This window comes from Vanellus vanellus, assembly GCF_965231255.1.
Source record: "Vanellus vanellus genome assembly, chromosome: 4".
Classification (NCBI taxonomy): Eukaryota; Metazoa; Chordata; class Aves; order Charadriiformes; family Charadriidae; genus Vanellus; species Vanellus vanellus.
Window position 1 is genome coordinate 56,959,648 of NC_138909.1, and position 144,179 is coordinate 57,103,826.

Consider the following 144,179-nt stretch of genomic DNA (forward strand, 5'->3'; position numbering starts at 1 on the left):
AACACCCGCTCAAGAGTTCCTATTGCTTCCTCCTTCACAGAAAATAGAAAGAATAGCGAGACTTTGCATTGACAATCCAATTAAAACAACAAGGTGGCAGGAACGATATCAATTCCTATGAAAGCACTGTTGCGTGATGCACTGCCAACCAGCCATTTGTAGGCCCTTCATCTGGGAATTGTGGCGTAGCAATCTGCAGTCGGGCAATACAGAACAACACAGAAACAAACTTCAATTGTTGACCTATTTTTGGTAGCCCGCCATTGCTGGCAGAAGCTTAAATGAATCCCGAGGAGTGATTTGTTATGGGGATTCCAAACCAGAAAGCTGTAATATAGAGGAGGCAGGAAAGTGAGTGACTAATTTTGTTTGTCATTGTTTCTAGTATCCAAATAAAAATTCTGTGTTTCATCCACCAAAGGCATATTTTGCTATAAAAACAACAGATTAAAACAGATCAGGAAAGTTCCCTGGTTGTCATCAAAGTATTTTTAGGCAAGAACTTGCTGCTTATCATGTCTTTGATTTCTGCCATATCAACTTCAAGGCTGATACTGAAAAAAAAGAAGTAAAAGTAGGAGAAAGTTCCCAAAGTCATTCTGTCCTCTCCTCTTTAGGTTTGTTCACTATATAAAGGATGGAGATGGGGGTCGCTCATTTTTCTAAGTGTATGTTGCTGAGGATATGTAGAATGCTCTATGAATGTCACATCACAGTATTTTCTTGCTGGTAAGCCTTTGTGTTGAAAGGGGATGCCACTGTGGCATGATCTCTGCTTTTTCCACCATCGGCCATGCTGCATTCACAATATTTTACATTGAAGCTTCACCTGTCTTTGCTTTCTGGGATTCTTTTAAATACCACGCTTTTCTATCTGCTTTCGGTGCAGCTACAGCAGAAGGCATCACGTTTTCTGGTAGTAGTATGGTGTATTAGGTGAAAACTGAATGGGTAAAGGAGAGAACAAGTGATATATGTGGAATACAAGTGTTTGTTGCTGGCATGTTCTGGTTGTTGACATGTGAAGTCTCATTCATGAAGGGCTGCATCTGTGCTGCTTTTATTTATGTGTAAATAAATTGTTTGCTCTGCTGGAAATCCCAGGAAATCTGGAACCAAAGCAAATATCACATTCTTAGAAATCAAAGACTAGAGGCAAGAATGGGAAGATGAAGTCGTCTTGCATGTAATTGGTATGCCTGACAAATATATGCCTTACTGTCAAGTTATAAATCAAATTAATATTATGGATATAAAGCTTTAGACTGGAAAACAGGGTACTGTAGTAAAATGTCTTTTTTTTTTTTTAAGTAGTATGTTTTTTCAAATATTGAACATTTGGTGATAAGAAGGAAATCCTTCCCTCCCTCTTCTGACTGTTGATTAGAATAACTACTGACAACAAACCAGGGGTAACGTACATTCCCATTACAAAGCATTTGCCAAGCAAGATTTCTAGCTACTACTGCAGAGAACTCACAGATGTGCTCAATACTGTATTCCTAAAGGAATTGCCTTTTATTTGGGTCATTCTTGTTGCTAACTACCATGGTTTATGCTTAGTCATTTTAAAACCAAAAACCTTTGTTTCCAAAGTCTTCAAAATGTGGATCAGCTGTACAAGGATGTAAGAAGGGCTTCTTCAATATTCAGGGAAACTACTCTGCTGTTACCACATGCGAAGGATGTGATCATTGTTTATCTTATTTTTCTGCTCTCAAGATTAGAGTTGCACCCTGCCTGTTGCTGTTTGAGGTGTGGAGGACAGAAGGAAGGGTTAGTACCTCTCTTCTACGGAAAAAGGAATTCTTTTGAGATGCGCTCTCCTTGTCCCTGTAGTCCACGCACCCAGAATGTATGGACTGTATGTGACATTACTCCAATTTTTGGAGGAATTGTCCTCAGCTGTTCTACTTTCCAAGAAGAAATCTGAAATACCTGTCCACCTTAGTAAATTTTTTTTAAACCTTCTGCAAGTAATGCCCTCTGTTTAAGAGTTAAAGTGGACTAAGATGTCCCATGTGAACAGATCTGGCTAAAATCTCTGAGTATCCGAGTGCTTTGCCTGTTACTGGAAATCTAAAGGAAAGGGTGGAGGTTGGTTGGCATCAGCGTTTAACTCTCTTACCTTTAAATTGATGTAGCTTTCAAGATGTGATGCTAACTGCCATGATGGAATAAAGTGTGAGAAACAGAATTTTATCCAAATATTCTATGTATTTAAGTTTGTAATTAAAAAACCCAAACAAACTTGAACACTTTCTGGCCTTTCCTAACTATTTGGGAAATGTCCAGCTCTGGAGTCCTCAACATAAGGACATGGACCTGCTGGAGTGTCCAGAGGAGGGCCACGAGGATGATCCGAGGGCTGGAGCACCTCTCCTATGAGGAGAGGCTGAAAGAGTTGGGGCTGTTCAGCCTGGAGAAGAGAAGGCTCTGGGGAGATCTTATTGCGGCCTTCTAGTACCTAAAGGGGGCTTACAGGAGAACTGGGGAAGGACTTTTTACTAGGGCATGTAGTGATAGGACGAGGGGGAATGGCTTTAAACTGGAAGAGGGCAGGTTCAGATTGAACATTAGGAAGAAGTTTTTCACTTGGAGGGTGGTGAGGCACTGGAACAGGTTGCCCAGAGAGGTTGTTGAGGCCCCATTCCTGGAGGTGTTCAAGGCCAGGCTGGATGTGGCCTTGGGCAACCTGGGCTGGTGGGAGTTGTCCCTGCCTCTGGCAGGGGGGTTGGAACTCTATGATCCTCAAGGTCCTTTCCAACCTAAACCATTCTATGATTGCAAGTCATTGCCGTGTAAACAGGAATAAACCCCTCATTTTCATAACACTGAACTTCTACCTAGAGTGCCATTATGTAATAAAGCACATAAATGAATCAACTTTATTTAGCATGTACTGCTATAACTACAGGATGCAAATATGTTGGTGACTTTATTACATTGAGTGAAATTAGTAATTTATCAAACATCATCACATCTGTCAAATTATTTCTATAACAGTTTTGGCTCTTTGAGGTGCTTTTGTCATGCATGATATATTTGGGTTTCTGAATGAATTTGAACAAGTGTGGTTTATGTTCTGTTAGTTTGTAGGTTAACAGGTGCATTTCCACAGCAACAGTTTCCCCTCTTTATCCTTCCCCCACTGCCATTAGAAGTAGATTGAGCTTAGCAGTTACTGAAAATGAGAAAATAAGTATCCAATTATTTTAAGTTATTTTTGTATTACCGTATCTTTTAAGAAGCTATAGGAAGATTACTGAAGGATTATTGGGTCGTAGGTTTCCAGTGGTTGCTGGTAATTCGTTGTGAATAGCACTCTAATAACTTTTGGTGACTGGCATAATTAAATGTTTCAAACTTGCCATAGTTTCTGCAAGACATTGCTAATTAGTCATCTTTTTTAAATCTCACTGGTAGGCTATGCCACTGAAACATCTACTTCAAAAAGTATATACTGTTACATTACTATACTATTATTATTATTTTTATACACACTATTATTGAGGCAACTTGAAATTGCAGGTTTTAGATCTATGTTCATCCTTCTTTTAAAACTTTTGTAAACACAGGTTTTTTTTTTTCAAAAACTTGAATTTGAAATTGTGTATTTGGTGTGGCTTGGTGGTGGGTTTTTTTGTTGGCTTTTTTTTTTTTTTGAGACTTGAGATTTATACTGTGGGCATTCAGTAAGAACTTTGTTCTAACTCTGTTTTTTTTGTTTTCTTGCTGGCCTGATTGCTGTCTTTACTTGTCTTTGACAGGTAAATCGTTGATTTCTCTTAGATGTTTCTGCATTTACATGTTAAGATGGCAAACCCTTCTATTTCCCTTTTACGCAAATGGATTCAAATTGCTTCCTGAAGGCCAGAAGAAAGCAACAAAATATTGGTTTATGTGGAATAATGATACTGGAATATTTATGAACAGGACAACTTAAAAAGTATGATGAAGATAGGGTAAAGTCAGATTTATCTGACGTCATAAAAAAGAGGCTTTTGGCTTCCCTGTCTCCCTGAGGAGACTTGATACTATATAAATAAACTGAATTCCTCTTTTCCAACCTTCTGTTCTACTTAAAGATGCTGACTAAGCTGTTTCAGCACTTTGATCTCCTGCCATGATCTGGCCCTAGCTGCACTTTCATTCTCTTCAAAAGTGTTCTCTCACAGCAGAGAATTTGGCCCTAAGGAAAAGAGCATGCAGATTTTTTTTTTTTTTTTCTCCGTTGCATACTGCCTAGGTGGCTGTCTTTATTGAACAAATAAGCTGGTAAATTATTCCCCAAGGATTTAGTTTTTCAGCCACTAACAACTGAATCAACTCTGTAACGTTTAACCAACAACTAGCATGCAATACTTCCCAGCAAAGGAAGTCATTTAGGAGTTATGTTTTTGGGACTGGTACCATCGGATGCAAGCCTGATGTATTCTATATGAAGTATAGCTTTTTGTGAAGGCTTGAACTGCGTACACAGTAATAGATATATCCATCATGTTTCAGTGCTGTTCAGACAAGGTATCTTGCCTGGCTTCCAGCTCTTGTGCTCAGAAGGCCAAGTTCTGTGTCGTGTGTGCCATAGCTCTGCTTTGGAGACCCCGGTATGGCCATGCCTGCACTAGACACTGCTGAAATTTGTTTGCCTCTTCCAAATAGCTTTTACTCAGTCACTGACTTAAACTTTAACCCAAAGGGCATAGTGAGAGATTTATTACTTAGGAGACCTTACTCTCTTTTCTGTACTCCACAGCTTAAATAAAGGTGCTGTCATAGGTGTTTGGAGACTGTAGGGAAACTGGGGTAGATGATACTCATTAAGGAACTTGATGGTCCTAGTCATTAAGCTTTCAGAGTGGTATTTTCCATAAAGATATTTTTATTTCTGGAAATAGATTTTTCTATGCATGGGAAATATCAATCCAAACTAACATGTAATGCACATCAACAAAAAGTCGAATGCTTCTATTGTTTCCCCTTGTGAACAAAACATGTTGAAATATTATTAAGAAATGTGAAGTGAAACAATACCAAGGCTTTGTGCATCTCTTTCAACTGTTATTTTTTCAGAGATTAAATTATCATCATTACCTTCTCTGTACAGGAGAGTTGACAGAAGAATACAATTCAGGTTTCCTGAAATTGTCTTGTCCTCTGTTCAAAAGGACACACAACTTATGTTGGTATATTTTTCGTATTTATAAAGTTCCATGACAATGGCCGGTCTGTATGTGCCAATTTATTGGTGGCCACCATGGCAATGTAAGTCTGTAGCTCCCAAACAAGTGACTCATGTTGAAAAGGAATGTAAACTTGGTGTTAGCTATGCTGAGTTAAGTCCAGATTGTCCTGGGCTGATTGTCAAGTAGCTTAGCAGCTTTCTTCCTGCTTTCAAGAGGACCAACTACTGAAGATGACCATGAATTAGACTTTGCATATGTGTTCTTAATAGAAAGAAGATGCCACACATGTATTTTTGCATGCCATCTAATTCTGCTGCGTTTTGTTATCCCGTGTAAATAATGTTTTTCGTGGCATTGCTATCATCAAAGCCCATTAATCAAATCTGATTTGAATTAACTCTCTTTTCTTTTGTTTAACAGATGATGTCACTAATACTGCTCAGAAATCCCTCCTTGCTGATGAAAAACAGAACGTGCCAACAGGAGTAGGACTTGTGGTGTGGAAAGTCTCAGCTCAAACATACTGAGTGACTTAGCTACTGGTGCTGCTCAGTCTTCACCTCTTTAAATTAAAAACAAACACAACTGCCTCAATCCTGTGGACGAGAGAAAGGTACTGTGCTTTGCCAACATATTGGTTCGTTAGGAAGAAAATAAATCTAATATATAGATATGATGTTGTCAATATACTAGGCACAGTATCTTTTGAAGCTTTGAGTTTAGTTTTAGTACTGTTTAGTTTTAGTACTGAGATAGACTTTATACCCAACCAGATTTTGGTCAGTAAAATAACCCAAATCTGTACTGAGTTTTTATCTTTGCTTTAATATGGTTCTGTTTACGTAGAGCCCTTCTCTGTTCAGGGAATACATTTCTTGATGATATTAACATTTTCTTTCTCATTATTTTTTTTTAGAATTAATTTTGTAAGGAATTTCACCCCCCCCCTCCCCTGGAACCCCCAGAATCTAAAATGTGCAGTAAATAATGTTGCCTAGTGTCTTATGTTTATCATATGCTTGCTAACTTGACCACTGTCTTACTTCAGCTACACCTGTCACCATTAATAAAGAAGAAAGGCTTTAATTGCTTTGGTCTCAATTGGATGCTAAGCTGCTTTGAGAGACTTTCCCAACCTTCTGTTGACTTTTATGTTTATGGTGTGCACAAGTCTGGGTATTCAGAAAGCAACTATATATGCTATGCATAAAAAAATACCACAACATTTTGGTTGCTTCAAGGAACCATCTACCTATATTGGGGGAAAAACAACAGTTTCCTCCTATTGGAGACCTATGGCAATGATGACAGTTTAACACGATGCCTAAGCCCTGGCTTTTGCATCTTGTAGTAGTCCTGCAGTGAAACTGCAGTGATGGGGCTGTTACTAGGACTGGAAATATTAGGAGAACTGAGCATCCCCCACTCTGTGTAACTCTACTGCATCAAAATGCCATTGGCCCCTAGAAATTATATTTTTATCTAGAAAGATGTTGCAAATATCATTGAGGTTTGTCAGGAAACTGTAATGCAGAAAGAAAAGGAAAGCAGCAGCAACCCAGGAAATAAACTTTCCCAGCAGATATTTTGCAGTTGACATTGAAATTGTTGCCTCTTTGCTCACGAATGCTGCTGTTATATTGAATGTAGTGCGTACTGAACTCTTACTTTCCATTTCTGAATGGAAGGGTAGAGTATGACCCTAAGTAAGGCAAGTGTTATCGGAAATGACAGCTGGAGACTGCATGATCATTACTGAAAACTTCAAGAAAAAGGAAACAGTATAGTAAAAAAATGTAGGGTACAGAACATGCCTTAGGGCCCCTCAGGGTAGTATTTGCTTGTCTTCTATGACACTCAAGTATGGCTAATAGTTCATTAGTATCTTTGATTTTAATGCTTCAGAGAGTTTCATTGTAGTGCAGTCATTATAAAGCAACATAGAAAGAGTGAAAAAATATTTAAAAAATATTTTTGTGTTCATTAATGAAACTAATTTTTACTATAGAGAATAATGATGGTAAGTAAATTTGTTTGGGGGGCAAGAGATAAACTAATGTGACCCTAAATTCTCTCCTCTTTAATTGGGAGGGCAGTTCAACGTTTACTTCTGACTGGGTTTAACTCTTCACGGTAAATGCAAGAGGAGCTTCAGTCATAGATGTACCAAAAAAAAAAATCATCTGCATATCTACTTAATAATAACAGAAAGTACACAATGATGATTTTGAAAAGAATTAAAAAGCTGAACTCTAAAACCAGCTGTTGAATATTATAACTTCACTTTCTGCTAAGGTGAATGCATTTGGATTATTAAGTCTCAAAGGAATTCTATTTAAAGGTTCCCCCCCATGTCTTTTAGTCTGTCCTGTTCTACAGCTAAACAGTTGAACATAGATTAACAAATTGATTTAGACTGAATATTTTATTTAGCTGATTCTGCATAATGAAAATGAAATGCTCAAAACATGAGAGATACTTCAACAACTAATGTGTTTTGGAAAGTGATTTTTGTCATGTTCAAATTCTCCATAAGGAGACTTCCTATTACGTGCGAGTAGGAAAATCTGGAATAGTAAAAGCTCCTGAAAATCTGAGCAGAAGGATCTCATCCTCTGGATTGCTTATGCACATTTGCTCAATGCTACAGAAAAAAAAAAAAAAAACGCCTCCCTGTTTGGTCCCTATTTGTCTTATCTGATTAGGCATATTTCTTGCGTATCAGTGTCTTATTTATTTGGCCAGACTGTTTCTGATATCTCCAAACTATCTCCTCAGAACAGCAGTGTAAACACACACACTGGTGCAGGAACGGTGCTGTTACATTGTGCAGCTATGTGTGGGCGCTTTGCTTTGGAGAAAGACGGGCTGCTTCGGTGGAAAAACTGCAATTGATTGCTGCAGTGCGTTGGGTATAGGGCCAGGCACACTTATTAAAATGTCTCTTTCTTTGTTTTGCTGAGTGATCATGAAATCTACCAAAATTGATATTATCCCCTCTCTTTAAATTGATGTAAATTAAATTTAGATAAACTTTGGTATTACTCACATATTTCCATTTTTTTTTTTTTTTTTTCCTTAACATCCTTTGAACAATCCATCTGTGCTGACTAATCCTCTGTACAAATATTACTCATGTTCCCTGCCATGTGATTACAGATTCATTAGTCTCCGAACACGGAGGAGAAATACTATAACGTGCTGGTGTCTGAATAGTTCCTCTTACTTGCAAATACAACCTGGTAGTACATTTGGGTAACTGATAGCTGTACAGCTGCTGGCAGAGTTCCCACGCGCGTTTCACCGTTAGATAAGTCGGTGGCTGGTAATGGTGGTGTTGCGATAAGATAGGCAATGTTTCACTTAGTCCACTAAAAGTACTTCTCTATGTGTTGAATGTTTGCAAGAGGTGTTAAAAAGAAGACTAAGCAAACTTTTCTGACACTTGGGAAAGGTCTCTCATACACGTAAGACTTGCTGCCTGATATTAAGTGTAACAGATCTTCAGTCTATTATGAAGCTCCCTGTGTTTTCATAAATGAGTATGAAAGGAAAAAAAAGGTATGAACCATGAGAAACCTATAGCCTACATGGTATGCATTCAATAAATAGTAGTGGAGCATATGCAGTTGGCAGTTTTGATAATTCTTTAGGTTATACTGTCCTTGTAATACCTGGTGCTTTTTCTTGATAAATAGGCTCTCTCATGGTTATGGGTGTCTTTCGAGCTTTTTGTATTTTTTTTTTTTCCTCACTTCTTCCATTCAATTAATTTGTAACTTCAATAGCTCTGAATGATGTGTTATGAATATTAAATAGTTTTGATAATATGATTTGATTATGGCAATACATGTGGGCAGAACAAAAAGGCATGTTTTATGCATAGCATTGTATAAATGTTGATTTCTGGGATAATAGTTTTGAAGGACACTAATTATCTCAACACCTGGAGCTTATCCTTTCGGAAGGAAACCCATCACGTGCACATACACACATACTGTATTTATACATATTTCTGTTAAGTATATTATGAGGATCTTTGCATTACAAGTAGTCTAAAGCAAAAACTTATTTTAAAACGTGCCTTTGTGTGTTCCTGTGTTATAATCAGCTTGGACAATAACAATGGATTTCATGGTGTTGCTCAGTACTGCAGTCAAGTACTCTAGGGTGGCACAATGTATTATTTTGAGGAAACTGCTTTCTATCAGACTTTTGTTTGATTCATGGAGACCTTTCTGCTCCATTTCTGCCTTGTGTGATCTTTTTGCACATCCTATATTTTACGTAAAATTTGGCGTCAATGTGCCTGAGAAATGTTACTTACCAAAACACTTCCATCTCCTAGCTGAGTTTGCTTTTTTTTTAGTGTGGACTGTGTTTTTGTCAAAAACTAAACTTCAACACAAACTAGAAGATCTGCCTCAAGTTGGTTTGAAAAGTTACTTCAGATGTGAACGTATTTTGTAGAATCACATTTATTAACATTTCCTATTCAAAAATGTGTTAGTAGCTCTTTTGTGTATTTGCTACAGTAGGAAAGAGAAGTGAGGAAAGCAAAATATGGGGAAGAATGAATGTCTCATAGGACCATATGTGTGATTATAGAAACTGAATTGAATAAAACAGCATCAGCCCAGCAACGCTAGTTAGCAAATACGACCCACCACAGTGAAGAAAAAAACCCTTTGCAGTAAATACACTCTTTTGGGTCTGGATGGAGCTGAGCGGCATAAATATACTTCATGACTGCAGAATCCACCAACAGAGTTCTGGTTTGTGTTGGAAAATTGCTTGCATCAGAGATGTTAATTTGAAGATACAGTATTAGCGTAGGGTACTAGGTGGTGTCATTTTCAGGTATTCTTCTAAGTTCTGTTTTATTCACCTTCTGTTAGTATTTTGATCTTGAAAAAATAGATCTTGTCAGCTACGAAGTCTGAAACTTATTTCACTGATTTGAATCTCTGTGATCCTCTTTACCTGAATCGTTTTCAGATGTTGAGCCACTGTTTAGAGATTGTATCCAAACTAACAAACATGTATTAAGCATTTATTGTCTGGAACAAACCCGCCGTATTATCAAACCCAGAAGTTTTACTGGCTACTGAAATTTTATCACATGTTTATCATTACAGTGCCCTGCCCTGGGGACAGTACTGGCTCATGATTCAGGAAGAATTATCTCTATTTACACTTTGGGAAAGGGGACTAAGAGAAGCTGACAATTTAAGTTAGTTGAAGAGTGTGACAGACTAGTATGTCCGAGGGGAATCCCTATGTAGACAGAAGGATGGGTTTTATAGGTGCGCTTGAAGTCAGAACCATCAGGGATGCAAATCTGTATTCAGTCCTGAAGATGACTGAGATGGAAAACGTCGAGGGGTGGAGGGATCAGAATTAAATCCTTTGAATAGGAGAGAAGTTTAAATTTGATTAGTTGGCAACCCCTGCACACAGTGCTGTGCAGGCTTGATAAGCATCTTTGCCACAACCCTGTTAGCCTGTGCACTACTTCTTGCTGTTAAAACCAAAGTAGAAGTTTGGGGGAGGGAAATAAATTCTGGTTGACTTATGTGAAATCTAGCTCAAAATGAAGAAATGCAAAGGGGAACCAGCCGAGGGAATATACTGAGATGTAAATGACGAGTTAAATTTGTAGCAGAGACGTTTCTATTGCTTCATTGAGGAGCTTGTGTTTCTGTATTGAGGAAATACTTCATTGCCTTCTGGTTGTTTCAGACAAGAGGCGGAAAGGGATGCAAAAGAATTCTAGTACTTTATCGTGCTTCTGAAACTTAACCTGTTTTGCCTTTGGGATCAGTTGCGCTTTATTCCGTCCATTCAACAGTGGCAGCTTAATATTTCTGTACTTTTCAGGAAATTGTGGAAAGCTGACTTCCCATCTTTCTCAAGTGGAAGAACTTGTGTTAAACTGCTTGCAAGAGTGCAGTTGTAACCATTTCCTGCATAAGCATAATTTTATATTTCTCCTGCCTTACATTGGTGATCTAAATATGAATAATTTTTTTTAAAAAAAGTTAATAAAAGCCAATGAAAGAAGATGAGCAGGGAAAAAGGGTTATATTGCTGGTGGAGAGCAGTTTCCAAGTGTGCTGGATGTTATTACAACCAAAGAAAAAAGAGAAATTTGGTAGTAGGAGGGAGGTGAAGAGTATCTGGGCATTTCAGCTAACTTCCAACCGTTAGACCATTACAAAACCATTTAGACCTTGCAAAGAACAGCCACCTTTGCAGATACTATGGGAAGAAGGAGGTTGTGTTCATAAGGAATGAAGCATAAACATCTTTCATTCAACCACAAGGACTCCTGTAAGCTTTGGGTGACACACCTTGGCCTCAACTTTACCTAAAACACTGTACTGTCTTTATGGTCTGCTCTCTGAAACAGTATACTGAAATGAAAACTTGATTTCCCAATGAGGGGAAAAATATATAGGTAAAAGGGATAAGGATAATTTCCTCAGAGTGAACAATAAATCACTTTTTAGTTCCCTTAAATGACCAAAACAGCCTGACTGTGACAGCACTCAGCAGTTTGAGATACACCACTAGCAATGCGTAAGTTGGATACCCCCATAAACTGGATGCACAACTTGCTTACTAGAAAGCTCAAAATTGTATATACAAGTAATCTGTTCTGTATCTAACCATTCTTTCAAATTTAGGAAGCCTTATTTCTACATATATATATTTGTGTTCACTGATTAATTTCTGAGCCTCAAAGTACTTCAGGACAATCTAATGTGGGCAGCAGTCAGTCTTGTCGTCTATAGTGGCTTGTCGCAGAGTTTTGTATTTATATCTAATTGCTTATTTCTCTTTTTTAAGCTGAAGTATGACTGAATGTGGTTTTTTTTTTTTAACATTCTGAGGTACGCTATCCTTAAAGTTATGATTTTGATACGTGTATCTGGATAAAAGTATTTTCTGCAAGTCTTCATTGCCGCCACGTTCTACTCTAAGCATCTTCAGAAAGCACATTTGTCCTTCTGGTGGCCAACTTGCTAACAACCCTTCCAACAAGCCTGGCACGGTTTGAATCAAATCTGCTGGCAGTTACCAGGAGGGTATTTTATTAATAGTCTTCTCACGGTGGCGAAGCATTTTCAGTTTGTGGATATTGGAGGATGGTTACACAAAGAAAGTCTTTAGTTCACAAAGTTTCTCCTCTGTGCTTTTCTTGTGCTTTGTCGTGTCCTTGTCTCTGTTCTGTTTAAGCGGAGAAAGAAATGAAAGCTTGTCTCCAGGCTCTCGCTGTGTGAGTATCTAGCTGCGCATTTTACTGGCCGCAGTTTTAAGCTCCTGCACTGTTCCCTTTTGGAATTTAGAGAGTTGAGAGAGGAAAGAGGCTATTGTCTGCCTGAAATATCCAGTTTTAATATTTTATGCTGGATGATGCAGTTGCATCAGCCAGTCACCAGAGTGACTTAAACTCTGTTCGCTCCAATTAACATTCACTCAAACATATCAATACTTGAAATGCTAACATTAGCTGGCTGATTATCAGAGCACTGTTATGAGGAAATTAACAGATCTTGTGAGGGAGTTGCAGTTTTGTGGGACGCTAAATTTGATGATTCCTGCCAAATAACAATTGTAAACTCTTGATAGGTTGTCATAAGCCTCATTTCTCATAACCCCTATTCAGTATCTCATATTTTAATATTGTCCTCAGAATATCTTGCTGAGGTAGGCAAGTGTAATACCTCTTTTACTGAGGGATTAGTGGTTTGTTCAAGGTCGTACAAGGAATCTGCAACAGAACCGCAGATGGAACCAAAATCCATCGAGCCTTAGCCTGTGTGCTGCTTATAATAATAATAGCAACAATAATAATTATAATTATTATCCAGTTAGATTTGGAATTAGATTTGAATGTGAGGTGTCTTACTTCAAGGATGTTGAAGTTGAGCAGGAGTCCTTGATAAAGCAATCAAATATAAGTTTGAGGTCCTAAATTCCTAGCACAGGTAGATACTTCTGGGCGAATCTGTGGCTCTTCAAAATTTAAGCAACAGCACTGCCAGCTCTGTATTGTATATCTTTATTTTGATCTTGGGAATCAAGGAATTTGGCTTTGAAAGTGGAGCATGATGGCGGCTTTGGAAAAAATAAAGCACGTTCATTTATCAGTCTTCTGGTATTAACGGAATAGGCCGACATCTTCATTTTGGCTAAAAGTCCTGATTTTAATGAGAAGATTTGTCGAAGTTGAGCTGCCCCTTGGTAGGTGAGGAGCTTCTGTCATTTATCTGCTCAGTGTTACAACTTTCTTTATTGTGCTGACTGATAACGCTTGTACTGCTCTGCCCGTAGCTGTGTAACTCTTCTGCAATGGAACAGTAATGTGGGAATGTGGGCTGGCTGGCACAGTACGGGGTAGCTTGCAGGTTTAGTAAAGGTGATTAATTGCATGCAATAATTATTGAGATTGGAGACAGTGGAATCAAATCATGCCACCTCTGTTTGCTAGATCACATCCAGATATGCCTTTTTTCCTCCTTACGCATACTTTACCTCTCAAATCTATCCTATTGATTTACAAAATAATAAAGCAAATATTCAACATTCTGTAAAGTGTTAGACTACCCCAGTTTTTCTCCCACTGAGGTTCCACTTCTCTCTTGAGTCATCGAATCGGGAATCGGAACCTCTGTCCCCAAGCCTGTCAGTTGTCTGGCACAATTTCTACGCAGCTGTCATCCCTGAATTTTTCATTTTTCCAGTTTCAGGTTTTAACTATTCTAGCCCTTTACAATAAAAATAATAATAATGATGGTTTTAAAAAAAAAATAAATCCAAAGGAGCCTTCCTGCAAAAATCAGGTAAATAACTAAACAAAAATGGTCCAGTATAATCCAAAAGCCTAAATTTGGCAGAATGATTAGTCAGTGGGGTGTCAGTGACAGTGAATAAAGTTATTAGAATTTGTCTCTGTATTTGCCCTTTATCTAACCCTAATTGGGAAATGCTACGACTTCTTCCTGCTCTGGTTTTTGCTCTTAAATACTGTGCTTTAAAGGGAGTGCTGCTCCTCAGTGCAAGCCCAGGGATCTCCCTGCATCCCACCCAGGGGGCAATCAGAAGAGGAGGAGGCTGCGCATACGTTGCGCTAGACAGCAGGCATCTTGTCAGGTCTCCTGTGTGTGCTCAGAAGAAAGGGACTGCCACAGAGATCAGAGGAACAGCTCTGCCTAGAGCTGCCTCTCTGAGGCTGCGGGTAACGCAGCGCCCTAAAGGGCTCTAACTCTGTAACACAGCCAAATCTGAAAGGTTGTGGAAGGAGGGGTTTGTCTTATCACTTTTATTTGCATTTGAACTTTGCCTTTTTGTGATACTGTCTTTTTTTTTTTTTTTAGTATTTTTTTATATACATCACAGGACTGCTGTTCTTAGCATTTTGTCTTTTAATACGGTTAGTAGGGTAATTTTAATGATTAATCCACAAAACAGTGTTGTGAGCGTCATTGGGTAAATATTAGTAAAGAATAATCATTCATTGAAGCCAATGAATGTTTTGGTTTTTTTTAATTTACTTTAAAGGTCTGGGATCAAGGTCATAACTTTTTGAGAAGTGATTCAGATCCAGCTTTTAGTAACCCCTATCATGTTGAAGTGTTGTGCGGTGAAGAAAGGGAGTTGCAGAGGGCATCTGCGTTGGGTCTGGAAGAGGGCAGCAGCGCTGGGGGGAGGTATGAGGCAGCAGCGGTTTGGAGGGGATCTGGTTCACCTCCTCTCCTAACGGGGCTGTATTCCAGCCAGGGGTTGTCACTATTTTTCTGCGTGAAGACGATGCAATACTGTACCGTAAGGCAGCTGTACTGCTCACTGGGCACTACACGGATGGCTCCAAACAACCTGTGGTGTTGTGCAAACGCATTCATCTGCCTCTTTTTCTTCCCATCCATCGTGTAAATTTTTTATTTTTGATTGTTCTCTGCTGTTGCCCGTAGCTTTGACCTGAGCAGCTGTAGCGATTTGAGGAGATTATCAATTTCGGGATATCAGACAGGCGTCTTGTATCTGAGGTTAGCACTTTTGCACCTGAAAGGTTGCATTTCTGTTGTTGCTTGGCAGTGGAATGGCAGTGACAATTGTCTGTAGTCACAGTAAGTAGTCTGTTTGGAGTTTTTGAACCATTCCTTCAGTTGCCCTTCAAAATAATCTATACAATCACAGACCTTTTGTTCCTTTAAATCCTTTTCCATCATGTAACTATTCTGTGGTTCCTGTTCTAAATGGCTTGCAAGAATTACTGAAGATATCGTCCCTTCTTTAAATAACTTTAACAAAGATTTTGTTTTTAAAAAAACCCTATACATAATAAATTCCAATTAATCTTGGTGACTAAATGCATTTGTGATTCCTTCCCTTCCCTCTGCCTTGTCTTCTTCAGCTCAAACATTCCCTTTTACTGCATATTAACTTGTGATAATGTCTTGTAAATTAAGAGTTGGTTTTTTTTCTTGGATGGGCTGCTTGTGTCCTTTGACTGGAATGAGGACATTAATGTACTGGATGCTATCCAATGGCCTGCAGTAGTACTGACTGAACAAAAATAATTATTCAATGTTATGTGGTTGTCTGTAGTAGGTACACACGTGTTTGAGGGTATGTACAGGGTTTAAATGAGTTTGATATACTTTGATTATTTTTAAAATTTTTTTGGTGTTATGCAGTGACTTGGAAACATATTTTAGTTGCATGTGTTTTAACAGATGCATACATGACACAGGCAACCAATTAACTGAAGTGAAAATGAATACATTGGTGAAACTCATTCTGAAACTTGCTAAACTCTAGTTCTGTTAACTGCTCTGTGAGGGCCTGGAAGGCAGTGATTTGTGATTTGATATTAAAACATGGGTACCGATTCTTGGGAGCAATGGGAATTTTCTGAAAGACTGAGGAGATGCAGAATCTCAGCAGGTCACCTTTCCTGAGGTGCCATTGAAAAACTTAACGGAAGCAATTACTGTCCTTGGCAGAAGACCTAACTGACGTACAACTACTCTGCTCATCCGTAGGGTTTCACCTGCAATGGAACCTTCTGACGGAGTTGCCATAAAAGTGTAACCCGTACTACACTGGAATCTCTACAAAGCAAAGAAGTTACCTCTGTTCAATTGTGCTCAACAGGATTACACTACTATGAGTTCTTCCTGCAAAACAACAGTTAAAAATACTTAGAGCTTCCTAGTGATTGCTTTCCATATAGTTTGGACGTATAGGTATATTGTTATTAAAGCAAGAATGGCTCAGGACTGCAGGCTGTGAATCTGCGAAAAGGAATGTGGAGCTGTTAGTTAACAATAAATACACTTTTGTTTTTATCCACCAAAAAATCCCCATCACAAATGGCACATACAAGTGTGTTCCACTGTAAGGAAACCCTGCATTTCCCTAAGTGGGATATGATTTAAAATAACCCTCAAAAGCTCTACTGTTATAGAAATAGACCTGTTTCTGTAGGTAGCTAAGAAAAGAGTATTCAAAGTGTGACTAGTCTGCAATATACTTAGAAAATTATTCTGATAATGTGTATTTATATTTTTGGCTGGGGAAAGTATTATTTTACATCCTGTGGAGAGGCTTTTGCTTTTATCCATTCAGTCATGTTTCATTATGTAGAACTGAGAATTGAAGCAGGAAATGTAGGTCGTCTGAACCACGTAAGAATTGTGCCTTGGGCATTGAGAACTAGGAATGTTGTCTTCCCCGTGCAGTCACTGGTTGATTATCACTGTTTTATTTAAACTGTAGCATAGGTGAACTTGCAGTTACTTCTGACATTAACATTGTACCTGTGTCCACTGCATTTACTATTATTGGGTGCTAGGATAATAAAACTTTAAACTTCTTGAATATTCAGAATTGTGCTGTACTAAGAATGTACTTACATCTGATGTTCACAAGCATAAGAAGGATTAAGAGTAGCCCATAGTATGGTCTGCAGAATTATAAGAGAAACGTTGAAGTAAAATGAAAAAACGCTATTTATATTTATGTGGAGGTAAAGTGCCTAGCTGAAGAAGCTCCTCCACCCCCCCGGTACCTGTGTCTTTGCTTGGCGTTTCAGCTGAGATGAGTCATTATCAACTTCACCTTCCAAAAATCAGGCTGAAGCTGAATAACATTGTTCAAGTCTGAATCAAGACTGGAATGCTGAATTTTGCCTGATACCATTTAGTAAATTTTTCTTGTTACTGTGCTAGTTTATCCGTATTTATTACTTGAGTTTATGGGTGCACTTACTGTTCCTCCTGATTATTATTGTAAGATGCGCTCTCTAAAGATATAACCCTCCACTTACTTCATGCTTTCAGTACAGAATCATGTTTAAATACTTGTATTTCTTAAAATGGAATTATTTTTCACCAGAAACTAATAAGTTCCTTCTTTTCTTACTGTTAATTATTACTGTTAATTCATCGATGCTACATTTTCATGGTTTTTTTCAGTAATTCTTTTACTGTTATGTTTTATTGATATTTAATATCTAGAAGTATCATATAGCAATTTATGACTTAGTTCTTGGCCTTTCTTGCTAAAACCAGGGAAAAGATTGAGGTAACAATGAAGTACATCCTTTAAATCTGTAAAGCAAATACAAGAGAAATTGGAAGTTATGATTGGAACGCTGTTCAGCTGATTGGTTTTCCAGGTACTTTAGGAATTTAATAGATTTCCCAAAATGTCTGACACAAATGGAGTAATGATTTGTTAATAATGTTAAATATTTTGATTTCTCACATGCCACTCCCCTGAACTGTTGAACAGTTGATTCAAAACCAATCAAGTTTATTTCTTTTGTTGTCCTTTTTCTTGAACTACAAGTGCCCCTATATACCTATCAAGTGAGACATTTGGGATGTTCCAAAAATGAAAAGGTGACTTGTGATTTAGAATCCATTACTCTTTGCTCTCCTTTGTTTTGTGAAATGTAAGATATATTCAAATGGTTTGCATTAAGTGTGTAGAATTCACAGTGTAGGAAGTGACTGTTTGCATTCATGGAGTGATTGTGGGACTGTATTGTGGTGGCTTCATGAACTTGCCTCTCAACTGACATATGGTGAGTTAATAAATAGGTTGTTGTTTGAAGCTTCTGAGTCAGTAAAGTCAAATTTTGTCAGAGTAGAATATTTTTTCCTTCTTTTTTTTCTCAGAGTGTTTACAAGGTTAATTTATTTTTTGTTTTTATCCTGACCTTTATCCAAACAGTAAATGTGGGTAGTCAACTAGAAGGGAGTCTAGGCGCTCACTGGGTCTAACCCTTTCATTAGGGAATCAAGAAGCACACTCATCTGCTGTAGCCCTGGTGTTTCTGGGCTTTGTGGCTCTCTGAGTGCACAGACAGGCTTTGTGTTGCCATAGTTGCCACTTTTGCAATAGATAGGCTGGAAGATATTTCCATTTTTACTCTTCCCTAGATATGTTTCTATGCCCACCAACACAGGTTGATGGTTTGGTTTGTGGGCTTGGTGTATTTTGTTTTTTTGGGTTTTTTTTTTTTTTTTTGGTTTGTTTTTTTTTCTTAATGCCCGTAAGAGAAGGTGATTTTCTTCAGGTTCTGGGTCTAAGCTTTTATTTTGCCTGAAAGGTACAATTTTAAACTGCTGTGAGTTACGAGAAAAAGATTGAGAACAATGTTTTGAGATTTCCATTTTTCTTAAATTCTGAAGTGTACTTCAGAGAGTAGCGCTGAACTCGTTTTTAAGGCTAATTAAGTGCTAAATGTAATTTGAACAGCTTAAATAATGCATTTTATATTTAGACCCCCACATTTTCAAAGGTAGACAACAGCAGTATTCTGGTACCTTACCGTAGGACCTGATTTGTTATAGGCTTTGAGTGATGGTGACTCTGGGATAAAATATGAACTCTGCAGTCATTGAGAGTTTTACATGACCAGGACTTCAGAGACAGGCCCTCTCCCGAAGTGCATAAATATAAGTTTAGATGTTCATACTGAAAGGTCTAGTATCTTCAGAATATGCTTGGGAACATGGTATGGTCAGGAGAGATTATTGTTACTACACAAAAGGTATGTGATCATTTCTAAACATTCCACATTTCAGAACTCTCGGTTCTCTGGATGTCATGTATACCCACATCAGGCACCGTTACTGCTCTTTCTTGTTTTACTGATGGAGAAGCAAACGTGTCTATCACTTTAAATGGTCTTTATTCCAAACTGAATTTGAGATGGGGGTGGCCCAATCTAATGATGTTAAAATTCACGTAGCCAGGCCACTGAGGGATATTTTTTATTTTAACTTAGTTAATCATCTACTGAATTAAATTGTATATAATCTGGTTGCATCAGGAACTTTGTTTTAGTAAGGACTTTGGGAATAATTCCTCAATAGTATCTGAATACCCCGGATAGCCTTTGAGAATAGGAACAATTCATTTTGCCTTCCGCCATTGGAAATGTTGTGGAATTATTGTAGACTGGATTTGCACATCTATGTTATTTTAGATTTTCTTTACAAATTGATCAGGGAAATAACACTAGCAACTGATTCTGAATTCAAATTTTCCACACAGTTAAGGATTTTGGATGAAAGATATTGATTAAATAGTCTTTAGTTTTAGTCTTTTAGCATCACAGGAACTACATAGATAAATAGCATGAAATTCCTTTATTAAGAACAATTATTCCTCAAGTTTCTTCTAGTCACTGAAGAGTTGTTTCAAGTTACTGTAAGAATATTGCTAATCTATTTTTCTTGAATCAACAACTATTTGTAAAATCACAGTAGCACCAGTGTTTTTGTTTTGCAAGGTAGGTTTGATACATAAATAAAAATTTAACTCCCATTTCCTGTTTTTTCATAAATTATATATTAAAAATGCTCACTAGAATGACTTTAAACAAATTAGATTTTATTACATATGATAAATCAATAGATTATTAAGATTGGAAGGAAAGACATCTGATGTTACAAAACAAAACAATGACTTCCCATAAATTACTTCAGCAAATAATTGGTGTAATTGGTATTTTTTCTATTGCTTTTTATAAATGAAAGAACTCAATGGGCATATTGTCAAACAGACTGAGACTTGGTGTTGTGAATTCTGTTTACTTTTTGTCTAATTTGACATGTCATTTTAAGCAAGATGTTTAACTCCTTTGTTTCTGTTTACTGGTACTTAAAGAGGAGAATAAAAGTTATGTATTTAGTTGAACTCACCAAATGGTGTTTGTCTGTACACACCTGAGGTATTTGTTTACTTTGTAGAAAGTATCAGCTAAAGAACGCATGTGACTTTCATTCATACAATACTCCAGGAATGCAGTTCAGTATTAAAGTAGGAACATCTCTGCTTTGTTGGCAGTTTAAAGATAAAAATTATGTGGATATTTAAAATGAGCAGAGGACCTGGGTTTGAAAACTAATTCAACATTGATAGCACTTGTTGCTCAGTTTGTTCTTGGGGAGCTCCAAGTTATTCTTAAGGAGAGCAGAGAGGGGAAAGAAGCTGCAGATTAAGCTTCTATAACTACTCATAAAGCAAACTAATCATGGGATTTCCTAATTATTGAAATTAGGGTTCTTTGTCTGCTACTGATATTCTCCCTGAATGTTGCATAAAGCTGATTTAAATAATTGAGTACTCTTTAAGCTTAGAGGCATAATGGAGAATGAAAACAAAGTTAAATACCTTCATGTTTTGATTAGAGCATTTTGAACAGTATCAGCCCTGAACATAAGCAGTTTATATCTATGATATATTAAAGAAGTAATTTTAAAATGTTGTTCTAGTTTTGTGATACATTTTCTGTATATCCTGATGCTGTGAGACTCTGGTAACTGTGAATAATACAATTATGAGTTATAACTGATACATTATGGTGAGAAGTGTTTTCTTCTTACTACAGGAAATAAACTATTCCCACTGATAGACCCCCAGCCTCGGTTCATTTAAGGTTGTCCCTGTGCCTCTTGGGAACCCGAGCGTGGTCCAAGTCAGGTCTTGAATAACACGATTTCTGTTTATATGCTATATTCATCAGAACTGTAAAGAGTTTCTCTTGATATCGGATTACAGTGCGTAGGGTTTAGATAAGATGATGAAATACTGTGTAACTTCTTCTTTTCTGATCTATTTCTTTCAAAGCCTAGTACGCTATGCAATGTAGTATATACTACAGAGAAGATCAGTGTGCTTTATAACTAGATGTTAAGTCTGATGTTTGATTCTGCTCAGTGCTGTAGCCTAATCCTGTTCCTACTACTCTGTTTCTTCCAGGACGCGAGAGACTGCTCCCACAATGGCAGAGATATGCGTGAAAGATTTCGTTGAACACTGCATGACTCTTAAATGCTAACAGCAGAAGGCACTAGCTGGTAGCTCAGTGTGGAGCAAAAATTTTATATTAAACTTAAAAGCTAATTATGTCCAAGAAAAGTCGTGCCAAGGGAGAGAGGTCCGACATGGAGATTGAAGCCCTCCAAGCTGCTAATGAGGAGCTACGAACTAAACTAACCAACATCCAGATAGAATTTCAGCAAGAAAAAAGCAAGGTATTTGTCTATATTTTGTGATCGTTTTTTTCATAACAGTAGCACTGTTAGAAACCAGCAGAGCTCGAATCTCAAGCTAATTCACTACTAAAATACATCATCCTTAAAAGAAAAATGTGGGACAAAGACGTGAAATCAGAAGAACCACTGATAAACTGAAATTGGTGCCAACTACTTTAAATAATATGCAAAAGGAAGGAAGGAAGTAAATATCCCCAAACATCCAGTCACTGAAATTTGCTGTCACAGCAATACAAATGGCCCTAGCGTAGTATGACTTAAAGGCAACAAGGGAGTTTTGTATTTGATCTTAGCAGTAAAAGCTCTATGTTGGGGAAAAAAAAAGTGTCTTCAAAGTCAAACATCAGCATCATATTCAAAGCGTGTCACTCAAAATGCCTATGGAGAATGTAAATTAACTGGAAAACATCTGTGTAGGAGTCCTGATTTGATTTTGCTGAGGTTGTGTGCCGTTGCTCTGAACTGTTCAATGATGCATCCAATCGCTAATGAAACAGATCCGTCAATGTTTGTTTATCTAGCACACGTTCAACAGGTATTTGAGTAATCAGGAGAACGCCTAGGAGAAATTCTTCATGGATGAACTACATTTATAGTTGTAAAGACTAGCATTTACTTTTATATATCTCTCTATCAGTTTAAAATATGGGCAAGCCAATAAGGTTATTTCTATTCTATTAGTTTATTAATCTCAGTTAGCGCATTTGACTTTGAACAAGACAGTCCTGGAGATGAATCCACGTGGAGATGGAGTTATCTGTGTGTGTTTAGTAATGCTGCAGTTGCAAGAATCTCAAGGGCTTACCAGTGGAACAAGTATGCACTGAAAAACTTGTTCACTTTATGTAACATACCTTTGTTCTAACCTTGTTTCTTTATATCAGTGTAAAATTTGGAACACCTGAATAATATTTCTGTATGTTCTTTAACAGCCCTGTGTGATACTCAGCTTTGAATAGTCTTATTTTTCATATTTTAATTAAAAAAGCAAACAAAAAAGCCCTACAAATATAATCTTCAAAATTTTTTTCTTACAGAGGAAAAAAACAATGAAGCTTTAATTCTTGTTTGACTGATACAATAGGTTCAGCCAACTAAACTTGTGTTGCCTTGGAATTTTTTCTTCTTTGCAGACTAAAGCAAAAAGCCATACCTCTTATGGGTCAAAAGTATTGATAAGTGAACAGAAAAGTCAGATTTTTTTTTTTTTTTTTTGCTATTATCTTCCTCATCCAACTTCTCTTACTCTTGTTTGTTGTAATGAGAATAAACTATAAAACAAGAGTGGCACAAACAGCTTGTGCTTCTTAAAACCGTGCACCATGAAATTATTTAGTGGCTGATACCCTCTAAAATTGAATTTACCAGCTGATAAATTGAATTATTTCACTGTCATTTTTAGTGTCTCAGTGCTTCTGTTTGGAAAGAGGCTTGTGAGCTGATGGTACATTACACTTACATTAGTAAATTTTTCTTTTTTATTTCTTTTTTTTGTCTTATTTCCTATTTTGTTCTATATCACTTTTTCTATATAAATACAGTTGTTAATTTTATTTTCATCTTTTAATTGCATTAAAAAGAGTGTGTACATAATTATAAAGTTATCTTACACCTTTGAAAGAAGAATGAATTAATTTTGAGTCTTTAAATAACTCGGATTCTAAAAAAAAAAAAAAAAATTCTACAAAAAGATTACGTGAACCCTAAGAAGAGTTTAGACCTGATATGCTTCCAAGTTTGATGCTTTACCTATAACAGTGTCAAGATTAACTCTGATTCAACAAAGAATAAAGTGTAGCTACAAGACCATGAGAGCCGTAGGAACATTTAATGTAACTAGTCTGCTTATTTACATACAACCAGACTGGTAATAGTTGCTTCAGTTTGGTTACCTGTTCATCTTTCTACATTTTGAGCATTTCATTTTTTCTGAAGTATTGAAGTTGTTATAGGAGACACATCTGTGTGTTGTGCGCGTATGTGTGCAGAGAAATGAGTGAGCTTGCATATGTAATGTGTCGGTGAATATGAAAGAAGAAATTACAGCCAGAGCGCTCTAAAATCCTACCAAATACACAGTGCAGTTGGTAGTAAATGCTGCGGTGTGTTGCAGTGCATTTCTGGGAGGATGGGGAGAAAGAGGTCTTCAGCCTCTGTCCCACATCTTTGCTGCAGTGTTCACTCTAAATCGTTTAACTAGAATCGAACAGTGTGGTTTATTTCCCACCGTCGGGGCAACAGCCTGCGCTCGCTCTGCGCAGCAGTTCCACGGGATGCCTTGACTGAGATGATGAGTAGAGTAAAGCTGTAGAGGTTTTTCCTCTTTAGACTGTAACTTAAAAATGAGTAACAAAACCAACAGAAATTACTGTTTGGGATCAGAAAAGTAAAAACACTGTGCCTAGAGAATGCTAAATAAATTAGATGGCTTTATTGGCTCAGAGGTAAGAGAGAAAATATTGAAGCTGCTAAACAGACAGCTCTGTGGCCCGTGGGAGACAAACTGTATTAGGAAAGGTAGTAAACTCTTGTGGGGCCAATTCGTTTAATTTAATTCTCCTAAACTATTTTGTCCCTCATGCATATGCCTATATCAATGATTTATCTAAGGAAAAACCTTCTAATTGATGAGAGACATCACAAATGGAAATTAGTCTTAAGATAATTCTGCCTGCAAAATACTGGTTTCTCTGCAATAAAATTTTACCCAAGAGACATCCAATACTTTGTGCGTGTTTTTCCCAGTTCATTTTGTTTCATTTGTTGTTGAGCCATTTAATGAAATTTCTCCTGTAAAATTGTTCCCCTCCATGCTTATGCGATAGCTGATCCAAAACAGTTCTTTGGCTATGCATCGTTGTGGATCTCGCTGGTGGTGTTTTGGACCTCTGACGTATGAGCAGATGGATTCATTTATGTTGCCTAAGGGGTGCAGTGAAGGTTGTGGCACTGCCTTAGTTCCCTTGCACTGTCTTGTTTTGGGAACACTTGTTTGCTGGGTTTGGGCAGCCTGTTGATATGTAGCAAGTTCTCCTGGGGTTGTAGGCTTGCTGCCATCTGTGGAGAGCCTGGAGAAGGAAATGCGTGAACTGAACACGGGGCTCACGTACTGCCCTCTCTCTGCTAGTGGAAATGCTTGGTTGGAAGACATCCAAAATTTGGGTATCAAGTAACAAAAACAGTTGTCCGAAGCACAAAAATCATACTTATTTTAACATGAATGGAGGCAAGACTTGCTCTAAGGGAACCTTAAAGACCAGTGCACAAAGAGCTGCAGTGAACGAGCATGGTCTTGGCAGTCAAAATCAAGAAAATGTGAATCAGCTCAGTGGTTTTATAAATGCCTGTGCTGACATCCATGGATACTTAGGAACAAGTATCACAAAGTACCTATTCCTACTGAGATGGTTAGCGAACATTAGAAGATAGTCTTCCAATATGTTGGGTAATATGTTGTTCTTGATAGCAAGGTGTTATAGTGTTTGCTGTCACTATTGCTCCCTCTTCACTGAGTTCTGCTATTGCTTTTAAATATACATATTCGGCTTGTGACTCTGCATTTGTAGAGTTGAGATCGCAACACATCTAGGAGTTAGGATAAATGAGAATTTTCAACTCAGTTGCCACTGTATCACCTCAAATTTCATAGAATGTTTTTATGAGTCCTCATGCTTTTCCCAGGTATCTTTGGGATTTTGGAGCTTTGATGTCAGATGTTGAATCTGTGTGTAACAGTGATTCATGGTAAATTGAAAAAAAATAGTTTATGTTCAGTATGTGAAATTAAAAAAAAATGAGATAGCATGGTGTACTGTCAAAACAGCTTTATTTACTGGGGATTAAAAAAGTCATATGGAAGAGTTATGGCCAGTATGTAGAGAAGAACTCTAAATACAGCTGTTGATTTACAATCCAGACATACTGAATATATATATATATAAACAAAAATAGAATGTTATTCCCATCTGCTATGTATGGAATAAGAAAGGAGCCAGTTAACTTACTGAACTAGGAGGAGTGTGCTGAATAGCAAGGAGGCACTAGGGTATTGTAATTGGGAATGAAATATGGCAACCCTCTTGGAGCAGGCAAATGGATGAACTATAGGCAAAATCATATATAGGTACACCTGCCACTACTGACTGGGATTAAAAGGAAGCACATCCCTTTGGGTTGTTTTTTTCCTGGCAGCAGTTGAAGGGCATTTGAATTCAACTGTTCTCTACGCTTGATACATATATGTAATTTTTCAATACTTAACAAAATCAACAAAATGAGAGAATTTTGGACATCTGTCAAACATTGGACAGTAAGTAACAAAGTTATTAAGAATAAATGTGGCAGTGTTACTTCAATCAGAATTCAAAATTATTAAATGAGTGAATACACGAGACGTGATAATGCAATTTCTAACCCAGGTAAAACAGATACTGGAGAGAAGTGGGACATCAATAAACAGCTATTAAGCAATGATTATCATTAATTTGAAAAAATCAACAAGAAACTATGATAATTAAATCTTTTAGATCATATCATGTTGGAAGAGGTTGACAGAAAACAGTGGAAGAGATTCTAAAAAAGCCTGATATCGCAATGTGATCTACAGGAAAATTCTACTCAGAACAGTAGTAGGGCCTTTAAAAGTAATGTGTATTTTATCAAATTATATATCCAAACTATTTAAATCTGGAATAAAAGGGCAGTCACTGGAGTCTTCAGAAGTTTCTAGGGGATCCAAATATAGCACAGGGAAAAGAGAAGTTTCATACATTCAGATATGAACAGAAGCACGTTTTCTGTGATACTTTGATATTGTCACATGAGAGTTTAGGTTAAAAGGTTATCAGAAGTGGAAATGCTTCAGGCAGGGAAGATTGCAGTAGATGTGGTGCCTTAATTTTTTTATTTATTTATTTATTCTTTTTAAAGAGGTGTGTGTTAAAATTTATTTGTTACTGGAAATAGGCATGCAAGAAGAGGATATTTATGAAAATGGACAGCAAAAAGCATCCTGTATTTACTCTTTATTCTGTGGAGAAGGAACAATGAGTAAGATCACAGGTAAACGAAGCAAGCAGTAGAGGCAGAGGGACCGGGAAAATGGTGACCGAGTGCACTGTTTCGAGTGATCGAGTTAAATTTCTTCATAGTAACCTTTATAGGGATATTTTTTGGATTTGTGCTAAGAACAGTGTTGATAACACAGGGATGTTTTAATTACTGCTGAGCAGTTCTTACACAGAGTCAAGGCCTCTTCTGCTCCTCACGCCACCTGGCCAGCAAGTAGGGTAGAGGTGCGAAAAAGCTGGGAGGGGACAGAATTGGGACAAGCTGACCCCAGCTGACCAAAGGGATATGCCATACCATGTGATGTCATGCTCAGCAGTAAAACCGGAGGGAGGCTGGCCGGGGGGCCACTTCTCAGGGACTGGCTGGGCACTGGTTGGTTGCTGCTGAGCAATTTTTTCATTTCCATCAGTTGTCTTCCTTGGGTTTTATTTTCTTCTCAACTTTTTTCCTCTCTTCCTTACAGTTTTTAAAAATTCTTGTTTCTTTTCAATTATTAAACTGTTTTTATCTCATACCGTGAGTTTCTTTCTCACTTTCGCCCTTCCAATTCTTCCCCACCCCGCTGTGGGGGGCAGAGTAAGTGAGCGGCTGCGTGGTGCTTAGTTGCTGGCTGGGGTTAAGCCACATAACTGAGCGGTGAGTACAAGTTCCATCAAAGCAACATCTGATATGGTAGAGTCACATCTGACTGCTGCTTCTGACACTTCTAAGCTCCTATTAGAGGAGAAGGAGATTCGGAGAAGTGGTTGCCTGAAAGTAGAAACAAGGCATTCTTGGACAACTTAAGGCTGATGGTATCCTGGACTGCATTAGGAAGAGTGTCGGTGGAGGGAGGTGATCCTTCTCATCTGCTCAGCACTGGTGACACCATATCTGGAGTGCTGTGTCCAGTGCTGGGATCCCCAGTCCAAGAGAGATATGGACGTACTGGATGAAATCCAGTAAAGGACTATGAAAATGGTGAATGGCTTGGAGCACCTGGTGTTCAAGGGAAGGCTGAGAGAGCTGGGACTGTTTAGGCTGGAGAAGGACAGATGCTCAGAGTGGAGCCCAGTGAAAGGGTAGGAGGCAGTGGGCATTAACTGAAATACAAGAAATACCATTTAAATGTAAAGGTTTGTGTTTTTTTTTTTTTTTTTTTTTTTTACTGTGAGGTGGTTGAACACTGTAACAGGTTGCTCAAGCAGATTGTGAAGGCCATGTCGTTGAGATATTAAAAATCTAATTGGACATTGTGTAGAGCATCTAGCTCTGGTTGACCCTGCTTTGGGCAGGGCTGGACTAGATGACCTTTGGAGATTCTTTCCAGCCTCAGCTATTATATGACTCTGTATTCTCTAACTCTAAACACAAGTTATCTAAGTACAGTTCAATTAATTTTTGAAAAGCTAGTACAGAAGCAGTAATATTTTTAAATTGAAGACCAGTAAACATGTACCTCTTTTTTCCTTCCCTTGAAGCTTGCAAATATTTAAAAGGTAAATTTAGTTAGTGTAATTTTTAATAGTAGACTTTCCAAAGTCATTATGGAAAGATATGATTTTCTTCCCAGCATGTGGTTTTTGTTGTGCTGCATAATCAGTGGTGTAACTGAGCTTTTGAATTTGGAATTGCATTGCACGAAGCATTGTGGAAGTGTTAAATGTTGTTCAGTTAATTCCTTCTTGGAGTCTGTGAGGAACGGGACAGGGGGATTGGAGAGGTCGGCAGAGAACTTTGTCAGGAAAAGACACTTCTTGCTTAACGCAAACAAACCCCCCCAAAAATAAACAAAAAATGTCAAGATTTTATTCTTAGTTGTTGAAGCTAAAATCTAGGCTGAACTCTGCAAATCATGACAAGTGCCTTGTATCTTGGGTTGCTATGACAAGTATGTCATGTCCCCTCCTGTCCCGTGTCGTGTCTGTCCGTCCCGTTCCCCCCTCCCCCCCCCCCCCCCGCCCAATTTGGCTGTTACGTTGCTAAAAACAGGGCTAGTGTTAGGGCTGCCTTTTTCGTGGTGACATCCTCTGTTGCTTATGTCCACAGCACTTGTGCCTAAATCAATAATTTTTAATGACATGATCCAGTGCACACTGAAATTTTAATAGAAAGGATAGTGTTGGCTGGACGCTAGATTACACTGTGTGTTTAAACAGGAGTAGAGTTTACATATTGTTTTTTAGAAAAAGCAACAGTCTTCTTTTGTTCTTTATGAAGGAAAGTTGCTATTGTATTTGGTTTTTAAAATAAAGAGTAGTGTCTTTGCTTATTGGCCTCAGCCCTAGTAACCCGCCTTTTTCCCGAATGGCAATAGATTGCCTACCATAACCTGAGCTCCTGGCAAAAAGCTGTGAGGACAGGATCCCTCCCCCCGCCCAAGTGATTGACTCTTGTGCCACAAATAAAAACCATACACATTTAAATCCAAGAGGAAAAAAACTAGGTACTTCTTAGTAAGTTCTTATCATAACGTTTTTATTGGGGCAGTTGTTCATTAGCACTTGGAAACATATATGGCTTAATAGGTTATTGCCTTCTAGGAATGCATAACTTTAAAATTATGTCATTGACTCCAGTTCATAAAACTGAACTATTATATTTCTGTTTCAAGTGTGCCAAGTACCTTGTCAAAGAAAACACCAGATGCAAATATTCCGTGCTAATATAATCATATTGTTTTAAAGAAAATCCTTCCTTCAGGCCCTGTTCAGATGTAAGGAAGGGAAGAAGCGATGATGTTTGGCATTATTTTTCCAAGAAGTTAGCTTCTGCTTTGGCAACAATGTTGTATCAATATGCACTGATTATTAAAGATTTAATTTAGAAAGGCAGAAAATACCTGTTTTATTGGTGCCCTGATAGCCTGCCTGACTTTGTTTCCCTATTGGCTTCATTTCTTGGTTATGCTTCATGTTCTGCCTATGAACAGAACAGCTTTCTTAAAAAAAAAAAAAAAAAAAAAAAAAAAAAAGTGCTGGAAATCTGAAAAAGACAAATTGCGTTAAAGTTTAAATTCATTTTGAAACTGAGATTTAGGCATATGGGAAAATGCCACACTACTATTTTCATTCAGTCAGTTGCTCTGGAAGCCAGACATGTACAGATTTGTGTAGTACACAGGAGGGAGTGTGGGAAGGACAGTTTATGGCTTTCAGGGAAGACCTAACAGACAGATCTAACTTTCCATCTTCTCTGACAAGAAGTAATAACAGGAAAAAGCTTTTGAAAGACCTTGAGAATTAGGATGCATCTTTTTGACTGGGTGATGAGGATTGATAGGCATTTAAGGTGAAGTGTAAAAATCCAGGGGTTTTAGAAGGCTTTTTATTCTTCTTGTTTACATTGCTCTTGCTGAAGCTTTGTAAGTAAAATGACTAGTGATATATGATAATATTCAGTTACTCTGAGTGGTTTAATATGGGTTCTTACAGACAGCAACAATGCATATAGATGTTGCCTTTCCCTCAATTCAGTGAAAGACGAAAAAAAATTGAGCAAGTATGCCATTTTGTGTAGCTCCATACTCCTCCAAAATTTCAGAATCCATTTCTCATCTATTAAAAATGCTTTTAGGAGGTTGCATTCATTAATGTGTTATATTGAAGACTGCGTTTCAGTTGCATGCTTCATGTACAATATGATTAATTTTAAATTACTGTAGTTCTGAAGGTATATTAACCTTGTTTATATATGCTGTTATATGGTTTGTTTTCCTTTGTCATCATTACTAGGTTTCATTGCTCAGTTTCACTTCAGTTTTCCTTACTCATCAATAAGGAAATAACTCATAGATTTAAGTAAATCAAGAGTGTTGGTTCGTTTGCAAATTTATCTGTAAACTCATCCACTTGTGATAGTAAATAAGTGAGTAAGTGGCTTAGCTTTGTTATAGCATCATTGAATGGTTTGGGTTGGAGGGGACCTTTAAAGGTCATCTAGTCCAACCCCCATGCTATGGGTATGATGGGAGAGTCTTAGACCCTCCTATGGAATTTGGTACCCTAATGCAAGCACTGAAAGTCAGTGCTATCCACTATAGGCTTGCACTTAAATGTCATCCCACCAGAAGTATTAACACATGGGTATTTCCTGAAGGTAATTTCCAATAGCCAGACTTACTGTTTTGGGAGATAAATAAATAAATCCACCTTTCTTCATAAAGATACGGTCTCTGAATCATCCTAGAGTAGAATAACAGTATCTGTGCAATCTGCTTCTGATGTTGTCTGATTCAGAGCTGTTAATTTTTCCACAGCTGTAATTGTAGTGCTCTCCCAGACGGTGTTTAGTCCACAGTGTATCTAGAAGATTAATTTCATAAAAAAATGTAGATACCTTTCCTCCTTCTCCTGCTCCAACCTTGTTTCCTTTCCTTTCTTTTTTATTTTATTTTATTTTATTTTATTTTATTTTATTTTATTTTATTTTATTTTATTTTATTTTATTTTATTTTATTTTTAAATCTAGGGTAAGTTTGAGTCGATTAAGTCTCAAAGTTCATATTGAAAAAACCAGGATCACAATACCTTCTGCACAGGGAAAGTCTGCTGTCCCTGCTGTCTGAAGACTTCAGGTGAAGTTCAGCCTCTGGAAATCCTACTGTCAGTGCTGTGGATTTGATCAGTAATGTCAGTCTCATTTTATGGTCACGCTTAAATTAAGTAGTAATCTTGGATTCCTTGGATGAGCTATATCTGAAGCTTTTGAATTAAGATGTCCCATTTTGCCTGTTTAGAGCCAACTTCCTTTCAACAAGCAAAATAATGAAGGTTTCTGGGCTTAACTAGTATTACTGCATTTATATTGCAGTATTAGTGCATTAATTAACCCTTTACTTTTTGTTTTGACTGTAGAATCCAGAACCATGCAAAAAATAATTTGTTTTAATTATACCTTCATAGTAAATTATAGTCTGAATATTAGCCACTAATCTGTGGCAAGTTGCAATTCTGTCTTAGTTTAGCATAAATTAAATGCATTGTATGACTGCAGATCCCAGCTTTGTACAGCACAGACGCAGGTAGTCCAGGAATATTGTGACAGTGACTAACATCCTGCCGCTCAGTAGCGTCCTTTTTGCCACAAAGCACTGTTTGATGTGTATGATTGTATTGCCACTCAAGGTTAAAACACAAGTCTTTGAAATGTCTGCCTATGACTTTGCTTCAGATGAGAAGTACATGCGTAGAGCCTGTATTTTGGCAGTCACTGCGGTAGGGATAGTAGAAAGACGATACTGATATTACACTTGATGAAATACATTATAGCTTTTCTGGTATGCTATAATAGAGAAGCAAGCCTTTCTACTTTTTTCTTTCTTTTTTTTTTTTTCCTCATTCTTATAAATTAATGTCTAATTCCACTTGGAAAAAGCATTGCTTTCCATGCAGCCTGCTGAGCATCATTCTATAATGAAGTTTCATCACAGTGGGTATTACTATAATAGGGTATAAGACCTTTCCCCTGCTCCCTCACAACCCTTAGAGTCACTGGCCTATATTTTCTGAAGTGTTTGGGGACTGTGAATAACCTCAGTTTTTGGGATGTCCTGTCTGAAGCCCCTTGAGTAGACTTGATTTTTCAGAAGACCGATTCTTTTGGCTTATCTAATAAGGACTTTTCCATTAAAGTAGCTAAGAAATTAAGAAATCCAAAATCAATGTATCTTTTTTTTTTTTCTCCCCTCTGCCTTTTAATTTACTTTTTATTCCCCACGTTCCTGATGATAAGAACGCCTCTTTGTTGATAGGATCTCATCTCTCTGTTTCTTGAAAGCAAGATGCTTTCTCATCTGATTATCAGGAAGTACCTTAGGTCAAGTAGTGGATTTGGGTGTAGTAGTTTGGGACTCAAATCCCAAAGACAGTATGTGCGTAAATTAGGGAAATCAGTCTATGCCTGTCTGAGCAACCCATCTGCAAAACAGTGATAGTGCTGCTTAGCTACAGAAGGGTGTTGTGGGAATAATTTAATTGAAGGTGTGTGAAGTCACTGTAAGCATCCATGAAGTGCGGTCCTTCAAATACTAGAAAGTTTTCTAACATTTCCTTCCCAACATAAACACAAACTCTTTTCTCTCTGTTTGATTTGTTTTCCATCTGTTTGTAGAGCACAGTTATGGATGAGAGTAGTCTGGGGTGGTTGGTGGAGGAGATAAGGAGAGAACTAGATTGGATACTGGTTGGTTTTCTTTTATTCCCTAAAGCTGTGAGAACTTGTTGCCAATAGCACATCCCCATACCAAATTCCTGCACAGCAATGGCCTTTTTCTACCCCTGGTTCTCTAGTTGTTTACTGGTTTTTACTGCTTTTGAATATCCAGGATGAGGTTTTAATAATGTTTAAGAAAAAGCTCCCTTCGTGACTTTTACAAGTGTGATTAACACTGGTTAATCAATATTTATATCGATGTTCCAGGTGGGTAAATTGAGAGAGAAAATCCAAGAGGTGAAGCAAGAAAGGGAGCAGGAGCAGCACAAGCACACTGCCTATGTTTCTGAACTGAAAGCCAAACTCCACGAGGAGAAAATGAAGGAACTTCAGAGTGTCAGGGAGCTACTGATCCGGCAGCACGAGCAGGAGGTAGCGAGAATGGTGAAAATTAAAGATGGAGAAATTCAGCGTTTGCAGTCAACAGTCAATGTCCTGCGGGACGGGGCGGCTGACAAAGTGAAGACGGCGCTGCTGAGCGAAGCGAAGGAGGAGGCTCGCAAGGCATTCGACGGTGAACGGATGAAGTTGCAACAGGAGATCTTGGAGCTGAAATCTGGCAAAAAGCAGCTTGAAGAAGCTTTGAACAACATTATGCAGGCGGATAAAATGAAGGCGGCTGACCTGCGCACGTCTTATCAGTCCCATCAGGATGAGATTAACAGAATAAAGCGGGAATGTGAGAGAGAGATCCGCAGGCTGGTAAGTTCATTAAGGAACACGTGATTATTTCAATTTATATCAAGTATTAGTATATTGCTGTATGCGCCCACAAATACCAAACTACTGTTTTTCAGTGATATCTTTCATTAGTGCTGGTGGCTACAGCAGGCCACTGTTTCTGCTACTTTGTCCTCCTTACAGCACAGGTGAACCTTGTCTCCGTGTTTAGCCCAACCCAATCCAAAGCTTATGTCCCTCCAAATAGAATCTGAGTGAACCAAGACTTTCCAGGATGAATTTTCTCAACAGATCAAAGAAATAGACTTTCCCTTTCCCACTTGCTCAACTATATTTCCTTACGAATTCCTGTTGATCAAAAGTCAGGCGTTGCTCATTTGGCAATGCAAGAACACCTTTGTGAGATGGCAAAATTAACTTTTCAGAGAGCTTTTATATTTATACCAGAGGAACCAATTGTGCTCAACCCAGATATTGTATTTGCTTCTTCTGCGTCATTATCCAGGTCATTCGATTTTAAGCTCTGTTGCACTTTTTATTTTTTTATAATTTCTGTGTTTTTTCTATTGCAGCTGAAAAGTTAGGGCCTAGGACAGCAGGCTTTTTTCACGCTTCATAAACCCTGGGACTTCAGCCCAGATGGCAGACTACGCTGTTTGTATAAAATTGAAAAACAGGCAATATTTCCCAACAGCGGGTGCCCCAAATATTTCAAATTATGCAAGTTTGTGAAATGTAAAGAATCTAAGATGCGCTGTTCACAGTAGTACATTTACAGAGTTCATCATCAAATGACACTTCTCTTTGGTACCATGATATTTTCCATGTGTACGTATGTGTCTGTTAATCTGTCTAAACTAGCAGTACAACAGCTATGCAAATCTAAAATTATAATAAGAATAGTATTTATCATATATCAAAGCACAGACTTTAAGTGGAATGAAACCTCAGGGCTTTTTTTTAAGAAAAATGTTTTACCAGCTTGTGGTTACACAGGTATGCCCTCTTATTTCTTGTATTTCTCAGGAAAAATGCTGGTGAGGGCAAGCTAAAAATGTGTTATATCTGTTTAATGGTGGTTATTTTCTGTCTGAGACAATGAATGCTTTTAATGCAGTTAATCCTTATGCTTTAAATAAGTTGGAGGGTGATCAAGTCTCAGGGGTATCATTTCCTTGATTTAATTAAAAGACCACTGCAAAGACTGACAATGTGAGGTTTCTGTAAGCATAGTTTCTTTCATATTTTGTTCCATATTATAAATGTAGAATTTTAAAATCCCGAGTATAAATTATACAGGTAATTTTAAAAAGTGTTAAAAAGGAGAGAAGGTTGCTGTGTTGTGGCCGGTGTTTTTTCTAGAGAACATTTTTCCAATTGAATTTAACCTTCTCAAACCCAAGAAATGGTGAAGCACCCCAAATTCTGTCATCCCAAATTGCCCCAGTAAACACACCTACGCTGTGTGTTTGGGTGTTATTGTAAAGGAACCACTTCTCTCTTTCAAGAGTGGAAGCTTTCAGCCTGCTGTGAGATGGAGAATTCATTCAGAGTTATAATTGGAGCGTTACTGGGCCTCCGTTGCTCTGTACGTCCAAAAAGGTATTTGGAGAGCGTGCAGATGACTCCTGTTACCCACTCCCAGCCCCAGAGGAAGCCTGCTGTTGGTCCCGTGGGCTTTCACTGGAAACGTTCATATCTCTCCCCAGCTCTGCCTCAGAAGTACAGGGGAAAAAAATATCAGGAGCCTGGTGTTGCCTTGTAGTGCCTCAGCTCTTTTCAGAGAATGAATTTTGATTATTTATTTTTTTTTCATTGAATTGTATGGGATTTTTTAATGGAAGAGAAGTGTTTTGTCCAGGAATTCATAGCAATTTAGGCAGTTGTTATTGTATAGGGCACTCTTTAAATATGGACCAGGGTACAAAGTATGGCAGAATTCTTAGATGCTGCTCTCTTCCTCTGGGAGTGGGATTGCAGAATCAGATCATCAGTGTATATTTCCCTTCCCCCTCTCCCTCTCATTTTAATTAGTGCAGGGGATGCTTGCCTTCAATTTCAGATTAACCGTATCAGCTGCGGATTTGGGGTACTTGGTTGGTTTAGTTCCTACCCTTGTGGGATGAAATGACAAGGATGTGGCAGGCAGCGTTATTAATATTAGCACAGTTCTGTAACTGAGCCTCAGTTAATGTGCTTTTTTGTATGCGCTGTGTTTTATGGCAGTATTAAGAAATCAGCATCTTTCGTATTAACAGCCTAAATGGGCTGACCGTAATATAGTTCAAATTCAGATAGAGTAATTCAGGATTCCGTGTCTGATTGTCTTGTCAGACTTGGATGATTTATTTTGCATTTTAGATCACAGATTAGTTTTTCAGATGTATTTTGTATAGATGTTGCAGCTAAAAAAAGGGCAATATTTTTACCATTGATTTTAATACCCATGACTAATTTGAGTAAAATTTTGCATTTTTTTGTCTTCCTGTCAAAAAAGAAAGTAGTGAGAAAGGAAAAAAGAAAATCTATTGTCTATGAACATATGGATACAATTACGTTATGTTCATAAACAGCCATGCTAGTACAAATGTCAGTATTTGAGAAATATCATTAATCAATTTTGAGATTGTCTTCAGTTTTGAATTGAGACATGAAAAATACTCAATAAGCCTCAAAACAAACAAGACTGAATGGGGAAGATCCTAGTGCCTAATAAGGGGAAGTAGAATAGCTATTTGGCAAAAAATATAACCCTTTTTCCCTGTGCAGTATGAAATTATATTGGAATTTGACAGTTCCTGTAATTGACTTAATATAACGGTGATATAAATGTTTTCATTAATTTAAGGAATGCTTGTTAACATGGGCTTGTCTCCTCATCCCCCACCCCCATCCCACCCCAAAAGAAAATATATTCTTGCTGTGCATATGCATCGACACAATCTACGGTCAGCTAAGAAACTGGAAGTAAAAATAGCTAGTAACAAACTGGAGAGACCAATGAAACAGGTGTCTAAAAAGTAAAGAGACAACTTGGAATATAAAATAAGAAAGCAAGAACAGCTATTACTTAGTTTTTTCAGCCAATATTTTCTGAGTGGTTGAGTCTGAACAGTTGTATCATTCTGTCAATATAGCATGAAAATTGCTGACACAGATTCAGATACTTAAAAACAGAAATAACATTAAAAACCAGAAAAAAAAAAAAGAAAAAAAGAAAATCAAAATCGGAAATAGCAAACTGAAAAATAATCTGCATGAAGGAAAAGATGTTAAAGCCTGGTTTTATGGATCATTTTTTTCCAGAAAAAGAATATACAAAATCGTAATTGTACTTCGTTCATGGAGCTTCAGATTAAACAGCTCTGAAGTATACATACATCCAGCTGAGGGCTGCATAGGCAAGCATGTACACACCTAAATAACTCTGCAGCAACCAACCTCTGTTTTAATGGCATCCTTGCAAGCTGTATGTCTGGTTTTCTACTGATGTCTGGGCTGGTACAAGATAGATTTAATACAGATTTGATGAATGGTGAGGAGAAGTTGAGTTTATGAAGTTATGTTTATGAGGTAGCTTAAAGAGCAAGACTATACTACGAGGGCATTCAATGTTTTACTCTAAATATTAAAAAGTACACACAATAACAGTATATTTCAGCCAATTTTCCTGGGCCCCAATTAAGCTTGTCATTTAACTGGCTTATTTGGTTTTAAAATCAAGTTTCAAGGTAGTTTTCAGTGGTAAGTAAAGTTTCTCTCTTTTGCCCAAAATTGCTGAAATAGGATGTTCAAATTCTTGGTGAGTTTTGGGAACAGACCAACCTTATTCTGTTATCAGCACAGCTGTGAAGGAGGGCATGAATATTAAGTATACTGTAGTAGTTAGAGTTTACATTCATTCCTGGGAATACCTGGACGCTCTTTTTAAGCAAGGGACGGTTCTCTAGATGCTCTTTTTGCAGAGATGAGAACAATGGACATTTTACAGAGCTTGCCTTGGAACATATATGCAAAAAACCAGCCATTAAAAGCATATTGAATTATGTCATCGCTGGTTTATTTATAGTATTTCTTGAATAAGAAGGGAAATTTATTTTTATTTTGTCAGATGCTATTAATATAAACATAATATTTAAAGTTTAGAATAAACAGATGACACTTTTGACCTGTATTTTGTGGTGCAGGGTTTTAGTAAATATTGTTTCTTCTATTGGAAATATCTTTAGCATCAAAACTTTCACCTGTTTTGCAGACAAACACCATTCAACCTTGTCTTTGCACCTACGGTCTTCCTAAATGGCTTGGATTGAAATGAATTGAAAGACTTTTAATTTTAATGTTAAATGGTCCCAACCTTCTTAACCACAAAATGTAAAAGATTCTTATTAGGTGCACAGTCAGATCCATGATTAACAGGGCAAGCAGTATACCAGACGTATTAAATTTGCTTATTTCAACTGTATTCTCAAATAAGAGTAATGTGACGTTACTGCAGATTGATAATTGCAAGGAAATATTCCTTTTGGTGTCAATAGAATCAAAAAGAAAAGAAATTGTTTTGAGGAGCGATTTTTTTCAGAGATTCCTCTCAGCCATGATTTATGAAGATAGATGCACTGTTTGTGTCCGTAGTCCAAATTATCTAGTTGCATGAATTCAAGATTCCTTCCAATGTGGAATCCTTTTCTGTTTAGTGTTTCCCAAACGTATGTAACGCAGTACCCAGAAGAATGTAATTCAAACTAATAGATTAAGCAGTTTTTAAAGGTAAAAATCAAGGCAATTTCACTTAAACTTCTGTTCAAGGAACAGAAAAACCCTCTGCTGGAATAAGTTTATGTACCATTTTAAATAGTGATTTTATTATTATTTCAGTTTTGTGCCTGTGTATAACACCGTATCTCATGATTTAAGTGAAGACTTCTGAAGGACTGAAGTGACATCTTTTCAAAATTAAGAATGAGATTGTTTCAGTTCAGGTCAAAACCAAATTTCACCTCAAGTCCTTCCGCAAGTTAGTATTTTCTAACCTTGCACAGCTTGTAATGTGCTTGTCTGCCTAGAAGTCCTTAGCCCATTACTTAGCATTGGCATTCCGTATGAGAAGTGCAGTATCATACAATCACAGATGAATTTAGACGGTGAGGGTCTTCTTGAGGTCACCTGGTCCAACGTCTGGCTTGAAGCAGGGCTGCCTTGCAAGTTGGATCAGGTTGCTGTGGGCCTCCTCCAGTCCGACTGGAAAATCTCTGAAGACAGAGATCCACAGTGTCTGGGCAACCTGCCCCAGTGTCTACTCACTGTGAAATTTCTTTCTTCATGGAATCACGGAGTTTTCAGAGTTGGAAGGGACTTCTAGAGATCATCCAGTCCAACTCCCCTGCCAAAGCACGATTGCCTAGAGCACATTACTCAGGACTGCATCCAGGCGGGTCTTGAAAATCTCCAGGGAAGGGGACTCCACAACCTCCCTGGGCAGCCTGTGCCAGTGCTCTGTCACCATCACCGTAAAGAAGTTTTTCCGTGTATTTGAACGGAACTTGTACTTGTACGCCATAATAAGGTCTCCCCTCAACCTTCTCTTTTCCAAGCTAAAGCATCCCAGCTCTCTCAGCCTTTCCTCATAAGGGAGATGCTCCAAGCCCTTAATCATCTTAGTTGCCCTTCGCTGGACTCGTTCCAGCAGTTTCCTGTCCCTCTTGAACTGGGGAGCCCAAAACTGGACACAGTATTCCAGTTGTGGCCTCACCAGTGCAGAGTAGAGGGTGAGAATGACCTCCCTCGACCTACTGGCCAGACTCTTCCCTATGCAGCCCAGGATTCCATTGGCCTTTTTGGCAACAAGACCACATTGCTGGGTCATGGATAATTTACTGTCTACTAGGACCCCCAGATCCTTCTCCTCAGAGCTACTTCCCAGCAGGTCCGCCCCTAACCTATACTGGTGCTTTGCATTCTTCCTCCCCAGGTGCAGGACTTTGCACTTGCTTTTGTTGAACCTCATTAGGTTCTTCTCTGCCCAGCTCTCCAGCCTGTCCAGGTCATGCTGGTCTTCTTTTTCTTTCTGTAACCTTTGATTATTACCCTTGTCCTTTTGCTGAGCGTCTCTGAGAATTATCTGCCTTGTTCATCCCCTTTTAGATAGTTTAAGGGTTATCCGCAGTTGTAATGCGTCCTGCGATCCTCTCTTTGGCTGGCTGAGCAAGCTGGGCTCCCTCACCCATTCCTTGAATGCTGTATCCTGCAGCCCTGTAGTGGTCTTACTGGCCTCCCTCCGGTTTATGGCACCTGTGCCAGTTTGTCAATATCTTTTTTTTTTTTTTTTTTTTTTTTTTTTTGTGCTGGGGGCCCAAAGGTGGCTGCGCTGCTCCTGGTGTGGTTTCACAAGTGCTTAATAAAAGGCTAAATCACTTCTCTATCCTTCTGGCTACACTCCTCCTGATTTGGCCCAATATCAAGTTAACTTCAATCGTTGCAAGCTGTCACCACTGACCCATATCCAACTTGCCCTTCAGGACACCCAAGTTTTTTCTTTTTCCTTTCTTTTGTCTTTTTTTTCTTCTTCCTCTCAGAACTGCCAACTTCAACTGGCATCCAGCCTTTTCTGTTGTAGGAATTGAAATCCTCCCAGGGGCAGGACATTATATCTGTCTTAGGCGAACTTTAAGGGTTTTTTTTGGCCTATTTCTCAAACATGTCAAAGTCCCTCTGAATGGTGTTCCTTTCCTCTAGTGTAGTAACAGCTTCCCTAAATTTGGTATTATCCACAAATTTGAGGATGGCGCGTTCCATTTCTTTATCTGGGCAGATGATAAAGTTGTTGAAATTTGTTATTGTCTTCAAATTTTAAGGGGTAAAATGTAGATGACCAAATAAAAAGCTTTTGCCGTCTGAGAGAATCAGCAATTATTTTTCAGTAAAACATGAAAAATAGTAGGACCAAAAGTTTAACACTCCACCAAAACCCCAAATTACATCCTTTGGAGTGGTGGCAACTATTTTCTAATAACATCCACTTTCTCCTGCATTCCCATAACTAGGATTTTGCCGTTTTAAGGCAGTGAAATTTGTTCGTATCTTTAGGTTACATTCAGCAGTGGGGATAATGCAGACCTTTTTTCTCTGGAAATTCTGGTGCAGAGGGACAGTTGGCTGTTGGCAGGGGCACGCTGCTGCCTTGAGAAGAAGGATGGAGCCTGGCTTGTCTCACTTCCCTTGTGCAGTGGCACAGGTATATGAGCTTTGTTTCCTGATTGAAATCTTGACTTTTGAGCCTGGAAAGCTGAGTTTTTGAATCATCCAAGTGTGTGCAGTCATGCATGGTTGGGTAGAGCCTGCTGTAGCATGCTTCTTATCAGCCACTTAAACCCGCGTGTATTGCACACACAGCTGCTGATACCAAATTGTAGACTGCTTCCCTGGATTTTGCCATCTGTTGGAGACGCGTGTTTCAGCTGCATTCCGAGGCTCAGCTAATCTCCTGCGAAGACCCTTCCACCACCTCCAGCATTTTAGGACTGCAAATAATACTTTGCCTTCCATCCTGTGAAGATTTATGCTTGTCCTCTCGGGAGCTAACGGGGCAGCGTTCCACTGGGGCCTGTGTTTTCCTGAATCAAGCAGATCTAACGAAAGCTTTTTGTAGTGCAGGATGAGCGTTTTGGTTTTATTCTTAGTATTTTCTAAGGACTCCATTATGGTACGTAGGTCACAAATCTGACTTTTATATCTATATGCCTCACCAGTAACTTAAAAAATACTTAGGAAGAGCTATTGGAAGAAAATATTGACTGTTTGTTTAGAAAAATTACACATGAAATTAACAATAAGTTCCATCTACCTGTGTTTGTTGCTTACTTTTCCACTGGATGGCTGGCATCTTTTGTCCCTCTTCCCCTAAGGGTCCTAAATAAATAGCAAACACTTATTTAAATAGGTGACCATGTCTAGTGTAGAGAATGCTATGCATAATGCAGGAATACTTCAATTCCTCCCTCCAGGTGGGCTTTCAGTTTGGGATATTGTGTTAGGTCTTAATGTCCCTTTATAAATCTAAAAGGTGGTAATTCCATTTAGTTCTATCTTTAACTGTTTATCTGAGTAGCATCTCCTTTTTGTCTTTCCTAATAACTTAAAGTCCTTCTGTCAAAATATCCCTATTTTCAGTGTCAAGCATTTAGTATAAAGATTAATTAAAAGCCTTCTGGAGAAGGGCACTGGAGAATTTTATTCTGCAGTTGGCCGGGAGATAACTTTGGTAAGGATGGGTAAAGATGAAGGTCTTACACTTGGCAATGCAGCAGCTGGCTTTTTCCACTTTGAAAACTGAGTATGTCACTGCCTTGATAGATCTAGCTTTTAATTCCCTGGGAATTTCTCTTTCAACTTTGTGAGAGGCTAAAGTTCCCCCAAAGGTCTCTGACTTTCTTTCACTGTTGCTATTGAAGTGTGGGATAATTGGCAGGGGGATACTTTTTCCAGGGGCTGGCTTGGTTCTCCTTCGTGTTTGATAAATATTATTAAAATGCTCATTTCTCTTAGCTGTTAGGAGGTGGTTAGATACCTGTTCTTAGGAAAGTGTGCAATCTTGACACAGGCTATAAATGCTAGCTCTTCACTGATGTAACGCAGGTAATTGCTATATTCGGCACCTAACATTGGACAGCATTTCATTAAGAAATGATATTTTAGAAAGCTGTCATTTTAACCAAGAGCTCTGGAGTTACTTGTGCTATCCAAGGTGATTTCTCAGTAATTTCCCTCTGCAGCTGCTTGTGGATGATCTTATTTTCTTTAAAATCCTCTTTCAGATGGTATTTTTGCTACTTTTCTTCTCAAAGGATGTAACTGAAAATGTGTCCTAACCTCATGTTGCTCCACTACCTTCCTATCACAGACTTTTTGACTGAATTGCATCATGCTTAATTGCATAAAGAAATATGTGGCTATTCTAAAATGCTTTAAAATCCATGCAAAACAGAATGTAAAAGAGTTCGTGTGACCATGTTACATTGCGTAGCCACAAAAGTGGGAAAATTTGTTTTTAAACTGAGAACAAGTTTGAAACCAAAGCAGCCACTTGGAAGCAATTTCTGGGATAATATATTTAATTTAACATAATACCTTTGAGCCCAATGCATGGATTGGGATCTCATTAGGCTAAATATGTTGGAAGAAAAGATGGACTCTACCCTTTGTATCTTAGTGAGACGTCTCAAATGAGTAGTAGTACAGGGAGGAATACACGAAAGCGGTGGTAGGAGATTAGTGCAGTCGGATTTCACTTGCCACATGTTGCTTGTCCCAGCTGCATTGTGCCACAGATGCAGGAACCTCTTACAGGCACCTGTTGTGGCAGGTCCTGCACCATGCTCCTTGGACCACAAGGGGTTGGGGAGCACAGTGGAAAGACATCTACTTGCTCAGAATCCGGTCATGAATCATCAGGTGAGAATTGATCCATCCAGGTTTATTGGCTTCAGCTCAATGCTGGCTTTGACGTACCTGCATCTCTTCCAATGAATTCCTGCATTTCTATAATGTGCTTCCTATGTCTTGGGCTCTCAGGGATTTGTTAGTTTAGGTGTCCTGTCTGATGACCAGACAATAGACTGCAATCTCAGCAGTGTAATTTCTGTTAGGTATTTAGAATTTTTTCATCGTTTCCTTTTGTATTTTAGAGATGTCATGGAAAAAGAGAGATATAAGAAGAATTTGAGGAAGGTCAGTCAGGTAACTAAATGGATATTTATGGTGTTGCTTCAAGTAGGAACAGTGGCATGGGAGAAGGAGAAGACATAAAAGTGCATGACTGCATATATGACAAACTGATATTGGGGAGGGGACATAGCACCCTGATATTAGATAAGGGATGAAGGGACTCCAGTTAGGCTGTGAATATCTTTGACAGTGAGAGTGATTGTTGTTGTTTAATGCGGTAAAAAGAAAAACAGTTTAGAGAATCCAGAGATGAGAGCATCATTAACACCAGCATTGACATTGGATGGTGAGTGGACAGGACTGTATTTAAGGTCAGAAAGGAGAATGTTGCAATGACTAAGGCATGATGCAAGATCTTGGGGAAAAGTCTACCAGTGTGTATGGATTTTAGAGCTGATAGGCAAAAAGAGGCTTTAGATGTAATCAAATTGCACCTGGGAGGGAACAGAATTAAAGATGACAACTATTTTATGTATGTAAGCGATGAATAGTTTGGGGATAGGTCCCTAGTGATGTAAAATAGACATTAAAAAGCATGAAAAGAAAGGAATGCTATGCATGGTAAAGTATCAAATCCTGGATTCTGTTTGGTGAATGAACATTGTAGTAATGGAATACAGGGTTAAGTCTTTAAACTTGAGAGGTCATGAGAGGACCACTAATTGTTATTTCACTTAATATCATAAAAGCCAATGATGTTCAGTTTGTCTACAGTAGTCATAAATGACAATTGGAAAATATCTCAAAATATGAGTGTGTATATGCATGTGTACATATATATATGTATATGTACACTGTGAAAGTTTGGGTATGTATCTATATACACATATACGTATACATATCATATATATAAAGAGAGAGGCCAAAACATTTATGGGAAAAGCAAACTTGCATAGGTGGAAAAGTTGACAAGTTTTTAAGCATACAGCTTCTTAATCTGCTGAAAGGCTTCTGTACCTGAAGGCATGTTTCTTTCCACACGTGTCACTTGGTCTAATAAAAAAATACTCCTTCTCTTTTAGACCATGTGGATTCCTAGACGGTGTTGCTTCCACAACATATACTTGATCAAAATAGCAAGCAGCAGGGAACCCAGATTAATCCATTTTGATTTTCGTTTACCTAATGGAAGATACTCCTCTCCACACTAAAATAAAGACCATAATACATGGTCTAATTACATAAGGCTGTTTTCCTTTATGCTGCCAACTTTTTTTCTTTGTGTAACCAAATGTAGCAAGAATTCAAGAGAGTTGTTCGCCAGTGGTACAGAACTAGCATGGAGACTTTGTGTGAGCTTTTACAACTATTAGAACATACAAAACTAAGCTAAGCTGAGATCTTTTGGGAAGTGTTGACTTTTCTTCTCTGGCTGTCAGCTTATGTTCGGTTTAAACCTAAACCGTATTTCTCCTTTTCCTAGTCTTGTACCTCCTCTTTTTTTGCTTGCCTGCCCCTTGACCTACCATCTCTCCTACGTGCAACTGAAGGATGTTGCATCCCTGTAAAATATTTCTCTTCCTTTTTCTCCCCGTCTCTGGCATAATTTGTACTCTCTGTGAAGAAAGCAGACAGGGCAGAAGAACAAGTTTGCTCTGTAGTGTGCAAGTCTGAAGAAAGATGGTAAATCTTTGGGTCAGGCGTCAGGGTAAACTTAAGAAAATTGAAACCTTGACTGGGTTGATGCAGTTACATTGGGGAAATCAAAGGCATAACTGTCCCCTTGAAGAAAGGAGAACTGTATTGTGCCCCAGGCTTCTGAAACAGAATTTAAGGTAGAGGTGTTACTGCTTCAGTTCTGTTCGTCTTTACCAGTTTGTAATAAGTTAGTTGCTTAGAAATTCTTCTTTCTGCTAGTTTGTGCTTATAAAAAAGTAATCGCTACTGCAATGCTCTGTGTGTTAGTGTGTGTGCATGTTTACATGAGTAAAAGATTCTCTAGTGCGTACCTGTAACTTAAAATATAAGCTCAAAATAAAAAAGGTTGTGCAGCCATTGCTATTATGTTGCTATTTTCGATTATTATCAGTGTCTCGAAGATTTTTCTATTTGACTGAAACATGGGGTGTTGATTTTTTTTTTTTCTGAAAGCTTCACCACATGTAGATTTTATGGTAGAAAAAAACAGTAGGAGGAGGAGCAGAGGGGAATTCTGCCTTCTTTCCCGCTTTCCCCTAACCCCCACCCCAAAGCTGTGCTCTTCCATGGCTTTTCTTTCTAACGTGTGTGAGCTTGCGTGCTTTCATCTACGGAAGCGTGTGTGAAGGATGGCATGGGCATGATTTCACTGGTCACATCTGTTTCAAACAATCTGTTCCGCTGCAGTTCAGCAAGTGGCAGTCCGTACTGAGATTGTTGCTTTCTTTTTTCTTCCAGCTTAAACACCTATGTCATTCCATTTACCATTTAAGTTGTGAGAATACGGAAAGTATGAAATGTTTTACTAATTGGGTAACTAGAATCAATGCTGCCTACATAACCTTGGTTCTTCCTTGTTAAATGTATGCCTTGCACAGCCAAATTTCTATCTCGATTACATAGATGTTTAGTGTGAACACCTGTGTAATTGAAAGTGAAACTTTCTCCACAGTATTTAGTTACATGACATTTTTTCCTCCCAAGGGGTCCCTGATAGATCAGTGTTCATGACAGATAACATTCAGTGAATGAGGCAGCTGCTTAATTTTTGTCATTGCTGTTCACTGCACAGTCCCTCTGAAACCCTGCATGTTGCAAATTCTTCCAGTAATAAAAAACGCATTCTTTTCCTGCAAGTCCTTTGTGGCATACTTGAAAGTCTCACAAATCTGAATTAATGTACTGGGAAGTATTATACCTATTTACTGGATGAGGAATTGAGACCCAGTGACCTTCTCAGATCGGGAAAGAAATCTCCATCAGAACCAATCTCCGTCGGTTCCAGATGCGACTTAAAAGTAGCATAGACCAGCTTATTCACTTCAAATCTGACCTTGTCATCTTCGACCATGACTGGACTTGCTTCAGCCAGGCCATCTCCTGCCATTCAGGTTCTGTAGCCAAACTAATTTCACATGCTTTGTAGACCGTGAAAGGAGTAAGGCAAGAACCCCGAAGAAGCAAATTGTATCTGATCATGTAATCTGATTGTGTTAATCCTGTACATCACTCAGACTTAACTATAAGTTGCTTCTAATGTTTCCTTTTTTCTTTTTTTTGTGTAACTTGAAATAAAGGACTTCTATGGATGTAGGGCTATAACAAACAACAAATGTATGATTTGACAAGTTCATGATTTTATTTTATTTTTTCGAATAAGACTAGTCTCATTTCTAAAATTATTTTGGTTTGTGTTGACCAAGAAAACAATTTAGTAAGCTGAAGGCAATACAGTACAGTTCCAATAAATATATTGTTAATGGTTAACATTCTTGTTAAGAAATCTGTTTCTATAGTAACTGCTGCAGATTGGTACTATTCCAAACGCTAGAGGAAGTGACAAAGTGAATTTAACACTGATGCTGTGAGGGACAAATCCTGTGAGAGCTGCAATAGATCACTGCTAGCAGTATGCTTTATTTGGTATCGAGATGTATGAACAACACAGTTCGGTAACCATAGATGGTGTTTAAGAACTGTTTCTTCCTGCCCTTTATTTTAATGCTCTGTGTGCATTTGCTTTTTTTCCTTCTATGCAAAGACTAGTCCTCGTTTGAATCTTATAGCAAGGGCACAGAAAATACAGGGGTATGATTAAGATTTTAAGTTTAAATGTGCGTACGTGTATATGCTACTAATTTTTAAACGTCTGTGAAGAGATTCACCACGTGTGATTTTCACTGATAAAGAGGGAGTCAACATGGGGCAAATGTCTATGGCTCAAGCGTTAAAACAAAGCCCAGGTGAGTTTTAAAGGGTGTGTTTGTTTTATCTTGTACGAGCCCTGCGTTTCTTCTCTGAAGCGTAGCAAAGGGAGTTTTTTCTTCTGCTTATAGAAGTGAGTATCCTCAGATGAAGTGCATGATTTCAGTGGCTATGTATTCTGTTTCAGCGTATGTTTGTATCTACTTCTGTTTGCCTTTTGAGTTGAGACTGCACTGAGAAAACTCGTGATCAAGTGAAGGCTGAAACTTTTTTAAGGGGAGGGGAAAAGGCTTCAGAAGAGATGTATCTTCTTTTTAGCAACCACCAGGTTGGCTGCTGGTGCAATTCTGAGAGAAACAGAACTTTGTTTTTGCAAGTTTGTGGATATGCATGCAGTGAAGACTTGGAGATGTTACAGAAACTTCCTTCTTGCTTGATTTCTTTCCAGATGGATGAGATAAAAGGCAAAGACAGAGTGATTCTGGCTCTGGAGAAAGACCTCGGTGTCCAGGCAGGCCATGCACAGAAACTGCTCCTTCAGAAAGAAGCTTTGGATGAACAGCTTTTCCAAGTGAAGGAGGCAGAACGATACCACAGTAGTCCGAAGAGAGAGCTTCCTGCGGGAGTGGGGGACATCACCGAACTGATGGGAAGCCTGGTAAGAAAATTGTGTTTTCTTCAAATATTCAACACAGGATGACTGCTGCCTGGGTGTTCACGTTGGTTTTGTGCTTACTTTTAAAACACTAGAAGGACTCATTCATGGTAAATGGTCCTACACTGCACTGCGCTGTTTCACTGGTGATTTAGAAACTGCTTGGATCTCTTGAATTTCAAAGAATTGAAAACATGTGGACACAGAACTTTTAGAATTTACATTGTGAACCCCATTATCTTCTTAGCTATTTATTTCATAACTTCAGGAATTATAGTATCTAGTTGCCATTGGTTAAAATACTTTTCAAAAACAGTGCCCTGTGATTTTAATGTGTCCTGTGCACTACATTTTTTTACTTCTAGCTGATAGTATAGAAATCTAGTCAGAAGTAACCAGCGATAGGAGAAATATTATTTATGTAGCTTTTTTAAAAAAAGTTAAACCTTTACATACAGTTCACAAGTAGACACTTTTTCATGTAATATATCACATAACATTTCCACAGGATGTCATTGTTCAGTTTTTCAGTTAATTAAAATAAGTTTTCCAGAAATTAGTGTAAAGAGTCTATTTTAAATTTACACAACCCACTTGCTAAACCATGATATTAAATGTATGGATAGTAAAATATTTTTTAAAATGTAATTTTATATATCTGTATGTCTTTGATGTGAAGGAGCAGCATTTGGATGAACGAGATGTGCGGAGATTTCAGTTAAAAATCGCTGAACTGAATGCTGTAATAAGGAAGCTGGAAGACAGAAATACTCTCTTAGCAGATGAAAGAAATGAACTGGTAAATTAATTAGTAATAACACAGATGGTGACTGGGAGGGCATCTTTATGGTAAAAGATTTAATGGTGGAAAGTCAGTGTTATAAATAATTTACAAATTAGTCCTGGTTGGCCTCAATCTATTGTATCTAAATATAACAGAGATTTCTACAGTTTACTTTGTGACCATAAAAGACGTGGATGGAATCTCTCTTGTTCCAGAAAAAAAAAAAAAAACTTTATAAATTTATTTAGGGGTTATCTTAATCAAATTGACTGGTAGCTTGCCTGTGGCAGTGTGTAATGTTGTTGTGTAAAACATGCATAATCTATGCACTTAAATTGCTGTACTCATCTTTTTGAAATCTGACATTGGTTTTGTGATGTGCTTATGCTAGCTAGGAGTTAAAAAAGCTTTCTTGTGGTAGAGATGAAAAATCTGCCATTTCTCAAGGGAAATCTCTTAAGTAGGTGAAATTAGACTAGGAGAGTGGTAGTAACTTAGAAAAGAAAGGATATGACAAGAATTTTAAGAATGAATTCTATTAGCCTGCATTGCTACTTGATTGCTTGAATTGAGGTTAACAGTAAAACTCCCATTGACTGCAATGGGAGGTGAGTTTAACAATAAGAATTTTACACGTCCTCTGATAATGCCCTATTTCTAGTGGCAGTAGGAAATATTTTTTTCATTCTAACCGGGTGGAAATTTTCCCTCATGCAACCTAAGTATCCGATTCTAAAATAATGCTATGATGTATGGGAAGGGCGCTCTTGCCACATGTCAGTCCTATGGATAAGTGAAGCATTGACATCTTCCTCCTTGTGTTGTCAGGCTTAGCTCTTCATGTTGAGATATGAAGGCTTTGCTTTACGATAAAAGGATTTAAATTAGTTACATCTCAGTGATTATTGGAAGGGCTAATTTTGGAAGTTTTGTTGTCCAACATCTTGCCTGAATCTAGATTTGTGAAGCTAATTGAACGCTAGACTAAAATTGGATGATTTGAGAACACAATCATGTCTTTTTCTTTAAACTTTTCCTCTTTAAATAGCTCTATAGTCTAGACTGCCCTTTCATATGACAAAATTGATTCCTCATTAACAATTTATGTTTCCTGGGGTAAGAAGAACACACGTTTTAGCCTGGGTACAGTTTTCCATTTTTCCTGCTCTGTCTAGGTGCTGAGTGTTTGTTGTTTTGGCTTTTTTTTTTTTCCCCATTTTTACTGCTACAGTTGCTTTTCTTTGCTCTATCTCAAGAACATCTTGCCTTTTTTCAAGATTGCGTTATATGAAGACAAGATAATGCAGCCTCCTAATCCTTTCTGTGGACATAAGTAATTCAAAACATCCTTGAAGAATGCTGAAGTACTGCAACATCTATCGTTCAGTGTCCCTCTAGATGGAGGGCGTCTATGACTCAGTCAAACACTCTTCTTGATGCTTGACCTAGAGGCATAAGAAATATATTTGGGAAAAGATATGGAGAAGGTTTTCTCGTATTTTGAGACAATATTACATAAACCCAATAATATCAGTAAACTGGTATGATTAAGCATGCTGAAAAAGAATTTTATCCTGAGAACAAAACAGAAAACCAGATACTCAGTGAAATTGTCTCAGGAGAAAGATTACCTTTTCCCCATTTCCAGTTAAAATTCAGTAGATTGAAAAATCTTTTGATTGGAAAAAAATAGATATTTTTCTTTTTACAAATAAAACAGCTCAAAGATTAATGAAACAAAAAGAGTGAAATATTGAATACACAGAAATGCAAGAAAAGGCAGTAATTTGCTTCACATAATTGTCTAACATCATAAAACCACAGGAACAAAATTGAGCAGCTTGAAAATGTCAGCAGAATGCTGAGATTGAATCTGTGCCCTCTGGCTGACTTTCTCATTGCTCTAATTACACATTAGGTATAGGGTTTTTAAAGTAGAGTAGGAAGAATTTACTCCTACTAAGGGATGGTGAAAATGACTACCCTAGAGACCTAGTTGCTCAGAAGCAGCTTATAAACAATGAGTTTTTCAACAAATACCTTCTATGGATCATCATAAGTGTTTTCCAAGAGCAAAATCCAGTGATAAGATCTAATGTTTTTGTAGACTACAAAAGTGCTGTTTCTTGTTTGCTTGGACTCCTGTAGTTCTTAGTTCAGCAGTAGTCTCTATCAGATGCCACTTAAAAAAAGAACTGAATTTTCTGAATGAAGGAAGTAGGCAAGTCAAAACACACATATTTCTTCTTTCATACAAGTATAAACTAAAGCACAGCTAACTTTTTTCCTTTGCTATTTACAGCTGAAACGTTCTAGGGAGACAGAAAGTCAGCTGAAGCCTTTGGTAGAAAAAAATAAGAGGATGAGCAAAAAAAATGATGATATGTTGCAATGTATCCAGAGAATGGAAGAGAAAATAAAAAATCTATCAAGAGAAAATGTGGAATTGGTAAGTAATCGTCTCTGTCATCATGTTATAAGAATACATTGCGCATAGTTACTTTTGAGGTGAAAATGCTTGTGAGGGTTTTACTCTAATACAGACATTTCAGAGTCTTAAATTCAGGCGATGCAACTGAATATTCATACTCTAAATTGAGAGTGGCATGTGCTTTGTGTTGTATCAATTCACGCTGATTAAGGGAAGGGATCACAGATAGACAAAATGTGTTTGGAGGCTATAAAAGTGTATGACTAAAAATCAGCTTTAATAAATGCTGCTTTTATGATTAGAAGTCAGAACTAAATTTGAGCTCTGCTATGATAGCAGACAAGTGAACTCAGTGATCTAATTTTGTCCCAGATTATGTTCTTTCATTCTGTTTTAAAGTATCTTATGTGAGATATTAAGACTGAGGCACACAGAATGTGTAATTGTTTTTTTGTTGTTGTTGCTGAAAGAGGCCTTATGGTGTAGATACATAGATGAGTCCAAAGAATTCTTGATTACTACATCACATGTGAGAATTTTCCTGTCATTCCAGCCAGACACTTCAAAATGTTCTTTACTTGGGTTTTTTTGCAATTTTATTTTAATTTTTTTGTAGAAAGAGAAGTTATCTGCACAACCAGCACTGAAGAGGCACACATCTTTGAATGATCTCAGCAGCACACGGGAGGAACAAGAAATCGAGTTCCTTAGACTGCAAGTCAAAGAACAGCAGCATGTTATTGATGATCTCACAGTGGTAATGCTTATGACTGGTATACACACGTGCATGCACACGCATCTGTAGGCAAGCTAAGGATTTGAGAGCAATATTTTAACTCTACTTGTTGTAGCGATACAGAAGTAGTTCTTTGGCATGGAAGGGTTCTTGTTATTTCCCAGGTAGTGAACTAATTTCTTTGAAACGTGTGTGAATCTCTGTATTATAAAATATTTACTTATTATGAGCTGCTTGTGAAAAGAAGTGCATCAGTCCATCCACCTAACTTACAAAATTGGCTATCCACAACTGAGGAACTTGGAGGAAAGGACACGTTTCAAAACTTAATGACTGAAACGTGCTGGATGTAAACCCAACCACTCCCCTGAACTAGAAGTTCTCCTAAAAGAAAGTAACACGCAGGATGGCATCCATTTCACCTAACTAAGCATCTCTAAATGAGCTGGCCACACTAGCTGTCTTTATAACAAATGGAGAGAAATATGCATGATTCATCCAAATAAAGGTAGCGGCACAGTTTAAGATTAGAATTGCACAGCTGCTGCCCTCTGGCTGTGAAGACCACTTAAGATGATGCTTACACATGTTTGCACTGTTTGATCAGGACTCTTTTGAGTTGTGTTAAGTTGTCTGGTGCTATTTAATGCAATGTATTATAAACTCTTCTGGTGCTGGCAGAAATGAGGTGTCATCTCTGAGAGACCCCTGCCTTTCTGGAGCAGCACCTGGAACTCAGGCAGACTATTCTAGAGCATCTGAAAGGGCACTACTGACTGCTACAAAACGATAAAGCGAATTTAAGATCATTCTGTCTAAATAAAAAATTAAACAATTGGATACAATGTTGAAAATAAAAATAGAAGATCCCAAAAGACAAAACAACAAGATGTGTTATTGCTCTGTCTGGAACATTGTCTGTATTCTTGGCAGTTCCTTTGAGATTTTGACCCTGGATCTCTCTCTGTAATCAGTGCCCAAGATTGAGTTCTGCGTGCATTCTCCAGTGTCACAGTGTTACAAGCAGTAGGATGTTGCTCAGCCACCACGATGTAGGGTCTACTTGCAGAGCAATGCTGCTTTACCTTCCAAATACAGCTGCAGAGGCAGGGACTATGACATGATATTGAGTTCTCAGTATATGGCAGATATAACCTCACTTATATTTCAGTGTACAGTGGGTATGAAAGGACTCTCTTTTTACTGTCTCAGCCAGTAATCTGGGGAAATATATTGTATCCTGACTTTGAACTAGTATTTACTTGTGTTTAGTGTGAAAGTCAAATAAATAAATATTTAAAAATATGGTTTCATTTTTGCTGTGTTTCCTATTTACAGACACTTTTTCACTGTCAGAACTAAGTTAAATTGTTAACTAGGATGCTGCTTTGTTTGGCAGTACAAACTAATTGATGCTTCACCTTCAATATGAATGCAGTGGAACTCTGTACTTCCATTGTGCTTTTCGGCTGTCTTTTCTGGCTCAAACCACACCTCTACAGCATACAAATGTATCATAATTATCAAGAATGACCCACATGTCACGAACCTTATTAATACAAAAGTCATCAGCTTACCTCCAGCTGAGACCAATATGGTACACAGAAATAAGAATGATAGTCTTAAGCAATAGGGTTGTCTCAACTGATTAATATTGTTGTTTGTAGGGTATCTCTGATGCTGTTGAGGCCATATAAACAGTGTTTTTCTGGTCAGTGCTTAAAAGGAAAGCTGTCACGATAAACTCGGATGACTGCAAAAGATGCTAATGATTCAGCAAATAGTGGTGTTTTATTTTTAATTGGCATTATTATTTTTCTGTTAGCTTGATGTATTATTAAGACAGTAAATTAAGTAGTTGTATTACAAACATGTTTAGAAACTGGAGGAGTGGGGGATTTTCAAAATGTTTGTTTATTCTGCGCTGAAGTGACAGCCCAGGAAAGGAAAGGAAAGACAGAGTGAGAGGACTAGCCAGTTTCTCCAGCTGTTTGGACACCTGCTTGGGATGTAGGAGACCCAGGTTAAAGCAGAGAGTTGTGCTTTAACAGGTATCTGAGGAGGGAGCTTTATTCTTCAACACTATCTAAAATTCAACTTTGTTTTCAGCTTGAGCTTAATATATTACTTATTCTGCAGCTTGAAATACCTGTTCTGTTCTCCCTTGGCGGTCATTACTTTTCCTTATTCTGAAAAACACGTGTTAAAGGTGCTATATAATTTATTGTGCTTTTCCGAATTATTTTTTATTTTCCAAAACTTTATTCCTGGAACAAAGTACTGATAAAGATAAATATTTTTATTGTGATTTCCACTGGGAGCTTCCTATTTGTCCAGTTACTGACCTGAATATAAAGCAAATAATTCTGAATAGAATAATACAATGCAGTGAGCAATAACTGCTAGAGAAGCACTTGGAACTGCTGTCATTCTTTCAAAACCAGAGATGTTTCAAAGAAAGATGCAGAGCTAAGGAAAGAATCGGGAAAAAGGCAAGGAGACAGATCACCTGCTTCCTGTGTCAGTTTTTTGCTTGTCCTCTCCTTTGCATTTTTTACCTTCTTTCTCCTCTTCTCCTTTGGAATTCAAAGCAGTATTTTTGAGCTTGAATGTTCCTAAACCCTGCATTTTTCCAGTTACAAACTTCTCATATTATGATGTAGTTAATTATGATCTTGTTCCAAGGTCACGGTAGAAAAAAAGACACTAAGTTGACAGAGACTAAGTGAGAGTGCCTTTGGATTTGAGACTTCTGCCCTACAAGGATAAGTCATGTGTAACACTATTTGCGTATGCGTGGTTGTATATCAGAGTATGCCTAATATAATGACTTGTAATAGCTAAGGCCAGACTCATTTTTGGCTCCTGACCTGCTTCAGAATGGTTCAACATTGGAGTGAGAACATAAATTCTATTTCCATAGTGAGCTTCTTGGTAAAAGAGTCAAAAAAAAAAAACCAAACCAACCAAACAAACAAAAAAAAAACCAAAAAACAACCAAAACAGCCACCACCAACAAAAAAAACAAACAAAAAAACAAACAAAAAAAACTGTCAGAAATTTGTTCCCAGTATTTAACAAAGCCTTTTTTTGCCAACTTCCCATCAAGTGTGTAAAGTTATATGGCTGAAAGTTTGTTTGCTGAAAGGGTAAAGCTGCAATAGCGTGATGTTATACCAACGCGGCGTTATTCAAAAGGATAAAGACATTGTCTTTGAGTTAGGTTTACCGTAGGCTTTAAGAAAACCTGAATGATATTTCTTTGTGCTAGACATATCTAAATACATATTTTAAAAGAAACCCATACCAAATTTTTCTCTTTCCTTCTAGGAAAGGGAACGGTTATTACGGTCTAAAAAACAGAAGAGGAAAAGTCTGAAGCCTCCAAAGGTGAGCAAACTTTCAGTTTTCGATGCATTTTGGATGCTGCAAACAGTCCTTATTTCAAATATTGCTTGAAATTAGAGCCCTACTTAAGCTAATAGTAAAATTTCATATAATTCTCCCATTTTTCCTAGTGAGTGCTTATTAACTTTTTCTTGGGATAATTCAGGAGCTGTAAGTTTTGTACTGCACACAAGTGTTGTTCTTTTGGTTTTTGTTTTAAATAAACAATATAATTACACTTTTAGCCATTGTGGCCTAAATATTGAAGTGGCTTGAAGTCTAAATGATATAATGACTTGAAATAACTACCATTTCAAAGGACAAATGCTCGATCCTTTTGAAAAAAAAATAAACTCTTTAAACTTCTCATACCAAGTTACTGCTTAATCACAAATGAAAACATTAACCTATGCTAGGGATGTTATCGAAATGACATTTATGTATGTGATATATAAAGAGTAAGGAGATTCTAACTGTTTTTCTCTAGTATTCTGTATTTTGCTCTAGAATGCAAAGTACAAAAGAAAAAATTAGATTGTAGAAACAGTGAAGTTTTGCTTCAGAGCATAACTTAAGTGTTTATTATAAGACATGCTTAAAATAATTCTGCTGAATAATGTTGTTTGTGAAATTGAACATGAGCAGCATGGAGCACGTGAGAGGAGGAGAATTGGGTAAGAGGGGGAAAAAATGGAAGTGAAGAGTGGAGAGATGATTATCATCTATACGGTAGCTGAAGGCACATTCTGTCGTAAATCGGTGCTTGTTCAGTGTGTTCTGCATAGTATATTCCTGGTGACCTCCAGGTGGTGCTTTTTTATTGCTCTGCGTTCTCTAATACCTCTATTCTGAAAGATTAACCCTTTGGGATTCTCTGTTTCAGTGGTAATTTCTTCAAATTATGCTTCGAATAATGATGTGCCTTTTACATATGAAGAAAGAAAAATTCAGAAGTAATAACAGATGTTACACACACTTTCTGTTACGTAGTGGAAAGCTGATAGATGCCAAATATATCTACAGTAACCTTGATCTGATCTTTAGTTTAGTATACCTGGATGGTTGTGTGTTGACAGTGAGTTTAAAAACAGGACATAAAATTAAATATATATATGTCACTAATACTGTAATTTTTATAGCCCTCTCTCTAGTTATCAGTTTTTAAATTAATTGTGTAAGATCTTTCACTGAATTGTAAAGTTCCTAATGAAACAAAACTACTTAATTTCCTTTATTAGGAGTTGATAACTAGTGATGCTAATTTCTATAGGCTGAAAACTTCCATAATTATTCATTTATGTCTTAAAAATGTTCTATATTAATAGAATTTCAGCTGACCTAGACTCCGTACCCTTTCCTTTTACCTATTTTCTCTTGAGCAAGCTGCTGCTTTTATGGTATGTTCTTCTTTTCCTTATTGACCAAAGCAAGAGCTAAACAACATGAGGGTTGGAGAAAATGTGCACGATAACATTAAAAAAATTGTGGCGGTGCTATTCTTCATGTGGTAAGAGTACTATAATTGTGGCACTTCTGCAGAGGTTATTGTAAGAATTGTGTGCATACGAGCAGCAGAGTTAGTAGGGTTTTGCTTCTTATTTATGATATAATAGATACACCAGGAAGAACAAATTAATCAGTAGCAGACATAACTCCCACTAATTATTCCATCCCCTGTGCGTTAGCGCCTCGGTGCTCATATGAAATTAGCCATTTGAAATTTTATTTGATGCTGTCTTCTCAAAGGAAAAGCAGGACTACAGACTGAAAACAAGTGAAAAAGTAAGTTTTAAGAGAAGAGCGAATGGGTTTATATATACTATACTAGTTATACTGTATGACTGGTACTAGTTTTTATATAACTATACATATAGTTTCTACATGAGCTAATTCCTTAAGGAAGGAAAGAAGTTGTCAATAATATGCTTATTAGTGTCCTATTACCGGCCATTGTATAAACCTGTAGGCTATTCACATGTACGTGCAATGTTGACTTGGAGTTTAAATGCTGATGATGTAAGCTTCTAAAAGTCCAATTCTGGTATACGGGCTGGTTTCCTTCCAGGTCACCTGTGTGGTCCTGTGAGGATCAAAATACTCAAAGCAAGCTGTGTTTCCCCCAGTTTTCCAGCAGTTTTTTATTGAAACAATCTATGCAGAATGGGCTGCTTACCCATATAAACTGGTGGGATTGTACCATCTTCATCCTCTCTGTTTTTACATCCTGTCTCAGGAATCCAGATGAAAATGGTAGAATTCCTCGAACCAAGATGGCAAAGGGTTGGTTAGATGTCATTAATGGAGGTGAGATATAAACATCTCGCTCTGGGCAAAGTGGTAACGTTAAGTGGTGATTGTTCTCCTCTGGAAGTAGATATCTAAATAGGCCATATGAGTTTTGTCCTAAAATTGCCTATTTCTCCCTGTGGACCATAAAAGCAGTCTAAGATGAGTTGCTTTATATATAGACAAGTACAGTGCAAGTGTATTTCTGTCTATGATCTGTGCAAGATTTTTATATCATGCAGATGATAACCTATATATAATAGTAGAAGAAATTACCGGTGTATCTCTCCTAACCAACCACTCGGAAGGAGAAACTACTGACGTAAATATTTGGCTTTGCTTCTCTAAGATCTGTTAAATGTAAAATTAACGTTAACACAGTGAATTATGAAGTTTGGCAGTTGGAGTTGGATCTATTTCCAGCTGTGCCCCACTTCCCTTGACAAAGTGAAAGAGGAAATAAATGGTGAGAATTGGGTTCCCTGAATGTGGTCAGATGAGCTCAGACTAGGAGGTGTGGAAAAGTTCCTCTTTTGTTCTAATAAATGGAACTTGTTGCACGGGGTGAAGACTTAAACTCATCTACTGTTACAGCTTCTCTTAAATGGGTACTTTTACACTCCAGACTACTTAATTTTTGAGGTACTCTGACTGGACAGTGTTTGTCTTTGTTTTCTAATATGAGTATTTTCCTGACATTGGTTCCTGTTAACTGGAACAGAATCCATGGCGTGCCTTTCTCCATCTTTAAGACAGCTTGTGTGAATGATCTGTCAGGCTAGTCCAGTAGCCTTTATAGCCCAATTGGGTCTAAACAACATCAGTTCAGTTGAGAAGCTTTTCAAAATGCCAAGGTTTTTTTCTTGATTTTTCTTTTTTTTTTTTTTTTTTTTTTTTCCCAGTTAGGTGCCTCTGTTATTTCTGGAGCTCTGTAGGTGCACTAGGTTACTGTTGCTAGTCTAGCTTTGACTGAGCACTCTTTTAATTACCAAGGGGCATAGGAGTCCATAGAACAGCGCTGGCAACCGCCTCGGGTTCCCCGAGGAAAGGAGCAGCACAGCGGGATGGGGCTTTATAACCTCTGTGGCTGCAAGCTGTTTAGAGGACTCTCTATACTCAGGTACTGTAGGGTAGTTTTCTCTGAAGTGAAGCAGCCTAAACTGACAGAGGTTTATCTTTGGTTATCTTTTTTTCTTTTCACATTAGACTTGTTAGGAAAAAGATGTACCAGAGGTGAATCTTCTTTTGCTGTTTAATGCATGCTTTTTTCCAGGTGTGTTTTTTTTTTTTTCTTTTTTCTTTTTTCTTTTTTTCTTTTTTTTTTTTTTGTGGTGTTTTTGGGGGATTTTGCTCTTTTTCTTTTTTTTTTTTTTCCTAATTTTGGTAGTGAAATAATCAAGAAACTCTGGAAACAGTATTTTTGGGGTTTTGTTTATTTTTGACACATAGAATGGAGTTACAGTGATTCCACCATTGATGGAGTCATGCATTTTGAAAATAAGGCATAATTGCCCGGTTCATTTGGAAACTGCAGGACTCTACGGATTTGTTTCTTTATTTAAACTTTAATAAATAAACCGTATTCGTGGAAAGCCTGCACACTGGTGTGATGGAGTTCATATTTCTTGTTTTATATTTTTCTTTTTTTATCTGCCTCTGTGCTTTGGTGTGCCTGTATTTTTCTGGCTGCCAAGAAATGACATATAAGCATGAAGGTAAGAAGTTACTGATTAGCTCATCTGATTGCAGTACAAGGAAATTAATCTTGGATCATTTCCATCATGTTAGATTAAGTACTTGAAAATGAGTTATTTAAATGTAAAAGGAAACTCCTTTAGCAACGGAGGAATCAGATTATTTAGATGTAAGTATATCTAATCCAAACCATTAAAAATATGAGAGTATATTGAAATTTGCATATAATATGGTCTGTGTGTCACTGTTGATTTATAACATTCTAAACTTCGATATTTACTGAGTACCATACTTCACTAGAAGCCTTAACACTTGAGTTGTAAAGACCTAATGCATAATCTGACTTTAAAATTATGTGAAAACAGTGATATAAATCCAGATGAAATATACTTGCTATTAAATGCATGGCAGTAGTCAGTGGAACTTAGAATTTAAATCAGATTTTTTCAGCAATTTACATGACTGTTTTCTCAGTTATAAATTTATGATTTGGAAGTAACAAATGTACAAATCAATTTAAAAGAATCTTTAAGTTGTTAATTGAGAATGTTCCCATTTTTAAGAAAAGTTTGAATGAAAATTGTGTATAGTTACAAAAAATCCAGTCCATGTTATGCATGTTTGTATATACTTTTCAAAAACCATTGTGATTCAGCTTTTGAGCTATACATGGATTCTCCTTTGGAGTTGGTGTATATATTTATGCCTTATTATTTATTACAGTGTTTATCACCAAACTTTGTATGAATCGGATGCCTTTTTCTTTTGCCTTTTTTTTTCCTCTCTACAGCTGTTCCCTTAAGAGTTAATTTCTTCTGGTTTTGCTGGGAATCACTTCTTGTAGCCAGTGGCTTTGGATACTAGATGATCAACAATAAAACCAGCTAATTATGTCATGAAGCAATTCATATATGTGCAATTAATATACGATGGTTCATTAACTTATCTCTGTTTCTATGGAAAGCGTCTGCTCCACCAAATGATAAACGTACAGCTTCTCTAAAGAGGAAGGAGTCATTAAAAATAAATACATGGTTCACTCATAACTCCAAATATTATAGGCAGTCTGTGTAGCATTTAACAGTTTTTTTACTTTTAACACTCCTTGAAGTGTTGGGGCTTTTCAGTGTGATGGGAAATACTAATTTTCTTGCATAATTCCCTCCCATCTAATAATCAAGTGATTTATTTAATAACATATGCAAGTTATTTTTCCCTGGTTTTGCTACTGGTGAAAGGTTTAAATGCAGCTAGTATCTTTTATCAAAATAATGACATTGCTTTAAGTATCTTCTCAAACCTACATATATTTATGTAAAATCAAACCCGCTGTTGTTTTAGGATCGTGTTTTTTCACTTCTTGAAACAGCGTGCGTGGGTGTGTGCATGCAGGGTTAGAGATAGATACATACTTAACCTGAGTTATCGGCAAAAGTGACTGTATAGCAGAGATGATAGAGCAAAAAAACCCATAGGTATGATAAGCCTTGTTTTAACTAAGCTGCTGCTGACCCTTGTGTTCTCTGCGCTGTGTCTATGGTAATAAACTGGAGTTTTGCTCTCCACCTTTTAGAAGTCCCTTCTGCCAGCCTTTTCAAAGTCAAGACTTGACTCTTATTTACTTTGTCAGCCCTCAAGCCTTTATTATTGCGGGTTTGGGTTGAGCTTTGCTCAAGTGCGTTTGTCCAAGGCCAAGCACCCTTGAGGCAGGAGGCATGATGAGCAGGGTCAGATGTTCTTCGGTCCTCTGAGTTGCTTGTCCTTGGCTAGGCTCCTTCAAAGCACAGCCTAGTTGTTCTGAGCCCCATCCACAGGCAAGCTGGTACAGGCAGAAGAGGGAGATAAAAAAGTATTGGCATAAGAGTCTGCGTGCAGCTTTGTTTTATGTTTACTCTCAGCATCTTTGAGTAAAAAAACGTTCCCACACTGCAAAATGGTGGTGCGGTTTTCATGCAAGTTTCTTGGTCTTTGTTTACCCGCCATCATCATCTTTACCTTTGTTTGATATACCTTCATCTTTATGAAACTGTATCTGTTCATCTGTTTGGAGTCAGAAAGGAGTTCTTCCTGATGAGTTGACCGGGCAACCCACATTGTAAATTTGTTTGTCTTCCTTACAGCTTGAAGGTAGCACCATTTCTTTAGCCCTATTTTCAGCTCCCAATAGTTACTTGTAGTAATAGTCTTAGATGATTGTAGGCTGCAACCAGTATTCAGCATGGGAGAAATGCTGGATGGACTATCTCCCAAGGACTAATTACACCCCAGTTTTTGTAGTAAATCTTTGTGCTTATGAGGGAGGAGTCTGAAATGTTTGCAATTCAAGCGTGAGAGAACACATTACCTTTCTGGATAAGTCTTTATATTTCTAGAATAGAGCTTAAACCTGTTCCTGGTGTCCTTTGTTTTGTTAAGTAGGACAGAACAGTGAACAAACTGGTGCAGCACGTGAATGCTGGAGGAAAGGATGAAATTATCCCAGGGAAGTGTTTGTCTGAAGCACCTTAGCCGTAACTCTACCTGGTGAAAGGATCACGGTGCTTCCTAAAGAACTGAGAGAAGAGTAACATGTCTTTACAGGGTTTTAGTACTGCAACTGCGATCCTTTCCTTGTGAATACACTAAATAGTAGTTTAGTAGCTTGCAAAAGGAAGGCTGTTTCTAAAGACTGTTCAGAAGCTCTTTGCCTTCTGTGCTGCATCATACTTGCCTGTATGCCTATGGACAAGCACAGCCTGTTTTGAAAAGATGTGGCTTTCTTGGGTGTTGTGTGGGTGTTTTTTTTTTTTTTTTTTTTTTTTTTTTATTTTTGAGTGCATAACATCCTTAACATCCTTTCAGAAGGAGATTTTAGTAGAACCAGTTAATTTAAAAATGTAGTCTGGAGGAAATTTTTAAATTATTATTTGAAGGGCTCGTCTTAAGTGAAGCAATTAAGTGGTTCAGAACGTGAAGCTGTCTTAGTTTGAGTGGGATTAGCTGTACTGTGAAACAATTATGGAGTTGTTTAGCTTACGAGTGATGAGACTGTGACCTGGTGGACTATGGTAACCAGGGCTGCAGGCTGTAAATGGTGTCATGTGTGCAGGCAGCAGGTCACACCTACGAGCTTGACTTTGTGGTACCACTTAATTCAGTGTTTTGGCTGTTGATGAGAGCTCTGCTGAGACGAAAGAATATATTAAGCATTATGGGGCTTTGTGAGAAAGTAAAGACAATACTTTGTAGACATAATGGAAAAAACGTATAAAGTTAGATAAGTCTAGAAGTCTGCAGTGAAAGGTAAATATTTGGAATCCATCATGAGATAGGGTATTATAGATAAAATAAAACCTTTTGGTATCTTGAATGAAATTGATGGCTCACTCAGCCAGTTTGGCTTTGATGAGATGTAAGACGTTGTCTGTTCTGAGTTAATAACAATTGATTTTTTTTTTTTTCATCATTTAGGCCTTTTTAATAAACAGGGCTATTATCTTCTCACATACAACCTGCGGTTTATAGTTAGTTTTTGGGTTTTTTTTAAAAACCCAACAAACTGTGACATCAGGATCTGTGATTCAGCATCAAGCAGTGCCAAAAACTATAGACAGATAGACAAATTCTCCTTTGTCATCTTAAAGCAATCTCTCCCCACTAGCCTCCCTGTCTAGGATGCTTCATAACCTGACTCCATTTTTCTAGCAACACCCTTTATTTTTATTTTTTTTCCCCTTAATTTTATTGCTCCTCTGAGTTTGTGTTGGGTTATTGGAACACATTTATGGTGTAAAATGTTAGGCTTTCTAAAAATTGCTGCTTTCTGAGCATATAGTAGGAAACTGGTGGAAAGGGCTTTTAAAATGGTGAAAGAATTATTGCAGTTGTGATGTTTTATATAAAACATCAAATTTTTCACAATAAATATTGTGCTATTTATTTCCATTGACTATTCTTTTTCTCTAGTTTTCTGTAAGCATGCATTTAATTGATTACATTCTGTAAAATTTTTTAAATCTGGATTGAAATGCTGGTTTGCCCTAAACATAGTTTTTTTGGTTAGTCATAATACCGGAGCAAACTGTTGAAAAAACTGAGAATGACAGTGTCGGAAAAACAAATGGACAAGTGGCAATTTATACATTTAAGTAGGATTTTGCGAAGTAGGTATTATAAATTAATCTCTTTTTTTCTTTTTTGCTTTTTTTAAAATTGGTATGGATGACAAAATTTATTCTGCATTGTTCTTTGGAATATTTTTTTCCCTTTTGTTTCCACATCCTATATGTTACCTCGTATTGGCTTGCTTTCTTCTTAATAGATATTGCATTCCTCTACTGTGAATCTTGTAAGATCTGTATGATTTTAGTAATTAGCTTTTATACTTTTGCTAAAGCACTATTCTATTGGCAATTACCCAATTATGCTGCTATGTGCACTTCAGTTCTTGGAGGCTCTCATGCAAATGCTGTTGAAAAGGTAGCTAATTTAATCAGGGAACAAGGGTTTATGAAGGAACCTTTTTTTTTTAAATAGTAAAATAATGGTCAGAGAAGACCTTGGCTACTACTTACTGGGTCATTGGGGTTTTCCAACTGTTTTTCTAGTAACTAAGAAAAACTAACTTTTCAGAGGCATGTTGTGGAGACATTTTTTGGATTTGATGAAGAATCTGTTGATTCAGAAACATCATCTGTAACTTCATATAACACAGATAAAACAGACAGGACACCAGCAACACCGGAGGAAGATTTGGAAGATGTAAGTAGTAGATGATTTGTTCTTAAGTTCTATAAAAATTGACATGGAGTATAAATGCAAATTATTTTTTAAGCTATTCTGCCACATGAACTATGAAAGATTTGGCAGACAATTGCTTTGTTTTGTTTCAAGTCCAGTAATACATCCACAGTCATGGCAATAGAATTAATAAGATAATATTCTGCCTGACAGTTTTGGCAGATACTGGGCTGAGAAATAAAATAAGAAAATGAATAGGCATGTTGCTTTGCCAAAAGTCAATAGTTACTAGACAATAGTTTGCCTTTCAACCTTATAATTTATTTGACTGTTTTGATACAACCAGGATTTTCTTCCTGTACTTACAATACTGAGAGAGGCTTTTGCAATTCATTATGGCGTAAATGATCATAAGTAGTAAATACCCACTGACACGTTTTGTCTCAGCTCTGTGATATACAGTGCAGCTGGCCTACTTTAAAGGACTGCAGGGCTGAGGACAAAGCATGAATTAAATGCTCTTTTTCATCTTTCTTTCCTGTTCACTAACTTGTGCCTAATACTCTTCAGTCACAAGAAGCTTCCTATTTTTCTGTGTTTAATATCTAATAATATTGTAATCTCTTTTCCTTGGAGCTTGAGTTCCTGGAGCAAAAATTAATTAAAGGGAAGGACATTTCTTGCCCTCAGCATTATAGGAAAGACCTTGAAAGTGTTGATGTTAGTTGCTCAAAATTCAAAGAAAATTAGGGCATTAAAAATACTTCATGTTTAAAAAAATAAATTAAAACCCAACCTATGGCTTTTGAAATGTAATTTCTGTGTTAGTGTGCTTGTGACGGTAAAATGCTTTACCCTGGCATAGCAGAGACAAAGAGTAAGGGAGTGATGGACTGCATGACAAATAGAACGAACCTCTTCTGAAGCCCCTGTGGCAGTGGAGTTGCTGAAGACAGTGGTGCATAAAACTGTTCCGTCTTGTCTTTCCCCAGTCAGCTTCTTCCCGTTTCTGTACATTAATGCCTCGTGTAGTAACTTATACTGTCCTGAAATCATGCTGTCAAAACAGTTACTGATTTCTGCATCATCATCAAATCATCCTTCCTTCCATTTCCACTTGTTTTAGTTTTTAAACCTTTATTAAACTTTGAGATTCAGTATGTGTTGTACTGCTTGTTGTGTTTGTGAGTCTGTCTGTATAAAGAAACCCATTATCTTATATATTTATACAAACCCACTTTTTTTTCCCCCCCTCTCCATTAAGAGCACACCTAAAGAAGAAGCTGAACTAAGGTTCTGTCAGCTAACAAGAGAGTACCAAGCTTTGCAAAGAGCATATGCATTGCTTCAGGAACAAGTTGGTGGAACCCTGGATGCAGAGAGAGAAGCAAGGGTAATTTTTTAACTGAAATTTCTTTTAACTCTGAGATCATTGAAAAGCTCAAAAAACTTGGAATAGCAGGAGATGTCGTTCCAGGTCAGTTAAATACAAAGCACGATGTTTTTGAAGATTAGAGGATATTATCGGTAAGGTGACAATTTAGATTCATCTGGTGCGATCAGAACAGAGATATCGTTGTACTTTATTCTAGCATGCATAATATATTAAACATTTCAGTAGCAAGACAGTGTTATTGAGAATGATATCCCAATTGAACCTGCAATTTGGATAGCAACATGATGGATTTAAAATGAATCGGAGAAGAGGTTGTTATAAGTACTTAGGTACTGCTATTATATGATTATATTACAAATCTGACCCAAATCTGAAAAAGGAAGTTTTGCTGCAGGTGTTTTGTTGAATATATGAAATCCTAATTTGTTTTTAAAAATCTAAGTTTGAGAGCTTTCTTCCACTAAAAAGTACGTAGCTAACTGTTGTTCCTATTCGTTTGGTATGTGCGATTGTTTACTCACTCTGACATAAATGTTTTTTTTTATCCTCACAGCAATCACTGTACTATAGGTATTTGAGGTGTGAGAAAGTATGTATTCGGTTTTCCTCTACCCTTCTGTCACCACTGTGTTTAACCATTTAGTGTGGATATGAGGTCAGCAGAAATCATGCTAACATCTTCCATTCTGTTTTTTCCAAACTGGGGAGGAGAGAAATCATTTCCTAATGAATTTTTGAGCTCTGACTCAGTCTTCAGATCTATTCACTGAACAGCATTAGTGTCGAAAAAGACCTGAGTTAACTAGAGGCAAAATTTCTTGTACTTTGTTCCAACTCCTTGCAGATAGGGGTGTGTCTAGAAATGTAGCATATTTACAAGTCATCCTCTACTTGAATGAGTATTGTGATTGATGACCAAAGAACAAGTAACATCTAAATAGGCAAGCAATAGCCATAGGGCTGGAAACTTCATCTTCACCTCACGTCCTTCATTCTGCATTGAGTACAGCTTGAACCCATAGAGTACTGACTACTGAGAGCTGACTGATGTCATTGCAAGACCACTCTCAATGATCTTTGAAAGGTCATGGCAATTATGGGAGGTTCCGGAGGACTGTAAGAAAGCAAATGTCACTCTTCTTCAAGAAGGGCAAGAAGGAGGATCTGGGGAACTGAAGGCTGGTCATTCTTACCTCGGTCCCTAGGAAAGGGGAGGAGCAAATAATCATGGAAACTATTTCCAAATGTCTGAAAGACAAGAAGGTGATGGGGAGTGATCATCATGGATTTACGAAAGGGAGATCACGCTTAACCAACTTGATAGCATTCTATGATGAGATGACTAGCTTGGCAAATGAGTTGAGAGCAGTGGATGTTGTCTACCTTGACTTTAGTAAGTTTTTTGACACTCTCCCCCATAAGATTCTCATAGACAAACTGATGAAGTATGGACTAGACAAGCGGACAGTGAGGTGGACTGAAAATTGGTTGAAATAGCTTAAAGAGTTGTGCTCAGTGGCAGAAAGTTCAGCTGGAGGAGTGTCACCAGTGATGTACTGTAGGGGTTGATACAGGGTCTAGTACTACTTAACCTCTTCCTTAATCATAGAATGGTTTATTTTGGAAGGGGCCTTGAAGATCATCTAGTTCCAACCCCCCCACCATAGGCAGGGTCATTTCCCACTAGACCAAGTTGCTCAGAGCCCCATCCAGCCTGGCCTTGAACACTTCCAGGAATGGGGCCTCCACAACTTCTCGGGGCAACCTGTTCCAGTGCCTCACCACCCTCAGAGTGAAAAAATTCTTCCTGATATCTCATCTGAATCTGCCCTCTTCCAGTTTAAAGCCGTTACCCCTTGTCCTATCACTACATGCCCTTGTAAAAAGTCCCTTAATGACCTGGATGATTGAACAGAGTGCACCTGTGGCAAGTTTTGCAGATGATACAAAATTGAGAGGGGTGGTTGATATATGAGGTGGTTGTGCTGCCATTCAGAGGGACCATTTAACTGCCTTAAGAAATGTGTCAATAGGAACGTCATTAAATTCAACAAAGGGAAGGAAAAGTCTTGCATGTGGGGAAGAATAGCTCCATGAACCAGTACAGACTTGCTGGCAAGCAGTTTTGCACAAAAGGATATGGGGTGTCCTGGTGGAAATCAAGTTGAACTTGAGCTGATATTATGTTCTTGCAGCAAAGAAGGCCAATCGCCTCCTGGGCTGCATTAGGAAGAAAGTCCCCAGCAGACCAATGGAGGTGATCCTTCCTCCCTGTTCAGCATTGATGAGGCAGCATCTGGAATGCTGGGTCCATCTCTGGGCTCCCCCAGTACACGAAAAACATGGACGTATGGGATAGAGTCTAGTCACGAAGATGATTAAGGGCTTGGAGAACCTGATACACAAGGAGAGGCTGAGTGAGGGAGCTGGGACTGTTCAGCCTGGGTAAGAGAAGGCTCAGGTGTATCTTATCAATTTGTATAAACACCTGATGAAGGGAGTAAAGAAGATGGAACCAGACTCTTCTCAGTGGAATCCAGTGAAAGGACAAGATGTAACAGGCACAAACTCAAATACAAGAAATAACATTTAAACATAAGAAAAACCCTTCTACCTCCGAGACGAGTCAAACATTGGAACAGGTTTCCCAGAGAGGTTATGGAGTGTTCATCCCTGGAGATGTTCAGAATCCCACTGGACAAGGTCTTGAGCTGCTTTAGGTGCCCCTCCTGCTTTGAGCACAGGAGTTGGACAGGTGATCCCTTCCAACCTCAATGAGACTGATTCTAAAAGGGTTTCAGCATTAAAAGACCCCTCCCTAACCTACTTCCTCCCTCTTCCCCCAGAACCCCAAAAATGGAGAAATGTGTTAAATATTGTGAATATATATTACTGCCTTGCTACATGTGACCTTCACTGTATTGTGCAACTGCATTGTGTTGCCAATAATGCAGAAAGACAAAGATTTTAATGTGGTTTAAAAATTACTGGTGGGGATAGACTCTACTTATCCGAAAGGTGGGAGCTGCCACAAGCTTAATTGTTCCATTGCTCAGAAAAATTCAATAAAATATTCACAAAATTCTATATTGATTGATTGCTGATGGTTTTTAGGCATACATGTGCCCTGTTTCATCCACGTCACTTTCTCTGGCAAGCATTTAAAAATCCACTTACTGAATATTCTCAGGTATAGAAATAGAATACTTGTAGGAGCAGAATTTCTGTGTCTTAATAAGCAAAGCTTTCTAGGTACAAGTTACAGAAGAATGTAGACTGCTTGACATTATCTGGAGTTATTTACAGCTATAAATGTCAGTCTATTATCCCCAGAGCCAATATTTAGAAGATTCAGGGTTTACTTTAAGATGTGTCATGTATTGTTTTGGGTTTTTTTCCAAGGTTCTTTGACATGGCTCTCAACCAACCTTAACTTTTTTTTTTTTTCCTGTGAAATACAGTTTTTGGAATAGTAGAATTATTGCTTTATAGCTTTATTTATTAGAGTTCTCGGCATCTTAGAAGAGCCTAGTCACATTCCACACTCTCTTTAAGTAGGACACTTAGCCAAGGACAGCAATAAGGACTTTGGTAATCACTTTTCAGGCTAAAATTGGGGCAGGGGGCATAATTACATATACTATTAAAGTAAGATTTCAGAGGCACTTGTGTATTTAGGAGTCATGAGACACTGTTATATTTTTCCTTTGCCTTCATAGGAAGGGAAACCCTGGTATGAATATTTTTGTAATAGCTTTTTAAAATTTTATTTTGCAGGAATTTGCAAACTGTTCCTTTAGTACACTTTGGAATTGTTGCTTTCTTTTTAATCACATTCTGTTTTCTTTTGTCACATCCATGCAAATCCATCTTTTCTGTGAGTCAGAAGGTAGCTTTTTTGCATGGTTAGTTTTGTAGGGCCCAGTGATCTGGTGGGAAGAACTTTTAGATGAGGCTTATGGTAAACAACAAGAACCTAAAGACCCAAAGATGCAGAAGGAAATCCCTGTGAGAGTTTTTTAACTGCTTGGGTGTAAGAGTACCTGAAGTAGGGTGAGAAAAGTACTTGCAGTAGCTCAAGGAGCCTCTGGCTGAAGGTCTTCAGAGAGATCCTTTGGTTTATGTCCTTTTTGTTTAGTACCTTGTATGATCCAGTCCCTTTTAGGGCATCACTGGACTCGGGGGTAATACCTACCGTGGTATAATAGAGTGATAATCATGTAGAATGAGGAAGACAGACTAGTGCATGCTGTTTATGGGCTAAACAAATTATTTTGGGTCAAGATAATTTATTTACCTATAGGCCTTTCTCAGTGCTTATTGCAATTCTCTTTCTCTCTTGCCCTTTTATTCCCAATTGCCTTGAATTACTAAAGCTTATGAATAGCTTCTCCGAGGGCTTTCATTTTCTAACTTTTTTTTTTTCCCCTGGGAAGAGCTTTGTCACTGAATATGTGATGATAACATCTTTTTAGGCTCAGAGGGGAAAAATACTGTTAAACCAATGGCTTTTAATATTTTATAACGTAAAGACAAGACCAATGATTTTAATCAAAAGCATTAAAAGCTGACTGGCCAGCCCATAAGCGCGTAGAAGCATCTTTACTTTGATTCTGTGTGTAATTAAATCTACTTGTCTATCTGGATGTGCATGCGTATACACACACTCTTTAATATTTTTTTTTTCCCCAGACTCGTGAACAACTGCAAGCTGATCTTCTCAGGTGTCAGGCAAAAATTGAGGATCTGGAGAAAGCTCTAATCGAGAAAGGACAGGTAAAAGGCTCTCTTAATGTCCTCTACCACATCATTTTCTCCGTTGCATGCAGTGGTGCCCTTGCCATCTTCATTGCTTGCTGGTGCGTTAGTGTGGCGGATGCAGCTTAATTGCTACTCCACCAATAGATTACTTAAATAAGGGAAAGTCCACTATGGGGTAAGAAAATGTCATTAAAGATTCGTTTTATAACACATAAAAGCGTAATATCGAAGTAGCCGCGTGTACATGCATTGTAAATTCTGTTCCCGTTGTCATTTGGTGCAGGCTTTTCTCCTATTTTCCATTTTGTTTATATTTGCTCTAAATTCCAATAAAACAAATATAAAATATTTAAACTGGAGAATATTTTTGGTGTGCATCGTAGAAAAATTCAAAAAAACAAATAACTTCCACACACTCTTCAACTAGGGAAACGAACCACTGACTGTGTCTGGTTACTGGAAGCCACGTGTGGTGTTACTCTCCTGGGCTTAAATTCTCGGAGGACCCAACTGCTTTCAAATTCCCATACCATCAGACAGAGTAAAAATTAGGCCTTATTGTTCCATGTATCTTGTAAATACCTGACGAAGATGTGGCTACTGAAGCATATTTAATAATGTCTAGGATCTTCAGGAAGGCTGATTAAGAGTTATGAGTGCATTTAAAAGATGTTCAGTTGCGTAACTGCTGGAACACACTGAGAAAACTGGGGAGATGTTATTTTATGCTTTATTGTTTGAAATAACAATTCTAAGATTGCAGGTAGCATATGGAAATAAAAAAAAGATATAGCTATCTACAGATACGCATTTCAAAAACTAATGATCCTGTAGCATTATAATGGCAAGTTAATGATATCACTATTTTCCCGGTTTATTCTTTGTAAGAAAAAAAAAAACCCAACTTTCTGTAAGATTCTGTATAAATACAAAGGTTTTGGGACCATATTCAAATTAAGGATAAAAATTGTTTATGCTAACTTCCACACAAGCTGCAATTTGCTTATTAAATTCTGTGTAAATAAAATATTACTAAAATTAGAGAATATGTGTCAATCTAAAAATGATGGCTCACTGAGCTTTTGGAAGAATAAATGGAACTGAAGACCTCTCAAGGATCTACCGCTGACATTTTAGTGTGTTAATGATAAAGGTGTTGTGGGCAAATTGCTGTGTAATTGAAAACGTTAACAAAATGGTTGACTATTACAGTGTCAAACCTAAGTACTGTGTATGTAAATAAGATAAGTGAGCATGGATATACACCTAAGAAATTACTTCTGTGATTTTGCTTCCAGAGCGTCAAAAAGGTATGCCTGGAAATTAGACTTTAATTAGTTACTACTTTATGAAATTCATAACCACATTTTCAACCTTGTGTCTCTTAGTAATCCTGAGAAAGTCAACAGGGACGTGACAAGGAGCAATATGATGTTGTCTCTAGTGGGCCAGTTTGTACGCTGAGCATTAGCTTTCCACAGAAGTGGTCAAAGTGACTTGCTGGGGGCTCTAGCACCTGCTCAGTTCTCCTCACCTGTTAGTGTTTCGATTCAACAAAATAAATGGTTGTGATGAAAAACCGACTTCTTTGTGCACAATGTGATTATTTTTTTATTATTTACTATTACTTTGTTGTTTAGGTGGTCGTTGTAGTGATGATGATTTAATAACACTTGTGAAATGTTCATTCAGAGAACCAGTCCCTAAAGTGCTTTTGAAAAGGAAACAATCAAAAGATCCTAGCGTATTATCCCAGGAATTTTCAGTCTTACTTTGCAGCTTTAGGAAACGGGAACAGCAAAAACCTTCACCATTTTCTGAAGTCAAATACAGAGCAGGAGATTAGAGTCTTATTGTTAAAAAATGATTTGAAGCTTGACTTACAACAGTTTATGTGTCATTTCAAAGCAAGCATCAATGGCTCTTGTTAATCTCTCGTGAGCTCGATCTGTCAGAATTCCCCTAGATGTAAAATAAGACGACTAATCCATTTCTGCAAGGTACTTTGAGATGCGTGCAAACATTATATTAAAGGAAGAAATTCTTATCAAACATTAGTAGGGGTATATAACAAATCTCAAAATACTGGAGTATGTAGTGTGCCAGATGGATTTTTTTTTTTTTTTTTTTGAATTCTCACCTCTCAGTGACCTGGTATGTATATAAATACAGTCCCACTGAAGTTAAGATTTTCCTCAGAAAGTAGAGTAGAATTAACTTCATCAATAAAGACGCAAAAGCTAATTAACAATAGGGCAAATTAATCCATCTTTTTCTACTTGTGTGAACCGAAGTAGTTGAACCTGCAGGTCGGATGTTGAACCTGCCTTTTTACCATATGCATGCGTTGGGATATCCACCCTACGTCTCTGAGTGCAACTCTTTGTTCGTTCCTTGATCTTTGTAAAACACTAGTTAAATGTTAAACTAGACTTTGGATTTTATTTTCAACATTTCTTTCATTTGTTTCAAAAATTCTTGACAAATGTCATGCCTTTTTGGTACTTATTTTAGTATATTATTCCTAGTATGGTACTTTTAACATCATAACCCTGAAGAGCTTGTGTACTGCAGGAGAGTTAAAATGCACTTGTGCATTCTTGTATGTGAGCGGGGAAAGGAGAAAGAAAGGTGGAATATGTAAATGTAGTGGGCAGTGGGTAGAAAAGCTAACTTCAAACTTTTAAAAAAAATGTAAATATTTTATCGTAATGTTTTGTGTCTTTCTGGTTGACATTTAGGGATACAAAAATGATTAGGGTTTTAGAACATCTCTCCTATGAGGAAAGACTAAGGGACTTGGGTCTTTTTAGTCCAGAGAAAAGAAGATTGAGGGGGGATCTTATTAATGCTTATAAATACTTAAAGGGAGGGTGCCAGGGGGGTGGGAACAGTCTTTTTTCAGTGGTGCCCAGTGATAGGACAAGAGGTAACGGGCACAAACTTGAATTTAGGAAGTTCCATCTTAACATGAGGAGGAACTTCTTTACTTTGAGGGTGGCAGAGCACTGGCACAGGCTGCCCAGAGAGGTTGTGGAGTCTCCCGCTCTGGAGACATTCAAAACCCGCCTGGACGCCATCCTGTGCAACTTGCTGTAGGTGACACTGCTCTGGTGGGGGGGTTGGACTAGATGATCTCCAGAGTTCCCTTCCAACCCTGACCGTTCTGTGATTTCAAGGTTGGGCTGGGATATCCAAATTTCATTAATTTCTCCTGCAGCATCAATCTACAAATACCTTGCTGACAAAGAAAGTATCAGCCTTAATGCTTTAGCAAAGACATTTAGATCTTAAATAAGTTGTCCTTTTTAGCTAGAAAATAATTCAATCTGCAGTTAGTATGGGATATTCTGTTGCATACTGTTTTATTAAACTTATTAGAGCAGCATGAGCTAGGTTATATAAATACTTTTCTCTACAGGGAGAACAGAATGAATTTGGCTGCTATAATCCAAAAAATATGAATGTCCAGATGTGGCTGGCAGTGAGTTTTTGTAACTTGGGTGTTTAAAGGAATATTTGATGAGGCCTTTTGAAGCCATGGAGAAACCTATAAGCAAAGATCAGCTTTGGAACAAGTGATCAAATGGAAAGATGGTTTTCAAATGGAGTGTAAAATCTTATGTCACTTCCCTTTCTCCATAGTCTTAAATACCTTATCACAAACACTGTGTATTAGCCTTATTCTCACACTTTTAGCAGAGGGCAATTAACTGCATACCACTGAAGCTTGTTTTCAGTCATTCGGGGTAATTAAATGTGGGGTTTTTTTCCCTTTCTCCATTGGGATTTGCGTTATGTCACTCAGAATGGCATGATTTTGCAAAAGTTCCCAACTCTTTGCAATGGAAAGAAATAGTTTTGAGTTAAGCTGAGTAAATAAATGTTTTTAAAATGACATAAAATATCATATAACTGCATTCACCCACAATTGCTATATGTAAAGATTTTAAAGTATATGCTTAGCTGGAACGTATTAAGAAACAAGACACTCAGCTTCAGGAAAAGAACTTTTATTTTCTCTGTAGCTTAAAATGCTGTTGATACTTGAAATATTTATGAAATCCTTATTTTTTGATGTGTGACCATTTTTTATACTTGAATGTACGACGATGTCTGAAATCTTCTAATTATTGTGGTTATTCATTTTTCTTGTTTAACATTATATATAGCATTTCAGTATTTTAATCCTCTTCTTCCTCATAGGATTCAAAATGGGTAGAAGAAAAGCAGCTCTTAATCAGAACAAATCAGGAGTTGCTAGAGAAGGTAAGTGTTCGGAATCTGGGAATATTTTCACAATTGCTGCTCTTTATCGTAAAAGGAAATGAATGTACAACGTTCAGATAAAGTCTCTGATTAAAGTACCAATATGCTTTTGTACTCTTTGGGAATGGAAGATGCTCTTTATTGTGGAATTCTATGTCGTATAGCAACAGTAGGACCCAAGATGGCTCATGTTTCTAGTGCCCAACAAAATACAATCTGAAATATTAAGCATAACGTGGACTTTATGTAACTGTTTGACAAAATACAAAAGATTATTATTGTCCTGATCACTACTAAAATTGCCTGCTCCCCTCAGCCTTCCATTTTTTACAGTTTTTCCACATAGTAAGTAATACTGATTGATTCAAGACTATTGTATTGTTTACTGTCTGAAATACTCAGAGCTGAGCATCCTCATTGTTCTTCACTGATATTGGTAAGAAAGTTAGCTAGTACTCAAGAAGTCAAAGAATTATTTTTGTTAATTAGTAGCTCAATATTAATATAATAGGAATAAGATAACCAAAGAAAACATCATGACTAAAAGTAGCTACAGCCGGACTTAATTTATTCAGATACTTACATGGGTATTATAAGCATTATAGTACATTATGCCAGATGTTAAACTTCTATTTAGTTTCATACAAATAAAAAGATCACCCAGTTAAGCTGGACAGTAGACCAAAGCTATTAGTTGGCATAATGAATAGTCAATTTTTACTTTCTTTTTTGTCATAGTTAGCACCCCAAATCACAAATCTGGAAAATTAAAAAGTAGGCATTAAAACCTCTCCATTAATGTCTTTCATAATACTGTAAAGAGTAGATGTCTAGTTATGCAAAGACAATGAGAACAGTCTACCCAAATGTTAGTGTAATCCAGTTTCATTCACTCGATTTTAAAAGAAAGCTTGTATTGCTCTGCTTATTTAGATACAATATTCATATCACTTGTCATACTACTTTCAGATTATTATTCTAAGAGATCATTGACCATTTTCAGCTGGCAGTTGTCACAAATACTTTCTGATGTGATGTTCCTTCTTTATCTCCAAAATACGTCCCGACATCTAATGAGAAACTGAAATAATTAACAGTTTTGTCTAAACCCCTGGCCCATAACTCTGTACCGTATCTTTTCCATTGCTTACGGGATATTGTGATGTTGTGTTCATCTCGTAGATTTACAGAATGGAACAAGAAGAGCATCAGCTGAAGAACGAGATGCAAGACGCAAAAGACCAGAATGAGCTGTTAGAATTCAGAGTGCTAGAGCTTGAAGTAAGAGATTCTCTCTGTTGCAAACTCTCAAATGGAGCAGAAATTATGTTTGAACCCAAGCTGAAATTCCTGTAAAGATTACTGATGTCTGGTGCATGTTTAAGGGAAATGACTTAGGTATCTATTTTTTAAATGTTGTATCTTGGGATAATGAAATTGATGCCACTGCCTTAATGTGTTTTGGAGAGAGTGCTCACTAATGTTTATAAAGATGTAATATAGCTAATATATATTGCATATAGTTTGTTTTTCATCTAATAAAATATTTCGTTTTGCAATATTTTGCCTTTTTTATTTGTTTCATTTCCATAACTGCTCCTTTCCTGCATGTAAAATCACTTGGTATGTATACTACAGCCTTGGTTGGTATTGTTTAAATTAACACACCTTCTCACATCTTGCATGCAGTGATCTGACTAAAGATCTGACACATCCATCACATCAATGTATAACGGCTTTTAATTACATTAATTTAAGATTGACAACATTCATATGAAGTAAAATGATCTTAAAAGAACACATTTTGATAGCAGCTTTGAAAGAATTTCTCTTACCTGAAATCCATTTTCTGATGGTATAAAATGATCGTGGACTGGAAATAATTGGCATCAGTCAATGGAAAAAAGGGGGGGGAAAAAAACACCTTCTGAGAATGTCAAGGTTAAACTGGTGAAGCACAAGTACAACTTTTGAAAGTGAAAATAGTATGTTTCTGATAGCAAACAAATTCTCTACTTTGCATAAATGAAATAACAGAGATGTTATCTGTGAATAACAATTTGAACATGTAGCCTGTGATTACAGTAGAAAGCAGTGGTTCTCGTCACCTCGTAAATGGGGCCCATGTCGAGTTTAGTAACACAACTACTCGTGTGTGATGCACAGTTGTCACACAGTTGTATTGCCTTATACACATTGTTCAGTTTCAAAGATCATCAACATTCTTAACACCACTTAGAATAAACTCTCCAAGAGACCTGTCATTGTCACTCCTCCATAATTTTCATCACTCAGCATGTTTCACCAAAATTTTTGGCATGTGTAACTTCTCTGATAAAGATGAAAATGTCATGTCTTCCTGTTATGTGGACATCCTACTTTTTGTCTTTGACACTTCTTAATCTTTTTTTAATCCTTTACTTTATCAACCATATATTTTGATGTCATAACCCATTCTATTAAAAATTATGAATTTAGGTTATTAGAATGTCAGTAGATATTCAGGAAAATAAAAATGGTTTCTAATATATATCTTTACATTTTATGCAAGTCTTCTTAGCTGTTAAACAATCAAAAAAAATTTCTTAGGAAAAGAGAAAAAAGTGCTTCAATACGTCCTTCATGAATGTCTTTTTCACATGGAAGAATCACATGAAAAATAGTTAAGTGATGTGTCGATTTTTGTCATGTGCCAAATCTTTAAGGACTTGTTTCACAGAATAACAATGGAAATTTTCTTGTGTGATTGCAAGAAAAGATTTTTTTCTGTAGTAGGCAAGCATGTAGACACGAATGTGACTGACAATGTGAATGCTTTAGTAAAATCATGGATGATTCTGGTAATTAGGACAGTATTTTTTGAGAGCCATTAAATTATTTCAGATGAAAATTAGGCTAGAGTAGAAAACACAACCATTTGTCTGTCACTTAATGCAAGCAAATTCAGGTGAGTTTAATGCAGTAAAATAATTTTTTAAAAAAATCTAAAATGGTAACTGAACTTGGACAAGAATTAAGCTTCTGGTTTTGGATTACAACAGCTAGATCATTTCAGCCCATTTCAAAATTAGGCTGTTAATGTAAAAATATATTTAAAATAGAGCCTATGAGGGGTAAAAATATATGGAGTACAGTATTTTTTCCCTCTACTTTGCGGTTTCAAATTAGGTTTGAGCTAGTTAATGAACAAGAGTTCTATGCCTTGTAACTTGCTTAAGTGAATGGATGCAGCCTGCCATGTCAGTTAAAGCACCTCATTTTGTGATTTAGGAAATTGGGCAGTGCATGGGTCGTCATGGGAACTAAAATATTTGCAGTAGCTCCCTTTCATTATACTGTCAGAAACTGAAGCTCTTGTTGCCAGTGCCTCCTCTTGTAATATGGAGAGGATATCTGAACTTCCTCACTCGTGTTGTCATGGCCATAGAAAATTCAGAGTAAGACCCAGTGCCTTGGTTGCCCAGAGCCTTCAATCCAGCCATTTTCACAAGCACGTTAAAATTTATTTTAAGCAAAATTCCCTATTTATTGTTTTACTTCTGAAGAAATAAAAGGTTAGTATTTTGAAGAAACACATGAAAGTCAAGTGGAAAAGCTGGATAAGTTTTAGAAAGACTGTAGTTTTAGATAAATGGGAATTTATAATTTCTATTCTTGGCACAAAGAACATCATAAGTGTAGAGTAGTGCTGCCTTTCAACATATTCCGACATCCTGGGTTGTGCAGTGAAAAGGACTGGGGATTTTACATGTTCTAATAGAAAGGATAACTGCAGAATAAACAGGGAGCAGACATAGCTTTAATTTTATTGAGAAAATCTTCAATGATAGTATTATTTCATGATGGAGTTAAATTTTTTGTCTGCAGTTTCTTCTTCCTAAATTGTTCTTTGTTCCATGAAAGAAAGCAATAGTTAAATAAGGTTATAACCAACATAAACTGTAGAGTTTTTTAGGGCTCCAGTTGGTTATTTGGCCAGCATGCGAGGATTCCTGCATCTGAGGAGTGTCGGTTAACTTTGCAGAAACTGCATGGAATCAGTTGGAAGTTAATGCCGTTTTTGTGCTTAGCTAAAGCCAAAATCCTTCAAATACGGTGAAAGTAGAAGGAAATACCATCTATTTGGAATGTGAATAGGAATCTGCCTTTTTAAAGCACAAGTATGTTTTGTAAAGATAGGAAATAAATATTTACATATAATCACACCTGTTGTTTTTAAACAAAATCTTTCCTCAGGAGAGAGAACGAAGGTCGCCGGCATTTAATCTTCATATAACCACCTTCCCTGAAAACAATGGAAGTGCACTTCAACTGTTCTGTCAACAAGAAGGAATAAAGGTATATGTAGAACATTAGTAACAGTTGGATGGCCAGGAACTTTTTTGGAATGTCCGACCCAATATGCAGACAAATGGTTTGCCATCTTGCTGTAGGGAAGAAAATCTGAAAAAATAAATATAGTAAGAAAAGATACTTTTAACTGGGGAAAGGGTTTCATAAGAATAGTAGTAGTCTGTCAGGAGTTCATCAATGAAAATGAAGGCTGGTCAATCAAAATAGTTTACATTTTGTCTAGGCTACTCCTGTAAAAACTTGTCCCAGAAGAATGTGGATATTGATGTGATTGTCAGGCTTGCTACAGTACTTTGTTACTGATATTAAATGATTTCATCTAAGGTCAGACATACGATATTCACCTATTATTTTACACCCAATTTAGTGAAACACCTGCGTGATTTTTTTTGTTAAGTCAATACGCTTAAGTTATTTGCCTAGGCCAGGGCCTTGAAACATGAGGTGCCTGATACAAAACTCATTCAAATAGGTGAGACTATCCACCATTTTAGATCCTGCACAAGATAAGCATCAGGATCTAACTTAGCTTCTCCTATGAGGAAGCAAGAATGACTCTCTTCGCTTCTGTTCTCCCTTGGATCGGCCAGCTGTACAAATTTATTTGCATGCTGGTTCACTTTAGACCGAATTCAGACTTGCCTCGTTAGCAATGTTGCCCAACAGGCCGGAGTAGCTTTTCTACCAGTAACTAAAACGGAATATCTCTGTGTGTCATACTCCATGGCACTCGGTAGTAATTTATACCTGTATTTTTAATTGTGTTTACAGGTCCTCTTAGAGAAAGTTTGTTTCTATTCAGTGCCTCAATAAGCACAATACCATCCATAGTGGAAATAAAGTGGAATTGTAGGCTGCGTCTTGTTAGGGAGCTGAGTAGTCTCTAAAAGACAGAAAGCTAAAACCTGATTCTTACCTACAGGTTTGGTTGCGTAGTCGTTTTCCAAACTACACCAAGAGTCATCAGTAAGCGTATTATCTTTCACATAGAGCCTCCGTGGGATGCCAGACCTGCTTTTCAGCTTACCCGTTATTCTAATTTGCAAGTTGCCTGTAGCAGGCACAGCTTACCGGGATCTAGATTTCATATTTTTTCCATCGTGTTCTGTTGCATTCCTGAACGGAGGTGATTTTTTTCTCTCTGTCTTTCAGTTTGCTTACCTGGAAGCAGAGGCAGTCACCTAATATGGGCATACTGTGAAATTGTTGAATTTTTATGTTTTCAGTATCTTCACAGTTAGCCACCAGTAGCAAATTAGACTCTAGAATGATGCAAAATCTGATTTGGTTTCTAAATCTTCCTACATGCTTCATTATGGAAATAAATGAATTAGAATGAGTATTTCTGGCTCAATAGGTGCAACAACTTGCATGTCTTAATTCCATTCTTTGCTAGGGTAACTGATCAGCTAAAGAAGTTTCCATTCAACATTGTCAATGCTGATCGTGATCGATAGTTTTGTGTTTAACACCAATCCAAACACAAGTGTGTATTAAGCTCCACACCATTTTAATGTTTGGTGTGCGCTGTTTAGCTGCCAATGTAACATTTGGAGACTGCTGAAGCGTTTGGGAAGAGGGAGGGGGCCTTCTCAGGATAGACCAACTTGAACACAACACATTGTCCCTTTTTTGGAGCCAGGATGATCTAATTTGTAGATTCTCTCCATATCTGTGTCTGGTCTTCAGGAAATCTTTCATTACTTATTAAGCCTTCCTCACTGGAGTCTGTTCGCTACAAAACCATAAGAAAATATATTCCGGTGCAGTTATATAATTTGCAAGCATAGCTAATTTAGCTTTAAAAGTTTTTAAAGATTCATCATTCTGACTACCCAGATAATGCAGTTGCACAACACGTAGATGCGAACCAGCACGTTATGTACTGTAAGTAATGAAACTAGTGAGCCAAGACACAGCCCTGTGAAATGCTCGCCTCTTCTTAGAAGCTCTGAATACGAGTAGAAGTGGGGGTGCCAGCATTTAACAAGGCTGTCTTGCTTTATGCACGTGTATTAAGAGTTTTGGACTACCATGAGCAGGTCTTCGCCCATGCTGTCAAGCCTTCCTACCTTGGAATAGCATGGCTGCATAGAAGCTGTCAATGGGAGTGATCCCTGGTCCACGTTAGCTTGTGGACCATACTCGGATAGTTCAGGACAATGTGATTAGTGCGGGTTAAACAGTTCCATGAACATTTCCAACAACTTTTTAAAGTAGAAAATGGAGTTCTGGGGCCTAGGAATGGTCCCTGGCACTGTGTAAAATACAGACGTCGTATGAACTTATTTCTCTCTTTTTATTATTTTTTTTTTCTATCAGAGGAATGTTTTCTTGGTTTCAGTGACTGGGCCTTATAATAAGGATGGGTTGTTTGCTGCTTTTTGTGAATCTGGGGGCTGACTGGCAGAGAAACATGGTTTTCTACTCATAAAGGTTGTGAGCTGACAGTGTTTGGAGGAGCATGTTCAGCCCACCGTGCATATTCCCTTCTTCTACTGTAAGGCTGACTTGAAAATCCACTCTTTTGTTTAACAAAGAAAATACAAACCCAAACCATGCAACAAACCTTCTTTGCAAATATTTTGTTCACGTTCTCTGTCATTTTAACTTCTGTAGCTTGATGTGTTTGATGCCCCACTCCAAAAAAAAACCAAAAACAAAAACAAACAGAAAAAACCCCAGTCCTTTAAGCCTGGTTATCAGTTTTGATCTTTCGTCTGTATACATCAGCAGGATGGTAAATGCGCATCATACAGGAACATTCTGCCCTCGTACACAGACATCGAGGTTGCGTGATATAATCAAGAGTGACATTTGCTTTTGTCTCTGAAAGTATCAATAACACTTGTCATTAGCATGCAAAACTAATCTTTCACTTATTTACATTGCAAGTCTTTTTGCATGCAGAAGTAAATAAAGAGTACGTAAAAGGTAGCACAAAAAACCTGTTTCTCACCAACTGTGTAAAAAAATTTGTTGAACATCTTTTTCAGGACGTGAATATATCTGAACTTATGAAGAAGCTAGATATTCTTGGAGATAATGGGGTAACAAATTTTTAATTTCAAATATACTTCCAGTTTTAATGGTTATTTTGAAGCATTTTTTCCCCACAGCAGAAAATAACATTCAAGAAAAAGCACAGAGTGATTTTTATATGCCTATATTTGTATGAACAATATGAATGGTTAGGTACTACTTCTACAAACTTAAAAGAAAATCAGTTAAGATGATGCTTGTGAAAAGTGTATTTTCTCAAGGTATAGGATTTGATCTTGATTGAATTACATGGAAAAAAAGGCACTGTAGTAAGCAGAGGGACAAGATATAAAACAAGATAGGGGAGGAAAATAAGGAAGTCAATGCCAGACCAAGTTTTTCCTGAATTTTTTCTCGTGAGCAGTAATAGTAGCAATTCAAAATCCCTGACAGAAACCACTTAATTTTCATTGAATAATGAACTGTTGCAAAAGCGTTTGGGAGTGGTGCATGGAAATAGAGAGGAGACTAAGTGTCCTTGGTCTAGCTTTTAATACTTTCAATCATGGGAACCCTCCTGAGCATGTTTATAAAATGCTAAATATTATAGCTGATTTATACTTTAAAGTACAGTTAAAATTTAACACTTGTGTTGAAGGATGGATTTCCAATCCAATTTAAAATGTATCTTTTTGTATTTCAGAATTTGAGAAATGAAGAGCAGGTTGCAATAATCCAAGCTGGGACTGTGCTTTCCCTCTGTGAAAAGGTAGAATTCAGTAAAGGTTTTTCTCTGCCTAAAGGCTGACCGTGTCTTCTAAGGTATCACATAACTTTGGCAGGGAAGCGTGGCTTTTCCTTTTTTTCTGGATTTGGAGCATGTATTCATCCTTACATGACTGTTGGAATTGTGATGTCTTGAGGTAAAATCAAACTTAGAAAATAAACCCAGTTTAAAAATAAAAATTTGTTTTGGAGATATTCCCTTAGAATAGAGTACTTGAAAGCCACTTAACAAAAGAGACTTCTTTCTCAGAAACACCAATGTCCTCTGCTTTCTGGGAACAGTGTTGTGAAGTCCTCTGTAAGTTGTACCACCATGGTCCATTTTGGGTCTGTTTCTGTGTATGACTGAAAAAGCTCCAAGTGGTCTGTGGTCCTCTCCTCCATAAATTATGGGGCATAGATAGCAAAAAAGTAGTTTGTACAAGACAAGTAATCAGTCAGGTCACTCATTTCTGCATGACTAGTTCTTTACTTCTCCAATTACAGAAGAAATATAATCCTTATAGGGAATAAAGATGACATTTAGAACCAAGACTTGTCTTTTTCTCTGAAGAAGCTTTGTCCATACTTTTCAATAGGTTTCTATTAAGTCTTTCCTAGATACATTTCTGAAATTCAGAATCAGAACTTCAAAATTAAAATGTGAGCATTTTGTAATAATTGCTTTAATTGGTATAATTTTGATAATCTACTTATCTAAATAACTTAATGTAGATAACCTAAATTAGGTAATTTAGTAATCATTGATTTAAATGAGTAATTGCTATAAGCAAAATAAAAATGAGGAAAAGCACTAAAATCCCTATGTTTTTCATTGCATTATAGCATTAAAAAGCGGAGGTTATGATCATAGCCCCTTACATCCAATAAGGAAAGTGGAAGAACCCCAGTACACAAGATTACGATAGAGAGCAAAACTGGCCAGACTTTAGGGACTGAACTCAATTATTATTCTTCCAGTCAATTAGTTCTTGTGCAAAAAGTGCCACTGGAATTAGTAAGCTTGTTTCATTTGTGTCAGTGGTGCAGAAGAGAACATACACTTTGTTATCTATAAGTTATTGTTGTGATCAGTTAGTTGCTAATGGAAATAAAAGTTGGAAGCTTTATCAACTGACATAATTCCTTAAATGAATAGAAACATACAGTTACAATGGAGACTTTATTTATGCTAAAGTTGGTCTATTATTTCACTTTGCATATGATTTTTCTTTTTTTGACAAAATTTCTACCAGTTTCTAGTTTGCCTTTTTTTTTTTTTTTTTTGTAGTCTTATCATAATCTGGCTATTACAGAAATTGAACACTCCATCAGAAAGGTGGAGATTTTAGTTTTATCTTCTATAGGTAAATAGACCGCATTTAAAGAATGAGATGAAAATAGTTCGTGTTATCTATGGACTTTATCCATTTTATGTAATTTTAGTGAAGTGCCCCGCAGTAACCTAGTAAGTACAAGCTGACAGCAAATTGAATCAAGAGGGTACTCTCAGAAGCATGAAACCTTTTCCTCTTTTTCATGGTGCACGTTTGAGGTACAGGCTAACCAAGTTGCTCTGATTTTCTCTCTAACAGAAGGCACTATCCATGTCCAAAGTTTACTAAGACAAAGAATAGCAGAACATAATCCTATGCTGTCCTTAACAAAACAAAAATGATACCGCATTTCATAATATTGTGTTTTACAGCACAGAAAAAAATAAGTTAGATAGTAAGATAAGTTAGACCAGGTGATTGTTTTAACATGTTCTATTGGGTGCATATACTGAACGTAGGTTAAAGGAAATTTAAAGCAACTCCACTGCCTTGTCCGGTGTAACGTAACCATCTCAGATGTCCCTCTAAATAAGGGTGAGACAGCTTCTCATGTGCATTCCTATAGTTCCTTAATTACAAGAAACTATCATGTATCATCATCTTGTAATGGGACCATTTGGTAGAGAAATGGTACTACAGAGATATTTGTGCTGGTTATATTCACATGTGCTAATTAATCACACTCAATGTTTATTTAGATCAAATCTGTTATATTCAGACACTAGAAGCGATCTTTTGGAAATCAAGCTGCCAGGCAAGGAAAGTTTCTGGGTTCTGCTGGCACAGTTTCAGAAGCTTATTTTGAATGCTACGACTGATTACAAGTCCTAAATACATGGTTGTCTCTTCTGTGCCCCTTGGTTCCAGAAAGGCTTACAGACATAAGAAGATCAGAATCAATATTAAGTTTGCTATATCATTTGTACCTTCAAAAAAATTAGACCTCTAATTTTTGCAAATAACCCTTCATTTGCAAATATTGAGGGTAGTTGTGAGAGATGCTGAGGACTTCCCATTTCTATTGATTTCAAGGGTTCAGAATGCTCACTGTCTTGCAGAATCCTTTCTCAGCGGTGAGGCTTTCCTTAGGAATATCTTCAGTCTGTCACCTTCAAAATGAAGCAAACAAAGATGATGAGAATAGAATGACTGGGGGAATATGGGGTTCCCCCTCACTTTTTTCATCTCTGTACAAAGCTAAACCTACTAAGTAGCTAAAACAAGTTTCTGGTTTTATCCATCAGTTTTTTAAATAGTGGAAGGTCCAAAAGGATGAATGAATGAATTCATGTTTTGCTTATTTGTAAACTTATGTTTACAGATTTCCTGTCTAAATCTTTGGGAAAAAAAATGGGTACGTCAGTAATTCCTTTGAGTGTGAGCCCCAATGAGCTCACCAAACCCCTAAATTTAGCCAGTTGATGTGTAATGCTTACCAAAAGAATTAAATTAAATAGGAGTAATCTAGTGTTAGTAGTAAGCAAAGCGTTTGAGGAAAGTGATAATTCTCAGTGGCAAAGCTACAGTTGGTCTTAATGGGAGCTGGCACTACAAAAAGAAGCATTAGCCTAAACTATAGTCTCTGCAAGCCAGTCATTGATCCATGTTGTAGACCAATAAGGAAATGAAACAAAACAATTCAGCGTTCCCATCCATTCCAATAAACTTAAAAGCTGAATATACATATAATGCTGGTGACAGTAATTAAGAACCTTCTGTCTATGCATTTAGCTATTACAATATGTAATTTTACCTTTGGAATGCAATGGCCATTCTTCTTAATTCTGATTGGTTTGTTTATCACAAGAATGGTAAGGGATTCGTGGTAGCAACTGCATGAACTTCCATCTGTCAGTTTCATTGTTCCTTCTATGTTACCGCTGTTTTAGAAGTGAGCCTCTTCCCACAAAGGGTGCAGCAAACTGTGCAAAGTAAAGGATTGAGTTTGCCACCTTGTCTTGTCTTGTTTTGTTTTGGGTTTTTTGTTTTTTTTTTTTTTTATAATTGCCATCTAGAAAAATGCAGGACTGGTGCCCTGAAATCATATGATAGTTTTGCAAATCAGGCCAACAAACATTGGGTATGTCGGAAACAATCCGGCTAATTTTGCGTTCTTCACCCAAGTCTATTTTGTATCTTGAACTTTACAGGGGGAAACCCCTTTCATTTATTGTAGGAAAACAGCCTCCACTTGTTAGTCTTTAGTATGTTTCTACAGTCCTCCATGCTGCCTATGTTTTCACTACCTGTTTATTCATGTGTGACTTCAAAGTGAATATATAGTAAGGGGGAAGCACATGCCTGGGAGTGTTGGCAACAAACTTGCAAAATATTCGGTGCAAATTTTTCAAAAGCTCTGTGTTTTTCATCTTTTTTTTTTTTTTTTTTTTTTTTTCTCCCCTCTTCACACTGATATGGTCATGTAGTGGCTAAAACAGATAGAGGGGACAGAAGCTGCACTGACACAGAAGATGTTAGACCTGGAGAATGAAAAGGTAAGGAACAATAACTAACAATATAATTCATTTAGCAAAAACTCATCTCAAGGGAATGTATATAAATTTCATCACAGGTTGATTTGCTGCCTTTCTCTGCTTAACAAAGATTGCTTCGTGGTAAAATGGGTGGGAGGTTTCTAGAACAATTTATTGCTTGTATTCTTTGGGGTGGGAGGCAACTGTCAAAGCTATATAAGAAAAATAGCAAAATATATACAAATTTGGATATGAAGGCATAAATTTATAGAGCATATTTACAAACCAGTGTGAAATTGTTTTTGTGCTTTCTCTGTGTATTAATTTTTCTGGCAGCAGCATCTCCTTTTTAAACTTGAGGTCATGTTAGTAGAATTGTCGAGGATATTCCTTTGCTTTCTGGTATTCAGCTTCTGGGCAAGTTGTAAAGACCTCTTACTCCATATGACCTTTCTTGCCCCAAGGTCTGACAGAATGTTTTCTCAAAAGCAGTTCTGTCTTGCATAGCAAACTCAGTGCTATACTGACCTTATTTTTCCATATGTTGAACAAAGAGTTTTGGAATGAGTGTTTGGTTTTATTGGTTTACCATGCATGCTGTGCTCCTCATCTTCAAATGGCTTTCAAAACACTGATTAATCCTCGCCACACCTTTTACAGGTAGATAAGTAATCAGCATTACCTTCATCTTAAAGAATGGGAAACTGAGACAGGGAGGTTAAGTGATTTGCCCAGGGCCACTAAAGAAGTGTGTATTTGGGCCACAATAGAAAAAGAAGTGCTCAGACTGTGTTCTCTGTTGAGTGTAGCCTGTCAGACTGGTTATACTTTAACATAGGTATGATCTTTTCCACGTTTAGTATTTCTTTATTTTAAACTTTTTTTTAAGGAAAAATGCAAAGGTTTCAGAGAGGGAAAGCACCCACAAATACTAGATCCTTTTATAAAAGGATTTGGAAAGCAGTAGTTTCTTTCTAACTTGGTTTATTATCTTCCCGCTTATTATCTGTGATGTTTTCAAGCCCTGTATCTATTTGTTCAGCATAGCAATCTGAGAGTTTGCATTGCCAACGATTGACTCAATTGTGAAATGACTTTAGAAATAATATTCATGTGACACTTTCAGAAGGGCTGAGCACGGGTTTAGTTGTCCTTGGAACCCACATTAAGAGTTCGAGATGCTATTTTTGTTTCCTTCCCTCTTGTTTTTTGTGGCCAGCCTTTACAGTAGCTGCTGGAGAAGCAGCATGATCAGGGCAGCTGTGTTGCTATTCTGGGGCCTGTTGGCAGCTCTGACCTTCTCTCTAGTCTTGGGCAAGTCAGTCTACTTCTTTCACGTCAGACACTTGTAACCACGTTAGGACCAGGTCTGTCCTTTACTACCTGTTACGCAGCGCACGGTGGTATTGCATCTTGTAACACAGCTGTGTAGCTGTTGCTGTAATCCATGTAAGAAAATAATGCCACCTGGGTAGTCCAGGTGGGATTCAGTTGCATAAACCTGGTGTTTAATGCCATATTACATTCTTCAGAGTTCTGGAGATGTCCGCAAGCGGCTGAGAAATATGTCCCACAGGACCTGTTGGAGACCCCTGCTCTTCTGGACCAGCAGCTGAAGTAGCACACCCTAAAATGGCTGTAATAGCAATAGATGCCCATCTGTGGGTAACTGAATTCCAACCCCAAAATCAAAGTCTGACTTAAACTTTGGTTCTACTTCCAATATTAATTCATAGGTAGTTAATAGAACTCCAAGTATACAAAAACAAAAACAACAAGAATAATAGGTATTATAGTTCTTATACAGAGAACACACAGCAACTTATTCCTCTGGGTCCTCTAATACTGGTCTTGTATCTTGATGCTATCACCAATTATGAGCATCTTAACAAGTGGGAGGTCATCTGTAGTCGTTTTATGCTCTGAGCCCCTCCCAAGCATCAATTTGCTGATCAGTATGGGTTTGTTTTAAACCAGACGTTTGGAGTGAGAATTCATCATCGTGGTTCACGCTTAGGCAAATTCTATGCCGGTGCTACACAGCCGACAGAAAAACTGCCAGAAGTCCACATATATGTCTGTAAGTAAAATTTGGCCAAATAAGTGACTTTGGATCAATCCCATATCCAACGCAACTAACCAGACCGGCAACATTTGATTTTCTTTTTTATACTGTTAATAAAAGCTACAATCAATCATCTGAAGAACCCTATGTATTTTATTTGGCATTCATTCTATACGTAGGGAAATGCAAGGGTTTTTTTCCAACATTCTTTTTTCTGTTCAACATATTGAATTCAATCAAAGGGCTTCTCAGCTTTCTGAACTACTACTGATTTTTTGGAGCATGAAAACCTGCCTTGAAAGATAAGCTGATAGAATCAAGTGACTATTTTATGTTCCTCTTACTGTCATCCCAAGCTAAAGGCAGATTTTGCAAGAGCACGATCACCACTCAGATCTCGCTTGCCTATTCAGACAACCCTTCAAATGTCCACAACTTTATTGCAACTTTATGCTCTTGGATACTGGGTTCCACTGAAATCCCAGCCTGTTATATATGTATTTGTGAGTTTGATTTTAAAAACAAAAGCAAAAAATCCCTGTAAATCCTAGGTATGTTAAAAACTTCTTCAACAAAGGTCACTTAACCTCTCTCTGCTTCACTTTACCCATTTCAAATTAGCTTCCTACCTTTACGCGTTGAGAACTGAGCTTTTACTTCTGCTTCACTAATGCACCAGGGAATGTTGCTGCAGAAGCCAGCTAGGGCCGTGGATGTTCTGGCTTCCTGCCTAGAAGAACAGGCTAGACAATATAGATGACAGTTTCCCCAGGATTTCTTTAATCTTTATTAAATGATTTATTTTATTTTATTATTTTATTATTTTATTTTATCATTTTTATTATTTGTATCTTTCTTTTTTATTATTTTTTTATTATTATTGTTTATTAATCTTTATCTTTGGATATTTTCAGAGAAGCAATGAAGTGCCCTCAGTTGCCCTTCTCTCTTTCCTCCCTTGGGCTGCCCTGTGTATGTAGCGACTGTTGGTCCACATGCGTGCACATTCCCTTTCACCCTTCAGCCTTTGTGTGCACTTTTGTCATGTCAAGGCAGGTTTGTACACTGGTGTAGAGGTCTATACTTTATAGGTACAACTTGTTAATATGATACATGTATTTGAAGTGCTAATATTGTAAATTTGATTTTCCAAATACCCTTTGGATGAATGTGGTCATTGGCTATAGATTTTCTTTGCTTTCAAGTGGAAAGCTCACATAAAAATGATGGCATTTATGATTCTTCATGAATTAGGATAAAGAACAAACACTCCCTTGTTTTTATTATTGCTCAGGACCTGTTCAGTAAACAGAAGGGTTATTTAGAGGAAGAACTCGACTACAGGAAGCAAGCTCTGGACCAGGCATACATGGTAGGAAAAGATTAGTCATTAAATTTTCATGTTTGAATAAATTTTATAAAATACAGGGTGGGTTTTTTTTTCTTTTAATTATATATAGCATTCTTTTTTAAATTGATTTATTTTTTCTGCCGGACTAGGAACTCAAATACTACTTAAATGGAGACTTAGGAAATGGATTATAGTCTTTAGAAGTGTAATGATTTTGCATTGCGTTTTTTATTCTAAAATACGTGGACGTCTTGTTAGTACATCTGGAATGGGAAGAGCTGGTCTATGTGTGCACAAAATTACCACTGGTCAAATACACCAGACGTTATTTTAGAATTTTTCCAATTTTGCTTCTTCCTGAGCATTTATAAATATTACTGCTGCTAACCTATCCCAAGTTGGGAACGCCCGTTCTTCCTAAGCTATTCCTTCCTGTGCTGTCCTATCCAACCTTACCTTTCCTATTTTTCCAAAGAGAAGCTGCAACCTTGCAGGCTAAGCAACAATTAGGAATTGTCGAAGGATTGGAAAAACTGCACACCCAACTTTGTTAATAGTGAGACTTCAGGGAATCAAAATTTAACGGTCTGAAGACTTTCTTATACGTTGTAAATATTTCTTGTGTGGAACATGTTTTCAGAAAAGAAGCAAGGTCTAGTGCTCAGAGCAGCTAGCAGAGATAAAAGCAAGCAGGCTGTATTTCTCGCGCTGTGACCTTGGGCAAGCCATTTAACCTCTCTGTGCAGCTGTTTATGCATCACTAATATGGATAGAATTACCTACCTCACAAAGGTGTTATGAGGGCTAAAGGGATGTTGTCAGCGGCTCTTGATCCAAACATTGTCAGTCTGGATGCTGGTTTTTAATAGGATCATACTAACCCCAGTAATCAGGGAAACACTGCCATGATTCCTTTCTTTCTTTACTCTTGGGAAGACAGTTCTCTGGATGAATGTAAAGCTCTCCTGTGCTCTCTGCTTTGCAAAAGTACCGCAGTTCTGGTCGGTGCATGAGAATCTGGTTAGGAAGCTGACAAATGGCGAGAGGCTGATGAGGGATTAGTGTCTGCAAGCATACAAGCGTTCCTCTCTTCATTGCTTATGGCAACTTGGAGCTAAGCCAGTGACGTAGACTTTGAGCGACGGATGGTGGGGCAGTAGGGCCGGAGAAGAGGGAGACAGTAACTGTTGTTCGCAGTTCTCCCTGCGGGTGTTTTGTTTTATAGGATGGCTTAACAATTCAGCTGCAGTTGAAGGGAATCTGTTAGTTTGCATTAATTTCGTAACGTTCGGCATCAGAGATTGGGGTTTTGTTACATATTGAGCCCACACCTATCATCTGAATGTTTCTTAAACAGAAGAAATGAATCATTTGCTAGAATGGGAAGCATTGCCTGGGTGTAAATCAGTACCGGGAGGCTACGTGCACTCTGTGTGGAATGCTCCTCACTGCTCACGACTGCCGCTTTCTGTCTACCTGTCTGTGTCCGTCCTTCCCTCCTGCCTAAGGCTTCGCTTGCTAGCCTTCTCTAGCTGTTGGTGGGTCGTTTGCTTGCCGGATTCAAATGGCAGCCTGTCTGTATGTGATTTGGGTTGCATTAGAAAATCCAGGAGCTGGAAGCCACGCTGTATAATGCCCTGCAGCAGGATTCCGGAAGGCGGGCGAGCGAGTCGCTGACCGAAGCCCAGAGGGAGGATCTGCGAGCTGCAGTGGAGAAGGTGCGGCGGCAGATCCTGAGGCAGAGCCGTGAGTTTGACAGCCAGATCTTACACGAGCGAATGGAGCTGCTGCAGCAGGCACAGCAGGTAATCCCAGTTCTCTCTCCGCCCCCTCCCCCCCTTGTTGGTGTTACCTCTGTGGTTGCCGCCACTGCCCGTACAACAGCATCGCTTCACCCTCACCTCGTTGAGTTACGCTCAGTCTACTCTTTGTATTGCTCCCGTGTCAAGGAGATGGGCAGTGTCAGGACCCGGTCGCACTGGGCATGGTACACACACAGAACGACTCACTGTCTCACTACCAGGTCCTGTTGCACAATCTGTTTCGTGTGCGAACAACCACACAGTCTTCCACAGGACTCCAAGGGGAGCTTGTTGCAAGTTCAAGGCCTAAATTAGAAAAAGCCGGAAGGGAAGGTTGCAAGTGTAACACTATGAAAAGAAGAAAGGCAGAAGCAGTAGTTACAGGAGTCAAACTTTTTCATTTTTCCCCCCTTCTATTTCTTTGAGCTATTTGTGAAATCTTCTAAAATTAAAAAAAAAAAAAAGAAAAAAGTGGAATTCATAGCAAGTCCTTTAAGAGGCCATTTACAAGCCTTCATGGCTTTAAATTAGTTCAGAAAAGCCTTGTCTGTCTAAGTCGCTTGCTTAAGGACAAATACTGACAGCTTGAATTCAGGCAAGTTCCCGGCAAGTGTGGTAATTATTTTCTGAAGAATCATTTGGTAGGATTGCTAGTTTTTCTGTGCAAATATTCAGGGAAAGAAGAGAGCTACATGTCTCCAGGTGTCAATTAATCCAGTAGGAATAATCGTTCCTAAGGATTTTGGTTCCTCTTTATAGTAACCTCTGGAAGATGCATCCAGATGCTTTAGATGTTGAGGACTGTCCTCCAGTTGCTCTAGCTACTTTCTGTGCAAATCTGGAATCACATATTGTAAATGCCAAACTCTGCTATGCTGATATGTTCAGCATGTTGTTGCTATCTCAGATGATGGTCGCTGGGGCAAGGACTGCATTTAGTTTAGTTCAAGCCTCTCACTGGTCAGGTTGGCTTTGTAGATAAATATAGACCATAACTGATGTAATGCATTGACTTGGCACTGTTGTGTCACATCTCCTGTTGTCCTGCAGAAGTGCTTATGGTGCCAGTGTTAGAGCTTAGCTCTGACATCCTAGAAGTCTCGTTTCTTGCACTCCTTCACTGTGTTCCCTGAGTTTGGAACGTGCAACACTAAGATCAGGAGATGATATTTTTAATGGGTGTCAGATCAGTGATGATGTACAGACAGCTGGAGGAGGTAGGCACCAGCTGCTGCTAAAAGTGTCAGAAAGAGAGAGGAAACTAAAGATATGAAATTTGGTAAATAAGGATGGAGCCAGAACTGATTAGCTTAATGCTATTAGTGTAGCTGAAAATTAGTGAGAATGGGAATTTTACCAGTCTGTAAGGCAGTCCATTTTCCTAGCCAGATATCAGGGATTTAGTTTGGACTATGTTCCCTTTGGTCCCATGGACTGCTCGCTGTTGGTCAGAGCACTTTAGGTGTACATCTGGAACACATCTTCAGTTGAGTCCAGTTCGTGTATTCACAGATTGCTCCACAACATAAAGTTAAATATGATGAGTGGGGAAGAAAACTTCGCTTCTGCTCTGAATAAAAATGCTAGCATAAACATATCCTCATTAGCTGTGGATGTTTATGTACCTGTTTCCAGATCCATTTTATACTGTGTCATTAGAGTTTCGTGTTGCGCCCATCTCATTAGACATGCTAATGTTACAGCTCTGCAGGACACGTTAAACTGAATTCTACTGCTTAATAAGGAGCTGAGTATTTTAGCCATCTGTTTTTAACCCCCCATAGTAGACAGAAAAGACAAAGGCAAAGGTGGTAGTTAATTTGCCTGGGATATGGGAGATTAACGGATTGCACTTGAAATCTTTTGCTCAGTTTCTTCTTCTCAGTTGTTTTCTTCTTGAAGGCTGTATTTGTGGGTCCTTATGGGACCAGTGATGAACACTGATAACCTCGTAGTTATATGCAAATGTCCATGGCTTAAACACAAACAAGCAAAACCCTCTAGCATGGATCAGTAGTGTCACAGGGCTAATTCTCGTATGATTATATTCGTCTACACTAGCGGATGACAGCAGCTGAAATGCTACAAAAATGAGAACATATCTGTGTTGGCAGAGTCCTCAGGTACGGATGAAGCTGCTCTAAGCATAGTGCATCCCTAGATGCTACGTTAAATGAATCCCCTCTTTTCTTTTGCTGACACTGCAGCATTAGCAAGCACCCGTTACGTTTTATTCTGGCAAAACTGTAGTCTAGACCTGGTCATATTTGTACAGTCTGTAGTACCTTTGCAGTATGCACCACCCTTCTTACTCTGAAGTGGAGGTTACGGAGAACGATACGACAGCATGATGGACCTGCCAGACTTAATACAGAACGTCCTTGTTGCAAACACTCTCAAACTTTCCCTGAAACAAACCATGTATTAAAGAGTCCAAATTATCTGAAAGGCTGGAAGTTTGATCAGTTCCAGAAAGCCTGTTTCTTTGCTTCCATGACCTTCTGGTCTGCCTAATACAAAGGGCTTCAAAAGAACAACTCTGCTTATCCTGGCTGGCTGCAACCTGCTCTGAGTCAGAGTTTCTGTGTCAGACATACAGAGTGGTGGTCTGAGATATGACGATGGAGAAGGAGGAGTTCTCTCATGTCAATGATCCTTGACCATACTGTCAAGGACGCAGAAGTGGCAAGGCATGTGATGAACGCTGCAGGTAGGTCTGCAGGGTTTCATTATAGGGGGACTGCTTCATGCAGGGACTTTAAGGATTTAGCTTGTGAGATGCTGGTTTTACACAGCTGCTAAATGTTCTTCCAGAGGAATGTACTGTCTGAACGGGACAGGGGTGTGCATAAGGAAGTGGGTAAATTGTTTTCCAAATGTGAGCCTGTGCTGCTTTATGTGTGCTTCTTTGTTCAGATATAAAGCCTTAGTTCTTAGCCACTGGGTATTGACTTCGTTCCAGTGAAATAAATATATTTTAGGATGTTAGGCTCTGCTTTACATTGGTAGGTCTGTTCATCTTGGGCGCGTATAGCCCCACATTATTATTGTTCATTAGTATATAAATGGAACCATTCATGTGTACCCATTGTGTATTAAGGAAACCGGGCCTCTGTGGAGCCAAATTAGACAGACTGTGTGATTAGATCTGCTTGCTAAGGCATACAACGCTTTTATTAAACCCAGAGTGCAACATGCAGGTCTGGGGGGCTGATCCTCAGCTAAAGCATATTGGCAGTACTCCCTTTAAGTCAGAGAAGGTGCTTTGATTTACACCATTCTCTCTATTTGGAGGAGGCAAAATATGTTAATTAAAAATCTGTCATGAGCAGCTTGTGATATTTGCTTCTAGCCATAGGGTATGTACAGTTCAACTGCTGTTCCTGAATATATTGCCATCAAAAATGTCTCATTGTACTACACTTATTATAAGCTCTTGTAAACCAGTGTCTGGTTTATTTTTAGCAAGAGTTCATTTAAGAGTAACATTTGTGCTCTAGTCAGTGCAGTGGTACAACTTTTGTGCATTTTGGAAAATATGAAGATCGTTACTAGCAAGCTCTGTTAAGAAGGGTGATATGTATTTATTATTATTATTTATTTATATGTATATAACATGTTAAGCCATTTTGAGAGAGGGAGGAAAAATGTGTTGGTGTAGTTATAAAAAAAATCTCTGAGAAAACGTATTTCAAATGGAGCATTACATGTTTCTGAAGCAGTGATATCAACTTCTTAATTAAGCAAAATCAACCCCCCCCCCCCCCCCCCCAAAAAAAAACCAACCCCAAAAAACAACTGCCAAAAAAAACCAAACCCACAAAAAGTCCACACAGCATCATGGTTAGATTGCCTTAAAAATATATTGTGATTGTGTTATTGGCTGAAATTAAGAAATATTTAAAGGTCAGATTATGCTTTACATAAACCAAATGGAATCTAACTTGAAATATATTCCTGTTGGTTTGACTGTAGCTGCTTCTGGAGTGAGAAACTGCGAAAAGTCATCAGAATGAGGCTTTAAATTAGGATGGATTAATTCAAATTGCACTGTTGGCAGTATTCAAACACGAAGAAAATTTATAATAGAAATAGAATTTATTCTGATTTCCTTTTAAGTTATTTTAAATACAAAGAAAAGCTAGAAAATCCTTGAAGGACAGCAGATTGACACACACATTCAGTTCCAAAAATGATTGCTGCCAATCAGAAAGGATATGAGAGACAGATTTTATTAATGTAATCCAATAATTTCCCAGAGCAGTCTTATCTTGGTATAAAATTGTAAGAAAAAAAGAAGTAGAAAAGATATGTTAGTTCATTGTGTCATCAAAAAAGTGTGAAACTTTTTTTTTTTCTCTGAGTTGCACTGTAGTACTGTACTAAGCTGGGGGTGGTTTATTCTAGCTTGGGTTTAGAATATTCTTGGGTGGAGCTCAGTTTTACAGAGTAAAACAAACCATTGCTTCAGTTCTGGACCTGAATATAAGTCTATGGAATGCTGAAGGCATCCAAATTCCAACTCTAAATAGTTGGAATATAGCTGTAAATATTTTAACTATGTTTTCTTCAAACTATAGCAGTTACTTCTACAACCAGGTTGGGTTATTCATTGCTAATAAAAGCAGAAATTGGCACTTTATTTGCACATTTTACTAGAAGAAGGCATAGGAAAATCCTTTAGGACAAAACAAGTATAACTCAAAACTGACCTCTATATGTCACTGCCATAGAGAAGGATTCACTGAAAATGCAATTCCTCAGGCACTTTTTTTCATGGTCACCAAGGAAAACTCAGAAACAGCGATATCTTTTTTTGATCCTGAAATAAAAAAATATAAATATAGCTTGAAATCGATAAACACCAAGCTAACTTCCTTCACTAAGTTTCTTAGTTTCTTTTTTCCCTGACCTGAAGAACCAAGTTCTTACTGCTTAAAGGTCAAAAAACACTATAGTGGATGCCATTCCTCCATGAGTTCTCCTGCTCTCTTGTAGGTAGGACACCTTTTTCACACTGGGAGAGTAGTTTTTTTACAAATCCATAGGGTTGGATGTCACCATATCAATAAGATCATACTGGCTTGGCCATTTGGAATACATATTTGTTTTTTTGGTGTTTTTTTTTCCTTGAAAACCTTCACTTAGTAATTAGCAATGTGAAGTAGAACCTGAGATTTGCCACCTGATATACTGTGGGTGTTCAGGTAAATCTTGGATAAATCCAGCAGCTGTTCTGCTCCCCTTTGCTGTGTTATCTGTTATGGTTGATAGACCACCTATTTTTCACCCAAGGAGAATTACTAAGGTTCAACATGACTGGGGAGAGGGAGAGGGAGAGGGAGAGGGAGAGGGAGAGGGAGAGGGAGAGGGAGAGGGAGAATGCTCTGCTCAGTGTACCTCATTGATAGGCATGAGGAGGTACTGTCTAAAATTTGTCCTCTTTGGCACATTGCCTTGTGTCAGAGAGGATAAATTAAAGACATCAACTCCTCTGGCATGTTGCCTTGTGCCAGAGAGGCTGCCTTGGTCAAAAACTCACAGCTTTGTCACATGATTTAGGAAGCAGGTGGAAGCATTACTACTAAGGTTACTTACGCAATAATTAGTGGGGAGAATCTCAGATCATTTTACATCCAAATTGATATAGATATGACCTGTTTTAATATTTTTCTTCTAAATCTGAAACGTTAAGGTGCTAGCAAAGTTCATTCCCAGCTATTTGCATACAACTATACATGAAGAGGAATACATAGGGCAACCAGTGATTTTTTTCTTGCAATTACCAATGCTTGCAGTTGAGAAATGTTCTGTGCTTTGCTGTTAAGCATATAATAGATTACTGTTGATAATGTGTTCTTTATATTCATGAATTGCTCTTAAAGGCATCTGATGTGATCGCTGCCTGTCATCTATATTCATCAAACACATCATGACTAGGTTAATCATAGTTGACCTGTGGTATTGATTTGTCACGCAGGAGTGAACGTTGAGTCTTTCAAGGCATCATTGCTGCTATAATGACAATATCACAGTACAGTTCTGTAATTTCCCCCAGATGACAGGCACAGCAGATGAGAGTTCATTTTAGTCATTTCTATGTATTTATTTTACAATGCTTCCTTAGGTATGTTTTCTGTATATTTAGGCTTCAGATGAAACCATGCCCGCTTTGCTAACTGCCTCGGTGATGCTACTTGTCTGAATACGTGATGATAGCAGGACTGGTGTAATATCTACAGAATATACCTGAAAAGTCTGCTCCCTTTGCACTAAAGGAGATATAATTGAGGTTGTCCTCAAGTTAAGAGCAACTTAATTCAAGTCAAGAAAACTCTTATCTGAAGTTCGAATGCTGAAATCCTCTATTCTGAAATCCCGAATACCCTATGTTTCTTAGGAAAGGCTGGTGGGAGCTGAGGAAAGGCAAGTCTAAAAAAGAGTGTGTTGTGAAGGTTGTTATAGAAGTGAAGATTAAATGTGTTTTCTTATGCACAATTCATACATATATCATGATAATTACTTACATGGATATCTGCTATTTAAATACCAGAATGTAAAATAATTTAAATTTAATGCTAAATAAATATTATATTAATTTTTTTATTCCCCTCCCTCCCCACCTCAATAATGAGTGTAGGCTCTCAATAAGTCAGTTTTAAGATGTTGAATGTGTTTCTTCTTCTGAGCTTACATAGACTTGAAATAGCCATTCTATGTAGATTTAAGGCTAATGTGGCTTTAATTATTGTTTTTCTGTAATGAGAAGCAGTAAGACTGTTGATATTCTTCTGTTAGATATCAATATATGATGTAGTTTTAATATAGCACAAATTAAAAGACTCTCAGTGTTAAAAAACAATAAATCAAGTTTACTAGTAAATTAAGCCATATTTTCATGTACATATGGGCATTCAGTATCAGCTTATAAAAAATGATTATTTTAAACTAAATGCATTCATAAAATTCACTGATTTACTAAGACCAATGTGATCGAATATATTAACTTGCATGCTGAGGAATGCATCAGTGCAGCTCTAAAAGATTCATTCTCCTCAAGAAGGCAAATAAAGAAACGACAAGGGCATGATAAAAATTAACAAGAACAATTCTCCTATTTCAGTAACAATTAATTGGATTATCATGGTTGAGACTGCAGAACACAGAAAGGAATGAAATTTTTACCTGCTATGTAAAGAAAGACCTTGTTGAGAATCAGAGAGGTATAGCATAAAAAAATGATGAGGAGTTATAAATTTCATCCAGTTTAATATGATATTAAGTTTTCATTCATAAAGTAAAACAAGATAGCAAAAAAAAAAAAAAGCTTAAGCTAATGCTGCTACAGTGTGCTTGCTCGTTTCCTTATGACCATTATGCAAAATCACATTCCAGGAATATGGCAGTAAAGGGAACATTTGGATTCCTGAGTCCAGACCCCTTACAGTAGCAGATCCAATGGCTTGACTAAATGCATGTGGCAATTACCTATGCAAATTGTATTGTAAACACAGTAGAGGCTTTTAAACAGCTGTTAAAATGCATTCATTTAAAACAAACAAAAAAAAACCCCAAGAAAATAATATATTTATTTTCATTAAAGAATTTTATCCATCAGCTTACTGATTTGAATAATAGCTAAAGGTGTCAGTTTATATTCATCTTGGTTTAAATTTATACATGTAACATAGTTATGCTGCTCACATTATTAAAGATCTTACATACCTGTGTCTTAACAGTGTTGAGAAGCTGCTTAAAATAATGATATAAAGAAACAATATTGATTCTTCCCTTTCTCAGACTGATAAAATATTTCCCTTGCTAAATTCTGCTGCAGAATGAGACACGTTCTTGATGATAAGCTGCCTTCAAAGATTCAAAACCTGGTTCATGTCCATCCATGGTGCCTATTCTGTAAATGTACATCAACCCGAACCTTTCCAACATTTCAGAGCTGAGGCTATAAGCAGCTTAGCAAATCCTTCTTCGTCTGCTTTGTGCTAAAATTATCAAATTGTTTTCTTGGATTTGCTGATGAACGTAAATCCAATAAGAGTGTGTCACAGGAACTATTAAGGTGATTTCTAAACCCCCTGGTTAGTACATTCTTGTATTTTCACAACTATGGTAGCATGGCAAGGAGCATATTTTGCAGCCAGATAAATTGATCTTCTTGATGTTGCTGTCAGTAAAAACAATATGTTTGTTTGGATGGGCTCTTTACATACACGCTTATCTAGGAAACCAAAACATCAGTTCTGCAGCTTCACGCCTACGTGAAGGGTGATGTGGTCATCCTTGTCTGGCAGAGGAAATTTGTCTCAGTGCTTCCTTTCCTGGTAGCATTTTCCCCATTTAGCAAAGCTCCATGAGGATTTAAAGCCACCAAAGATGTAAGTTCAGGACTGTGAATGACTGCCTAATGCTATGAGTGAATTGGAGAGGACAAAAGGCCCGAATCAAGAAGTCTGCTTCATCTAGCCTGCATCACTATCCAATAAACAGAAAACACCAAAACTCCCAGAATCTGTGTTTGCTACTAAAAAGGTAGCTGGGAGATCAGGTCAAAAAAGCAGAATGTTTGTAAGGGACCGTGTTATTGTACAGAAACAGTCAATTTCTCATCAGAATTTGAGGTACCAGGAAAGAAAAACTAAAACAAATGAGGAAATACACACATTTTGGTTACTTGGTGAAGGAAATTTGGACCTAGCATCTTATAGTAGTAGGGCACTTCATTACACCTCAGATCAATTCTGTTTCTTTGTAATGCTGAAGTTCCTCCCACGACAAACTCTCAAAATGACGATAAATCATTACTGGGCTGATTTATTGCCTCCAGCAGAAAAATGATGGCTCTGAGACTGCAATCCAGGGCTCGCTGAGCTCAGTGGAAGGATTTCCATTTATTTCACCGCTCCTTTACAATGGGTGCTGTATTATTGGAAACAGCACTTAATGTAGATGGATTGCTATTATAACACAAGTTGGGCACATGTACTTCATGTGTACTGTGTGGGAATAGAATTAACTTTTTTTTAATAGAGCAATTTTTTCCTTTTGGCTAAACCATTCAATGGTGTTAAGTAACAGAAGTGCAATACTATCGTTTCCACTAGCAGTTTTATTATTTGTACTTCTTTGCTCCATAATGCAAGCGGAGTTTTCTAAGCCTGTGTTCTTGGGATTTCTCTGTTAGTGAAAGTAGAGTAGTATTTCCAGGCACACGTCCACTGTTATGCTGCTTGCATTTCACCTAAGCCTTGATCCCTCAGATGTCCTAGCGATGTTGCTTGCAACCTTGAGATTGCAGTGTAGCCACAGGAGCCAGACCATGCTAAAAACTACAGAAATTGCCCTCTTGAAATCAGTACCTATCCAGTTCTCTGCTGGCAATGCATTAATATCATTCCGTTGGACCTGACCTCTGATTTGAATGCTCTGCAAGGGATCCACTGCCTTTAATTCCGTTTTTAAAACTGTATTATCCCTTTTTTTTTTGCACCTTTGTACATGGGATTCATGACAATAATGAATTTACGTGTCAGGTTATCACAGAATCACAGAATCACAGAATCACAGAATTATCAGAGTTGGAAGGGACCTCAAGAGATCATCTAGTCCAACTCCCCTGCTAAATCAGGATTGCCTAGAGCACATTACTCAGGACTGCATCCAGGCGGGTCTTGAAAATCTCCAGGGAAGGGGACTCCACAACCTCCCTGGGCAGCCTGTTCCAGTGCTCTGTCACCCGAACCGTAAAGAACTGTTTCCGTGTATTTGAACGGAACTTCCTGTGTTCTAACTTGTGCCCATTGCCCCTCGTCCTGTCACTTGGAACCAATGAAAAGAGCCTGGCTCCATCCTTCTTCAACCCACCCTTTAGATACTTGTACGCCATAATAAGGTCTCCCCTCAGCCTTCTCTTCTCCAGGCTAAAGAGTCCCAGCTCTCTCAGCCTTTCCTCATAAGGCAGATGCTCCAAGCCCTTAATCATCTTAGTTGCCCTTCGCTGGACTCGCTCCAGCAGTTCCCTGTCCCTCTTGAACTGGGGAGCCCAAAACTGGACACAGTATTCCAGTTGTGGCCTCACCAGTGCCGAGTAGAGGGGGAGAATGACCTCCCTCGACCTACTGGCCACACTCTTCCCTATGCAGCCCAGGATTCCATTGGCCTTTTTGGCGACAAGGGCACATTGCTGGGCCATGGATAATTTATTGTCTACCACAACCCCCAGATCCTTCTCCTCCAAGCTATCTCCCAGCAGGTAAGCCCCTAACCTGTACTGGTGCCTAGCATTCTTCCTCCCCAGGTGCAGGACCTTGCACTTGGTTTTGTTGAACCTCATTAGGTTCTTCTCTGCCCAGCTCTCCAGCCTGTCCAGGTCACGCTGGATGGCAGCACAGCCCTCTGGGGTGTCAGCCACCCCACCCAGTTTGGTATCATCAGCAAACTTGCTGAGGATACACTCTGTCCCCTCATCCAGGTCATTAATGAATATATTAAACAAAATAGGACCGAGTATTGACCCCTGGGGGACACCACTGGTTACAGGCCTCCAACTAGACTCTGCGCCGCCGATCACAACCCTCTGAGTCCTGTCCCGCAGCCAACTCTCAATCCACCTCACTGTCACCTCATCTAGCCCATACTTCCTCAGCTTCCTAATGAGGATGTCATGGGAGACAGTGTCAAAAGCCTTGCTAAAGTCAAGGTAGATGACATCCACGACTTTCCCCTCATCCAGCCAACCAGTTATAACATCATAGAAAGCTATCAGATTGGTCAAGCACGATTTACCCTTGGTAAATCCATGTTGACCACTTCCAATAACTTCCTGTTCCTCAACGTGATTGGAGATGACATCCAGAATGAGTCGCTCCAATACCTTCCCAGGGACAGAGGTGAGACTAACCGGTCTGTAGTTCCCTGGGTCCTCCTTCTTGCCTTTTTTGAAGATTGGAGTGATGTCGGCCTTCCTCCAGTCCTCAGGCACCTCTCCTGTTCTCCATGATCGTTCAAAGACGATGGAGAGTGGTCCAGCAATAACATCCGCCAGCTCTCTCAGCACTCGCGGATGCATGCCATCAGGGCCCATGGACTTATGAATGTCCAGCTTGGCCAAGTGGTCTCTGACCCGGTCTTCCTCAACTGAGGGAAAATCTTCCACTCTCCAGACCTCCCCTTTTGCCTTCAGAGGGTGGGATTCATGAGGGACAGCTTTAGCAGTGAAGACCGAAGAAAAGAAGGCATTCAGTAACTCTGCCTTCTCTGCGTCCTCCACCACTAGGGCACCTGTCTCATTCACCAGCGGGCCCACATTTTCCCTAGTCTTCCTTTTTCTATTGATATATTCAAAGAACCTTTTCTTATTGTCTTTGACTGCAGTGGCCAAGCTGAGTTCTGATTGAGCTTTGGCCCTTCTCATTTTCCCCCTACATTGCTTTGTTATATCTTGATAATCCTCATAAGTTGCCAACCCCCTTTTCCAGAGAATGTAAACTTTTCTTTTTTTCCTGAGGTCCAGCCAAAGTTCTCTATTTAGCCAGGCTGGTCGTCTTCCCCGTCTGCTCGTTTTTCGAGACAAGGGGATGGCCTTCTCCTGAGCTTTTAAGAGCACCTGCTTGAAGTATGCCCAGCCTTCCTGGGCACCTTTGCTCTTCAAAACTGCCTCCCAAGGGACACACTCGACCATGCTCCTAAACAGGCTAAAGTCTGCCCTTCGGAAATCCAAGGTGGCAGTTCTGCTGGCTCCCCGCCTTACGTGATCAAGAATTGAAAATTCTATCATTTCGTGATCACTGTGCCCAAGGCGACCTCCAACCTTTACATCCTCCACAAGACCTTCTCTGTTAACAAACAGTAGGTCCAGTAGGGCACTTCCCCTAGTTGGTTCCTTCACCAGCTGTGTTAGGAAGTTGTCTTCCACACACTCCAGGAACCTCCATGACTGTTCCCTCTCTGCTGCATTGTATTTCCAGCAGACGTCTGGGAAGTTGAAGTCCCCCACAAGAACAAGGGCAGATGATTGTGAGACCTCTGCCAGCTGTTTGTATAATACTTCATCGGCTTCTACATCCTGATTAGGAGGTCTATAACAAACTCCCATCACGATGTCTGCCTTATTAGCCTTCCCCTTAATTTTTATCCATACACACTCAGTGTTGTCATCCACACTGTTAAGTTCCTGGCATTCAAAACTGCCCCTAACATAGAGGGCCACCCCACCACCTCTTCTTCCTTGCCTATCCTTTTTGAAGAGTTGGTAGCCATCCATTACAGCACTCCACTTGTGCGTGTCCTCCCACCACGTTTCTGTGATGGCGACTATATCATAGTTTCCTTGCTGTACAATGGCCTCCAGCTCCTCCTGTTTATTTCCCATGCTGCGTGCATTAGTATAGATGCACTTCAGCTGGGCTGATTGCCCTGCCACTTTCTTGGGGGGACAAGCCCTAATTCGCACCTATCCAGCTTCTTGCTGAATTTGGATGTATTTGGAAAACAACAGTCTCTAGGGAAATTATCCACCTGTCAGGAAAACTGAGTTGTCGGTGCAGAGACACCTGAATCGGTCCCGCGTAGGCCAGCTCAGGCAGCATGCTACCTATACAGCAGCGCTCCATGCAAACTTGGAGCCTCACCTTCTGGGGAAGGTCAGAATTGCTGTGAGTAACACAGTAACTACTATTAAGAAAAATTTTATAATGGAACGTAAAAGTCTGTTCATGTAGCTGTCTGGAAATGCAAATGAATTTCACGGCTGAGCCTCGTTCCTGACAGAGCTGAAGATGCTGTTCCAGCCGTAGCTTGGCCGGCAGAGCCATCTGCTGTTAACTCAGTACAGCAGTAGGGCCTTTTCAGCCCCTGCTGCTTTCTGGCTGCTTGCAAGCACTTGCTCGCAAGCGGCAGCAAACTTCATTGCTAGTGGAAGGATGATTTATCAAGTAGGCGCCGGCCATACAGAAATGGATGCTCATCCAACCCTCTTTCCAAAACTCAAGAGAGCTCCATGGGGGTGAAGGCAGTAGCAGGGAGTATTCACAAATCTACCCATCCGTCGTCCAGAAGTTTTGTGAGGTTTTATTTGCTATCGTAGTAAAATCAATGACAAATCAGTATTCATCGTTTTGGCACGTTGGTTTTGAATGCGGGCAAGGTGGACAGCATTAAGAATCCATGTCCCTAACATTTGCGCTCTTCTCTTTCACGGTTGCATTCTCATTGCACTATTTTTGTCTGACTGTGGGTCTTTGTTTGCCTACAGTAGCTCCTTTGCATGGCGCTGTGGTTTGACAACACAATGTTGTTCTCATTAATCCTGTCAGTCCCAAAAAGGTGCACTCACGTGACTGAGGGGCAGCTATTATCCGTAGGAGCATGGGAATTGCTAGAACCCAGCAGAACACTGCTACACTTTGTCACTAATCTTCACTCTGACTGGCGGGGGTGCTAGGGGGTTTCAAGGAAACCAACACTCTCCTGATTTTAGGTTGTCTAGCCATATCTCCCATCCCTCCCTTTTTGAAAAAAGAAAATAAACAAAAGAACGGCCCGTGACTTTCTTCTCAGCCAAGATGGGTTTGACAGCAAGACATAGTAGATTTTGTTGCTTCCTTGCACATTTTTTTGTGCAGTTGGAAATGCACTGGATTTACCCTGCAAGGTTCCTGAGAGCCTTGTCAAGGATGGAGCTGAATGCATCTTTAATAGCACAACTCTATATGACATAGTAGAAAAAGCTTGACTAACTGATCATCAGTTTACGTCCTGAAGCATGAAGGCAGGTAGAATTTCATGATAACAATAAAATAGTTCTACATAATTTGTTGTCACAATTATGCTTTGCAAATATAAGCAAATCAGAATTCACCGAAAAGCATCTAATCAAGTTTTGAAAACCTGAGAGTGAGTCCACAGCTTCTTGATTGCTAATTCTTGCAAATAAAAGGAATAGTAGATAAAGATGTAAATGCTTATACTGAATCTCAAGCAGTCCTGCCTTTGGTCTTAATTAGTATGTGCAATTTTTGTGTAATTTTCTTCTCGGGAGTTTAATATAACCTTTGACTGAGGAACACCTCATGCTACTTCTAGAAGATTTTTTTTTTTTTTTTGTTAAAGCTAGGATTATTGAATGTAGCTTACATGTACTTTTTAAAGTCATATTTTTGGAAATTGTTATCTTTGTATGATCAAGATAATGCTGTAAATGCAGATAGGTACAATGGGGGAAAATAATTATTTTTATGTGTTAAACACTGTATGCAGATGCAAATCTGTTTTTTCCTGCCAATATATTAAGTATATATGTATATATTTTAAGGCTATCTCTGCAGTTAAATGGAAATGAATGAGTTAAATTGGATTTTTCAGGAGATATACAAATAGCTGAGCTAGGCTGGTTATCTTCCAGTGCTGACCCTGTGCAATCAGAGGATATTGATGGGAATAGCTACGCCCACTTAATCCTCATGGATAATCCCCCCTACAATATTCCAGGGGAAAGCAAGTAAACAACTGGAAATAAAAAACGCAGGCTTTCATACCTGATGAAAAACTCCATCCCACGGTTGTGTTTTAGAACAAATTCTGACCTGTCTAGGTTTGAACTCTTAATTTCTGTAGTAAAGAAGTTCCTTCCAAAATCTTACTAATTTGCAGTGTAAGTCTTCTGTCATTGTGATTTCCACTCATATAGGGGGAACACTAGCTATTTAAACACTAGTCACCTGTCTTCAACATATTATCCTCAGATGGCAAGTCTGGAACAGGTCTACATGTAAATATCGTCCCTACGGAGCGTATCCACCCTGTATATATCTGCCTTACTGACATAAATCTAGTTGTTTGGAGGATTTTTTGAGATTTTCACTGCTAAGAAATTCAACCCTATGCGTATTCCCTTTTCGATTGCTAGATTGTCTTTGTATTCAAAGTGATTTTTAGGAAAACATGTATTTCTTCCCCTTAAAAACTGTTCTCTAACCTTTTTTTTGTCTCAAAATTCAACAATTATGATGGGTTATGGGTGGGAATTTAGAGCTATTATGAATAGCTGAATAGCTGTAATCTTTTGAAAAGATTAAAAATTCATAAGGGGATAATAACATCTACATTTTTAGTTAATTAACAGAATTCCCAAGTCTGAAAAATGCTGTCTTATCCTAATTAACATGTTCTTTCATAAAATAACACTTGCTGTAAACCCTGAGGTGAGAAAGCAACCAGATGTTTCAGGGTTTTTTTATTTTCCTTTTTTTCTGGGGGCGAGTTCTCAGCAGATAATGAAAAAATATCTCACATGATAAATCTTGAAGGTGAAAATGGTATTTGAAAGTATTGCTTCTCTCCGTTTATCTCACCATGGTCAAATTTTATCACAGAGCATAGCAGGACCCCCAGGGAATTGAAGTGTGTCACTCAGATGTGGGATGTGGTTGGAAGTAGGCATCAGCATAACTGAGATGAGTGGGAGAGAAACAGGAGTGTAATCTGATGGACCAGAGTCCTCAGAGGTGATTACATCTGCCTGCTTCCCATCCCATGGCTTTTTACAGTGCTTATAATATTCCTGGTACATCTAGTGTATGAAGATGATCGCTTAAGAGATAGACTTGCCTTGAGCAGGGAGCGGATGAAGTATAAATCAATTCAAATGTGACAGAGGAAAAGCGAAATTAATACGGCTGTGCTCGGGGCTTTTGTTACTGTCAGCAAAGCTGCATGCACTCATGTCACACGAGGGTAATCTGGTTTGTGCTTCTATATTATCTGGGGAAATCTCTGAGCAATGCAGCATGATACAGTGGAGGGTTTGATTGGCTTATTCTGACTGCACTATATTCAAAACAGTCATTTAAGCAGATCCTTTTATTTTAAAACAGCGGCAACAATAACAAAGCTATTGCTTGTGACCTGTCTGCAATATTTGTGTGGAGACTAGTATGCCCTAGGCAAGGTGAACTGCAGGGTTGGATGGGCTTCATCTTTGGGGTAGCTCCAGGTTAGACTTGAAACGCTGATGCCGAACTCTGTGGTTCTCAAAACCAACGCAAAATGGTCATTGGATCAGCTGCTGCCGTGCTGCGACTGTCACGGGGTATCATGAGCGTGGGGCATTTCCCACTATTTGAAGTCTTTGAATTGAATGGAGGTAATCAACTATTGACGTCGGCCGATCACACAGGTTTATAAATAATGATTGGATGTTGTTTTGAAAGAGACACTATTGTTCAAGTCAATTTGGGAGTAATAAAAATATTTGGGAGTGGTGCAGCAGCTGCTACATTAATTTTATTGGCCTATTCATAGAAATCAGACTAGATGAAAATTCCTCTTCCAAAGTTCAGGAACTATTAATAACTTTAACTATTGTAGGCAAAGGTCAAGTAGTTAATCCTGAAAAAAGCTGATAGTATAAAGTTGCTCCTTGATTCCCAGTGACTGTTAGTAGGAGATTCCAGGTTTCTGGCAATAAGAAAAATATTTATGAACCTACTTTATCTGTAACAAGTACAATATACAAAAAGTATATATATATATGAAATGCATCTTCTTAATGAAGAAGTCTAGAAAAATAAAACAAAATAAAAGGAAAAGAAAAAGAAAAGAAGCATAAGTTGCAGAAAGGAAACAGGGTGACAGAAATTAGAGAAGATACGTGGACCCAACAACAGTCATGTTTTTGGAGAACCTTTGCAGAACTGAACAAGGAAAATCCTTAAAAATACGGAGAGCTGTGCTGAAGGAGATGATCCCTCTGACTCTGGTGGGTGGTGGCTCTTGTAATAGAATGGAGCTGAATTTCTGGATGGTGTCTTGGTGATGATCTGAAAATCTGTGTGCTCTGTTTTTCTGGTATAGTGTGATGATGCCAGAAGCAGAGTTTATGTTTTATAGGAAACGGAAGTAGAGAGTTAAAATAAAATGTAATAGTATAATCTACTGGCTGGCTATGTACTGGAAGTTACAGAGAAAAGTGTTGTGCTTCTGAGAATTTTGGTGCTAGTTGGAATTGTCTGTGTGCATATGTTAAAATTATGATTAATCAGCGGTGATGATTAGGCTTCCTGGTAGTAAACATAATGTTCTAAATGTGCAGCTTTTTTAAAATGCCATGCTTTCATGAAAACGTGGAGCAATTCTGCCATGAACGTGTCTAATATAACTAAAAGGAAGTATTACATTAATAATGGGCATTTACTCTCTTAATTTTAAATCTATTTCTTATCTTTTTGATTCATATACTTCTCAAATTAGATACAATAATTTTTGCTTTGCTTTTTTCTGTTCCAGCGAATTCGAGAACTAGAAGATAAAATAGAACTTCAAAAGAGGCAACTGAAAGAAATTGAGGAAAAGGTAAATAAATGCCTGGGCAATGCCAATGGATTTTTTTTTTTTCCATGCTAAGTTATTTTTCTCTGTTGCATTTACGTTAATAGTACTTAACCTAATATCATGAAATCTATTTTAAAACAAGAAAGATAAAGTTTGAGTTCAAGTCATTGCTGCATGAAATGAAGCTCCGTCTCTAATCTGCTCAAAATTATTTGCTGTCTGGGTTTTCTGTCAAGTACAGAAAGGAATCAAGGGGACTGGAAAGACACTAGACTGGAAGGGGGAGGATTTGCTGTGGTTTAGATGAAGAAACAACACGAAGATTTGTCTCTGAAGAAGCTGTTAGCTCAGCCCTGTTCTTCAGATAACACTGCTTTGCAAAACTTGCCAATACTGAAAATTAAAAAAAAAAAAAGTTAATGAGGCGTGTGTGGCAAACACTGCAAACAAAATATTTCTTGCTTTAAGATAGAAACAAGTTTGAAATTAAATTCCTGGTTCCAGATTTTCTCCTCTATTGAAGAAGCTCTGATTGAGGCTTAAGACAGCAAATGCATTTGGGTCACTGTGGTCCCAAGCAAGAGATGGCACGAGGCTCCTGGACCGTGAGCTCAAGTGTTTCCCACATCTGTGGAGTTTAAGCTCTTCTGCAGGGCATAGGCTGACACTGGGGCTTTCTCTAAGCTCTCGCAAAAGTTTTTAGTTACGTTGCTTTTGATAAACCTGTGGCTAGATCCCAAGATGAGTCACATCATCTCAGGTTCATTTTCTCTGGTACATATTGGGTACAAACCTGCTGCTGGGCTGCCTGGAGAAGTTAGAGGAGTTTTCATTCATTGTTTTTCTCTTTTGGGATCAGAACATGATTAAAGAGCAAAAGGAAGGCTTTTGGAGGACTCTGAGTGGGAGCTGAAAGAGCTCCATGGGGTTTGCAAAACTCCCTCTGGGGTATTGCACTTCTAGCAGCTGCTCCAATTCCCTCAGCAGCTTCCTTGGCCCCTTCTGCTCCCACAGTAGTCATCTCCCTTCTGCACTACCTCATCCTGCACTTTTTGAACTATGATATCCAGCTGGGTTTGTGGAAGAGCCGGGAGAAGAACAGTAAGGAGCTGGGCTGTCTGCTGCTGTTGCTGTCACTTTACATCACTCCCACTACTCCCTGGCTGGGGCTAGTCTGTCTGTATCCATCGGGGAGGCAGCGGTCCCCGTTTCCACCAGCAGAGAAACATAGGCAGCATCTACCCCTTAAAGAGCTCTTTTGCTGCCTTTGCCCTCTTCTGCCTCAGACCACTTCTATACCTGAAGATGTTCCTGCCTAGCAGCCAGTGATGTCTAAGATGCTACAGTTGACTCCTCAAGGTAAAGAAACCTTGAGGGATAGGTGATATCTCTACATGTCAATTATTGCAAGTATTAGTGTTTATCCACCTATTCTAAAACATTGAAATCTCTAGACGTTGCTATTGCCAAAATGTAAACCTTTAATCACTGCCGTTACAGTTTACAGCATAGGTATCAGATTAGACAGACTGCTAATTTTGAAAATGGAAGTTAGCATTATCTGTGCTGGTTCATCATTGCAATGGATGGGGAAAAGTACTAGAAAAGAAACAGCTTAATCACAAGCTTAGCAGAAAGCTGGTAATGAGGTAAAATGATTAATGTTCACTTTGCCTTAACGTCACGTTAGCAGGAGACCTGAAAAAAGCTTCATCATTTTCTGTTATCCTTCAGCTCCTGGATGAGTGGAGGGCTTCCTTCTCTCTGTATTACATTTGAATTCATTTTCCTTGGGATTAAATCCCATTCTGAATTTGGCTGCCCGAAGGAAGATTGTGTTGTCAGAGAATCAATGAATGATACACTTCTACTTCATTGTTCTGATGGTTTAATATGTCAGTGGGTGCAGACTGACACCTACATGCCACTGACACTGAGCACAACAATTTCTTGTGGAGACAAGTCTCACGCTTCTGAAGGAAGGGCAGTATTTATAGCCGAGCCTCGTTGCTGGTTGTAGCTAAGGGCAATCCACCACTTATAGTCACTGTGTCATGAGTACAGCTTTTTACTTTCCTTTAGGAATGGATTAAATTTTTCAGTTTTATGTAAAATTCTGTCAAAGCAGAACATAAAGATGACAGTATTTTCGCTCTATAGATTCTTGAGCAAACTGTCCTGCTTCTAAAGGCTATACAAAAGAATAATGTAAAACCTCAAGTTTTTTTCTACAAGTTGATACATGAGGAACAAGTGCTGCTTAAACACATCATGCTTTTCTCATAACTGGTTTTCGACCACTTAAATTGTACTTAGTTTTTGCCCTTGGCTTGGTAAGTCTTGGTTCAGGAAAGCTTTCAGGTGTGTAATTATAAGTACTTGCTTAATGGTGTCGCAGAGCTGAGCCTAATATTTCTGAAGTTACATAATCCACAAATGTTACCGTTTGTAAAGCTGCCCTCATATACTGAATTTTGTACCCTGTTACCCTTTTTCAGAGTAAGATTGGTATATTGTATCTCTCTTTCAGATCAACTCAATTAATATTGATGTAAGACTAACTGCTGTAAAGTAATGTCATTGGATTTCATATTACATATCTTACATCTTTTTTCTTTTCTTTTTTCCTCATTTTCTTTTGATCTTATGTTATAGTTTTTGTTCCTTTTTTTGTTTTTTTCACTAGCATTCATTCTGTGGCCTTGATGACACAACTGAGCCAAGACGTGTGGTTGGTATTCTTTATATTTCTTGGTACTCAATTTTTACCTCTTAGATTTTGCCATGTTTTGAGAATCATCTTCGTAAGACAATGAAACTCTGGGGGAGGGTATACAGGTTTTGCTTGCACAGAGAGGAATAGTCACCTATAAAATCCAGCTTGGATGCCTTCAGTTACCTCCCTAGACTTCTGCAGAAGGTCACTGAGTTTTCAACGGGAAATAATTTTGCATTCTAAGGCACCGACTGCCCTAATTCCAGTGCTTTTCAATTCTGTGGAGCAGGTACATATTGTCTAAAAGTTCAGGTATTGCTGTAGGATCCTACCTTCTATCATGCAGGATGAAGGGGTGGCAAACACCGTTTGGTTTTCAGTTTTGTTTTCTAAAAAAGCCCTGTAAGCATCACCACCCATGCAAAAAAAGGGGTCTATTTTACTTCCTCAAGATCCTTGAAGCTGCAAAATAGCTTAGGAAATAATAATCTGATTTCCCTTTTATAAGACAATGTGAAGGTTGCAATGTGACTGACCCTCCATGTGCCCATGCAACATGCACAGGGCAAGGATAGGAAACCTCCACGTCTCTCCCTTGAGACACTACCATCATTCCCACTACCCTTTCCACAGTGTCCTGGTCCTTTCAGCTCAATGCAAAAAACACGGTGAATTTCTTCAGCTGTGGCGAGAGCTATAGTGGCAGTGCTCACCTTTCACACAGAACGAGAGGGAAATACAATTTAGAAAATCAGTCCAAGCCCTCTTCCCTGGTGCAATGCAAGTTGCACACCGCCATTCAATAAGGATGCTAACTCAACAACCCCTTAGCGGATTAGGCTATGGTTTAAAACTACTGAATATTCACAGTCTTTTTATTGTTAATTTATTTTGTTTTTAAACTGAAAATACACAGTGTTTTTACCTTTACAATTTTTCCAAGTTGTTTCTTCTTTGGAATCTGTTGTGAATTGTGTTCATGGGATCTCCTTTATAGCAGGAAATGCGGTTAATCAACCCCTTTGAAACTGGTGTCAAGTACTGTGTGACGAAGAAGCATGATGACAATATTAATCCAAAGAAGCTACAGTATTTTCATCTGCCCAGATCACAAGTACTTTTCAAAAATCAGACCCACATTATCGTGGGATCTTTTGGGTCTTTTTTCAGTTCCCAGTATGTTCAGTTATTGTCTTCTGTTGATGCTCTTGGGAACTGGCTCTGGTCTTTCATTACTAGCATTGCTGCCTATGTTTTACATTTTGCAATAAAATGATGCTAGATGCAGATGGGTGGAATGTAATCCAAGGGTATTAGAGATTTGTTCCAAGTGCAGTAGCTTTCTTTTGGTTGCTACATGGGTGTTGAAAATTGTTGAAATTGAGTACTATTTTTACAGCATTTTGAGCACTCCTTTTGAAATTTCCATTATTGTGTCAAAAATTGAGCATATGCTTATAGAGATGTGTTTGAAGAAAGAAGCCACCTTGTGGTACACTATTCACCTCACCACAGTTTGAGTTGAATTTTCTGTTCTGTGGAGATTGGAAAGGACAGAGGCTACTTTGTTTAATGTAAGTTTGAAAGAGTAAAGTTAAAGGAAGTCATCAAACTATTGTCTTTGAATTTCATCCGGCTTTTTTTACTCCAGTCCCGGTGAGAGGAGCTAACATGTGGATGAACATATTTGTTTTTAAATATCGTGAGAAGTATACTGGCCAAGTTTAGAAACACTTTATAAACATTCTATAAACCTAGTGACATCATCAGCATTTTTAAAATTCCATTTAAAATATTTCAAAATACTGTTAGTTCAAAATTTTTTCTGAGTTCAAAGCTTAGGCCTGATTTATAGGCTTCTGTGATGTAGCTGATAGTATCATGGATACCCTTGGGGAGGGGGGGGGGAACCAACCCCCCAAAATTACAAGTATAATCAGTCTCCACAAAATACATTGTGCTGATATAACCTGCTGTTCTTCCTGTTAACAACAACTATTTAAGTAGTTAAATTGAAGGTTGGTGACAAGCGTTTTGAGGGGATAACACCAGGGATACTGGCTGCGTGGCTGTGTAGCTGCTCAACTCTCACATTTCTAGGAGTGCACATCATATTGTAGTGGTAGCGTGGAGGGCAATTTCTTTTAACTCCTTTTGCCAGAGGTGAATCTGTCTCTGATTAATGTAACACAGTAAAGCCTATTTTAAGAGACTTAACTATAGCTGGACTCTTGTACATTGTTCACTATTTCAAGGCAAATCAAACGGTTTACTGATAGCGATTTTCATTCTTGTTATTTTGAAGCTAACGTAAAACTTTTAGAGATTGTGGTGTCTGTGAATTTAGGGCTGGATGCCAACACTTATTTCTAAATTAATATTACCTGCCTAAAGCTCATCAGACTTCTTCTTTTGTTGTTGTTTTTGTTTTCTATACAGGCTATTAAAAGAACCTATGGAGTGAACAGCTGAGTCCACATGCAAAAATATAGAAAATGTTTATTGAGCAGCTTTAAATTGGTGCATTTTTTTTCATAAAACAGTTTGCATAATACTTGAAGCTGCAAAATATTTGAATTTAAAATTAGAGATTTTTTTAGAGCTACAGCTTCAAGCTGGAATGATTTGATAATCAAATAAGGACCAGCACATCATAAACACTGAAAAAAATCTAAACAGAATTTACACTCACACCAATCAAACACTGGAAAAAATACAAGTGCAATTACTGGCTGCTATGTGAACTGTTATCTACCAAATGGTTTTCTTACAGTACTGAGATCTTTGTCTCCATACTGCATGCTTTCAACAAACGTGGTTTGCATTTCACCCAGGAAACACAGAATCTCCTTTTTAATATCTATATAAAAAAGCTAAGTGTTTGACAATAAGTTCTCTATAGTAAATAGCTGACAGGAAAAAAAAAAAAAAAAACCAAACAAAAAACTGTTCAAAGTTGGAAACAAATAGAGATTTACAACTCTGCAGTGGTAAAATTCAAATTAAATTCAAAAGTTGGAAATCCACAGGTGGAGAAGAGGTGGCTTTTGGAGAAAGGGAACGTGGTAGATTGAACTAAGAAAACTTGGAAGTGGGTACGAAGTGCATTGGAGAAATTATTTTTTTGAATGTTTATTGAAAATTAAGGCAATAACTTCTAAAAATAGCACTGGGAGAATGGAAGATCTTGAGGTGGCCTTAGAGGTCAGGAAAAGAGAAGGCATGATACGCTGTGCTCAGCTATCTCTTCAAGAAGAAAGAGAGGCTTGAAGAAACGGTCGTGTAGGTGAATGTGACAGAAAGATAGTTGGAAATAAATATTTGGAAATCATGGCATCCTCCCAGATGAAATAAAAAAATGTTGACATTAGCTACCAGGAAGCAAAAATGGCACAACCTCAACCAGCAGAGGCAGGTAAACAGTCAAGGGCGTCGACCACCTTGAATGGCAAGAAAAATTCTCGGCAAAGCACAGATTGAAAAAATGAAAGTTGAAGAATTGCTTAAGATGGAGCATGGTTAGAAGATTCAGAAAGGTTAGGCTTTTCTTTCAAAGAGGGAAAAGCAAATCATTGTTTCAGAGCTGGAAAGGCAATATGCAGAAATAGATAATTTTAATTATTTCTGGAATGTTGAAGCAAGCTGAAAATGTTAAGAGCACAATATTAAAATATAACTTTCTCCTCCCTCACATTTTCTTGAAAATCATCTTTGTGTAAAAGGGCTACATAAAAAGCTACAGGGAAACTAGTCTGCTCCCATGGATGCGCTGAACTCCAGCATGAATGTAGAGTGGAATAAGATGGTTACAATAACACATCAGATAAAGTGGAAATTGTGATTGAAAAAAATAACATAAGGCAGAGAACAATCAAGGCAGAACAAAGAAAGCTGAGGAAAAAGTTTGTCATAGCAACTAACATCTCACTGTTGAAGGTACAGGAATCGGCCTCAAAAGAAGCCAGTTTTCTCAGATAATTTTTAGGCTCTGAAGTGGAGATCAGACATTTACTCTTCACAAAGAATCACCAGACAAGATCATTTACCTGCTGAAGGAGCTGATGCATTCCACAAAATTCAGTCAGATGCAGCAAACTGTGGCTTGTGTGAGGGTCTGAATAACCCTGTTTCCTGGTACAAAGCGCAATTTAAATTGGAAACAAGGATCATGCAGAAGTTTGGAAACTCGATCCTCAAAAGAATGTGTTGCTCACAATGTGTTGTTCAAAAGGAACAAGCATTGAGAGAATGTGTTTTCAAATACAGATTTTTCATGTTATAGTTAGAGCTTTTAGCCACATGATGGCAGAATGTGGAAAAATGAGGCCGTCACTGCAAAATGAAGAATTTTGGCATTACTCTGGAGAGAAGGACCATGACTGGCGATAAACAGAGCTTGGGATAACCAAACCAGGTGTTGATGAAGGAACAGAAATTGGAAAGTGTGATTCACTTGGCACAGAAATACTCTTTCTTCTCATAAACATAGTTTTGCTCATCACTGCTTTGGGAACGAAACTATAAGCACAAACATGGGATGGTGATAGCATGTGGCTGCAACGGTAAGCGCACTGCAGAGACAGGAGATGGTCTCGTCGCAAAGCAGGAAAGGTATGAGCACTTTTGTGTTCTTATTTTTTTATGCATTTTGTTACATTGTAATTCACATATGATAATTTTCTCAAAGAAACTGCCTGATTTGGGTGACATTTTCCATGACATTCATATTTTTAGTCTGTGCTAAGCTAGCAGAATTTGTAGTTTTGGAAAACTTTCCAGTCTTACTATCGATGCATATTGATATTTATTGTAGAGCTGGAAAAGAGGTATAATGACTATACTCAGTCCATGCAAGATGCTGGGCCTGATTTTCACTTTCTGTGACACAGGTTTTCAATCATCTCTCCCAGCTATATAAGAGAAAAAGGAAAAAATAAGTTCCCTGTTTCTGATACCAGTTGTAACAGCTTTACTGGTTTTATGTTGAAGTACTCAGTAATTTTCAGGATAAGCATCAGAAGTGTAGAGGCCTAATGGATCAGGAGGTTTGAGATCAACTTTACAAATTGTTGTATTAACTTTCATTATATCTGTATCAGTGAATAAAAGTGCATTTATTTCTATTACATCTTCATGTTTATATGTGAGTAGAAATCAGTGTAATGATTTTTAAGTGTCAGTTTATTTCCTGCCCTGTCCATCCTCTCCATTTTTATCTGTTGGCTGCTTTCTGCAAAATATACTGCTAAGTATTTTTCTTTTTACAGCTTCTGAGTTGGATACTAGACTGGGGCAGAGATGAAAATGACATTAACTTGGCTTTTGTTGTAAATTGTTAATAAGCAGAGTAGCAATGTCCACTATTATTATCTGTTCCTTTTGCAGTGGTGTTCAGGAATGCCCATTCTCAGGGAGCAGGATGTCTATTCACTTTGCAAATAATAAACAGAGAAAAAATATTAGTGTCTCAAGGAGCTAAGAATCATAGGCACTGTTCCATTTGGCAAATTATACAGGCCATGGGAGAGCCATGATTATGTCGACAGGTCACAAGAATGGATGGACTCTGAGAAAGGATTGGGCTTGGTAAGTCTAGAGAAGATCACAAAGTGGTTTGAACTTTGTTGTCCATGTAGATTTATACTTTGTCTTTCCACACTTGTAGCTTTTATGTATCGTGGCTTCTCAAAGGTCTGAGGAGTGGCAGAATCTTTTCAGCTCTATGTCCTTGTGTGGCTGACATAAGGCCAGTGAGTGATACAATGGCCCAAAATAACAAAATTTTGTTCACCATATGTGTGAATAGCATGCCACAGGAAGAGAACTGTTTGTTTATTCTTTTTGCACTGATTTTGTTCTATATTCTACTCCTCGGTGGCAAAAATAAATGTTACCTTTTTCTTCTTTGCCTTGTAGATTCAGCATTTGTTTACAAAAAAAAAAAAAAGAAAAAAAAGTAATTGCATTATTTCCTGGAGAATAGGTCCAAACTCGGTGGTTGAATTCCAATTACAGATCCAATTCCATATCAATACAAATGTAGCAAAAGCAAAGGCATTTCACAGATGCCACTTATAGGACAATACTTACTGAAGAGAGTTTCCGTAAATGAAGGTGGACTGAAGAACTATTGCTAAAAGAGGCAAAGGAAAAGAACCAAACTTAGCTTGCCTTCCCAAGCCTAAGTTTAAAAATTCCTTTTAGGCATAGTTTCATAACCTGTCAGACAAGAAGTAGGCTTTTAAGTAAAATACGGAATGCAGAATTCCAAAATACCAGTTAAATATACTGAATGTTTCTCTGAAATAGTCATAGACTGCCTTTTGAATAGGAAATATCCTTTTTTTAATCTTATGTCTTGAAACAATACAAATATCATACATTTATCCAAAATAAGTATGATTTTTTTTGTGTGTGATAAACATACTCAGTTTTATGAACTCCTCTATTCAGTAGAAAATTATCCTCTTTTCAAAACTTTGATGCCTAATTCCTTCCTGAATTATTCTAATTGAATCTTTTATGGGAATCTGATGATGTGAACTGCAGCTTCTTTCATACATGCTGAATTACTTTGGGGCTAATGAAGTGAGACTTTCTCATAAATAATAAATGTGTTCGGAATTGAGAAGGACTGTTCATTTGATCATCAGAGGCTTAGGCTCTTTTATTGCATGCTTAGACTGCAGTACATTGAGAACCTACTAATTTGGCATTTTTTCATCATGGATCCTTCATCTGGGAGAGAACAAGAATTTTGTTACTGTATTAAAATGCCCAGTAACGAAGGATTTGATATCCTGAATGTCAATGTTAAAATTGATACTTCCTGGATTTTCCAGGAATTAGAAGATGCAAGCATACCTGATGAACAAGCAAAGAGTGCTGGAGAAGAGAATTTGAACCTCAGAATAAAAGAGCTGGAAAAATCGGAGCAAAAACTGAAAGGTGTTCTAGAAGAATACATGGAGTCAGATTCTGTCCTAAGAAACAGGTAAATAAAAGGGGGGGTTGCATTCAAAATTAATGTGATGTGACACATTGCCTTTGCCCCATGTGCTGGCTGTCATATAATACATGCAAAACTAGCAAAAAGAAAGACTTCATCTGTTTTTAGGGTACCCGCTAAGATGCATGTATAAGTGTTCCGTGTATCTTTCAGAATAAAAATGCAATATTCAATGGTTTTTGTTTTCATTCTTTAAATCAGATTTATGGCATGATCTAAAACCTCGTATGAAACAACCATACAGCTTTGTCAGGATGTTTCACTCCTAAATATTCATAAGGTGTAAATTCTGCTTGTAAAATTATCCTGGCTTCAGCTGGGATAGAGTTAATTTTCTTTCTGGTAGCTGTTGTGTTTGGGGTTTGGCGTGAGAACGATGCTGATAATGCATGTTGGTTTAGTTGTTGCCAGATGATGTTTTATATTGGTCAAAGATTTTTTTCAGCCTACCACAGAAGCTGAGAGGGAGCATAGACAGGAAAAGCCTGCCAACAGGATATACCATACCATAGGTGTTCAGCTCAGTATATAAATGGGGGTAGGCCAGGGCACAGGAATCTGCCATCACTGCTCAGGACAGACTGGGCAACCAATCACTGGGCGGTGAGAGCAACTTGTGTTGTATTACTTTATTTTGTATATATTATTGTTGCTATTTTCCTTTTCCATCCTTGTTCTATTACACTGTCTTTATGTCAACCCATGATTTTTCTTCCTTTCCCCTCCTTTTCTCCTCTTTCTCCCTAGCCTGCCTTGGGGGGATGGAGGAAGCGAGCAGGCAGCTGCGCGGTCCTAGTTGCAAGCTGGGGTTAATCCATGACAAAAATATATGCTTTTCCTTTCAAGGTTTCCTTTCCTTTTAAGAGTTAATTTGGAATTTTGTGTTGCAAAAAAAGTTCCTTGTTTCAGAAAGCTTCATCTCGTTCAGCATGTTAATGCTAATCGTTACAGTGCCATAAAGGTGCCATTAAGCATTAATTATGTAGTTGACTGAATAATAAGATCAAGTTTTTGAAAGTCAGGAACAGCGCTGTTCTAAACAAAGCCAGATAGTTAAAAGGCTAGAAAATATAAATGGCATTCAAAATAATTATTTATATAACTTCTTAATTGCTTTGATTCATCAAGGGATTTGGCCAGAAATGTTTTAATAATGGGCTTTTTGTCAAAATAATGATGACACTTTTTTGAAATAGAAGCTTTCATAGGAATAGGCCTATTTTAACAAAGATTTTGGGGAGGCAAAGATGGGAAGAACTTAATTGAAACAAAACCAAAGAAAGTATAAGAGAACAGTTCAAGCAGAGCAAATGATCAACTGAAAACTTGCCTTAAATATAGGAAGCCCATTTTCAGGGATCCTAGCTACCCAGTAGAAAGAAAAGCAATCCTGGGCCTGAAGTTCTTGTGGCTGAAGCACAGACAGAGGAGACGAGGAATGATGTGGAAGGCAGAACTACTGGAAAAATTAGAGAAGCAGAGTCAGTAGCTGTAACTAGCCGGGACGGAGTTTTGGGTGGAGATGGCCCGGTTTGCTTTGATACCAGTGTTAGATTACGCAGTGCCTGTGGTGGGGAGGACCTCGTCAGGTTTACTTCGGTACATTAATAGGTACTTATTTAATGATGTGTTTTCTATCTTAATCCTGTTGCTTCAGAAATATGTTTTTACGTGACATTTTTGAATGAAGTTAGCGTTGTCATGCTGGGATGGAGGTAGCAGAAAATTTTGGCAGGTAGGGGCAGTAAGACAAAGCTAGAAGATAGAAATGGTCAGGGGAGCCGAGTGGAAGACTGTTGAAGATTGAATGAAGAAATTCAAGGAGGAAGATATGGTACAGCACAATCCTGAGGGGCACAGGGGGTAATGTGTGCATCTCCGAGATGAGAAAAGAAGCTTTAGTACCTGTCATGAGAGATGAGAGACTGGGGAAAAAAAAAAAAGTCCTTAACAAAAAAAGGATGTTTTGGAATTCACAACTGTTTAAAGCACTGAGAAAATCTGGATGTGCAGGCTGAAAAGGGAAGGAAAACCTTAATGAAAACACGAAGCTTGCTCTCGTGAGATTAGGTATTCCTCCTGTGTAGGGAAACCCCATCACTTTACACTGCAATTCTAATAGCAACAGGTGAAGTGAATCTGTGTTTTGTCAAAATCCAGCTTTGTGGACAAACTCAATATAGTTATGCGTTATAGATTTCAGTACCCACTGCGAGGTATGTTAAAAGTATGTTTTTTTCCCTTTGGTCAGTAAAATGCATAGTTACTCATTGGTTACCTGTAATCTTAATTTTGATGGGAAACACTTATTGTGATCATATAATTTGAACTTGCTAACCATGAACCTAGCAAAATCCTATGATCAGATTCATAGAGAGACCAAAGTGTTGTGCTTGTCTTTATGGCAAGTTGTTACTTCATATAGTGTGCCAACCTTCAGTGAACATTAATCTTGTAAATGTGTTTGCTTGCGGTTTTTGTATTAAGCCAGCAGAGAGAGAATGAACCTAGACGTTGTCTTTAACAGTTTTGAGTCTCCAGCATAATGTGCAAACCCCAGTAGACTTGATAAGAATCAAGTGTTTATTATTAGTGATCAACAATTTGTTACAATTTTATTATTGGGAGAAAAATAGGAAAGTAAAGATAAATTGATGCATTGCTTATGACTGCTTATCCATCTGTAACTGTACCGTGTGGTATTTACTTAGCAAAGATCTTCATTCTCACTATCACAGGATGAAAGAACTGGAGCTGTCACACAAAACACTTCTTGTGATGGTAGATCAACTAAATGTGAAGTTGCACCGGGTTGAAAATGCAAATGTGCGTGTTAAAGGGAAACTGCGAGACATTCGGGAGGACCTGATCAGCTTGGTAAGGAGGATATTGTTTCAAATGACCTAGTTTAGCTTCTCTTTGTTGTAATAATTTATAAGTCAATCTCATCTTCAGTGACCTCTCTATTTTTAAGCAATAAATCATCTGATCGTTTCTCTTTTTCTATAGCCAGAGGAATCAGAAGAACTTTTTAGTCTTTTTTGCCCCACTTTCTATCTCTAATGTCTTTGATAGCACTGCCATTATTCCTCTCATTCAGGCCCTTGATCTTTGAGATATAGGCTACCAGCGTACTCCTTCTCCCTAGGTCAGACTTTACCTTTCTAGCCCCCTAATACAGCATGGTTTTGATTCCCTACCGTACACGATACACAGCACAGCTAACACAGCCTGTTTTCTTTATGAAACGCAGCTGCTCCTCCTGTCATCTGACACTTGAATTGCTCCGGCATTTTTGAGCCGGGCCCCACCTGCTGTTGCATCCACTTTAAGCTCCCAGCTTAGCTTTGTGTCCTCTTCCAGCTTTCCCAGATTGGTTTGGGTTTTCCCTTCTTTCCTGCGAAGCATTGTCATGTGGGCCACCGCTCTGCAGAGCCCTGCCGGTGCGAGGCCTCCTCTGCAGAGTACCCTTGGCTGGAGCAAGCTGACCTGCTCCCTCGTTGTCAGGAGTTTCCCACTGCCGATTTCATGCCCTCACAGCTCCTCCTCCGTCATGGCTGTCGTGAAATTGTCAGCCCTGCAGCTGAAAGCCTTCAGTTCTCCCAAGCGCTAGTACTGCTTCACGTACACGTTCTGTATCAGGAAGGTCAGCTGTTGGATGGTAACACACACAACGGGCAATTTTACCTAGTTTGCATGGCTCATTGGACAGATCCACGAAAATGGAGAAAGAAAGTTATTCAGGGATGGCCTACAGTGAAACTGTGTCTTTTGATTCTGTTCATCATAAGATACACTTTAATTGTCTCAACATTTTAGGTCAAAGTTGAATAATCTGACAGAACACTGGTACCATACAGTATGACTCACAAGTATGAACAAATCTTTTTTATTTAAAAGTGAAATGTATTTTCCAAGACTCAGGAAGCTTAGACATACATATATTCATGTCAACTGCTAACCAAACTATTATCCCAGACTTTGCATAACATTTTAGCCTAGTGTTCCTGTCCTTGTTGGTGAACCCCTCAAAGAGGAAAATACTGGAGATCAAAAAGACTGACCTAAGGATGTCCTTGAAGAAATACAGTAATGTCTCTGTGCCTTCAGTCTTGCTTCACGGTTGCCACAATGGCCCTGTGATACTGGTGGCTCTCACTCTGCTCAAAACAAGGACAGCATGTGAATCATGAAAGCCTCCTCTGTCATTCATTGACATTTTTCACCTCTGTATGTCTCTGCGTTCGAACAGGCTTTGGTGCAAATGAAAATACCAAAGTCTTTCTCAAAGTGATTCAAAAGGCATCTGTTCCTTTCTCCTTTTCCAGGGGGGTTCACAAAAGGAGCTGACAGATGACAGGTGTGGTGAAGGGCAAAGGGCAAAGCTTTGGTCTCCGAAAAGTGCATTTTGTGTTTTCTATAATAGAACCAGAGCTTCTCTGCCTGCAACATCTCGGTGCTACACTACTGACAGTGTTCATAATATGTTGCTTTATAGTTCAGAACTTGTTGTATGGATTCCAATTCAAAGGCTTCTTTTAATTTAATGTGTACTATAAAACATGCAAAAGGAAGTGTTTAAAAGCTTCCTGTATTTTATGTAGTAGTAGATGTGGGCGAGTTTGTGTTTTGTTTGTTTGTTTGTTTTCTATGGGATATTTCAGTAATGGCTGAAATGACAAAACAGTAGGTCAGTTTTTCTCTAAATGCAAGATTTTACTAGTTTTAAAAAAATTTTGGAATGTCATTCCTGAGTTTTTAGAAAACAAGGGCAGAATTATTGCAAAATTAAAAAAAAAAGGGGGGGGGGAGAGATTTAGTATTAAGACATTAACCATACCACTCACTGAAATTGTAGGTTGAAAACCAAGTAAAGTCAGAGAAGAAGCAAAAGGAAAAATTACGTTGGTTTCAGGAGCAGCTGAAGACAAAAGAAGATGAAATAAAAAGCCAGTCAGAGTATTTTGAGCACTACAAACAAAGGCAGAGACAACAGACAGCAGTGGTGAGAGAAAGGGAATGTTACCTTCGGGGTGAGGTATCTAGGCTGGAAAAGCAAGTCCTAGAGCTTAGTGCCCATATTGCTCTTTTGACATCCAAGTTGGAAGAGGGAATGGTGCAGTATCTCCAGCAGAAGCTGGAATCAGCATTCAGTGGGACTCAGGGCTATAAACATTCTGATGTGGAAGTAACAGAACTGAAAACTTGCATTGAAAATGTGGAGCATGACATGAAAAGCCACCTTGAGACACTTCAGCAAAATCTGAAGTTCTTAAGGGAAAAAGTTGAGGATGACAGAAGAGAAAAGGCAGACCTGCTGATTGAACTCCAGCGCTCTCAGGACTCTGAAGACTTTCTCAGAAGAAAATTGGAAGAATCTTGCCATCATGTTAATAGTCTGAAATCATCTGAAATCAAACTACAGGAAAAAATGGAAGAGCTTTTGGATGAAAACAGGGCTTTAAAAGAACAAGGTGGGCTGAAGTTGAAAAAGAAGAAAGAAAAGGACTCGAGACTTGCAAGATTGGAGAATTCAAACAGTGTTGACCTGGTAAGTAAAAATAAGGCAAAATATAATTATCTTTTATCTTTATATCACCCTGGATTACACTTGTCATTAGATGTGCAATTGAGATGCAACTGTGTAGCTTTTTCCTTCCTGCATTTTTTTTCCTTTATTTCTGTTGATGCATTAGTACTTATGGTGTCTAATTCACACCCACTGGAATCAGAAGTTGGAGCTTCATTGCATCGGTGCTTTTATTAGGTGCACATTGAGGACGCTTCACAAACCTTGTTTCCTTAAGTTTTTAAGTGATGTGCCCGAGGCAAGAGGTCTCAGTTTGGACTAGAAGTAGAGCACAGAAGAACTTCTGAAACCTCTGTCTTGTGGACACCATTCAGTGGAGGAGTGCACATACGGTTGGGTGAATTTTCACATGTTTTTCCTCAGCATTTGGGCATGAATAAAGCACAGCTAACAATAAATCTTGTCTATGACATTTTTCTGGATAATGGTAAATGAGGGAAGATGGATACAGTATTCACAATTGGGAGTGAGTTGAGATACTCGATGATTTGCAGCTCCGTAGCATTGTGATATGCCCTGAATACACTGAATGGAATCTGTTTGCTTCAAGCGCTCCACTCCAGCATTGCATGGGAAAGCTCTGCATATGCTGTAATATTGCATTCAGCTTCTGCCAATTCATTTTGCTGACAAAGAGCAATTCTTTTCACAGAGAGGACCCAAACAAAGTTTTATTCTTTATGCACTGAGGTGCAGGGTATTTATATTCTGAGGATTTGTTAAATAAAGTGAAACCAACTAAGCCTCACACTCAGCTGCTCCATTCAGATTGTGACCTGATATCCCAAGAACTCTCCTGATTTTAACTGCAGTAAATCGAGAGGTAATTGGCATGAACAAAAACCCTTTAGTATAGGAGGACAATCAGACTGTGAGTACTTCCAGAACTGGGAGAAGGTAGAGAGGATCTTTTGTCTGTAAAAGCCAGAAGAAATAAAGACAAAGTTTTTAACCTGGTAGTTGAACGCACCTTTGCAGACGTGGCGATTTTGTGCTGTTAGTGGCTCTACAGCCCCAAAGAAGTGAGGTCCAGGAGGCTGTCTTTGTGTGAGAGAGAGAGAGAGAGTGATAAAATTGTCCTGCAGTAACTGGCAGCACATGTGTGACCTTTGTGGAGAGCTGGGGAGCTGTGCCTCACTGCACGTGTCTCTGTAGCTGCCCCGAGGTGGCAGAAGGACTGACTGCTGTTGCTTATTTTTATACTTAGCCTGAACCATTGCTACAGTTACTTTAACCGATGAGTCCGATTTTTCTTGGGAACGAAGAATAACATTTGAAAATATTTTAAGGTGTTTCTAGAGGCTCTTGCACCGAATTGTAAACAGGTACAACCGAGTGCACTACGAGGGGACTGCCCAGCTCAAATCAGGAGCGAGGGCTTTCAGAGCCAAGGAAGTAGTAGTGGAGAATTACTACTGGTTTGAGAAAACTGAGAAAAAGAGAAAGTAAATGTTGAGTTATTTGAAGGTGTGAACGCAAGATATATCAACTGACTAATTGCCTGACACTAATAAAAAAAATCTGCAAGAAACAGGTCCAAATATCTTTCATTCTATGCTGTACCCTAATAAAAGGTTATTTTTTCCTCTACACAAGGTTTTGTAACCATTTCTTTTCTAAGTATTAATTTACAGCTGTGTTGTCGTAGGCAGTTACTGAGCCTCACTTACCCAGTCTTTGGTAAAAATGAACGGGCCATAATTTCTGTTCAGACGGTTTACTTTGGTCTGCTGCACAGTAGGCTGTGTTCTTTAAATGTTGTATACTGCATTAGCAGCCTCAAATCTTGTGCCTTCTGCATTGCTGGTTGTCTTTTCCTCTGCTTTTGGTACTGCTACTAGTTCACTTGGATTTTTCTAGTAGAAAATGGATTGAGATAGCGGGGAAAATAATTCAATCAAAAGGAGGAGGGAGACATCTGGTGTTGTACTGTAAAAGTGAAGAGGGCTTTTTCCCCTTATCTTTTGTTTTAACAGCACCTATTAAAATAGAATTTCCTAATCTCATTGCCTTGATCTTGTAGTATGCAAGCCAAAACAGTTGCAAGAAAAACCTGATTGACCTCCTCATACTCCATCAACAGCTATAAAAATGACGAATTGTATGCAATACAAGAAAGATTTTCGTGCTGTTACTCTTCTGGAAAGTTGCTTGTATATCATTTTTCAGTGAAAGAGCGAATGGGATCATTTGCCAATTTCACAGACAGGAAAAAAGTAGTTTGTGAAGACAGGCTTATCAGACTCCAGTAAAATGCACACAGCATGAGATTCCTCAGTAAATAGCATGTAATTCAAATGCCAAGCACATCAGTTATTCTGAAAACTAGCCTTAGTCGTTATTGCGTCTTCATGCAATGATATTGGATCCAATTAGGTGTTTTGTTCTGGTACTGTAGAAGTGAACTGCATCTCACATTGGGGTGTAGTCACATAAATCTTCTTTAAAATTTTCATTTCCAAACTTGGTAGACTGAAAATTTTAAAGTCATTGCCTTTCCCATCTCTACATAATTTTAAAGCTGCAGCTGAGCCCAGAGACAAAGCTTGTTTTGTGCTGGCATTTGATGCAGAACAGTGCAGGAAGACAAAAGTGACTGTGTTGGCCTGTTTTCTGCCCAGTAGCTGTTTTGGCTACCACTTCGATTATGTGTTTTGTTGAGAAAATCAAACCCGAGTCTTCTGTTCACTAAAAATGAGCCCAGTGCATGTGAAATGTGACCTGCTATGTATCAAGCAATAAGGGTATCTGGTTTGTACCAGAAATTCTCACAATTTCCAAATTCGGTCAGGGAGTCAAGATAAATGTCAAGAACAGAATATGGAATTTACAGTTAAACTATCAATGGAAAAGAAAATTTTATTTGGAACAATTATTCTACTTTGAGTTCTTCCAGCTTAGGAACAGTTGCCTCTCTAGCTAGGCACTGAACTATTAGTCTCATTCCCTACTTGGTTGGACTTTCTTTTCTCTTTGTTCATGAGCATATAATTTAGTCTCTGTTCCATCCGTGATCTGACATATTACATGCTTATTACTCAGATTTTCTTCCTTATCTCTTTGTAAAGTACGAAGGGAACATTAGGGGGACATTTAAAACCACGACATTTAATAGAAAATGTTGGATGAGAAAATTGTATGAAATAACAGCAATTATAATGAAATTACGGGTCTTTTGAATATAAAATAGCAAAGAAAATTTATGTGCCTGTTTTTCATATCACAAACACTCTATATTTATAATCTGTTTTTTTTCTTTTCTTCCTCCTTTTCCCATTAAGAATGGAGATCTAATCCAGGATGACATTCAAAATCTGAAATGGGGAGCAGTCTTGGATTCACTCAGAAGCAGAGCTACTCAAACTCCAGTTGTGCTGCTAAATGCTAAAGAACCTGGTATGAAAACAAACTGGAATTTCTGCTTTCATTTCTGTGCAATAAAACTGAAGGTGATTTTGTTCATGTGGGGTGCATGACTTAGAAGGTATAAGACCTTCTAAAAACCTCCTCATCTGGAAACTGTATCTTGGGAAGGTGAAGTAATAACTATTTGCCAGTATGACACTAGCATTTAGATATGAGCTTTCTGGAGAAATCATGGAATAGTTTGGATTGGAAGGGACCTTTAAGGGTCATCTAGTCCAAACCCCCTTCAATGAGCGGAGACTCCTTCAACTAGATCAGGTTTCTCAGAGCTCTGTCCTACCTGACCTTAAATGTTTCCAGAGATGGGGCATCTGCCACCTCTCTGGGCAACCTGTGCCAGTGTTTCACCACCCTCAGCATAAAAAATTTCTTCCTTATATCTATTCTGAATCTATCCTCTTTTAGTTTAAAAACCATTACCCCTTGTCCTATCACTACAGGCTATACTAAAAAGTTTGTCCCCATCTTTCCTGTAGGCCCCCTTTAAGTACTGGAAGGCCACAATAAGGGCTCCTGGGGGCCTTCTCTTCTCCAGGCTGAACAACCCCAACTCTCTCAGCCTGTCCTCACAGGAGAGGTGCTCCAGCCCTCTGATCATTTTTGTGGCCCTCCTCTGGACCTGCTCCAACAGGTCCATGTCTTTCCTGTGCTGAGGTCTCCAGAGCTGGCTGCAGTACTCCAGGTGGGGTCTCACCAGAGCGGAGTAGAGGGGCAGAATCACCTCCCTCGAACTGCTGGCCACGCTTCTTTTGATGCAGCCCAGGATACGGTTGGCCTTCTGGGCTGTGAACACACATTGCCAGCTCGTGTCCGGCTTTTCATCCACCAGTACCCCCCTCCCCCCGCCCCAAACCCCAGAGTCCTTCTCAGGGCTGTTCTCAATCCCTTCATCCACCAGCCTGTATTGGTACCAGGGGTTGCCCCGATGCAGGTGCAGGACCCTGCACTTGACCTTTTTGAACATTATGAGGTTCACACGGGCCCTCTTCTCGAGTTTGTCCAGGTCCCCCAGGATGACATCCTGTCCCTCAGGCTTGTCAACCGCACCACACTGCTTGGTGTCATCCACAAAGTTGCTGAAGGTATCTTGCTGAGAACTTTCAAGAAGCTACAGAGATGAGGAATTAAGGGATACTTCCCATTTCCTGGCTTAAGTATAGTGTTTGGGAATGCTGAGCCACAGTCAGATTTACTTTTCAGACCAAACAACATGAAAGCTCTGAACTTGGCAAAATGTATCAGGTAAATTCTTCCAACATAAATTAATGGAAATTTTATAGCAAATTTCAGTGTATGCAAATGCAGACCCACACTGAATAAGTTTAACCCATAAGTTTAACCCATGAGTTTTTATCTACTCACTGTAATGAGATCACAGAATCACAGAATCACAGAGTTGGAAGGGACCTCTAGAGATCATCTAGTCCAACTCCCCTGCCAAAGCAGGATTGCCCAGAGCACATTACTCAGGACTGCACCCAGGCGGGGCTTGAAAATCTCCAGAGCTTGAAAATCTCCAGAGAAGGGGACTCCACAACCTCCCTGGGCAGCCTGTGCCAGTGCTCTGTCACCCTCACTGTAAAGAAGTGTTTCCGTGTATTTGAACGGAACTTCCTGTGTTCTAACTTGTGTCCATTGCCCCTCGTCCTGTCACTTGGAACCATTGAAAAGAGCCTGGCTCCATCCTCCTTCAACCCACCCTTTAGATACTTGTACGCCATAATAAGGTCTCCCCTCAGCCTTCTCTTCTCCAGGCTAAAGAGTCCCAGCTCTCTCAGCCTTTCCTCATAAGGGAGGTGCTCCAAGCCCTTAATCATCTTAGTTGCCCTTCGCTGGACTCGCTCCAGCAGTTCCCCGTCCCTCTTGAACTGGGGAGCCCAAAACTGGACACAGTATTCCAGTTGTGGCCTCACCAGTGCAGAGTAGAGGGGGAGAATGACCTCCCTCAACCTACTGGCCACACTCTTCCCTATGCAGCCCAGGATTCCATTGGCCTTTTTGGCAACAAGGGCACATAATGTTTTTTGCATTTTTAAATGCTTTGAGAACTGGGAGGGAACCCCAAATATTTTAGCGCTTAATATTTATGTTTTCTCATGAAGTTTGTTTTCTTGTTTAATGTCATGCTTATCTCTGCATAATTGGAGATGTATGTTTCCGGTAGAAAAGGTAGTTTTGAGATACTCTCACTAAAATACTTCTCTGTTCAAAACATCTGGTCAGATGTTTTTGGGTTTGTTTTTCATGTAACTATCTGGGAGTGGCATTGCAATTGTCCAGTGCTTTACCATAACAGAAACACCGGGATGTGGCTGGGATGGGCTAAAGCAGATGGAGGAGCTACCAGAAGTTCTACCGGTTCCAGGACACAATTCTGGTGCCTTTGCAAAAGTTGCTGGTCTAGCTGAGATTGAGCAGGTGAGAAAAAAAGTTACAGCTATTCTTTCTATCTTTGTGCACAGTGAGTCTGTGAATTTTGAGATAAAGCAAAGAGTTGGTGTATTTAAAGATGAATATAAAAGTAGCTTTAAATCAGAGCTACTGAAGATGTTATTCAAGATGAATACAGGTGTGCGCTAAGAAAATAGCTGACTTACTTGTATCATTACTCTAATTGCAAATCTTTAAATAATTTGAAAACTCTTTATATGGAAATATTTTCTTCTCATCTGTCTGTAATCAAGTATTTTATGGATGGAAAATTATGATTAGCGACATAGAATGATATACCTTAGCTTATATTTTTCAGTTTGAAACGTTTCTCTTTTGCTATTACCAGGTCACCCTTGGAACAAAGAGGGCAGATACTCTAGAAGATATTTTCACTTTGTTCAAATGTACCCCAAGTTATTGCGCAGGAAGACTGCTTCCCCCTTGCTCTGAGAAGTTAACTAACGATGAGGCAAGTAAGGAAACCAAAGATGAAGAAAACTTTTCTCTGTTGAAGGAACAAGCTATAAATCAGCCAGCAAAGATGTTCCCCGTTTCTGGGGTTGAAGCTTTGATGAGGAAGAAGCTCCAACTTACCTTGTTAGAACCTGAAAGCTACCAGATATCAGCTGTCATCACTGTGAAGAAAGTGAGGAGTTCAGATTTCTGTGAGGCAAATACCAATCTTTGCTCTGATGGCCTTTGCTTTGTTGCAGAAGGAGGATTTTCTGATAGAGCTTCTGCACTTCTTTGTGGAAAGATGCCTTGCACTGTGACTGAAATTTTCACATTCTTTCTAGAAAAATATAATGTGGAAAAACGCTGGGAAAACAAGCAAATTCTGCCAAAAAGTGTAAGTAAAAATAAATGTCTGGATGAAGTTGTTGATGATGGGAAGTATCACCAAAAAATCCTTAGAGGGAGAGCTAAAGGAGAAGAAATACAGAATGAGCAAGCCCAACCACAACAGGTGACCTGCATTCCTGAGGAAAGTTCTAAAGTTTTAAAGAAAACTAAATTCATCAGCCCTGGGAAGCAAGCAATGGAAGCCAAAGACAGCCTAGGCAGCCCACAGGGTGTCCAAAATTTATCTGTTGATTTTAAAGACTTAAAGAAGCATTTTGAAGGGACCCCTGAACTAACAGAAAAAGGAGGAAACATCTCAGAAATCTGCACCTCTGATGTGAATAGGGTATATAATGGAGAAGACGTAATCAAAAGGGAGGAGAGAGGAGGGCAAATTCAGAAACTATCTCATCAAACAAAGCCTTCCGGCAATATTGGGCTGAAAGAAAAGAAAGACCAGACCCTGAAACTATGTGAACCGAAAGAGGAGAATTTCTCATGTCAAAAAATAGCTGTTGAAAACATGCAATATGCATACTCTCAGAAATTTTTTTGGTCAGTGGAAGAGAGGTATCCCCTAAACATATTGTCTCTTACACATGAGAGGGCTGTGTGCTTAAGCAAACTCTTCCTGCCAGAGAGCAATTTTTATGAGTGTTTCTGTCATCTGTCACCACTGGAAGCTAGTAATGAACGTAATGTAAAAATATACACACTGGAAAAAGTGGTGGCTGTGTGTTCTAAGAGGATATTTCTACTGATGCAAGAGAATGAAAATTACTCAAAAAAAGTCTGTATACTACAACAGGAGAATGAGAGATATGCTCAGATGATGTGTGCACTGGAAGAGGAGATGGATGCATATTTTCAATACATTTTAGCGGTAGGTGAAGCTAACATTGTTTCATTCCAAAACTTACTTAATGAGAAGGAAGTTGCTGGTGGATGTTATAATAACTTATCAGAAGAAAACACCATGAGCTCAGGAACATTTTTTGTTGAAGCCTTCTCTAAGAACCTCTCATGTGTTGCAGAGAAAAATAGGAATTCTGAAAAAGACTTGTTGACAATTGCATCAAATAAACTTCCCGGGAGTGTTTTATCCCTGGATGGAAGGAAAATGAGATATTTCCAGCTGCTTTCTGACCTGAAAGAAGAAAGAAGCAGATGCTTCAAAGAAATAGCTAAATTATTACGAGATAAGGAGAACTATGTAGCAAAATATAATGAGCTAATACAAGAGAGAGAGGGAAATTTACAAAGAATATCTCTTTTAGAAGGTGAAAAAGAAAGTTTATTGGGATGTTTGGCAGAGGTAGCATGTGAACAAGACAAATACAGGACCTTGGTTTCAGAACTTCAAGAGTGCAAAACCAGCTGTTATCAAACTATTGCTGATTTACAGGAGGAAAAATGTGTACTAAAAAGAGAAATAGACAGAATCGAGAAAGAAACTTCAGAACAGCTTGATGAATTTCAGAAAGCTAATGCAAACTTTATTTTAGAAAATAACAAATTGAAAGAATTAATGTCGTCTTTGGGTTTCACCTATGAAGAGCCGATAAAAGTTAAAAGTTTGGAAACAAAGGAAAAGATAGTAAAACTAAAAGAAGAAAGTCAACAACGTCGTCTTCAGCCAAAGAAAGTTGAAACAGCATGTGGTGTAACTCAGACTGAAGAAGCAGTTCTGGTTATAGACCCCTCAAACTATTTCCCCAGAAAAGAGGTAAATAATAACAATAAGGAATGTTGTCAAGCAGGATCTTATAAAGAAAGGGGGAGGTATAAATGCCATCTGGAGGACAAAGCTAAATTAACTTTGTAATATAGAAAATGTTGTTACCTCCCATGTGCTGGAGATCTGAGGTGTTAAAGTTAACTTTTAAATAGAAGGTGAAATACCACAGATGTTTTTTCTGAATGTTGTATTAGAGAATTTTGTGATACAGCAAGCTACAAAGTTAAAAATAATACTTAAAAGAGTGCATTGTTCGGCCATTTTTAAAATTATTTATCTTCTTGCAAGAGTAAAAGCTTCTGGTAGAGCAAATTAATTTCTGCCAACTTCTGTTATAATGGTGAAGTATTCAGTGTTGTGAAACAATCATGTCTTATTGAAAAGTATGCACATGTTCACTTACTAACTTTTATTCTGATAGGGTCTAATTTACTGTTTTGGTTTTTATGAAACGTACATGTAAAGACAGGATCTTTACTTATAGTGGATTTCTTGTCCATGTTTTTTCTATGTAGTCGTGAATCTTACACCCCAGTGAATTTCTATGGAGATTACTATGTTCTTGTAAAAGCAGAATTATTGCTTCAGTTGAGAATAATCAATAGGGAAAGATTTATCTCCGTTATCTTGACTTTATGCAAATGTTTTTAATAATTCAGAAGGAAACCATATATTCTGTAGAAACCCATGTGCCATTTTGTATGGGTGAAAGGAGTCATGTCTTTCTGTTGTGTATCCAGAGCAGCATGTTTGAAAGCTACAGTGTGATGAAAGAGCAAGTTGAAAAGGCAAAAGAGGAACTAAAAATACAGCAAAAGGAATTGGAAAAGGCAAAAGAGGAACTAAAAATACAGCAAAAGGAATTGGAAAAATCAAAAAAAGAGGTAACTTCCTACTCTGAAGCAATTTTGAGGAGCAAATTTGGTTTTTTTTGTGTTTTTCTTACATGACTGTTCTTTCTGCTAAGTTTTAGCACTTTTACAAAACAGGGAATCTTCTGATCTGCAGAAGCAAAATGTACCTCTTTGGTCTTCCAGTTAGGTGATGAATTGCATAGTCATTTGTGGTTGGCCCGAACTTCAAGTGAAGCTGTCTTCCCCAGCACACTTTGACAGAAGCTGAGTGCTTACCGAAGACACACAGAACAAACTCTCTGCTGTGGCCATCTCTGGGCAGGCTGCTCCCCTCCCTCACTAGGAGGAGAAGGCGGCAGGTGAAGCGCTGAGGACTACAACAAACCTGAATTCAAAGCAGTTTTTGAATGAGAGGCAAAATCATGTAAGATCTGACACTGTCAAGGGGTCTCACTATATCTAGTGGTGGTGCAAAGCACGCACACCTCCCCTTCTCTTGACATCTGTGTAGTAAACACGAAGTCCAACCCCAACTACATGGAGACTCATTTGCATGGCTAGTTCTGTGCCTGTGTAAAGTAAATCTGCAGTTTGAATACCAACCAAAGAAGCTTTCAGTGTTGTGCCTTTCCAAATGCATTAGCTTTCACACACCTGTTTTTTATTGAACAATCTCCACTGCACGCTTATCTAAGCAGAAATGCATTGCTTTTATGGCAAGTGTGTATTTATGGGGCTGTTTTGTGCAATAACAGGCACAGCTCAGACTCCCTGTGAAAAAGCCGCTGGCAGTAACAAGTGTTGTGAGTATGTAAAAAAGTAGCAGGATTCTACATGGTGGATGTATATAGCAGTTGTCCTTTGACAGCTTTACAAGACTTCCCAGATTTCGGGTGAGGGGGCTGGAACGAAGGGGTGGACTTGGATGAGTGATGAATGGTTAGGTAAGGACTTCTGACCTTGTAATTAGAACATGAAGACATCATTTGATTTTTATTTATTTTTTTAAATCTGATTAACTTGGGTCCTCCTAATCCTTTTGTGTGTTACAACACCTTCCTCAGTTTACTTAAAAGAATGTGAAGCCTTTGCTTTCATGAGGGAGAAAAAATGATCTGTCATATGAGGGAAAGAGCTTGCTGTTAGGCAACCAGATGATCTACTGAGTGGTTTGTTTCTGTGTTTTTTGGTTTGTGTTTTTTTTTTTTTCTTTCAAAACTGTGGTTAATGTGTATAAGTGGGGAAAATGCATCCTAGAAAAAAGATAAAGGTGAACATATGGAGGCTTTTTTTTCGTTCTTTGTATTTTTCATTTTTGACATTTCTCAGGAAGACTTTTTTTCCCCAAGCTGATAAAAATCTTACTTTCCATTTGCTCTAAGGGCTTTCAAACACGTAATCTCTGAAACTGTGAGTGCATTCACCAGTGCTTTTTTTAGCCTTTTTCAGAATACTCAAGGCATCTTTAAATTTAGAAATCAATTTAAAAATTAATCTGTTTTTCTGCATAGCTCCAGTTAGATAAGTTTCTATAGGACTTACTTTAAGAGTCTTACTAATTTAGTATAATAAGATTGTAGTGTATTGTGTAATTCCATTTATTTTAATCAATTTGCAACAATTTAACACTTGTGGAGATCAGACTCAAATCCATGGTTGCGAGCTGGTATTGAGAAATTATATCGCTGCTAGACTAATTATACTCAGTAATTTTGCTTTTTTATTCTTCCCATTAGGCTCAGAAGTGGTACAGGGAACTTGGCTTTGCTGAAACAAGATACGAAGAAATCAAAACTCGTTTGACACAGGCTCTCTCAGAATTAGACCATCTTAAACAAGAAGTTGGGGACAAAATGCTTGGAAAGCAGAACTGCAAATTAACGGTATGTATGTAAACGGCATGGAGAAAAGCAGATTCCTTTGGAGGCAGTGTTTTGGAAGCAGAGACACCATTATTGTTATTGGCAATAGATTTGAAGCAAGCATAGAGCACCTAGAGCCGCGGGAGCTATAAACTTGAAAGCAGACATTATGCAAGGCAGACCATCTGTCTACTGGATGCTGCAAAGTGTGGGCTCTGTATGGGCATTGTAGACACCTCCGTTTTTTAGGAGGGCTCTTGTCCTGCTCTCTCTAGCCAGAGTCATTTTCTGACGCATGGCGTTTCAGGTGGCCTTAATGAAAGGTGTTTCCCTTCAGTGCCCTCTGCTTTTCCCACTCTGCGGCTGGAGAAGTCTCCGGTGTTTCCAGTATTTGGCCTTTGTGCCTTCTGGCTTTGAGGACTAGATTTGGAAAGACAAATTGAAGCTGTGATGCTGGACATTTTGTTGAGCAACTTTCACTGCGAGTGAGTGGGTGGTGTGGATTAGTGGGGAGTCAAAGGGAGTTGATGCATGCAGCTCGGGTCCATATCCCCAAAATCCAAGAAATCTTTCTATCACATGAGGGAGAGAAATTGGAATGTATTTATATCGCAGAAATTTTGGCTTTGCTGTGAATGAAAGCTTTTTGAATTTTCAGGTGGCTCTGTGTCTTGATAAAGTTTTTATGATTTCCACCAGAATGAAGGGTTTTATGGAAAGATTTTTAATTATTGAATAATTTCCTGGAAGCAGCTTTCATCAAGACTTTTCAACTAGCCCTGAAATTATTTCTGTCCTCCTTGACAGGAAAACAGTGAAGAAGAAATATGCAACTTCTATCAGCTGGAAAAGTAATTTTGTTGCAACCTACAACATTTGCACGTTTAGTTTGAACAGGTTAGAGGAATATGGCTTTGGAAGAAAATAAAAACATGTTCTGGAAAATGTAAAGTTTTTGGGCTGAGTTCAGTTGCCTAAATGTCACTGTTTATCCCATTTAAATGCTGTAAGGGCATCCTGGCTGAGGGCGTAGCTGGTCATCTACAACTCCTCTACAGTTGCTTCATATTAGCTCGCACACCCTACATGGCACTATGTGCTGGTGTTCAGACATCTGAGTTCTTTTAATTGAAAATTAAACACATATTTTTCGTATCATTTAGATGTACTGGCATGTAACATTTTAAAACAATGAAATTTATTTCAAGCAAGAAGAAACTGACAAATTGTTTGAAAACAAACCGAAGTCTGTCATGGTGTTTTAAGATAACAGTTAAGCTTTTGGGGGCATTTTTGGGTAATGGAGTTTTAACCCTCTTGTTTGGGGACAGTCTGAGGCAATTATTACTTATTTTATTGGTCACTGAATTAAGGAGTTTATTTATTTCTGTAACTCAAATGGGAACAAAATTCATCAACCTTGACAGAATGTTAGTACACTGGAAAAAGTGCAGGTCAGCCTTTCTTCTGGGGAAAAACAAAACAAAACAAAACAAAAACCTTTTAAATTGCTCTGATTTAAACTGAACTTTTCATGTTAGTGTTTATTAATCAGTAGTACATATTTATGCAATATTGCGATGTCTCATTTGGATCTTACTTAATCCAATTTAATTACTTGGTTTAGGGTTAATATCAAATTCTTGAATGAACATATATCTCATTCTGGGATCAAAGATGAAGACAGATGTGCATCACAGAACTGGGTTTATCCTTCAGTTACACTATTTGATGCCACAACTAATCATCTACGTGACTTAAGTTCATTATATCTTAACCAAAGGATGTTGATTTTATTGGCACAATTAAGCAAATAGTACAGATTGTTAAAATATGTCTACTCTGTTTTCTAAGTAAGGGAGCAGGGTGCTATTTACAGCTTTGAAAATTATCACAAGAATTTTGGATGAAATGCATGCAGTAAATAAGGTGCCCTGATGAACTACTGACTTCTGTCATAGCCTGTAGACAAAAAGTCATATTCCCTCTCATTTTTTCATTGAGTTTTCAGACAAGCATAGCGCACACAAGAAGAGGAAGTTTTTAATTCTTTTTTTAGTGTTTAGATCTTGCCAGGTTTTATAAGAATGCAGTGAGTTAAATGCTATGTTTGGGGCTTAGCTATCCTTTGGTTATTTCCCAGTCCCAGCTGCTGGGTCCTTCACCCTTCTGGAGCTTTACTGCACGACCAAATGGTAACTGTTAACGGGGACATCTGACAGAGGGATCATAAATAAACCTCGTATGCCTCATTTGTGCTTTTAAACTACAGAAAACTGCTAGCAGGTCAGCAAAATGCAGAAGGAAAGAGGGAACTTCTCTCTGTCTTTAACCTTCAAGCAATTTTTTTTATTTCCCGACCTCTTTTTCCACTAAGCATCTTCAGCTAAGAAGTGTTTCTGTTTTTTATTTAACATACTTTTTGTGTGGGAAAGAAGATGAGGAAAATACCATGTCTCAGGCTTCTGTCACTGCAACCCTGTTGTGATCAATCTTGATGTGTCCAACAGTTGCTATTGTTCTTTTCTCTTAACGCAAGAGGGAGCCAAAAAGTTTGCTACGGAGCATGCATGATTTGCTTGAATGCTGTGCGTAGAGGACTTGCTTCGTTAGGAAGGACAGGAGGAAAATGTCATATTTCTGGTTTTATCTGTAGGGCAGTGATGCGTTGTAGGCAGAGTGGTGTGATCTTATCACCTCAGTTTGCTCTTCCATATGAAGCGGTGCCTTCGGTATGTCGTAGTCACCAAGGGTGTTAAAGTTGGAAAGGCAGTCAGAAAGCGAGGGAAAATTTAACTATATTGTTGTGCATTACGGCTGAATATTAGCTCTTCTCTTGGTTGTATCAATGTTAGTAATCATTAAAATCAAACCATCTTCCTGCATGTTTTTTCAGAAGGTTATATGGTTTTACCACAATATATCATAGGTCTGACTAGAATTTTTAGCTTAATCACTGAAATGCTTAATCTTTTAGACTTGCTTATATAACGTGTTGTCAGAAATATTGAGCAGCTGTGTGTATCAACTCAATATTTTTTTTTAATATAAGTTCACAATAGCGTAAATGTTTGTCACAAGACTTTCTTCGCCCTCAGATTTTCCTCATACTTAATCTGTATATTTAATCTGACAGTGTCACTTATAGGTGCTGACCTTATGGTGCTGACCATCAATCTAAAGCTCTTGCTAATCCTTTCAATTTAAGTGCAAGAAATCGAAAAAAAAAAAAAATGAAGAGTGGGGGAGGAGGAGTTGAATTCAGAAGCCCCTCCTTCCACGTGTTCTGTACCACTTTTACTACATTTTAACATAATATTTTCTTTTCAAATATTTTTTGAAATTTATTCTTAAAATTTGATTAGTTTTATTAATAATCCTCCAAAACAAAAATATAACTGGGAGAGTGGAATTTGCTCTCTCAGGTAAATATATGTGGAAAAACAAGGGATGTATTATACAGCAGTTGGAGAAGGAGACTGGGGACTTTTGAGTTCTGTTCTTACTCACTGTGTGACCACAGGTTGGTCACTTAATCTGTCTGTGCCCCAGTTTCCCCAGATATGAAATGATTATAATACAATACTTACTTTCAAGGAGCATTGGGAAATCCCAGTCTTACACCTGCTCTCACAGGGGATCAGGAACTCCTTGCTTGTAAACAGCTTTAAGATTTGTGAAAGATATTGGTGCTAATATGTTCGTGAAGGTTTGAAGTGATATGTTTTATATCAGCCAGATATTTTAGGTACAAGGCAGGCATGTATATTGGTTGAGAAGTTTTGTATTCTAAAATGTGACTGAGAATATTTTCATTATTTTATGCATCTCATTTGATAATCTGCGTATTTGCTCTCTAGCCTGTGTACGCTGTGGAAGATGCCCTGGAAATAGAGGGGAATAAAATAGCCGATAAGAGATTACAGCAGCAAGTGCTGACCCTGAAAGCTCAGCTCAGGGACCAGGCTGCATTACAAAATCAGTTTCACAACTTGCAGAATGCAGTGGAACTCCTTCAGGCTCAGCTATGTGAAAAGGTATAATAAAGCTGTTTTCTGTGTGCTTAAGTGGGTGGACAAATGTGAGTTTAGACTTCGGATTCTACCTCTTTCTTCTCAAAGGAGAGACCCAAAATAGTCGTCTTTCCTGGGAATGAGCCTGAGGGCAATTAAATGGTTTGCAGATGTATAAAAGTACCTCTGACTTCAGAGAAATAAGGAAAAAATGTTAAATGCCTGGGTGGTCAACGTTGTGGAAAGATGATAGACGATAATAAAAGTTGCCTCCAGTCTCTGCTATAATCCCCATAGTGTAATGCAAGCAAAGTGGTGCTGAAATTCTTTACAGAGCCACCTCCTTGGCTTAAATCGTCAGGGTTTTTAACTTTCTTGACTCTCTTGTTGCACTATATCAAATTAGGAAACACAGTGAGCTAGAGATAGAATTTTGATAGAGTTTTTTCTAACTTTTTTTGATCCAGCTGCTAGTGTTACACATTAAGAGTTTCATTAACGTGTTTTCAGTTAGGTATGTGATTTGTATTTTTACTAATCAAGAGCCCCCATATACATGCAAGTATACTTGCATGAGCAGTTTTTACACTTGTGCATTGTATTTCACTTGGCAAACCAGAGCAGGTGCAGGGATTAACATGCGCAAAGCTGCTGCCTTGCTGTGTGAATAGAACTGCTGAGCTCTTAGGTGGAAATAAATTCCTGCTAGGACTTTTTCCCCCTTAGAATTTGTTTCCTATTTCTTTGGAAACTATTTTTCGAACAGGGATGATAGTTACAATGTGAGCCAAATTGGAATTGCCCAGCATACTCTGAAACAACCACTAAATGCCATTTTCTTAATAGTACTCTTCATACCCTGATACAATGCACAAAACGTGCTTCTCCTCTGTCTTTCCTGAAATACAAGAGATTATTTTCTTCTCCCTGCTGGGTGCAAGTTTCATCCTACTTTCTCCATGGTAAATCCACCTGTTCTATGGTTTTGGTTGGTTTGGTTGGGGTTTTTTTTTTGCTTGTTTGTTATTTTTGGTTGTTTGGGGTTTTTTTCCTAGCCTTGTCATGTGCTGTGATTTACATTAAACCAGTCCTGTACAGAGGGTTAGTAGCTTCTCTCAGGCATTGATTAGGATGCCTTTTAGCAGAATAGTGGGGGTAAATGAAATTGTTTTGTAGTGTCTGGTGTCTGTAGTGATGGATGGTGCATATCAGATGGTAAGTGAATAAAGGGTGAGATGTGCTGTCCATATAAATGGGCAACTCCTAATTGGTCTGTTGCATTGGTAAAGTATTTTGCTCCATGCATCATCAAGAATTGAATGTCACCAGTGCAGGGACCTACTGCTGGCTTTTTCCTTTTTCTCCCAGTGCTAGTGCAATGTAAAGACAAGCCTTTCCTATCCTATCTACTTTGTTTCTTCCCAAGCCCACAGTTTATTAGCTGAAGACCACCTAACCTCTTTCAGCATAACTGAATTCTCATAAAGGGAGTCTTTTTCTGGTGCATATAATGCATTTATTGTAGGCTTTGTAGAAATATAAATTGTGAAGCAAAATGAATGCAAATGAATCTGCAATTTATTGCCAAATAATACTGAATTGATTTGTAATAGAAATTACCTGGCAGGTAACTGTATTTTTTCTGCGTAATCAGAAAGCAAGTTTCCCGTGAGTAATAAATATTTAAATCATAAGGTACAGACTAGGTCATCTGGCTCATCTCCTAATAGAGGACATACATTGATCGTGTCAGAGTAGAAAGTTGCTGATGTTCACTTTTCAGGGCCTGCCGTGGAATGCACATTCAGAAAATTCCTCCTTGTTTCTTGCATTCTACAACATAATACAGAAAAGAAAAAGAAGAAACTTTTCCCCAAAAGAGAGTTTTGGAAGATTCGGAGAGTAAATGGGAACATGAGTGTATAATAAAGGATACCAAGTCTTTAATGTGATGCTGCTTTGATGAAACAACCTTTATCAAGGGCTTCATCTAAAAACACCCAAAAGCAGTTGGTAATACCCAAGAACAACATTAATGCTAGTAGGGCAGCGTTTGCGTGCCAGCGCCTATCTGTGTACAATCAACTCCTTACGCTGCTTCATCTTGTTTTTGATACCGGGTCACACAAATATGCAAAGCGTACGCCTTGGACGTCTGGTCTAAAACAAATAGCAAAAAAGTGCTACGGTATTTTAAAATGACCCTTGAATAAATTAACGCAGACTGCTTTCCAACCTTTCAGGAAAAAGAACTTCAGAAGAGCAAGTCTGAAGTGAAGTTGACGCTAGCTCCTCTGAAGGTACTGTATTCTGCTGAAAGCTGATGTAGGACCTACAGAGAGGTCTGTCCCTTCACTTGCAGGCTTCTCTGCCTGCGCCTGCCTTCTGCACCTGCCCCGGCTTAGCTGTTTGATACTGGGCTTTAGGTTTTAGGCAAGGCTTGCTGACATTATTGCTATTATTGATGATTTACATGCTACTCTTCAGCCTGTCAAAAGGGGGAACTTGCACGTGGAAAGGGAGTGTCTCTTTCCAGTTTACCCGTGCACATGGATTGCTGTTGCGGGGTGCAGAGGCACCTAATGGCCTAGAAACATAGGAATGTGATCTATAGCTTTGGGTCAAAACGCGTGAAATTACAGATCAGACACAAAATATAGTCTTGCAGTCTCAACAGGGAGTGAAATCGATGTATATGTGTTCATGCCGTGTAGGCTAAGCTGGCTTGCCTCATCCGAAAGTGCCAGGAAAGGAACAGCTTCATTATGAGGATGCGTGATGAGTTTCACAGGCGAGGAATTATTAACTCTGCATTTGATGAGGAGGTGGAAACCTTGGTGAATGATATGGCCCTGGCAGAGTACACAGTTGCTTTTACATCAATGTGTGATCAAGAGGTAAGTGTCCTTTCTTGTAAGATCCTCCCCTTTCTACTATTGTATTAAGTCAGCGATTTTTATTTTTTTTAAAGTTTTTAGTCAGACTCAATGTGTGGTTACAAAAATATATTTCAGCACAATATATTGCTTCAGAAAAGTTGGCTCTTTTACTGTGGTTTTGGTCAGGGTTTAAATCTTCTGGAGCTTATCACAAAGTACATCAGTGGTCCACGCAAAAAAACGTGGAGCCTGCCTGGAGAAACAGGAATTCCTTTGCAGTACTTCAGTAACCTTCAAACAAGCTCTTTTTTCCCCCTTTGATTCTCTCTCTCTTATTATTTTAAACAAAGCCTGTAAAAATACCTAAACAATATTTTGTAACGTTTGTGTCAAGTGTAGTCAAGTAGAATCTTGCTGGTTAGAAGGAGGGGGGGAAACAAGAATTTTGTGTTACACATTTGTAAAATATTGGGAAAGTGGCTGCCTACCAGAGCAGGAGGCAGAACATAGGTTCACACTATGTTTTGTAGTTCAGCTAACACAATTCATTGCAAAATGAGTACATAAAAATTATTTATTTTTTAATGACACTTACATCTATTTTTCATCAGCAGAAATAAAGATGCCTACAATGGGCATAAGTATAGTAAATCCATAGGATTATTTTTCTGATTATTTTACATTTTTACATACAAAGTAGTATTCTCTACCGCTGAAAAGCTTATTCTTCGAGTGTTATTAAGTTGCAAGCTATCACTCAGTCATACTTCTTTCTGTGGCAAGAAGTAATTTAACTGCATGTTAAGGAAAAGGTAGATTGATTCTTCAAGGTAAATAGCATTCAAAATTCAGAAAATAAACAAGAGAGTTTGCTGGTTCATAAATGTTTTCTTTTTTTCTTGTCTTCTACTACCTCTGTTTGACTAGTCAGTTTTTTATATGCTTTGGGTTTTTGTATGCTTTGGGTTTTATGTGCCTTCATATCTACGTACGCCATTGACCTATTCTGAGCAATGCTGTGAGACGAAAAGGCGGTGTGGGTGCAGGATGGGGCAGGATTCTGTGTCTGGCTATGTCTCCTCTGAGTATGTCAAGTCTGAGTCCACCGCTGTCCTGCCCAAGCTCACACTGAGAATGAATATTTATCGTGATGGTAGTTAGTAACTCATCTGTCAGAAGGGAGGTAATACTTCACCCCCTTCAGACATTTTCTGAGACGTTGCTGTGATAAATGAGCGTTAGTGTAAAGCTTCCCGATACAACAAATATCAAAATACCATGCACACTCACGCTGTCTCCCTGAATGTCTAATTATCCAAAACTTAGCAGCTCCAAGAGCAGAAAATTAGACTCTATCTGTATTCTGATGGCCAGTGAGTTCATTTGCAACGTAGGAGCCCCACCTTCAATTCCCTGCTTCAAAAGGTATTTAGCTATTCGTGCTAAGTGGAACACAAACCCCTTCCCATTGTATCCGGCACCATAGTGGCCAGAGGTCTCACTTGGGCTCAGGAACATTGGGATTCGAGCCTATTTTCTTTGATCCTGCAGAGGACAGACTGGCTCTTGCTGGGCAGCTTGACACCGACCTTCTGACGATTCTGCTCTGTGATAAGTACCGTGATAAGCCATTCCATGTGTAACAGGGAAACCTTTCCTGCCAAGGCAGATCTGTATGTTCCCATGAAAAAATGTAGGTTTCTATGGATGAGTTTTTCTATGGAAAACATTTTGGTGAGAAAATGTCCAAGTCTCACTACTCCTAAGTCAATAAGTAACGATTACAATTAAAAAGAAGAGAGACCATTTCATATTCATGTGATACATTCCTTTGGTTTTAAAAATCCTATACTGAATCTGTAGACATGTTAAACTGAACTGACTTTTCATCATTGAAGATTCATTTTTTTGCATTTCAACTTTTCTCACTGGAATTCACATGTCAGA

General features: G+C 38.3%; 1 protein-coding gene across 1 annotated transcript; it reads left to right on the top strand.

Annotated features, from left to right (window-relative positions):
• Positions 1-17,796: 17,796 nt before the first annotated feature.
• JAKMIP1 (janus kinase and microtubule interacting protein 1) lies at positions 17,797-111,575 on the top strand (the record flags this gene model as incomplete). The annotated part of the gene is made up of 21 exons (XM_082482215.1): positions 17,797-17,874; positions 21,474-21,748; positions 33,239-33,733; positions 47,727-47,936; positions 48,613-48,732; positions 51,020-51,166; positions 51,765-51,905; positions 55,215-55,274; positions 63,864-63,992; positions 65,236-65,364; positions 70,060-70,143; positions 74,335-74,397; positions 75,580-75,678; positions 78,634-78,735; positions 81,747-81,800; positions 82,436-82,501; positions 86,261-86,329; positions 89,668-89,745; positions 91,326-91,529; positions 108,825-108,890; positions 111,525-111,575. The coding sequence occupies exons 2-21, from the start codon at positions 21,620-21,622 to the stop codon at positions 111,573-111,575; spliced, it is 2,496 nt and encodes an 831-aa protein (XP_082338341.1). The 5' UTR covers positions 17,797-17,874; positions 21,474-21,619.
• Positions 111,576-144,179: the final 32,604 nt, after the last annotated feature.